The sequence below is a fragment of the Semicossyphus pulcher genome, unplaced genomic scaffold (assembly GCF_022749685.1).
Source record: "Semicossyphus pulcher isolate SPU_LCO1_2020_fin unplaced genomic scaffold, fSemPul1.0.p SCAF_12, whole genome shotgun sequence".
Lineage (NCBI taxonomy): Eukaryota > Metazoa > Chordata > Actinopteri > Labriformes > Labridae > Semicossyphus > Semicossyphus pulcher.
This window is the reverse complement of record NW_027211626.1, coordinates 16,764,875-16,897,468: the sequence shown is the minus strand read 5'-3', so window position 1 is coordinate 16,897,468 and position 132,594 is coordinate 16,764,875. Positions and strand designations below refer to the sequence as shown.

The window sequence follows — 132,594 nt, the reverse complement described above, 5'->3', positions numbered from 1 at the left end:
TAGCTGCAGTCTTAGTTTAATAGACAAGAATGCATCATTTGTAATAACATGATTATAGTATATACTCTATACTACTTACTAAAAAGTATCTTAAAGAGTAACTGAAACAGATGAATGTCCTGCATTAAAAGTATGATAATGAACTTATAGCAGTTTGGAAGTATAAAGTAGAATCAAATATAAATAACTTGAAGGGAGGGTATTATGCTAATTTGAAGCTTCATATTTCACTCTGTGATAATTTACTGTTAAAAAACTCTACAGCCCTCATCCAGCCTCTACCTGAAACGACTCAGTCAGCTCTGTCCTTTTAAGAAACCCCGCCCCTACAAGCCTGCTTTCTTCTGATTGGCCAGCTCTCTGAAGTCTGCTGTGATGTCACAAAGTGCAGCGTGTAGAAAAAACTGCCTGAAACCTGGCGTTCACAGCAGCCTGCAGACTGAGCTGAGAAGCCTGGGGATTACTCTAACATACTTTTACCTACAGATTTGAAACTTCACCCATGTTTAGTCTGAACATCCAACATTGTAACGTTATATATATGTCAAAAAAATGTTACTGATAACACCACTGATAACATTAAAACAAAACATAGCTCTCATTACAAAGTCAACAGATCCTCTCTCTTTGCTTTTAGATTCCCAAGGGGAATTCAGCAGAACAACCTTTACATGGAGCATGAAATGCTTGGGGAAAAAAAAAAGCAAACATCTGAAGAAAGGAAAAACCTTTTTTTTCCTAACTACCCTGTGTGGTTTGCCTGACCACGAGCAGAATCTATAACAGCTCATTAAATTCCCAACACAACCTGCGAAGCTTAGTTTGATCACAGTTTTGAAGTTCGGTGTGGGCTGAATCCTTGGAGGTCATACATTTCCAGACATAGCTGTGTGAGCTAATGCCCAAATGCATGCTGGCAAGAACTAAGGATGAGCTGGTTCTATTTTTTTGTGGAAATATTTCAGATGTAGAAGATAACAGAAGGAGGAGATCGATGCTTTGACTTTACTCCGCTGCTTCATTCCCTTTTTGAATGTGGGATCCACAAAAAATCTGCCCTTTGAGGATTGCAATATGAATGCATTTGGATGTCTCTTATTCTTTTTGCAGTAACATCTCAGAACCCTTTTGATTCCTCTCTGCAGGGCATTTTGGAATGTTTCTCTTCGTAAAACCTCTTTAAAAAGAAAAAGAAAAACAGCCACAGCTTTGAAGAATTATCGTTTGGACAGTAGAACCTTCAAACAGTCATCCTCCGTCAGATCTCTCTGTGTGAAACGTCCATGGCGTATGGTCCAATGTACATGTATGGCATGTCCAACCCACTTTTGCTTTATAAACGGTGCATAATCTGGTACAGTATAAGCACAAGTGGGTTGTGTTTAGTCTGTAAATTTTTCATGTGTGCTTTCCTTTCCTTTTTTTTTGCCTTTTGCCTTTTGCCTTCATCTGAGCAAATTTTGAAATTGTATCTATCGTCATCGATCTTTTCTTTGTTTGTTCAGCCATAGTAGATTTCTCACAACACTTTCAGAGACCGGAAAAGCAGCCGCTCAGCTCGGAAAATAATGACAATCACGCTGCTTTGCACTGGCCACTGCTTTGCTTCGCACTGCATGCTGCTTCGCACTGGGCATTGCTTCGCACTGCATGCTGCTTCGCACTGGGCATTGCTTCGCACTGCATGCTGCTTCGCACTGGGCATTGCTTTGCACTGCGTGCTGCTTTGCACTATGCGTTGCTTTGCACTGCAAGCTGCTTTGCACTGCGTGTTGCTTTGCACTGCATTCTGCTTTGCACTGCGCGCTGCTTTGCACTGATTGTAAGAAAGGGCACCTCCCAAGGTTTTGTTTGCAGAAAGAAAATGACTATGTTATGACTGAAACAACAGTTGCCAGAAGTCGGTTTATTTTCCAAAAGCAGAGAAACAACAGGGTCGATAATAAAAACAGGCTGACAGGCCACCAGACGGACACGCCCGCTTACTCAGCAGCCAGCCTGTGAACCGGAGGACAGCTTTTTATGAGGGCGGTGGTTGTTTTTTCTCTTTCAATCCAATGTGAGAAAGACTATGATGAATGTACCTGCTGTCTGAGGAGAGATGAGAGAGAAACAAAGAGAGAAAGCGTTCAGCTACAGAGTTCAGTATTAAAGGATCACAGGTTTGAGAGTGGGTGCAGACAGTGACACATGAGGGTGTACAGGTAGAAAGGATTTCATATCGATTCAACCACGAACACAAACACTAAAATGGACACTAAGATTACCAATGTTTCACCGAAGACCTTGTTATGTTTCTGGTAATTTCATATTTGATAATTGTGACCTCATGTCGGCTTTAAAAGTCACAGCACAACAACCAACCAGAATTTTTATCAAATAAAAAGCTTTTTGACAAATTTCAGGCTGGACTTTTATCTCTTCATTGCACTGAAGCCAGCCTGTCTGTGGTGACAAATGATCCTTTGGTTATTGATGACTCAGACCTCTCTTCTGCCCTCCTGCTGCTCCATCAATACTGCAGATCACAGCTTGTTATTACACCCGTCTCCAGAGCCAGTCAAGGTTCATCTTCAGCAAGGTTACACTGACAGGCTACTCTGCAGAAAACCAATTTGTCTGAAACATTTGGGCTCATCCTGACCTGAAAAATGATAAAAATATCTACAGTTTGACACTTAAGGTACATTGTATTCTTTTTAATTACGTTTTTAATGTATCTATAATATTAATGTATTCCTTTAACCTCACCTTTAAAGGTGACATATTTTAGCTAGGCAATCAATTTTCTATTATTCTTAAGTGTGTTTTTGAATCACGTTGGTAAAGTTTGTTCCGTTTTAAAAATTGTATACATATTTTAATTTAATTATTTTTCGGAGCCTCTCCTTCCTCCTGAAACGAACAAGCCGTTGTGCCATTCAAAGGTCAGACCACGACTGGCTGACATCCCCCCCCCACAGGTGCGCCGTTCATCTGTGTCTGGAGAGTCTCATATTAAGTTATAGTAAGTTGCACAGAAGCTGCACTCTGGCTAACTACAGCCAGGGTTGCCAGTTGTCTGTGTGACAAAACCAGCCCAACGGCCAATAAAACCAGCCCAAAAACCAGCCCAATACTAGAACTCAAAACGTACCCCTGTCAAACCATATACACAGCATTGCTATCATTGCCAAATGCATTATAAAATACAGATTAATTAAACTCAGACGGTCATAGAGGTGGGTGAGAGGAGGATGCTATCAAAACTGGCACCCATCATGGACAACTCTTCTCACCCCCTGCGATCTCAGTTGTACAGTACCGACAAAAAGCTTTTGTATAATCTCCAGCCACACGTCCTATCGTGTCTTTGATTCCGTTTTCACTTCACCAGTCCCTTGTGTATTTCTTCCCGTATTTTTCCCACTTACCGGGCGTCATGTTTCTCCCCGGCCGGGGTTGCTAGCTTGAATTGTCCGGCATGTTAAAGGATTCCACTGCAGGTGTCACTGCTAACAATAGCTGGCTAGCTGACTGCACGCAGTGCACCGAACGGATATGGACTGAAGTTCGCTTACTGTGTTGGGCAAAGTAGTGTGTGTGGGTTTGTTATGTGGGCATGCATGTCCCATGTCAAATGTGTGTAGTGCTGAATGATCTGGAGTCTGTTTGGTAGGATTTGGGTATAAATAAACTATTAAATCTAAAATAATACTAAAAATTAAGGATTTCTATTTATAGATAGCCTATAATTCATGCAATTTGCATGCAAAACAGGTCTATCCAACCAGTGGCAAAAATGTCCACCCGCGGCAACACTTAAAAAGTAGCCCAATTCAGCGGGAAAACCGCAGAACTGGCAACCCTGTCTACAGCCGTATGAATCTGGAAAAAAAAACAGTTTTTCTTCTGATTTACGGATCTTACCTTTGCGAAATTTCAACATCACGATGCAGATTTGTAAAAAGTCAAAATGAAGCTTTGTCAGGTCTGTCCTCAGGAGGAGAAGAAAATTACTTTTAAAATGCTCGTTTGTTGAATCGAGGTCGGTTCGATCATGATGCATTCGGGGAAGTCGGGAAATCTAAACACTGAACGGAGTTCTTGACACAGCGCTCAGGGAATTTGTCTCAAGTTGAATTTTTGACCTAGAACAGAAGCTGAACTTGCTGCAGATGTCTGTATATAGAGATTATTAAGAAGCTACATCATCGTCAGATAGCCGCTGATGGGAGCCGGGATGTAATTATGATGGTTTCTCTCCACACGGACTGTTTTGCCTGCGTATGCCGCAGCCTGCTGATACTACTTTGACAACAAACGTAGAAAACGTCCCGTACTAAAATCCCATCACACTCCTGCAGATTCTACATTTTTATGTGGAATCTGTAAATAAAGATTAGGCTCTTACAAACCCATATCTGACCTCGCCTTCTTCACTGTCAGAGTCAGAGTCCTGGTCGGAACTACTGTAATCCTTGGTTCTGTTAAAACTGGCCCCCGTTGGACCTGGTCCAGTTTTTATCTCTAGGTGAAGCTTCGGAGCACCATTATCAGAAAAACAAATATCACAAATACACTGGAGGGTGGCTATAAAACTACTGGACCAATAATCAAGCCTTTACTCTGTGATTTTGTCTTGACCTAGTGTGTCCGTCTTGTTATATCATGACATAGACAAGCACACAAGCAATGGATGTGTCCTGGCAGCCTTACACAGAGACACAGCATGCATTTGTTGTTTTGAAGCTGCCAGCTGAGATGGATTTCACCCAGAGAGAACAATATAAACACAAACAAACAAAGCAAATACATAATTGATGCTACATTTCTTGTGTGTTTGGTGGGTTTTTTATGTTCATTGTGTGTTCTGCATGTTTGTGAACAGGTGGGCCACATGTGGATAGTTGCTGTTAAGATAATTATAATGGGTCTCATGATGTGATTTAAGCAGGGACTCTACCCACACCCATGCAATAAATATTACAAATACTAATCAAAGTCTGCATGGTGTCTTCTCAGTGAAAAATCATTAAGTGAGTGCATCTGTTTAGAACTGAATGGAAGCGTGCCTGTGAATGATGTTGGTTTCTATTGACTTCCACTTTGTTTAACTTTTTAAGGCAAGTTTAAATACATTTCTTACTGTTTTCAGACCTTAAATATGTTGTCCATGTACAGTTGCCTCATAGCAAGAAGTTTCCTTCGGCTTCCTCCCACAGTCTAAAGACATGCACGTTAGGTTAATTAGTGACTCTTAATTGCCTGTAGGTGCGAGTGGTATCCGTGTCGGTCCTGTGATTGACTGGTAGCTGCCTCTTGGCCAATGTGAGCTGGAATCAACTCCAGACCTCATCAACCCTCAAAGGACAAGCGGTATTGTAGCGTAAATAAGTACTTATTGCGATTAATATTTCATAATTTGCACTCGTTAAAGTGGTTATCTCAGAGATCTCAGTTTTGTTCTCTTTGGCGGCACCTATCGTGAAAAATGGTAATTGCGGCAGCACACTTCCCAGATATCCAGACAGTGTTGCATGTGTGACGTCCACAGTTGGCTCTGGTTGTAACTCTGATTTTCCTCGCTGACGGTCGCTTTCCGTTTCAGACTGTTTGCCTTCATCTGAGCGTCATATTTGTTTCTTTTTCTTTGGATTTTCACTTATTTTTGAAGTTGTATCTGTAGTCATCCATCTTTTCTTTGTTTGTTCAGCCATAGTAGATTACTGTTTACTCGCAACGCTTGCAGAGACAGGAAACTGAAAATCTTTGACATTACTTTAAGAAAGAGGCACCACCTCCGAATAATGAAGTGTTTTTATTTGTAGCAAAATGATTACAAATGAATGAATACATAAGGCAGCAAATAATCACTTAAACAGATAATATCAAATTAATGAAAGAAAAATGGCAATCATGTTTGGTTATAGTGAGGAAGAATACGAGTTTCGTTTATAAGAGGCTAACAAAGAGATTCTTAATTTCCTTAATTGCTTGTGGTACATCTGTTTTAATTGCAATGTTTTTCGCGCACTAACTCGCATATTTCTTCATCACTATAAACAATGATAAACATAAACAATTACATTGTTTAACAAACAATTATATGGCAGACCTAAATTAATAAAACATCCTAAAAGTTACGTAACGTTCTGAACAGATTATCTCTTCAGAGGTTAATTTTTAATCATTTTCATTTTCAACATTACTTACTGAAATAAATTAGATATAAATATAATAGATATAAAAAAGGGGGGTAGCTGGTGTCTGGACCTAGTCCATTAGTGTGTGTGTGTGTGTGAGTGACACACAGGGAGAGGGTGCTGCTGCTGCTGAACCAGGTTAGCGTCTGTTCATACATCCTGCTGTTAATTGTCTTATCGGCGATCTTTCTCTCAGGTGCTGTTGAACCACAGACCTTGGCTGGACAGTGTTATTATGTCACATTTAATGCTGACGTGTATCCTTGTTTGTGAGAGGAGCATTTTAAGAGGTTCACTTTAGACCCCCGCGGGTCTGACCTTTACTCATGCATATTCAGCATTAGCTCTCAGGCATTTCCTGCTCTTGTCTGTTGTCCTCGCCACAGTATAGATCATGGATGGATGGGAGATGCCAATGTGAAAAAAATGCAGGGAAATTCCAAATAAATAATATAATATATTACTAACTAATGCAGCTTGTAGGTTATTATGCAGAGGTCACTGTTGGGATTTCTCAGTAGAACCATAGAAGCAAGTGGCCACCATGTTCCAGATGAAACTGTTGAAAGAATCAAATTCCTCTTTTACAAGATCTTTCACTTCTTCCTGCTGCAGTTCCTCCAGCTCATTATGATTCATATCCCGGCTCGACGCATCAGTCTTCATCTCCTCGATGGCACGGAAGACGCTCGCTCTGGCGGTGTCGGAGCTCTCGTCGTAGTCCATCAGTTGGAAGGACTTTGAGCGCTCATCAAATCTCTTGAACACAGCGTGGACCACGGCGGTGGCTGCTGTGGTGCAGACCTCGAGGTAGAGGTCTTTCGGGAAAGAACCGAACGCAGCCAGGGAAGGAGCTGCTGACTTAGCAAGCAGTTTGCCAATCGCAGCGCTTGCAGCTTCGGTCTTGTTTCCCTTCACTGGTTCTTCCAGGTGGAACTTCAGAGCAGTTTCCACCACCTCTGGTACCAGGTGATCAGCTGTTTGCTTGAGCTCCAACCACTCCGCTGGTTGTGCGTCTCCTGCAGACAGAGGACAGCTAGATGTCTCAATGTCACAAAAATCTTTCAGCAGTCTCCTGAACAGGGTGGTGAGGAGTTTCTCTACGTCTTCACATGCTCCAGGTCGGATAAATGGGATGAACAGTTGAAGGCCTTCCTGTGTGACCTTCAGGGACAAAGAGAGGAGAAGAAGTGAGTTACTGTATATAACATATAAATACACTGTCCTTTACTCTGTACTTTAGTCCTTACCTTCCTGCCGAGCAGCTGTGACAGGCGCTTGTCTTCATCCAGTTCCTCCTTGAGCTCTTGCTCCATGTGACTGAGACAGGAGCGTCTCGCTGTGGTCCAGGCCTGTGCACATTACTTTTTAGTTGGTCTCAGTGGGAAGGCATGGATGATTATATTTTGGATTTTACATACAGCAAAATATTTCCATAGAGGGCTTTATAATTTCTCTAAAAACGCTGGGTTAAGGGGCGCTGGTTTAGCTCAGTTGGTAGAGCAGGCGCCCCATGTATAGGCTACAGTCCTCGACGCACTGATCGCAAGCTCGACTCCCGGTCTGCTGATCATTTGGTGCATGTCGTCGCCGACTCTTTACTCCCTACATTTCCTGTCTCTCTTCAGCTGTCCTATAAATAAAGGCAAAAAGCCCCCTAAAAAAAACCATTGGGTTAAAATGGACAAAAATGGTCATCTGGCAATGACACAAGACCAGATCGATTGAGCCGGTACCGACAAGGTGTTTGACCCAGTGTCCATGTTATGCTGGTTGTACCCAGAATCCATTGGCAGAAGGCAACCAAACAGAGGAGCTAGTTATGTAAAAAAAAAAAAACACCCCCTTGCTACTGGGTCAAGTTAACCCAGTTATGTATTGTGAACAGTCTGATGAACTTGTTGTGCGTACCAGTTCAGCCATGAGGAGCTCTCTCGCCGCGGTCATCTCGATCAATTCGCCAAACCTTTCAAAATAAAATAAAGAGCCATCTGTTGCAACATGTGTAGAACACTTAGGTGTACTGTGTCAGTTCTCATTCAGTGTTGCAGTCCGATCAGGCAGCAGTTGAACTCACTCCTCCGTGAAGCTTCTTTTTGCCAACAGCCAGGCCTTCAGGTCTCTGAGGGTCAAAGAAGCAGGGACCTCCTCCTGCTGCTTCATGAGCAGAAACTGTCTCATGATCTTTTTCTGCAAAACAGATTCAGTGCACAGTTTTCAAAACAGCTGAAACGTTATGAGACATCACGCTAAACTGAAATGTTTTATTTATTTGAAAAGAGTGCCTGTACGGTGACTGACCTCGGTGCAGTAGCGTTGTCCCTCTTTCTCTGAGAAGGAGGTCGGTCTCATTTGTTTGAGGAGGAGAGAAATGACTGAGTCCATTTTCATCAGATGCTCAACCTTTGAAAGAGAGAGAAGCACACATGCAGTTAGACTTTCTATCAAGATGAGTGAGTAAACATTACATGGGATGGCCTTTTCTGTTTTTATCTAATAAACCAAGAGAAGCGTTCAAAGAGCAAAAAAAAACTCTCAAAGACGTAACTCGTAATGTGTCCGTAAAGGGTTTGGACAGCTGAGTACTCAGATACCAAATGACTGGGCTCCAATTTTTAAAGTGTACAGATTCAAGAACTACAAGACATCACCATAAAGTTCTTCAACTAAATCTATTGCATTATTGTCCAAAATTCAATTAACGTGATTTAATTATTAGACTAAATAAAATAAATGTACAATTGTTATTATAAGTAGTAGTATTTTAGTCATGTATTTATGTATTTTTAATGCACAAATGCAAAATGCTTTTGATATTATCCATATAAACGTGTATGAAACATTAAAGGCACTCACAGTTGCAAACATTAAAAAAATGTAAGATGGTAGCATGAAAGCTCCAGCAAAACCATTTAGCATGTGTTTGTAGTTTAAAGGCAGCGTGCACATCGTTCCCTGTTAGTACAGAATAGTAAAGTACTTTTATGTCTTGTCCATTAACATGTTGTTCTTCATAACTAATATACCATGAAAGTAATGCATTTATTTTTTGATTGAAATATGGAACTGGGACACAACTGAAGAAACTAACCCATAAAAACAACCATTTAGCACCAAAAATAGCCAATAATAAATCATTAGAGCCTATCAGTATGTTAAGTAAAGCATCAGTAGTGTATTAGTGAAGTGTAGCGCATCAATACAGGTGTATAAAAGTAACCCCTGTTCATGTTCTCCTCTGTACAACACAGACAGGTTGTGAAGTGTGGATGTTCTGGGTTAAACAGCTCTGCACGTGTCGAGCGCTCTCCGGCTCGGTACTACTCTCCTTTCCTGTCATTAGAGCAGATTGGGTCTTTGCTGACCTTTTACTGTAATTATGTTCTGTCAGTGCTGCTCTCTCATTCATATTTGGCTTTACAGAAAGAACTGACTGACAGCTGAACTCTGAAAGTCTGCACTGATGATTAAAACAGCAAGAGCAAAGATGGATGGAACCCACCCGCCTAACAACCCACCCACCTGGCTACACACACACCTACGTACCTACCATCTACCTATTTACCTACCCACCCACCTACTTACCTACCTACATGCACACCCACATACCTATCCACCCACCTACCTACTTACCTACACACACACACACCTACCTACCACCTACCTATTTACCTACCTACCTACACACACACACACACACACCTACCTAGCCACCAACCTATTTGCTTACCTGCCTACCTACCAACTTACCTACCTGCACACCCACCTACCTATTTACCTACCAGTGTACACACCCACCTTACTAATCACCCACCTACCTACCTACCTACCTATCCACCTACCTACCTACCTATTATGGTTTTCACATTGTCATTATAGTCCAGTTTTCCAGGTCAGTGGAAACCTCCAGCTGAGCCCCGACCTATTTTACTCAGAATGAGTCACCACTACAAAGAGGCTTTTGGAAAGGTGAGCTGTGATGTCGCTGTGTGATCTATGAGGAGTTCAGGGTTTGGCGAGGTAGAGGAGAAGCTGAGGAGAGCAGTAGCAGGGCAAGACACCGAGTTTTAGAGGAAAATCTCCTCTGTCCGATATATTACTTTGCTTTTTTCCCCCAGTGGTTACTGAAAGATTTTTAAATTAAAGTTATTAGGGAACGGGAAAGATTATATTTGGGAATGGGAAACTTAGAAAGATACCAAATATGACTTACTAGTCAAGTTCAGGGTTTTTGTGATATTTCATACTTCTGTATCTTGACAGTGCTGATTGCTTTTAAACAGGCAACTTGACAAGAGTGCATTCTCCACGGCTTGATCCTGAGATCTTTTACAGTTTCAACTCAACTCAAGTCCCTGGACTTTATTAAGACCCTAGTCCCAACATTGCAAAGACACTCTAAAAATCCCACCAAAAGCATAGCTCAACTAAGTGAGAGCCCTGCTGGTGGAAACTTGTAACATTATTTACTTTCTAATTAGTCTCAATTGAGACTCAAATTATTTTAACTTTTCATGCAAATCTTAAAAAAATCAATAATGTTAAATTTCTTACAATTGTTTCATCTGACCAGATTACTTTAGAATAAACTTCAACTACAGAATGATTATCTATGAAACACCAATCCATGCTGTAAATTCTATATTTGTGAGTCTTTCCGAAGTCCCCCTCACAGGTATTAACTCTCAAACCATATTTTGTTTTCAGTTGGCATTTACTGCCAAACTGATGACATTCAATAGACTGTTCAGTGTGAAAGGGGAGATCTCTATTAAGATAAGCCTGAGTGACTGCAGGCTGTAAGAGCTGAACAGCCTCTCTCTTTCAGCTGAATGAAGCCCCTGAGAGGCCGTTGTGCTTCACAGAGCAATATTCTGAGTTTAGACTCTTTTGTCCTATTTGTGGACTCGATTAGAACAAAAGGCATTACAACAAAAAATTTTGCTTTAAATATTTCGATTGTTATCACTGGAGAAGGTTTGCTGTGCATGCATCCCTCTCCTCAGCGCTGCATCACTTTACTTTCAGGCAGATCAGAAGTTTGGAATCTCACTACACAGAGAGGATAATGAGGCTGTCAATGTATAATACAGACTTTTTATTAAGATTTTCCAACAATACATTGTGCTCATATATTAGCAAACACATGTAATATCAGCAGTAAAAAGGCTATTTGGTATGAAAAGCTGCCCAAAAATCTGTTTTCTAAATGAAGTGTACAATTGGTGTCCCTCAAGGTTCTGTTATAGGCCCCCTTTTATTTAGTCTATACATTACTGATCTTCCACAACAGTGTCAAGGGATAGATCTGCAAATGTATGCCAATGACACTGTTATACACACATGTAAATACAGCTGAGCTAGCAGCTGAAAGTTATCTACTGCTTTGAAATGTATTAGTGGCTTGATCGATCATGTCTGAGCCTAAACATCGGCCAAACACAAGGCATGTTCCTGTCCAAAACTAACAAACAGCCTCCTATTGCAGACATTCTCATTAAAGACGTCAAATTCAATTCAATTTGGCAAATTTAAGACAAATAAGAAACTGTTTTTCTCTGTCAGCTTGTCCTGCCAGACAAAATTAAGAGGTGCAGTCCCATCTGAAGTTTTAACATCAAACTGAAAAGTGTTAAAATCTACTCACCTCTGTAACCACAACAACTCATCTTATATCCCTGCTTTTAACTTTGTGTGTGTGCGTTTGTAATGTACTGCTCTGTGTCACTCTGCATTATGTGTTTTGTGTTGTGGGCTTGTTAAGGGTGCTATTTTTTTTTAACTATGTGATGTTCAAATTATCACCTACCAAGGGAGTGCAGTGGAAAGTATTTTTATGCTAACTCTGGTACAATGTGCCAAAATGGCAACATTATTTATTTGATGTAAAAACATGGGTTGGTTGCATTTGTTGATCATCATAATCTAAACGGTGCTTCGCTGCACTTAATCAATATCATTTTGGCGATAGTTTTCCAAATGTCTGCACTCAATCGCAACACGTACATGGGCACTGTTACACCTGGGGATGCACCAATCAGGATTTTTAGGGCTGATTACCGATTTTTTAATAGTGAGATCTGCCAATCACTGATTAATGATTTTTCAACCTTTCTAAGAATATAAAAATTACAACACCGAGAGAGAAATTAATACATTATGGTCTTAGTGTTTATCAACTATTGCAGTTGATAACTGCACTGTTCAGAACATAAAGTGTGCTGCACATATGTAGACCTACTATGCAAATAAACAAATATGTAGGCTGTCAAATTTGGCTTGAAACCTGTAGGCTCTGTATTCATATTAAAAGTAAATGCGGCTCCCTGTATCAACTGTGTCCACAAGAGACAGCTCTGAAACAATTAGCCTAACAATGTTAAGGATAACTATTGCAAAAAATAGAAATTAATAATATAACCAAAATGCGTAAAAACGTGAGAACCGAGAAGTATTCCGTGTTTATCTAGTTAAAAACAACTAGTTTTAAGAACAAATGAACCCATTCTCTGTAAACAGTTAAACAAAAAGCCATATTCAATCAGGCCTATGTCAAACATGGTAGACCTTCAATGCTAGGTAATAGAATATTGGCTTGAAATTGTAGGCTGAAATGTGGAACAATATCTCTCGCTATCTCAACGAAGCCACCTCGAGATGAATGCAAACAAGGAACTTTAACAGGCTCACGTGTGTATAATGCCTGCAGTGAGTGATCTCATCAAACTACTTCTGTCAATGACAGATTTATTTATAATGATGGAAAATATCATGTCGTCCTTTTGGTTTGATAAATTAGAAAACTGAGTGCAATCTAGTAATTTTAAGTAATTCACACCCCTGTCCCGTTGAGAGTGTAAATATCCACTATTTATTTTTTATAGGGTGTTAAACGGACTGCCGTCTTCGGAGCACGTCTGTGTCTGTGATCACTGTGGGTCACAGAGCAGTGACGCTGCACTACTGAAGCAGGAGAAGCGCATGCTGCGGGATTTCCTTCCTGGTAAAGCAAGCGCTTGCATCCACTGAGTGAATCTTGCTAACTTCTAACTTCTTCCCTGGGATAAATATTGCCCAACATCTAAACTTTGATCGGCATCCGATCGATCGGTGCATCCCTAATTACACCAGCAATTTGAAACTGGAGTGCAGTGCTGATGGAAGCAAATCACGTCCAATGACAGACATCCTCCTGGGTTCTTTCCAAGTTTCCTGAGACAGAAATCACAAATTTGTTCACAATTTTTTATGTATTTCATTTACCTTAAAAAAGTCCAAAATAGAAAGTATGTTCCTTCTGTGTGCTCAGTTTGAGACCAAAGCTTTATACAAACACAACCTGTGAACACTTGTGATTCATATGGGTAACAAAATGACTGATCTGGCCACGTTCATGAGCCCCATTTCAGCCTACCACAAACCTTTGGTCTTCTCATTAAGAGCTGGCAATGAAACAAGTTAAACCAGAGTGTCTATTCATAACAGAGCCAGGGTTTAGTAGTTTAGAAAATTGGAGAGAAAGTTGCCACAGGGTTCAACTTTGTGAACCAGCTCTCTTTTCTGGCATTTCTACCAACACCCATTTCATTCATCTCGGCTAGTATCTGTTACAAATGTATTCAGAGACTTTGAATTCTAACTTGTTTAGTTCTCTATAATAACATAACTCTTTGTGGGAGATGTCACCGTGGATTCTCGAGAAATTAATGGTAATTTTTTTTCTCTTAGTGTGACAGGAAGTCACTGAATATGTCAATATATTTCCTTTAGACCACCTAAAAAGTAGGCTGTTGATGCAGTTGTCACCTTTCTGATACTGTGTGCATCCAGTGAGTAAAGAAATGACAATGTTGGGATTGTCATTTCTGTTTGAGCAAAGCATCCAACGCTCTCTAATAATTCCCTGTGTTGTAGTTTTTTCCCCTTTGTTCTCCTTACCGTATGGTTTCAAAGCATCTCTGTGTTAGCTTACGTTAGCTTTGAGATTCTTGAAATGTTTCAAAGCTTTTGGCTTGTATCTTTGAATCTTCTATCCCCTCCCTGGAGGTAAAGACACTGAAGGCTCGTTTTCAAGATTAAAGGCAAAAGCACCTGGAGGATCAACACAACACTTCCATACTCTCTCGGTACGTCAGCTCTTTTCTTGTTGTTGTTTTTTAAAATTTTGTATACAACAAACTGCAAAAAACCCTATTGTCTTTTTTATCCTTTACATCTTCTGAATGTACTCTCAGCTAAGTTTTCTCTCCACCAACATTCATTAGATTATAGGGTAGTGACCAATGACTGTATATATACTGTAGATGGACAATACATCTCCATCTGCTTTCATTGTACAAAATTGAAGCCTAAATAGTCCCTGTGACGGGCGTTGCCATCTTGCGACAATGACGTCATTTGTAGCCAGCATTGTGTAGTAGAGATCGGCGGGTGGAGCTGCCGTAGTCCTCAGTAGTCTTTACACAAGTCACTTATAAATCATTGTGAATCCTTATGTCGTATTGGACAAACACACACCTCTTTGACTGAAATTGGACTCATGATGAGTTTCAGGTCATGCGATGCTGAGCTCGCAGTTATACAAGCGCTCAAGATTTCTTCGATAAACTCAAGTAACAGAGAATTGTGGACCTGAGGAAGAACACGCCCTCTGAATACCTTTTTATGGGTTTTTTTTTTAATTAAAATATGGTTAAAGTTGAAATACTATGTAGTATCATCTTCTTGGAGTTTAGAGCTAACAGCTGGGGGGCTCAATTGATTCTTAGTGGATGTTTACCAAAGCAAAAATGGTACAGCAAGACCTTTTAGATAAGTAATTTCTTTGGATCATGACAGAAGCAGTGACCCAATTCAGGGGCTGCATCCTTCGAAGGACGTATTTTGAGGTCAATTGCGTCACAACCGCATTTTGAAGGCTGTCCCATTTCTGAGGCCCCTACACATGTGGCTGAAAAATGTGACCTTCTTTTTCTGGGCCACAAGTGATCTATCGGGTGCATCCTTCATGGCCCTACTTATTTGCGCACCAATTCAAACGGGATGACACTCAAGCAGCCGAGGAATGCACACAATACAAGTTTTTGGTTTCAACTCAATCGAATAGCTAGCAAAGCAAATGTTAAAAAAACTTCAGGGGCCTTCAAACTTTAAATTATCTTTAAAGTAATAGGTTAAGTTACGTGATGTTAGTTATGTTAGCTGGTCAGCCAGCTAGCTACCTGTTGCTAGAAAGGGTAAGGGCAGAAACAGCTGGGGAAGCAAAAAGGAAGTACTCTGCAGACCAGACCATCTCATTTAAGTTCGGCCTTAGCAGTCTACGCAGGCTACGAATGACTCATCCTACGTAGACTGTGTTCTTTGAAGGATGCAGCCCCTGATTTGAGACACAGCTTGTATGCTTTCTTGGCTGGGTAGCAACTTGACAATAGCTAGTTTTCTGTTTTTATGTTGTCTTCTGTATGTGCTTCTTTCTAATTCAAATTTATCCTCTACTATGTTTAATTTATTATTATTATTATTTTAGTTTAACTCGTCTTCAGCCCTGCTGCTAGCTTTAAAGAGCTAGCAAAGCAAAGCTTGATCAAAGGGGTTCAGGGTTGATCCTGAATGTTATCAACATGATTATCTATTCATTCCAGAGAAAGCTACACAGTGAGCGCGATGGCAATGTGTTTGCTGTTTCTTTCACTTTTTCAGTTCCCTTGTCTCTAAGTCAAAAATAGTATTGCCTTTTTTAAGGAACCGTGGCAATGCTAACATCCAGGTTGGGCTAGCAAAAGTAGCATACATATTAATATGACTAGTGATGGCTTTTAAAGGAAACGTTTGACTTTACATGGGGCCTTGATAGTCAGATAAGAAGATTGACACCCCAATACCATATCTGCCAGTTAAAACAAAAGCTACATTCAGGAGATGGTTAGCTTGTCTTGCCTAGAAAAGGAGGGTAAACTAGCGTGGCCCTGTCTCAATTTAACACGTCCACCTACCAGCACATACAACTCACAAACTAACTTAGCATATCATGTTTATTTATACTGTATAAAAACTGACATTTATCAGTGTTGCCATTTATTTTTTACTTTTTATGGATAGCCTGTGTCCAGCCTTTATGCTAAGTTAAGACAACAAACTTCTGGCATTAGCCTCTTATTTACTATGCAGACATCCTCATCATGAAGGCGAGTAGGAATATTTCTACTACTCCTTCAAGTACATATTCTATGTTCACATGTTCATTTACATTTTTCATCATTCTCACAATATATATCATATTTTACCACCTTTACCTGTTCTGTTCCTTGAGGTCGAGTGACATATGTTAGGCTACAAATGACTACTTGTCTATTAGGATGAGAAAGTCGTCCAGACCATCTTGCAGGACCAGGTGAAAATTAGATGTCCCAGCCATTAAAGGTGATGAGGTGATTCTGAACATTTCAGGGGCTCATATGAATTCTCTGTGCACCCAGAGCAAAGGTGCCGATTTTCTGTGACATTTTGGCTTGATATGTGACGGGGGAATGGCATGTTCCTCAGTTAATGAGATTTATCCACAAAGGCCAATCTGCTGATTGAATGGCATTTCTGCCCGTTTTAGATTGATCACTTAGTGGCCAGAACAGCAGACTTTCCCCACAGCTAAAAAAGAGGACAAGGCTCCAACCTGACACCATTAAAATCATTACCGCAAGCCTTAAGGAAAGATGGTTATTCATGTCATAGTTACAGTTAAGAGCTGGTTCCTCTGGGTGCTGCAAACGAGAGCTGACAACATGACTAGACTTTAAAAGTGGAACAGGAACATCTGATTACCCAGAGAGAGCAGACAATCGACACAAACAGATTAAAGTGAGATATAGACTAATTACAGGAGAGATCAAACAGGAGCGTCTTAAGAGAAACAAAACTCCCCCAACATGTGTGTTTTAATTTTGTAGTTAACTTGAAGAAACAAAGAGGATACTTGGCAGAAAACTTTTATTTTAAAGCATTTTAGTGATGAGGGGATGATTGACTCTCAGGTCAATTGGTATCAGGTATAAAACCTGGCTGCATTTGGTTGAAGGGTGAATGTTTTTAAGACATCATCAGTTACATAGATCCACAGTGTAAAATTAATTAATTCAATATTTAGCACACCCTTTCTTTTTCTTTGGTTTGGTTTTCTTTCTTTGGTTACCCACAGAAAAACAAGAAAAGCATAACAGAAATTAGTACTCCCGAAGAGGGATTCAAGCTGCATAGCTATCATATAGTACTATCTATAAGAAGCCCCTCTAACATTAGCTGTAATAGATTAAAATAGTGAGGTCTGCAAACACCATCTATAAGTAGGCAGAGACGCACAAAAGTATGACTGACACAATATATAACACGTCAGAGTAGTAGGATAGTATGACTTAAGTTCTGATCGAGTTTTGTTATAGGCAGGAGGTATTTCATCGGGAAAGGTCTGATGTCAAAGTCCTCATCTAAGCCCTTAGGGTTTAAGGTGCCCAGTGTATGAATACAGAACAGTTCTCGTTTTAATTGCATGGATTTTTTGTCACCCCCTCTGCATAACTGTTTGATAGTCTCTATCCCAATGTATCTGAGCGTCGTGATATTATGTTTAGATAGAGAGAAATGTACCGTGACAGGGCTGGATGTGACATTGTTCCTGATAATACTTTGATGTTCAGCAATACGAGTCTTTAGAGGTCTAGTAGTCTTACCAACATAAGCCAATCCACATGGGCATTTAAGTATATATAGGACATTGGTAGTGGTACATGAAATGACACCTTTAATGATATATTTTTTTCCAGTATGTGGATGATTAAATGAGTTTGTCTTGTGTGTAAAGTGGCATTGCTGACAGTGGCCACAGGGGTAGTTACCAGAGGGAACCGAGCTCAGAAAATGTGTTGGTGATGGAGGTGGAAGATCTGCTTTTAAACTGCAGTGTACCAAGGACAGGCTGAACAACACGTTTTCAGATTGGCAGGTTTGTGATGTCACAAACCTAAGGAGCCAATCCTGTTAATGGACGGGGTGACGCTATGCTCATCATTATGTGCAGTAGGTGACTTGTAGGGAGATGAGGGGGGATGCCATCCCCCTTGTTAGCAAAATTACCAAAAAGCATCCCCTTTGTTAACCTGCCATCCGGGGCTATCCCCGCCGAGATCACTAGTGGGTGGGCTGCGTACCCGGACGGTGTCTTATCTTGGAACAATAACAGATAAATTATTAAGAGTTATTAAATATTGACTGAGCATTTCAATTTTAACTGGCGCAACATTTCTAGCCTTTACGGTACTGGCCTAGGAAACTCACAGGCCAATGCATGCGTTGCAAATCATTCTCACGTGATGCTACTCAGCCAATCAAATCTGCAGCATTTCGATGAGCGTTACCCGGTTGCTACTCGAATCTACACTCTACCAATTTCACTTGGCATGCTCTAAAATTCATTATTATTATTTAAGGGGTGAAAAAAATCATGTTTATTAATACTAATGTACAAATTTTTACTTAGTTTTTTGACTTTACCTAACTTTTGACCGGCTATGTTAGCCTAGAATGTTTTTACTTTGTTTTTTGAGCAATGTTCATTGTGTGTCCTGCAACTTAAAATGCCCTGTTTATAGTGTGAGAAACAGAATAAACCCTTCCTGGACAAACTCAGTCCACACTGCATAACCTTTAAAGGTGTATTTACTCATTACTTTAATACACAGTTAAAAAGACAATTGTAGTAACGTGAGAAGGAAGATAACTGGATAAAATGAAATAGTGGAATTAGAAATGTCACAATTATGGTTACGGCGGCCAGCGACAATGTCCTTTGGGAGGTGTACAATGTACGTGTGGGGGCAGGGGGGTTCTGCTACTGGACCATCCCCCTTGTTAAAAATCAACAAACTTCAGTGATCCGTGAGCAGGCTGTAACTATCATCGGAATTTTTGCAAACTCTCTACTGACTACTAATGTTAACGTTACTACTACTAATTACTACATATCAAGTTAGCTAAGTTTCAACAAGTTGCCACCAAACGATGGCAGAGACGCGTTTTGTTTTCGGCTGTAATTTTACGAAAGAAGAAACGTAGGACATAATGGGCGGGGACTATGCAGATTGGGGAATTTTTAATGAGGGAGAAGGAGGAGACGCTTGGGTGGATTTTTACAAGGTAATTAAATGTATTTTGGCATATCTGACACAAAGCACAGTCTTCAAACATGCCTGGAGCTGGTCTTTAAAACTCTTACGCTCTACGTACGCCTCTAAGTTCAGAAACGGGCTGGAGACGCAAAAAAGAAATGCTAAATACAAGTGTTATGACTCGATCTCAGTAATGTATGATTTGAAGCTTACGTGGCTAAAGAAGGTGTTTCTCATGTCATGGCGGCTTCTCCAAACCAGGGCCGTGCTGACTGTCATCTACTGTACATCGAGACTGATGTCACCTGTCACAATGACGCTGAATGCTAAAAATGCTTAACTTCCTACCTTTGTGTCAAAACATATTTTTACCTGTAATGAGGCATGGTGAAAGATACGTTTTGTAGTTGTATTGTTAGAAGGGTGTGCATAACCCACTGCGCCTTTATATCACAGAGCGAATGAGAGAATGTAAACACAATTACAGTGTGTGTGTGTGTGTTACCCCCTGATGACAGACAATAATCCTTTCACTATATCCAACAGGCTTGAGGGTTCACTGAGCTCCACCAAGGACAAATGCTAATCAGATATTAGAGCAGATTAGCATTAAAGCATCATGAATCTGTTTTATACTTTACAGAAAATGTAACTGCTGGCTGTATATTCAGAATCCCTGAGCCCAAAACGTCAACAAGAAAAGGCTGTAATGAGTTTTACAGTCTAGTGTGTTTTAGTTTCAGTATTTCTTGTGGGTGCAAAGATGAAAGAGAGAGTCAAAATGTTAATTTAGAATAAGTTTAGGCAGCCCGTTTTCATTCCCAGGGCTTTTTACAAGCCACTCATCATCTCGTACAGACACAAGGTACCCACTATGTCTTTATTACTTACTCCCATGTGAATCTATAATCATATAGGACCTTTAGAGCAAGCTCTCCAGCATGTAAGAAGTGATATGACATAATATAAAGAGTGGAAAAGTTGACATAAAGATCAGGTCGGTGTTGATTAATGGATAAAACACATTCACCCATTGGCAGGTGTCTCGCCAGGGCCCCATGAATAAATATCACATTGAGCCCCACCACTTCACTAATGCAAACCACACCAACCCTTAAAATATAACAGTGTGTAGACAGATGCAACATTCTGCACACAGTGGAACTATTTGATGCATGACTGATAAGAAATGTACTGAAAGCCTTCTTTCAGTGGTAAAATATCTTATTACAAAATGCTCTTAACAGTATAACTTACAACAAATATAACTTAAAAATACATTAACCCTTAGAGACCCTACCATTAATTGTTACATTAAGCACCTTCGTGACCAAAAATGGAAACACTGCAGAAACTTCAATATGAATATTATACATGAATACTTTTCCCCTCTTTGATTGAGTTCATTTTTTACCCAACATCAATCCTGATCATAAATACCAAATATTACTTACTTTCTTTAACCCTTTAAATGCCAGTTTGATCACATAAAACTACTGTTGTTTTTTTAAATGAAAAAACACAAAATTTGAATTGTTTTCCATACATTGAGTGCTTGAGATTTCTTTGATAGGGGTTATCACAGCCTTGAATATGTACATGATGAGCAACAACTTTTTTTTTTTTTTTTTACACTGTGAGATTAAAAAAAACCTCACTCGGCACCTTCGTGACCAAAAATTGACACTGTGCAGAAACTTCCATAAAAATATTATACATTAATATTTTTTTCCCTCTTTGATTGAGTTCATTTTTTTTAACCAACATCAGTCCTGATCATAAATACCAAATATTTATTTATTTTTGGAAATTTAACCCTTTAAATTTTTACATAAAATTGATTACGTAAAACTACTGGGTTTTTTTATGAATTACCCTCAAATTCTTCATCTTCTTAATCCCCATTTACCTTACTTTTTCCTTACCTTACAAATAAAGCAAAAATGAAAAAGAACATTATTTATTTCACAAAACTTTGAAATAAATAATTTTCACAACAGAACTTAGAAAGAACAAAAACAGAGAGAGAGAGAGGGGTCCTGTGTGTGGTAAGTAGTGGCAGTGTGCAAATGTGCTTCCCACATCTGCAGCAGGTGTTAAAAATCCTTCTTTTTTTTCTCGCTCCCATCCCTCCTGGTTGACTGCATCACCAGATCTCTTGTGTCTTCCAGTGAGTAAAACTGTAACTCCCTAAAAACATGGTATTTCACCCAGGGACGGTGCCTTACGTCCTGCGTCACATGGAGTATTGTGTGTCTGATGCGTGTTCTCATCAGCTTGCTTTCATCTCATCTCATCAGTTGTCAGATAAGCTAGCAAAACCGTAACCTACAGATTTGTTTATTATCCTAATTTTTGCTTTAACTCTAAGATTAAACGTACAGGAGAGCTCATGCCTGATTGTAACTTCAAACAAAGAGGATATATTTTCATTTTTTTGTGATCATTGATTTACAAAGATACACTTTGATTCTCCAGTAGCTCATTGTACTGCTGGCACGGCTACTACCGTGACGAGATTTCCCTGCAGATTTTCAAATGACTTCTGCCTGACTGTTGACAAATTCTCAAATTGACCATCTAGATGCCCAGCCCAATTGAGCTTACAAGGCAGTTAGCTTTCAGTTAGATTAGGCAGTTAGATTCACTTTCAATTTGTTATGTGGTTGTAGCAATTAACCCGTGTTATCAATAGACTCGGGTAACTTCATTCTTTATAGCCCCATCGGGCAAACATTACGAAGTGCTCCGCACGTGAGGCTTGCTAACAGTTAGTGCTGAGATGGCCAACGGTCACGGAGCTCGCCGACGCGTGCACTTTTACATCCTGCAAAGCGACACCCATCCGGGTGAAATACCGTGTTTTTAGGGAGTCCCAAGTACAACTTCTTCATCTTTCCAGGTATAAAGTGAGTAGCCAGCCAAGCTGCATATAATTATAGATGTTGCTGCTGCAGCAACTGTGTAAACTAAGTAATGGTTCTAAAAACAAATCCAGAGTTTGTTCTGTTTTCCCCTGCAGGTGCATCTTTGACCCCCCCATGTTATCACTTGAATAAGTTCATCTTTGCATGTGTGTGGACCTCTGTGTAAGTGTGTGTGGGGTACATAAGGAGACAAAGACAGAGAAACTTTTATCTCAAAGTCAAACTCGTGTTTTATCTCTGTACATTGTACATTGAGTTTGAATGCCTGTGCGTGCATGCGTATGCATCTTATGTATTTAGAATGCATGTGCATGCACGTGCATGTGAGTGGATGGATGAGGGATGAGTGATGGGAGATGCGTTTGTGAGAGACAGAGAGGGAGGAATTGTAACTACTGCACAATCTAATTTCTTTCTCTGTAAACTGTTTAGGCAGCCAGTTTTCATTCTCAGGGCTTTTTACAAGCCACTCATCATCTCGTACAGACACAAGGTACCATTTACTATCTTTATTACTTACTCCCATGTGAATGTATAATCATATAGGACCTTTAGAGCAAGCTCTCCAGCATGTAAGAAGTGATGTGACATAATATAAAGAGTGGACCTAAGTTGATATAAAGATCAGGTCGGTGTGGATAAATGGATAAAACACATTCACCCATTAGCAGGTGTGTCGCCAGGGACTTTGGGCCCCATGCACGTGCATGTGAGTGGATGGATGAGGGATGAGTGATGGGTGCTGCGTTTGTGAGAGACAGAGAGGGAGGAATTGTAACTACTGCACAATCTAATTTCTTTCTCTGTAAACTGTCATAGATGGAGAGATGTGAGCACCATACCATCAGAGGAACGTGTGCGACACGTAAGCGCCACTGCAGCATCTATTTTGCAATCTACACCGGCTGCGACTACAGCAAAGATGAGTCTCAAAGTTAGCCAATGGTAGTTGAGGTTTCTGGCCATAAATAGGGGTGGCAGTGATGCCAAAAAAGTGTGCAGTCTGCCGGAAACAGTAGAAGAAGACAACTTTGCAACCGACTTGTAGACTTATTTTTTAATTGTCTATAAATTCTGTATTTATGTAGGATGTAGAATTAAAATGAGAATCATTGAGGTTCTTGAATGAATCTTTCCTCCTCATCTAGCCTATCAATAACTTCAATAAGAAAGCGGAATCGAAGTTGACCAAAATGAAGAGATCACATGGTTTAACATGGATTCCTTGGTTGTTGGCATGTATTTTCATGGCAGTCAATGGCTTTCTACGCATCACCGACACGCAGCAGCGGGGAAAAATAGACTTGACTCGTAAAACAAACGGGAGGCAGAAAATTACTCGCGTATTACGCCCGCCTCCTGCGACACATACGCGGCTGGTGGAGAATGCAGCACTTAGTAACACTGAAGAGGTTCTTTTCCAGAAAATACAAAAATGTCAAAAATACACTTGTTGCCTGTGTAGATTCCCTGTCAGCGTCCACAGGCTGCTTGGTCTCAATGACACCAGAGTTTACGTGGTCTCATACCGTCATTCTGCTCGCTCCATTATCAGTCTCTCTCTCTCTCTCTATCTGTAGTTAGGCTAAAAGAATGATCTGTTTTGCCCCACACATCGCAGAAGTTCGCTAACCAGATGTTTAAAGTTATTTTTTCTGGTTTATTTTTTCTCACACTGCGCCTCTCTTGAAGTCCTCTGGCGCCCCCTAGGCGTTCTTTTTATAGTTGTGACCATGTCACCAGAACATAGTGCTGACAGTGAGCAACATTATAACCCTCCCCTATAAAAAAGGTCACGTTTCTGAGCGCACCTGAATGCAGCATGACTCAGTGCAATCACCCGAAACACGGCAGGGAGGGAGACCTGCCAGGAATTGTTTACTTATCTCTGTAGTCATACAGAGTTGTATCATAAAGAACGGTAACCAGAGCCATAAGACCCGGCTCCCTTCAAAGAGGCGGAGCCTAATTCCCAACACTAGTGGAACAGCATAATGCCTCCTCTTTAAAGTCCTGTGTTTAATGTGCCACATGATTCTCTCCATGTGGACTCTCATAGGAAGAGGGTTGGTGGTTGGAATGAGGAAAGCTTGCTTTGGTGAAGCAATATTAAAAACCATATACAATGTTTAATAATTCTCCACAGTAGTTGCCCCTTTTCTATGAAGGTGGAAACTGTAGTTCTGAAAGAAGACAAAGCTGAAAATGGCAGCTAAACACAATGCATCAAAATACATTTCTTAAAGGAGATGTGACAAAAAAATTACATTTAAAGTATATTGAGATGAATTCATTTATAGTGTTTTGATTCCCAAGAAACTGGTTCTTTATTGGATAAAACCTGTGAAATGCACAATTTATGAGACTGAAAAATTACCAATAATGTACACATCTGCCATCACTGTGTGTGTGTGTGTGTGTGTGTGTGCGTGTGTGTGGGTGTGAGAGAGAGAGCGGTTGAGGACATGTTGAGGCTTAACGCCCTCACAGACGCTTGTTCCCACGTCAGCACTACATTTCTGCTTCCTTTTGGAGTTCCCCTCCTTGAGTCATCACTTTGGACAGGAAGGAGCAGACTGATTCTCCCATAATGTAGTGTAGTGTAGTGTGGTATGTCACTCGGAAGACACAATTTTTAACAGATAGGAACAGTGTCTTCAATCAGTAACAGCAACCAAATAACTTTCAGATGTGTGGGAACATTAAATACAATAATAAAACACAATTATTTTAGTAAGTGAAATCCGCTCCAAGCTAAGTGAGGTAAAATATGAAGAACATTCCTCAAAGTGACAGATGTACTATACAAGGCACTGAAAGGGTTACACCATGATTCAGATGTGAGGTAAAGGTGAAGGCGGTTTACTTGTTTATCTTCGTCTCTTTGCTTTCTTCAAATGCTGTTCCAGAAACTCGGAGATACTGAAAAAAATACACAAGAAAAAGGAGGTAAAAAAAAAAAGAGAGAGCACAGAGATTTAAATACTTTCTTGACGGAACAGATGGCAGCACTACAGGTGGCCAAAAACGGCAATAAATCTGTCAAAATACAAAATAAAACATCAAAATATGCATCAATATGTATTCATAACGATCAAATATGTAGTTTTAACTTACATACTAAGCTTCTCTGAGGCTCAATACACGCGGATGCAATGGATTGAATGAAGAAGTGCTGGCACGTTGTTCTGTGTGATTCTCGAAGCAGACTGGTTCATCTGAACTTTGACACAACTATATGATCACATTATTTTTTTATGGCAGTTGGTATCTATAGTTGTTGCATTACTGCCTATTACTTGTTGTAACAGTTTTACAGTGAAAAATAATGACATCATCCACCCAAAGGATTTCCCATTGGATAACCAGACACAGTTATAGTTTGTGCTAGTCCTTCCCTCAGTGTTGTATCAAGTTCTTCTGTATCAAGTTATGTCATCCTCTTCCTTTTGTCAGGATCCAGCATCATTTTCTTTCTGACTTTCTTACTGATTTATGACATAAATGAATGCCAAAAAAACGTTTTGGTTTTTTTTGTCCCTGCAGATACTCCGATCTTTCGACAAGTGTCGAGGAGTCTTTCCCCGCTCCTCGACACTTGTCATCAGTTCCCTCCATTCTTCCAGCAGCTCCAGCTTCCACAGTCCTCTCTCAGCTCTGATCTTATTCACTTTCTTTTTATTCACATATAATCTCTTGCATGAGTGGGCTGACTGAATTCCTCTCACATCAACGAGCTTAAAAATGTTCATTCTTCATATAATGTTTTTAAGTTCTTTCTGATATGATGCCTTTAAAGTATTTTGGGGGCATCTTTAACAAATGAAAGTACTGTAGAGGTACAAAAATGGGGTAGAGCCAGATGGTATCGACCAGGATGCCTTCAGATGTCACGTTTGAATGACAATGATGAAAACTCATTTGGATGGGTTTTAAACAGAAACTGAACAGCTTCCACTCAGACAGTTTGGGTTTAGTGCAGCGGACAGAGGTGCTTCATGCCTTTGTGAATTAAGCCGCTCAGAATAAAGAATTCATAATTACTTCTAAGGGCCCTGTGAGAGGTTTTCAATGACCCGAAGCACAAAAGCCTTTTAAAGAGTAACTGTTCCGGCTGAGGGCGAGATGATTAGATAAAACCTGGCACTACTGCGAAATACAGGGAGCAATAATGTGAGGCCTGTTCAGACTATAATTGGGGTAATTAATGGCAGCTAATGAAGCCACAGTGGCACTTAAATGCTCAATAATACACACTGTGTTTTAAAGGTTCAGCAAACAGGAACTTGTGGAGCTCAAAGTGAGTAACGGCAAGGTCCCCCATTAAACTTTAGCACCAAAGACACTGCTTCTTTCTTGAAGAGAAACACAACACAGTTTTTATTAAGGTCTCAGTGAAGCCTCTGAAATTCAGGCGGATATGAATTATTTGAAGGTTATGTTGCTCCAGTGTGAAGTTGGTTAAACTGATTGCAAGAGGCCAGAGAGTAATATTAGGTACGTTTGGATTTTTCATAATTAATGACTCCACTTCTTGAGCCATTTGTAGTTAAAATATTCAAGCATGAAAAGAAACCAAAGCATTTCAAACACGCAAACCAACATTTCATTTGTTTGTAGATTGACAAATGTCTCATTTATGTAGGAATTACTTCAACAAAATGTAAAATAAAAAACCTACAACCTTACTTTTTTTGGATATTCTACCATCAGCTGGTTCTTTAATTACACCTAGATCCCACAGGATCTGTGTAAGGCGTGTTCCGTCTGCGCCGCGGGTCTGGTCCGTCAGACGGCGTGAGCCCTTGCCCACAGGAAGATCACGCGAGAATTGCAGAATCCCGCGATAACATCAATGTTAAACAAACAACAGTTTAGTTTGCACCTCTGAGGTTGATTATCTGCTCATTTAGAGATCATTCCATGATTTTTGTGCTTCTACCATGGCTGAGTACACTACTTAATTAAAAGTGTTCTTTTTTCAAAATTTCAGTGTGTTGATGTTGTGAAAACGGAAAAAAACTGGAGTCTGTACCGGTCTGTACATGTTTTTTTTTTTTTAAATGACCGGATGCTGTATGCTATTTTCATATGTGACTTCCTGTTTGGAACGATCTGCTCTGTTCAGCTTGACGCGTACTTGAAGCGGCCTCCGTCAAAAATAGACCCGGCGCGTATCTTTAGCGGAGCAGAGTGGAGAGACGCTTCTGGGCAGCAGAAGCATTGACTTGAATGCGATCAACTCCGAAAGGTCGCGGCGCACACGGAACGCGCCGGAGATGGATCCTGTGGAATTTGAGGGTTAGGGGTACAAAACAGCATTTTTCTACAAAAACCCTCAAAACTTAACGCTTAACTTAGCGGCAACCTCCGGTGTTGAAAAATGAAGCTAATGCGTGCAAAGTGCAAAAAACTGCAGTTCCTCGAGTGGCCGCTTGAGGCTGGCTCCAGAAAACAAGAAATAACATTACAGCAGATGGGAAAATGCCAATTTTTACAGCAAAAAAACCAACGTTTTTTGAATAGCTAATTTTACTGTTAAAGTTAACTGTACTGGGGTGAATATTTTTATAACACACTCGTTTTAATTATATCAAGCCTTAAATCATAGGAGCCGGGTCACATGAGTGACAGGTGGATCCTGCTGGCTGTCTGAAAGACGTCAACGCAGACACACAGTCACTGAACTTAGCTTTGCGTATTTGTGTTGTTGGATCCTTTTAGGGATTTTTCCAAAATTTGAACAAATAATGTGTCTTGCTGTGTAATTTATGGAACTATCTGGCCGTGCAAGAAGTCTGTGCTGGAGCTTTTCAATGATAAACAACTGCACTCAGTCCTCAGTGAAGAAGAATCTCCTGTGTGGGAAACACAAAGTTAAACTGCTCATTCACAAGCTAATGGATTAGCCACAGACACAGACTGTTTAGCTTTGATAACTTGGCGTTTTCCCGTCCCCTCGCTCCTCTCCAGCTCCACCCTCTCATCCAAATATGGTCACTTGGCTCCAGAAAACCAACATGGCGGCGACCGTATCCCAAACTCGAGGCTTCATTTACGCAGATCGAAAAACCAATCATTTATAGTCTCAAGGTATATCAGTATATCAATATGAGACGCACTCTTTCTTTAATGTATTTACAGCTTATGTGCTTAAATAGCACCTTCACACAAACCTTTATTTCCAGAGACTAGCTGACAGCAGAGGCAGCCAGAATCTGCTCCTGCAGGCAGAGTGACGTCATGTATTTCTCTCAGCATCCAGGTCAACTTTTCCTTTGTGGCCTTATTCACATGTATTCAAAAGTGCAGTAAATAACGAGAAAATTTGGCAGGAATCAAGTCGTGTTTCACCCCTGTCATGACCTTATAGTGTTCTTGTCAAAACATCATCCTAATGAGGTAGGACTGGATAATTATTTTGCATATAAGCATCCTAATTACCTCCTGAGCTTCAGAGATGGAGACCCTCCTGTGGAAGGTGTCTGAGCAGAGATGATGAGGACCTCGGCCTGTGTTAAAAAAGATAAAAGAGTCAAGCATAATTTTTTAAATAGAGACTAAATGTGACATTTTAAGCACCGATATACAAAATCATTATTAAATTAGTTTTAAGACATTGGGGCAGGTACTCTAAACAAATGAAATAATTGTTTAATATTAGTGGTGATAACTTTATTGATATAACTGCATTCATACTTGATTCCATCCAGTTAACCAACACTCCATCAGTCATTGGCTCAACAATATAATCCCCTTAAGCCTGAAGTCGACACAAATGTTGGCTTTTCTGATTTCATTTGCATGATGAGATTTCTGCAACCAAATCAAAAGAAACAAATCTGTGAGTGCTTTATTTCTAACAACAAAGAGACAGCCAAAGGACGAGCGCTCCTCCCAAACAGATGGCTGCTCCTCACACACTGCCAGCCAGAAAGGCAGAAGCAGACGAGGGCAGAGTGGAGAGAGATCCAGGCAACCAGGCGGACTAGGTGGGGTTAGGATGCTGATGGTTTTATGCACTTTCTGTGTGTGTGGAAGCCTATATGTGTCCGTACTGTCTGAAATGTCAACTGGCTCACAGCCACAGCTGAAAACATGCGACAGCGAACCCTTCAGTGTGCGTTTATAATTTGACAACCTATGAAATATTGAATAAAATGAGGAAACCAAGCCAGCACTGAAAAGAGGGGCTCTTTGTGGGCAGTCCAGTTTCTCCAAGGATGAAAGGTGCAAATTTACATGACAAAAATTCAAGAATTTTAATAACTTATTATCCTGACCTGGAGAACTTTCATCTGGTTATTTCCTCTCTTGCGCTGAGCAGCACACCTGGCTGCATACATAGGCATACTGCTTCCTCCAGCAGTGTTTGTTGTGAACACTTTAGCTAGGTATTTTCATGCTTGTATGTTTGAGCATGCCAAGGCCCACAGCTCAGATACACACCGAGACAAACACTGCACCTAGACGAGCCTCCCTCGGAGCAATGTGTCTCCCACTGAGCCAGCAAGGAAGAAAACCGTGCGCCCTGAAGTCGACCACGCCAAACCAAGGCTCCAAACACGCCAGACAAAGGGCTACGAAACGCCAAGCTGCAGCCACCACGGGAAGAAGATGGAAGCGGAGGCAGATGTATGACCACACACCTGTAGGTGTGCACAGTGCTGCCCGGTATTCATGGTGCTGGAAGCCAGGCACAGTGCCAACAGGCAGGGAAGGAGATGACCTACGGCTACATAAAGTACAGATCAAAGTTAAGCAGTTATGTGTTCGGGACATTGCCATCTAATGAGTCTGATTATCAACTTTTAACTATGTACGCAAAAAGCACAACCCCTGCAGTCTCCTTCCATCAGACACTGTTATCTCCTCCAGCATTGAAAGCCACACATTCTTCCTTTTCAGCACTCCCCACCAGCACACTGATAAGATCTGATACAACAGATTCAGCCTCACAGTCGGTAATCGTTGGTGTGTGTGTGTGACTGCGAAGTGCTGTTTATTCATCTAAGTTGATTCACTGATCGCATCACTGACAATCTGTTTACACTGTCCTGACACAAGTGGAGCCACTGCTGAGTTTTAATGAGACAACGTAACACAGTTTCCTCCCGATAGAAAGTGTCTGCAAAGCTCTTAGCACTGCTGCATTTTTAAGCCTCCTTCTGCTTGATTTCTGTGAGCGTGTGTTTGTGTGACAAACCGAGGGAGCGTGAGGTACACTGCGTAAAACATTGACACAGATGGAAATCAGAGAAAGCAGTACAGAGGACGGAGAGGAAATAAACAACAAGACAGAGCATATGGAGAAGCAGGTGGAAAGAAGTCCTGCATCGCTCTGCTTCCACTCCTCAGACATATTCCATGCCTGCGTCGTCTTAACACCTCAGCAGTTATCAAATCGTTAATTAACCTGCATCAGATCTCCAGGGTTTAGTGAGGAGGAGAGGCAGCAGACATCAAAGTCAAGCAGCCAGCTGCTCCTAACAGGATCAACCAGAATAAGGAAAATAGCAATGCAGATACTGATACTCATAACAATGCTGCTGCTAGAATACAGTTACAAACTTTAGTGCTTGTTTTTTGAAAAGCCTGAATAATCAAGGAGAGCTGGCAGTATGATCATTGGTCAGGTATCGTGGTATCGGAACAGGAAGAAATACCAGGCATGTACACACGAGTAGGTATCTTCGTAGCCTGCGTCCATCGTAGCCTGAGTAAACCGCTAAGGCCGAACTGAAATGAGATCTGGTCTACAGAGGACTTCCTGCTTTCGTCACCAGCTGTACCCGCCCTTAGCCTTGCCTCCTGTCGCCTAGCAACAGGTAGCTAGCTGGCTACCTAGCTTACATAACTTACTTTTTGATTGAGTTGAGTTCCTCTGCCACACTGGCGCAATGAATCTCGGGACACGTTTTGCCACAAAGGATCCATCGGGCGCATCCTTCGGGACAAGGTGGACGCATTTGTCGGCTGCATCTGAAGGCGCCTTCGAAACGGGACAGCCTTCGATGCGCCGTGCTGTGACGCAATCGGCCATGAAATATTTTGAAGGATGCAGCCTCTAAATTGCGACACAGCTACAGAGGAATAAATGAGGAGCATGGAGGAAGACTTCCATTTTGAACTCTCTCTAAAGACTTATAACAACAATCTATTTTAGCCCTCTAGCTCTACTCCTTTACAGTAACTTTGCATGAGTCACAGTTAAAAAAAACTGGTTTACTCTGTCTGAAACAAACCGTTTTATCCTCTTTCCATTCCTGAAAGGAAACTGTGAAGTAACACCTACTAAGTTACAGAATTCCTCGTACTTGATAGGAAATGACAACTTCCTCAAACCTTAGATCTAAAGGATGATGAAATCCTGGCAACATACACTAGAAAGATTCAGTTATTTATTTAGCAGCAAGGTCTCAAAGTCTTAAAGATACCTACACTCAGCTGGAGGCCTGCAGAAGACAGAAGGTGCAACATGGAGGTTTTTTAAGCAGAGAAACCTGATCCTGATATTTTGGGAAGCACACAAGCATGCACACTGCTGTAGTGTCTTTGAGCCACAGACCGAATCTCTTGCAGCTCCGGTGGCGCTGCTCCGCTGTCGACCATGACCTAAGAAAGCCCAGCACGAGGACAAGTGTAGAGAGAAATTCTCCCTCATGATTAAAGCCACTTTATGCAACACTTTCCCTTGAACCACAGAATACATGAATCCACTTATACTTGACCTCGGCGGCTCACAGCCCTCCTGTCAATCTTCTTGATGAGCTGTCTGCCTTGAAACAGCATCAGGCCTGAAGCTGAAGTGACATGCCTCTGGAAGAGCATCAAAGGAGCTGAAGACTGCGAGCAGCAAACACTAACTTTTAATAGAGGAGATATGAAGTTTGACATAACTAACATTATGCCCAGGGTCGTTGTTTAGCAGTTTGGATTATTACCTTGGTCCCCCAACTCTTATTTTCTTTTTAGGGTCATTTATTAAATGCTTTGTTTTAATTTTAACAGGGAATTCACCTGCGTAACTTTAAATAGCTGCAGGGCGATATTCAGGGCGACATTACGTGTCAGTAGTAGCACAGGAAGCCCATATTCATTCCAGACTGTCTTGCAGACTTGTGTTTGCAGGAGAGATGAGTGCGCAAGGTAACACTAATCTTGTGAAGCCACGTTTTCATGTTTATAAGGTTACGTATGTCAAAAAATATGGAAGCTAGCTAGCCTAATCTTGGCTAGAGCATGCCAGCTACATTTAGCAGTACTGAACCAGTGATATATCTTGGTGCTGGTGCCGTCATTTGAAGGCACAGTCTGTGCAGTAGAGACACCCCTTCGGTCAGCCAAAACACACATTTAACTCACCAACAATACAGCAAAGATCTCTCATGTCTCCTCAGTGAACAGTAGAGCAGCTTCTTGGCTCGGTCTGACGCAGATATTTACGGATATGATGAGTTTAATAACTGTAGTTATTGTTTAAGTTACGTTTCTTCTCGCCGTTCCTCCTCTACTCTGCTAATCGGGAACCGATCGGCTGCAGGAGCTGTCAATCATCCCTATGGCATCAAGTAACTAACAGTAAATAAACTTGTCAGAAAAATGAACACTTGGACGTAAATCAGCATGATAAGAACTAACTATAATGACAGAAACCATGTTTGAGAAAAATGTATTTGGCGTGTATTTTGATTTTATAGTTTGACTCATGTCCCATCTGTTAACATGGAGGAGGCGGGCTTTATGACCTATACTGCAGCCAGTCAGCAGGGGGCGCTCCACATGTTTTGGCTTCATTTTTAGGGAGCTGTCATGTCGTCCATCTTTTTATACAGTCTATGTACTGAACTGACCATTATATAGTTCCCATGTGAGATTTTTATGAGATGTGTAATAACATCAATGCAGTTGGTATCAGCAGTATTTTGTTGAGAGTATGCTACACATTTCACATATCGTGTATTCGAGTCATTTCGTTTTGTGACTGTATACTTGGAGCAGGAATGGAGCCCAGTCATAAAACAGTCAGTACAGGAAGCTGATATTTAATCAAGACAGCCTTCTGTTAAGTTTTGCAGCTGCAGTGGCTGTAAATAAATGTGTTATATGGAACCACAATGTCACCGTTCAGTGTTTGAACACATCATTTGTACCGACACACAAATAAGTAGAGGCCGTGCCATTAACTAACCGGCCAAATGATGTTTTATCTTAATGTGTAACTGTTTGGCTCTGCTGCAGCTGGTTCATGATGACAGCAGGATGGAGAAAACATGTGCAGATTCAGAGCAACGAGTCAGGTAAAGTTTTCACACCGTTCAGTTTGAGTGAGTAGTTTTGATTCAGAGCAGTCTTATCATAGTTGGCCTTTGCTGGCCATATTTCATGGTACCAATCTGTTAACTTCCATTTCATCGTCCACTAATGGAGCAGTGCAGCGGCTGCTCCGACTGCTGATTGGTTTGAGGTGTGTGTTTCTGTGTAAGTGTGTGAGGAGCTGAGGGCAGGTGAACTTCACAATCACAGATTCCTTTGAACAAAAACAAAAGAAGCTAACTCACTCTTCCACTGACGGCTTGACAAACCCTCTGATTTTTGTTTATAAAAGGTAATCAAAGCTGGTGGATCGGCTTTGATTGTGGAGCGTCGCCAAAATGACAGAGTCTCTGTTTTCACAGTCATAACCAGAATACCAAATGGCAGCTGGACAGCTGCACTCTGAGCAAAAAGGCTTTTAAAACGTTTAGAGGGGATTTTTTACTCTGATCTCAAACCGGGAGTAATCTCAGAAACCTTCTTCAGATGCTGCTTCACACTGTGACTGTGATGGTATGATCAAAGATTGAGTTGTACAGTTTTGTTCTGTTCGTTATATTACTGCTAATAACTTTCAAAACCAACCTGCACTTGAAGCGTGCTTATCATGTAGGTATCGAGCTCAGTAAATGATTCTACTTTATATTTTTGGACCAAGAACTCTTATCACATTTGCCGGCTGTCAGTCAGATGGACGGACATTAAAACATTTCTTCTTGAGTACTGTCTGACTGTTTCTAGTCACCATCACTTTTTAAATCCTAGAAGTTTTTCACAATATATTTTTAACAGAATTAAAGATTTTAATGATTGGACGTTTGAATCTTAAGTTTTTTGGCAGCTCCTTTTACACAGTCTGTTATTGTTATTCCATCCCACCGCAGATATGAACATGGGACAAGTAGTGTTGTTGTGCTTTTAAGCTGGCAGCTGTAAAAGTGACAGAGCAAATTGATGTCTGTATGAATGAGGGAGCACGCAGCCCTGGTGTAAGGTCATTTTATGTCTGCGAACCACCAGCACTTAGCAGCCAACGTGAAGAAGAGGGTGTTAGCAGCTTACCGAAAATGTATGCAAACTGGGGAGACAAAAAGGTTGTGGCGCTGCTAACCCTCCATGAAGACAACAAAATCATCAGCCATAAAACAGGGTCTGTCTTTATTGTTTAGAGAGCAATGTCACAGCTCAATGCATATTGTAGGACCAGGTTTTATTGCCCTGAAATACAGGCTAAGAGTGCCCAAACAAAAGGCTGGTAGCCAAACTAGCTAGCTGACTTCAGACCCGATGTCACACCAACTCTCTTTCCCTCCCTCTCTGAGCCTGACAGATCCAGCTTCACTAGGGCAACATCTTCCCCCGATACCCTCCCCATGGGTCTCTCCCATGTTAGTCCTGCAGGGTCGTTACAATATGTTGTATGTTACAATAGACGCCGACACTACTGGTGTTACTCATTACAGTGATAATGCCTCTTTTGCTTCCAGGACATAAGCACATTATCTAAAATCACACACAAGGCTGTTGTTGTGATGGAAGGCCTTCTTTAAGGTGTTATAAAAAGATCTGTGAAACAAGCCGAGCTTTAATCTTGGTGGCAGCTTGTAGCAGCGGCGGCACTTTGCACGGAGTCAGGTGATTAAATGGTTTCAAAAGGCCTTAAAATATTAAGCAGGTGTCAAGTTTGTGTAAAATAAATGTTATACTGAACCAAAATGACTGCCTTGCAAATGATTCCCAACCTTTCATGCTCAGCTTTAGAGAAGGTGTAGTTGAATTGATAGCAGGTGTACATCATTTGTACTCCTGGGGCTCAGACATCAAAATGCCAGTTTGGTCCCTTAAAGACGCTTTTTAATTTTTAGTGTGTCAGACCTTTCAAAATGAAGGACGACAGGAGGGGGGGGAATCATTTTAAAAACTCGGAGCAGATCCGAGCCTCCCTTTTCCATTTCCCTTATCAGTGCTTGCAAGCGACAAACTGCAATGCAACAATTGACGACTTTACAAAGGGACAGGAAAACATTAGACAGGCTGCTCGCTGCACGGCCTGGACTGAATGCAGACGTTTCGTCTACACAGATTTTCTCAACATTTCTTTAATTTTCATTTAATGGACATGAAAGGACCCAATTTCAGCTGTTTGTTGATAATGTGATACTTTAATGTCGACACGGTTTGTAGCCAATTTCCAGCTGTTTGTGTTTGTCTCTCAAATGCATATTGGTTTTTCCCGGAGCCATTGTAAGAGGGAATCAAGTTGTACTGCGTGAAACTGATTGAAAGACATGACTACACACACATAAATATACATCATAAGCAAGATCCTGACACCAAAACCAATTAGCAAAACAATCCAACCGTTTAAACTCTTCAACAAAACTTGTGTGTAACTGTGTGCCTGTCTCTATTCAGCCAAATTAAAGTTTATCCTCTGTCTTCTTTCGTGCAGACCTCTGTGCCCCCGCAGACAAAAAGGAAAAGTTAAGTTATCTGATTTATCCTCCTCTTCCTCCAAACAGACACAGAGAGTCGGAGATAGACCCGGGCGGCTGAAATTAATTTCAGCACAGATGATAAATTGCCCGCACACCACGACCTTCAGTGCAACAGTGAGCAAAAACATAACAGAGAGACAAAAAGAAGCACAACACGACACAGTGATGTCTAATGATGGTGTGGAGGTAGCAGGAGGTTTGAAAGTTGCAAATCTCTTCTGCAGGCAGAAATAAAGTTTCACTGATTAAGTTTGTCAGTGTTTGGAGGTCCGCTTAGGACTGGAAAAAGGAGCAAAAACACATGTGTGAAATTTTAGAACATATTAACCTGTTGCTACAGGACGCTAACTTGTAGTCCGGAAAAATCCTGATATTTGCTGGTAAGCTAATTTCAGTTTGTCTGATTTATCCCAACACTTTCAAAAACTCTTCTCCTCCAACTGGCGTGTATTTTCACAGTCCTCCTCATTAAACTAAAAAATATGTTGAGGAACAGAATACATTTCTGATCCGAGACCACTTTGGACAACACTCAGATCTGAACTTTCAATGGTTACGGTTTGTTAACATTATGCATGATAACATATTGGCCTTTTATTTGCAAGTGCTCTGGAAAAGAGAGCAGTCAGAGGCTACATAGTAATTTACACCTAAACTTTATAAAAAGCACCGATAAAAGACCTGCTAACATCTGAGCTACTATGATCGCTAGTAATTTTGCTCCAGCCCGGTACCATCACTTATAAACTCACTTAACCTCCAAAACCTGGTTGTACAAAGTTTGTTTTTCAAGGACGTACAGATATATAGCAGTCTGAACGTTTTAATTATAAATACCTTCACCAGAACATGGCATAACATCTGTAGAAGTTATCTCGCTAGCTTGCTAACAGCTAGATCACCTTGTATACCTTCACTGTTTTCCACGAAAGCCCCCCCAGGGAGAAGAGATACACTCACAACTCTGTTATTGATTACTTGATTCTGAAAAGATGCCTCAGTGAGAAAAAAAAAAAAAAGAAGTTACTGTGAAGACATTCACAGGTTCCGCTAGTGTTTACTAGGTTGTGATATAGCGACTGAAGGAGTGTTTGGACCCGGGATATGGATTCTCAGGTTACGTCAAGCGGATGAGTGACGTCCTTGGAGAATGTGTTGATTCTGCAGGTGTTGAGAGTTGATTGTGGTTAAATATTTTTAACAACAGGAGTTTAGAGCAGACCTTTTATGTGGCATTCATTTAGCATTGCATTTAAAGATGTAGAACAAATAGGTGCAGCTAACGTGGGAACGCTAACTGCTAACTATGATAGGGAAAGCCAAGCATTTAGTCACTCAGCGTTGAGTGACCATTTGAAATGAATAATTTTCAGATGGCAGGACAATAAACAGTTGAAGGGAGTTAAGCCCAGAAATCAATGCTATGGCTGTGATAAAATATAGAGGAACAAACACACTGTGTTCGGGTGTGTACGTCTGGAAAGTGTAGGAGCACAAGACAGTGGTCTAGAGAGAGATGTTCAGAAAGAAGGAGATAGATGGAGGGAAAAGAGGAATCATGAAGACAAATATTCATCAGACTGACTTCCTATCTGGTTTGTGTTTTGTATCTGTAATGTACCACCTCCTCAGCTCCTCTCTTCCCCCCTCCTCTCTACAGCGCTTTCTATAGCAGTGAACTTGACATCACGGTTTTACACGAGCAATACCCCATTAACCCTTTGAACCCGAAGCCGCTGATGCACAAAGAGCTCCATTACCGTCCTGTGCAGTCGTTACGCTCTCCATTAATTCATCACCTCCACACTCTTCTGGTTTACCACAATAAACTGCCGTTTCACACAGCTCAGTGATTAAACTTCAGTAAGGGAGATGGATCTCAGTGCAAAGGACATATTCAGAAACGCACCTCAAGAGGCTGTGCAGCTGTCAGAGGATCAAAACGCTGAATTAACCGCTGAGGGGTGGAGGTTTGTTGACTGAGAGGAAGCAATTTGTGGTGTTTAATATGGTTTCTCGCTTCATTTAAAAGCACAGCTGAGTAGCAATTTGATATTCTTACATTGAAATTCACATTTTGTATGGGTATGTAATTAGAAAGAATGAAAAATTAAAGGCCTCTGTTCTTCTTTCAGGGGTTTGATACAGCAGATAAAGATACCAAGCTTCTTTGGAGAGCTGTTTCCTGTTGGAGCCACTAGTCCTCCGTACATTGCAATTCCGCCACAGCACCATAACGAAGCTGTGGTGTAAAGCCGCCCCATGTGTGTTTTTACATGGCATTGCAACATTGCGGATAAAAAACGAACGCAAGGTGTAAAGAAACATTGCGTGCCTCACACACACACACACACACACACACACACACACACACACGGCGCTGTTCCACCTGCTGGCTCCACCGTTTACACTGACAGCGTGGACCCATTGCACGCGACCTTCGATGCCGGCTCAGAGGCGGAACAACTTCGCCCCACCTTTCCGCCTCGGAAGGAGCTACTGTAAGTGTTCATTACTATTTTTCTGCGATTTTCTGCCTATTTGTCTGCTGTCTGCTCTCTCTTACTACTCATTTGGTCAATCAAATTGTGCATTTACAAAATTTTAACAAGAATTTTGACTTTTACATTTATTGATTGAACAGCTGAAGCGAGACAGAAAACATGGTAAAGAGAGAGAGTGTAGGCAACACGCACGAAATGGCCCAGGGTCAGAGTCGAGCCCAGGGCCCATGCGCCAGATGCGGCCTCTGTATACACCCCACACTAAGGTGGCCCGATGGGGGTAACAATCATCCACAATCTGACCAATAATTAAGAACATGAAAGTCCTTTAAACACTCATATACATGGGACACATGGGAAAATTAACAAAGCACAACAACGCAAAATAACAACAGAGGGACAAAACCAGTGAGCACATACAGCTGTGACAGCGTGGGGTGCGTGCTCTGAGCTGATCAACTGAGCTAGAAATAGAAGTTAGAAATATTGGACCAGTTATTTTCTTTTATTTGATTCCACACTTGCCTGGTCTTAGGGTTACAAATGTATGCTACAAATGTATTCACACTTAACTGAAAATTATAGTAACAAAACAGAAAACCCTGCTGTTTCCTCTCTGTCAATCCAGGAGATAACAGCTTTCTCAGATGAATTCTGTCAGGCTCTTGTCGGCAGTAGATTGGCTGAGAGTAAACAGGTGTTGACAGTGACAGACAAGAAGGACATGGAGGAAACAACCAAGAAACAGAGACACAGAGAGAGACGACTTGATTGAAGCACACAGGGAGGTAATTGTAAGATGGTGAGTGGGTTGGAGAGCAGAGGTTATCTCTGTCTAGGTTATAAATTGGCCTGTTCCTGATCGCAACGTCCTGAGTCGGGCGGCAGAGACACATGCGGCATGGAGAAATCTGCAGGGCGACTGCAGAGAGATCTTTACTGCCTTCATAAATTCAGTGCAGCACTCACAGAGAAATGAAATAACAGCCTGAGATATTTATAGATCTGCTGCATCAGACAATGAGAAAGGAAGGAAAAGAAATCTGTGGGGTCAGATTCATTGAATGATTACACACAGAACGAACCCACTGCAGAGGTCAGAGGTCACGGCTGTGACTGATTCACCAACTAAATGTAATGCTGTTAACAGAGATACGGGTCAGAAAGAGTGAGATCAATCTGTAAACCAATCTCACTGAGCAGCGTGCTTGTGGAAAATGATCACTGCTGTTTCACATGTTACCAAGAGTGACAATGACCATAGGCAACGAGAAGAGGTGTGCGGTTGTACAATTGTCACACATTGTTCCTGATGGCCAGTGAGACTCTTACTTAACCACACCTGTGGAAGACATGGCACAAGGATGCACTATGGGAAGAAGGCAGGCCGGCAGAGGCAGTGTGATGTTTGGGCAATGTTCTGCTGGGAAACCTTGGGTCTTGCCATTCATGTGGATGTTACTTTGACTCGTACCAACTACCTAAACACCAAGTACACCCCTTCATGGAAACGACTTTTCCTAATGGCAGTGGCCTCTTTCAGCAGGATAATGCGCCCTGCCACACTGCAGAAATGGTTTGAGGAACATGACGAGTTCAAGGTGTTGGCTCGGCCTCCAAATTCCCCAGATCTCAGTCCAACTGAGCATCTGTGGGATGTGCTGGACAAGCAAGTCCGATCCATGAAGGCTCCACCTCGCAACTTACAGGACTTACAGCATCTGCTGCTCATGTCTTGGTGCCAGATACCTTAGCACACCTTCAGAGGCCTAGTCCATGCTTCGACAGGTAAAAGCTGTTTTTGAGGGCAAAAAGGGGAGCTACACAATATTAGACAGGTGGTCATAATGTTATGGCTGATGGGTGTAGACTTCAGTCTTAAGTCCTCTTCTTGCTAATCTTTCACCGCTATCCTTAGTCCCCAAGTCAGATACAGCGTCTTTATCAGTTTGATTGCTCCGCACAGGAGGCTCAACTTCCATTTACGTTTTTGTTAACCATTTGCTTTCTAGCTACCCATCCATCGATTATCTATACCGCTTATCCTGTTTAGGGTTGCAGGGGGCTGGAGCATGTTCCAGCTGTCATTGGGCGAGAGGCGGGGTACACCCAGGACAGGTCGCCTGTCAATCACAGGGCTGAAACATAAACATCACTTGCATTTGTATTAAACTAATAAAAGGCCTTGATGCATCATAATGTTTTACAGCCTATACTTATGAAATTATAATAATCTAATGTGTAATCCTTTCAGTGCACCAGTTATAGCTGGTACATCAGCTGACATGACTGCTGCAGAGGGAGCATCATTACAGACTGAGGGGAGTCTACTCCCTCCTTTGACGACGTGACTGAAGTACCACAGCCATCCATTGATTTTCACTCTGCCACCTCCCAATATCCAGTTGCAGCAAAACTGACTGTTTAGTAACTTCAATACTTTGTACTAGTTAATTGTTTCTCAACTTTTTAAATGATTATCAATGATTGCTGGAGTGTGTGCTGTGTAAACAACTCCATGTTTTTCTGACAGCAGTTTCACCCTCTGACCCCCCTCCTGTTGTCTAAGTGAAACAAGTGGCCCAAAGCAGTGTTTTCTTCCAGCTGAGCAGCTTCTGTCAGTCACTGCCGACAGGTCAGCCATGCTCCCCAATCATTTAGGCGTCCTGGCGCGCAAACCTGCACTTAATATCACGCTTCACAACCCCGTCAATACCCCTGCAGCACAGCGAAAAATGCCCAGCTCAGCCTAAATGCTCCCAGAACACCAAAGGACACATTCATCCACCCTGCTGTTCACCCAGGTCAAAGCCACCGAGAAGAAATCAGCTGTCGTGTGTCCGGAGGGAAACGTACGAGCAGTCAGTCAGTCAGACGGCCTGTTAGCTAGTCATGCAGGCAGTTAGTCAGAGAGCCAGAGCCTGAAGAGTCAAGCCAGAGTTTATGCCATGAGCTGGCTCTGCGTATATTTTATCCAACTAAAAGTCATGTTAAATGAAAACTGCATTATGATTGGCCCCTGCATAAACCAAAAGAAAAACAAAGATAATGCAAACAAAGATTAAATGTAAAAACAAGTTTTGTTGTGTGTTACCCAAAATCAAAGAGCACCTTTTTTGTTTTGTATCGTTTTTGTGTGAAAATGTTATACCTCCAGAAACCATTTTAACAGTCAATAACAGAAGACAGTATGATAAAAACATTTTTTTTAAAGTCTTCAAAACAAAATGAAACTGGAAAAAATTCCAGCCCACTTACACATCAGGCTAATATGCACTTAATTTAAAGAGGGGGTATGATGTGGTTTCACATTTTAAGACATAGATAATGTTACAATGTTGGATGTCCAGACTAAACGTGGGTGAAGTTTCAGATCTGTAGGTAAAAGTATGTTGCAGTAATCCCCAGGCTTCTCAGCTCAGTCTGCAGTCTGCTGTGAATGCCAGGTTTCAAACTGTTTTTTCTACACGCTGCACTTTGTGACATCACAGCAGACTTCAGAGAGCTGGCCAATCAGAAGAAAGCAGGTTTGTAGGGGCGGGGTTTCTTAAAAGGACAGAGCTGACTGAGTCGTTTCACGCCGAGGTTGTGCACAGAGCACCAGTGTGAGAAAAATGTTTTTTTAACTGTAAATTATGCTAAGCTACTCCACAGGTATCACAGAGTGAAATATGCTTGAAATTAGCATAATACCCCCTTGAAATATTCTGAAGAGAATGCCACTTTGCAATACCAGATGTGACAAAAGTAACACAAATGTAGGCTTGTGTTATAGTACAACTATAACTTTAAAAAAAAAAAAATTTAATTTATACAATACTTCTATAAATGAATGTTACCAAGTGCTCTACAGGAGCGCACAAAGTCTATAAACTAAGCAGACAATAAAAGACAGTGCCAGCAGACACTGAAATAAAGCAACAAAAGGATGAAAAATCATGTCAAGAATAGATGAAAACGTAACATCCATGAAACATAATTTTCAGAAAGCTTTACAAAAGTTACAAAAAAGTGTTTAATGAGATTTTAAAGAAGTCAAAATGTTGCTTTCGAGCCAAATGGATGGTTACAACATTTGGAAACTTTAATTACTAAAGTTGTTTAAATCACGATACTGCCTTCGTTTTGTTACCGATCTGCTGAGAAGTGCAGGAAGACGTGGACAAGCTCACCGCTGCTTCACACACACCTGCTTCACCTCAGGGAGATTCCTGCTCGAGCCGCACACAAAAACCACAGAGACCGACACAAAGCTCCGGTTTATGTTAGAAGAATGACTGAAATCCGCCATGTAAATAGCAACACGCCCACCTGCAGGCGCACGAGAATGTTAAAGGGAATGAGAGCCGACACTCTGATTGGTTTGATTCATGTTATGCCAAAAACACGCCTATGAATAATCCAGGGACTTAAGCCAACCTCTTTGCGCCCTGCACCTCAGTTTGCGCCCAGATTGTGCGCCGTCTAACTAGCAAAAGTGCATCAGACACGCCCTGAATCACTTAGCGCCATGTGCTTTAGACTGTGCGCCTTCTGCCGTCTAAATACGGCCCATGTAGTGAATAAATCGTTGATTTTTTCATAGCAGGACCATTTAATGCTTACCAGCCAAAGAGATACAGAGATAAAAGCTTCCCCACAGGCGGCAGCTGAAAGCAACCTGAATGCAATACGGCCACGTCTCTGGGGAACTGTGTCTATTGTGTTTTGATTAACTTTGCCCAACCCTCAATACTGCTGCTGTCTGTTCTGGTAACCTAAAACTCCTATTGGCTTTATCTCTTCCCTCCACTTTTAAGGCAGGTTGTGTTGACACGTCAACTCATAATCATACACAATTGATGATTCTTAGTAACAGTGTGCAGAGTCTCCAGGCATTGCTTTTCCACAGGCTGATCACTCCCTTCCATTGATGTTTCTTAACATTATTCATGAGGAGTTTCCAAGGTAGCGGTTTGGAGGTCAGCTGCAGCACAGAAAACAAACATATCTCCTGGTCAATAATAGAAAACAAACTGGAGTCAATAATGGAAAGGAAGCTATGTGTGATGGGCAGCAGCAGACAGAGCTGAACATAGACCTGAAGATGTAATGTTAGGGAGCTCCGTTTGTCATATTGTTTCAAAGAGGGTTGTGCAACTTATAAAATAATAAAAAAAACTGTTGTGCTTCCGGATAAGTTTTACAGGTAGCGCAATAAACAAAGCAGCCAGTGCTGTGCAGAGACGGCTCGTAAATAAGTCAGTCTGCATGTTGCAGGAAGATCTTTCATTCACATTCAAGACCATTTACAACCGTAGCAAAAGAGAAAGAAAAGGAAATCTTGACTCAAATTTAAGTATGTATTTTTGTTTAACAGCACTTTAAATGGCCTGCTAGCTTAGCAGTAATATTTTTTTAGCACTATAAATGTCCCTTTAAAAGTTTTAACTACTATAAGGAGTTTTAAAGTTGTTATTTAACACCGATGACTCTGTGTGACCTTACGTTTTGTAAGATTTCATACAAACCAGGGCCGTCCATAAGGGGGGGAAAGGTGTAAAGCCTTCTGAGGCCCAGCCGCAAAGGGAGCCAGTGGAGGCCGATATAATAACCCTGTTTATTCTTACTATAAGCAAGAATAAAAAAATTTAAATGTAAACCTAAATACTCACCCTTACTCATTATAACAAAAAACAGTCAGACGGCCTGTTAGCTAGTATTTAAGTAAAATGTAGCCGTTTGAGAAAGTTACCCTTTTTAAAAAAAAAAAATTTTTTTTAGGGGGCGGGGGATGATGCTAATTTAAAGCTTCATATTTCACTCTGTGATACCTGTAGAGTAGCTTAGCATAATTTAAAAAACTCAGATTTTTTTACATTTCATACAGCCTACAGCCTCTGCCTGAAAACGACTCTGTCCCTTTAAGAAATGTCGCCCCTACAAGCCCACTTTCTTCTGATTGGCCAGCTCTCTGAAGCCTGCTGATGCTGCACTTTGTGATGTCACAGTGTACAAAAAACTGTCACCGTTCATAGCTGCCTGCAGATTACTCCAACAAAATTTTCCCCTACAGATTTGAAACTTCACCCACGTTCAGTACGGACTTCCAACATTGTAGCATTACATATGTATTAAAATGTGAAACAGCATAATACCCCCTCTTGAACACAGCGTCACCGTAGACGGGCCACGTATGGCTTTAACTGCTAGGGTTGCTATATTTAACCTTGATATAACAGGACCAACACATAGATCTGGATACCAAAAAGGAAGAAGAAGAATAAGGGGGAGCTAGCCAAGGCTTTTGACCCAAACAATAATGTAGTAATTAGAATAAAAACTTTTTTTCATTTAACACCAACACTGGAATTTGAACTTAAGGCTTCTTCTATGGATAATGATGATGAGGTACCTGTTACTTTCTCCTGACAATTTTAGCTCACGCTTTCCTTCTGTCTCTCTTTATGCTCTGTAGAAGAGTGGGATAAAAACTAATGAAGCCACCGACATCTTACCTAAAGAGGAGCGAGAGACGTATGGAGTCTGGTTTGTGGGGCTGATGATCAACTTACAGCCATCAGTAGAATCACCTTACTCACAATAAAACAGATTAAAGAGGTGTTTCAGCCCCAAAAATCTTGTACATTTACAGAGGATAGAGAGACCTTCTTTCATCAAACTTTAAACATCCCTGCTCACCTCTTAAACTCACAGACTCTTTTCTGTTTTGGCCCACCAGCTCACTGGCCAAAGCCAAAATCTGTGCACAGCCTGTAGCAGGTGTTGTGAATATAAAGTAGAGTGGGAGTGCATCAGTCATTGGCCGGGCTCATTTGGTATGCAAAATAAAAATGAGTTAAAACAGGGCCTGGCAGGAGGCTGTGGAGGGGCTCAAATACAGCTGCAAAGCAAAGTGACGAAGCAAAACAAGCAATTTACCCCCCAAACACGACGTCAACTTGATCCAAGTCAGTTCAACACTGTAATTCAGTTCAAAACAAGTGCCATAAAACAAAAGCAAGGTCTTTATTTACAATAAAAGTGACATTATTTGTGACAACATAAAATTAAAGATAAAAAGTTACAAGAAGGCCTTTCGATTAAAATACGTCTTCAAAAGTGAATAAAAGACGATACTGATGTACCAAGAGTGACTTCCTGAGGCAGGTCGTTCCACAGAGGAGGAGCCCGAAGTGATAATCTTGAAGATTTTCATTTAAATAAATGTCTGTTAAGTCACTATCTATCAACACAATGGTGATTGAGCCTATGGCCCACTGATGAAAGCCCTTGCATTTGCAATATTATGGACTGAGTGTTGGTGGTGATTTTTACAGAAGAAATCACAAGCGTCGCCCAGTTAGTGACGCGTTTTCCATCACCAAGCAGTGGTTGGTCTGCCAGAGAGGGTAGGCGGAGCAAATGCAATAAACACACTTGTGTGTAAAGCGGCTACTGTCTCTGCACGTGTTGCGAGTAAACAGTAATCTACTATGGCTAAACCAACAAAGAAAAGATCGATGACTACAGATACAACTTCAAAAATAAGTGAAAATCCAAAGAAAAAGAAACAAATTCAACGCTCAGATGAAGGCAAACAGTCTAAAAAGGAAAGCGACCGTCAGCGATGACAATCAACAGTTACGACTGGAGACAACCGTGGACGTCACACATGCGACACTGTTTGGATATCTGGAAAGTGTGCCCCCGCAATTACAGTTCATCGCCATAGGTGCCACCAAAGAGATGGAAACTGAGATCTTTGAGATTAGCACTTTAAGAGTGAGATGGGAACGGTCAGGAGTTTCCTGCCTGAGGATCTCAGGCTGCATACTGGTTGAGCCGACATACAATGATACATAATGTAAGGAAGAAAAATGACACGAGGGAGGAATTCTCTTTGGAGAGAAAAATCATTCTTTGCAGTAAGCTACCCAGGATGTCAGATTAGGAGGAAAAAATATCGCAGGTTGAAAATTTTTTGTAAGGATTATAGGGAATTAAAGGGGGTGGTGGGAGCTGGTTTGCTTGTCCGTCACTTGATCTGCATAAGATTATCAGACATAATGCCATCAATGCTAATTTTTAAACCATACCACAGAGTGTCATGAGTTTCTAGTTTAGTTCCGGTTTTCTTGTATTTTGGTGTTCAGTTATTATTTCTTGTTTAACCATGTCACTTTGTCTCCCTGTCATGAGTTTTCATTGTTCAATTTTGTATTTAATATATTGTGTTCTTGTCTTGATTTAGTCTTGTTCAGTTATGTAATTTATTTGTGTTTTATTGTCTAGAGATTTTCTGCATGAGTTCTACTATCACAGTCCTGAGTTTGGTTTTTAGTGTTTCCTGTTTAATTTTGTAGTTCTTGCCCTATGTATGTTTTGTCTTGTTTTACTTCCTGCCTTTGTGTGTTTTCCCGCCTGTTGGATTATGTGCCCTGCCCTTATTGTTTTCACCTGCTCCCTTGATTGTCTCACCTGTGTCTGATTAGCCTCACCTCCTAAGTTTATTTAGTCTTTGTGCTCCCTTGTCTCGTTGCCTGTTCATTGCGATCCATCGTACGTGAGTCTATGTCATCCATCGTGCGTTAGTCTTTGTCCATGACCTTACTCTGGATTGTCTTCGTGCCGTGATTTCCTCGTGTCTCTTGGATTACCTGTTCCTGGTTTTGTTTGAGTTTATTGCTGTGCCTTTTGATTTTCCTTTTTGTCTTTTGTTGGAGTTAGATTTTGTTTGATTTTTGCCTTTTATTTAATTAAAACCATTATCGAAGTCTGGGTCCGCACCTTTTTGTTCAACTGAAACCGTGACACAGAGCCATGCTAGAAGCTCTGCATGCAGTCTCAACTCAGCAACAGACAGACAATGCTGCCGATACATCACAACGTATGGGGCATAAACATGCTATATAATGGCCTTTGGTGCAGGTAGACTCTCTGAAGTTCTCTGTGTAAGTTTCTCCGTACAAAGTTACAGCAGTAACAGGTCTTCAATGTCCATGTTCCCAAGCCGCCGACACAGAAAGAGTGTGCATCGCATGCTTTGTGTTATCTTTATAGTTGTCTGTTGTCTTTCTTGGTGTGGTAGGTCCTTTATTTTTAGAGAAATATAAAGGTGCTTTTCGACATCAGGAATTCTCCCCAGGAACTAGGAACCTATTGAAGACCTCTGTGCGTTTCGATAGCAGGAACCTGGGTCTAAATTTAGTACCGGGGTAATTGATTGACCCCCTGAAAAGCCCCTGTTCAGGGGGTAGTACTATCCAAAGCTCCAGGAACTTTCAGGGCGAGGCCTGCAGTGCTGACCGTTTCTGATTGATCGAGTACTCGCAGCATTTTATTTCACCCATCATTTTAAAAGACTGCAACTGCAACCTCACTGTTATCATCTTTCCAGTGTTGATTCAATGAATTCATTTGCACAGCACAAGTTAAAACGCCTCCATGCTAACAGGCTAACTGTAGTGTTATGATACCACCCGTTTTATGGTGTCATTGTTGTGTGGCCTTCATCTTCTTCTTACCGCCACCTACCTGACTGGCAGTGTAGTGCTGTTGTATTGCTTCTCCATACGTCATTGGCCTGATTTGCATGATCTTCCCGGGACGTTAGGCCACTATAGAAACACAGATAACAATGGCCCACAGGAACCATTTCGTTTCTTGAAGAGAAGTTCCTTCAACTAAAAGTTCCTGGTTCTTTTGGTCTTAGTCATGATCTAAAACAAAAACCTCTACAGTCCACTGGATGTTCTCAGTTTCACGTCATTATTTAGACAAAGTATTATTTGAGTACACAGAAACATTTGCAAATGCTGAGTAAATGTTGTCAATGCAAATATTCACTGTGGCTTTGATATTAATCTACAGTAGCAATGACATCACATCCAAATGTTTACAGGAAATCCAGAGATGAAAGACATGATCATCACACTGTATAACTTTGTCCCCTCTTCTCTGCTTTGTCTCCACCTTGCAGACACAAAACACACTTTGTTCCTCCTCATCATACTGGATCTCTTTTCGTCTGTATCTCTGTCTGCCTCATTCGCATGCTGCTCAACTCTCCTGAAAAGCCTCCCCGACATCCCTGCGTGGCTGTATAGTAAGTCATCACGTCAGATAAAACAAGCACCACCGTGGGACCCGGGAATAGTAATACTAACTGTGATAACACTGATAAAGAGTGCAGCACATAATCTCCTCCTCCACTCAGCAGAACTGACACATTTACACGGCATTGTGCGTGAAAACCCAATTTAGGCAGAGAAATTACATCTCGCACCTTCCTATTGTTGGCTGAAAAGAACATCTGTCCTTTCAACAGGAGACATGCATCAATCCTTTTTTCTTTGTGTTTGATCTCAAAGAAAAACTATTTGTACGTTTCTTTGTCCAGACATAAAGACGGACGTTCTTCTTTCAGTCTCACGCTGATTTCTCTCTTTTTAATGTCGATTATAATTAGTTTTAAGGCTTTTAGTTTAAATATAAAATGTCCTGCCATATTTCTAATTTCATGGACTTAGAACATTAACTATTTGTTTCTGTTTATATATGATTTTGGGGCTTCTCTTTCACTTTCACACCCTGATCACGGCTGTAAGTAAAGACGTGTCTGGGTCAGAAATGGAACATTAAAGGCGTTTTTATTCTTCTTAGGACTCAAAGTGCTTCCAGTTACTCTTTCTTGCTTGCCAATAAAACCAAGAGAATTTTGAACTGTAATTCAACATCCAGCTTTCTCTATTAAGAATGCTGAATCACAACCGCTCAGAGATTTGCCTCAAAAGTTGAAGTCGAAGCTTCCTGTTGATGAGATGTGGATCATACTGGACTCTAAACCTGTGCAAGTGACACGAAAAGCCTAATTCTCGAAGCACACGCAGAGGGATGAATGCTTCCCAAAGAGCGCTGCAGAACAAACAGCATCTCTGTGCACCGCTGCCGTTTGCGTGTATTAAATGAGTCATTATGTAGTCATTCGGTGCAAATTTGCCCCCTTTCTATGCAAATGAGCCTTGTGGCAAACAGCACCTAATTCACAAACGCCAGCGCTAACAGCACCACGCAGAGTCAAAATATCACCGTCTGCAGCGAGCTGGTGGTAACTGCGGCGCACCTATTATAAGGGCTGTCATGCTCTGAGTGTCCAGTGATCATGACAGCATTCCACCTTTTGTGTGATCAAACATCTGTTGATAATATATTATTTTAATTAGGAGATCAATCAGTCCGGGGCTGTGCGAGGCTCAACCCCGGCACATGGGCATGTGTGGAGGACGGTCTGGAGCCGTTACGCGTGACGGGGATTATGATGGACGAGCTGCTATAATGCGTGTTACAGAGAGTGAAACTAGTAAACACCTGCCGATTCTTTACAATTAACCGTTAAAGAGCTGTCCCTTCCTCTCCCTGCTCATCATTGATCTGTGCATGGAGTTGAGATCCGTTAGTGTGCACTCAATTAATGCCTGAGAGCGCAGCGGAGAGTGGAGGTGCAGACAGCTCCTCTCCACAATCAGACACACAACAAGAGCAAACTGCACGGATCTGCAAACTGTATGGGCATATTTGTGCTTGAATATTGTCAGTGCATTTTGCTTTGTGAATAGTTCCTTGAGACAAATAGAGGGTGCAAATGATGCGCAATTTATGGTGCTATCAGCGGCCGCAGTCCATTCTTTGTGAATTCCCCCCAAATGTTATCCGAGGTCAACAGATGCTCAAATTAAACTACACGATTCTGTATTTGTCAAAGCCCACATCAACAGGTTTTCAAACGGTGAAGGAAACACATCATGTGTGGGTTAAAATAATGACTCCATGTTGACCTTTTCATTCACATGAAAATTGAACCCCGGTCTCCGGGACCATAGTCCTGCATTATTTGATTTGATTGCTATACCAGTTATGGCACCTGACTTCCCACTGTCAGGAGCTAATGATACTGTGAGTGGCTCACAATGACAGTGTATCAATTTCAAAGGTATAATTATAACTCAGAGAGAGAACAGCCTGAAAATAGTTCCTCCTTTGCTCCTGTCATTATCACTATGGCTTCTTGAGGCTTCTTTCATTCTTGTCTTTTCAGGGAATTGGCTGAAATGTTGACTTTCAGACCTCTTAGAGGTGTTGGCTGTAATGCGCCTGCAACCACACCTGACAGTGGTGTCCCAGGGTACATCTCTGCATCACAGCAGCGAGGTAAGAAATTGAACCAAACTGGATTTATATTTATAAGGAGATGAAAAGGAAGAAACAGGAGCAACCTCACTCGATTTCTTTCCCGGTAACAGCTCATAAAACAACTATTACATGTTGAATATTCATATTTCCTGAATCCTCTCTGAGTGAGACACTTTAAATTGATTTGCAGTAACTCACTGTGCTGGGGATTCTTTCTGTGACCACTGGACCTGAACTGCTGCATTACATGATGACAAACAGACTGCGAGCGGCAGCCCGGAGCCTAATGAGACCTGAGATGGCTCTTTCGCAAACATTGCTGGAGCATAATAGTGCAGCCTGCAGTGGGTTTCCTGCTGAAGGATTTGGCAGAACACATGGTCTCAAGTCCTTTTAATGACTAAATTACCTCTCACCGGAGCTGTGACAAAATCTGAAAGCTCTCTCTCTCTCTCTCTCTCTCTCCCCTCGTCTTTTCCTTCCCCTCACTCTGCAGAGTGCAGGCAAACAGAAAGTAGCCCACTGCCTCTGCTGTCATCCCCGTGGAGCCAGGCGGATGTTAGAGAGCGCTGCGGACGCACGAGTGCAATATTCATCAGGGAGAGTGTGAGCGCGCGGAGGAGGAGGAGAAAGTGGAGTAAAAGAGGAGAGGAGAGGCAGACCGTCTCCCTCCTTCACCCGGCTGCTTTTCTGCAGGGTCATCCACTTCATCATGGATCTCTGGAGTAAAAAAGTCCAGGGGATTATTACACAGGTCGCCCTGATACTTTTCAGCTCGTACGGGGACACAAGAGGAGGTGAGTGTGTGCAAATTTGTTTTGGGTGGCAGGAGATGGAGGCATGTGGATCAGCTGAGTGCTCATCAGTGGAGGTGTCACTGAGATCTTACAGGTTTTTTCTCTCTCTCTCTGTTAAAACTTTTTACATGTGCATGTTGGGAATTAAAGACTGCATTTCAAGGAACACTTTCCTCTCACTAAGGAATTTAAAAACAAGCCTCATTTGTTTCCATGGAGCTGCAAAGGCTGCAGAAGTCTGTCGTTGCACTCTGAAGTTTGACTACATGAATGAGACTACATGTTTTCTGTGCTGTTTGTCTGTCTGTCAGCTGGAGTGTGGAAAAAACGACATGCTTGATCCTTGTGAAACTTGGTTGACTCGCATAAAGAGGGGTGTCTAAATAGCAAAGTGAACGGTGTGGTGCATCTTTAAATGCAAAATAAGATCCAACTTGATAATCCCAGTAGAAGCAAATGCAGCAGGTGGATGTATACAGTAGATCACTTGCAGATTTGCACGTCAGAAAACTGGACTTTTTGGTCTTGGTGGAGGTTTGCACTCTCACATTGCCCGTCTGGTTCTTTGTTTATTCCTTCTGCTGGTGCTGATGTTAGTCAGCTAGATGTAGATGTAGATTGAATCTGTTTCACCTTGAACTGTTGCAGTGTATATTTTACATTTTAATAGCCTTTTTTTCTTCTTATTAAATTTCTTTTCTCTAATTGTATTATTTTCTTACATGCTTAAGGGAGATGTGTGATTTTATATGTCTTGTAAGCTACTGGATGCCTACATTTCCCTCAGGATCTATCTATCTTAATACTTAATTTAAACAGCCTCATTTATTATCAGTTAATTATATTAGTTGATGCACTGTGTTGGTGGCAATGTCAACAGAGGGATGATGTTATGTTGGAGCTGTATATGTGCGCCAAACATTAACGTATCCTGTTCAGGGTCGCGGGGGGCTGGAGCCTATCTCAGCTTTCATCAGGCGAGAGGGCAGTGATCGTGAGTCACTCTGACAAATGTAGAGACAGACAACCTTTCACACTCACACCCATACGAGCAATTTTAGAGTCACCAAGTGCCGCATGCACGGAGGGGAACATGCAAACTTCACACAGAAAGGCCGACTACGTCTGAACCGGGATTCAAACCAAGAACCTTCTAGCTGTGAGGCGACAGCGCTAACCACTGCACCACCGTGCGCGCAGCCCTAAACTAGACTAATAAAGAAGGATTAGAACAAATTCTAGATAGACCTACTTTAATCTAATCTCTGAGTCAACATGCCCTGGGACAACCCCGTCAGGGTTATAGTCTCCGATGCTGGACAGAGACACGCTGACATTATGGGCTGTAAAAGGGTAAAATAAAGAACATAAATAGATTTCTTTGCCCTGTACAAAATACTTTGGACTCAGCTCAGTGTCTATCAGAAACCCCACGAAAAAGTTGGCATCTCTCTCAAATCAATAAGTCCTGCTGGAGAACCTTTGTCGCCCTCTCTAAGAGCGCAAACATACAGTACATCATCCACTTAATAATCTCAGATGCCCAGAACTCTCTCCACATTTTATTTGACTTTGTGTAAGTGTGTTAGTGCTGAGCCAGAGCCGCAGGCAAGGTCTGACTCCAGCTATTTGTCAGAGTGAACAGAGGCGGTAAAACTGTCGTGAGAGGGCAGATGTTTCAGCCGGTCACAGCCACCCGGCCCCGCAGTGAAACAGCGAGAAGCTTATTTAGGGAAAGCAGTGGGTGGAGTGGCCGAAGGGATCTAAAATCATGATTGAGAGTTTTGCAGAATCGTCCAATATTTATATTCTTGATGGTCAACAGAGTTAACATTATTAGGGCTTTGTAAAGTAATGTAGTGCACAAACCTTTAAGTGGCTCGGAGTCATGATGACTGAGTTAAGGCCATTAGACTTCCTTGTGTTGCAGTAGAGTCACCTAAAAGTTTAGACTTAACAGCCTATGCTCAAGGCAAAAGCTGATACAGAAGAGAAAGTCAGCTATTCTAAGATAGAGTAAAACTCTTAAAGTTTTTGATATTTAGTGTACTTAAAGAGGGGGTATTATGCTGTTTCGCATTTCAAGACATGTATATATAATGTTACAATGTTGGATGTCCAAACTAAACGTGGGTGAAGCTTCAGATCTGCTGGTAAAAGTATGTTGGAGTTATCCCCAGGCTTCTCAGCTCAGTCTGCAGGCTGCTGTGAATGCCAGGTTTCACACAGTTTTTTCTACACACTGCACTTTGTGATATCACAGCAGACTTCAGAGAGCTGGCCAATCAGAAGAAAGTGGGCTTGTAGGGGCGGGGTTTCTTAACGGGACAGAGCTGACCGAGTCGTTTCAGGCAGAGGCTGTATGAGGGCCTGCACAGAGCACCAGTGTGAGAAAAATGTTGAGAGTTTTTTTAACTGTAAATTATGCTAAGCTACTCCACAGGTATCATAGAGTGAAATATGAAGCTTGCAATTAACACAATACCCCCCTTTAAGTATCAAAGGTATTTTTGTGATATTAATTGTAATTAAGCATTAAAGGAAAATTAAATAATGTTAATACAAAATAAAGTGGTCAGAAGTTGGAGAAGCATTATATTGAACTGTAAACCACCTTAAAAAATGGAGTCACTCGAAGAAAAACAACTTAAACTTAAAGACCCCTTCTGGTGAAAGTCAAGTTTTTAACCTTAGTCTTCGTCACCACTGTCATCCTTCAGGGGACAAGCTGGTGCCGACACGTCGCTGTCTCTACATCCATCATGCATCCAGTATCAGCGTTGACTGTTATTCTACTCTCGTAGTCGCTACTCGCTTGCATCTGACGGGCCTGGACTTGACTTCAAAGTTAAACTGTGGGCTTGAAATCCCTTGTTGCACATTTGCACTTGGTTTACCTCGCTTCTTCTTCTTCTTCGAGGTTTTGACGTCAGCTGGCATCCACAATGTTGCATTACTGCCATCCTCAGTTTCAGTTCATTTAAAGGCGTATTTTCAGTAAAAACAAATCCAAAATCGTTAGACCACCGATTTAATTTTCATTTACAAAGATTCTTGGGGAAATATATCGGAGTAAAAGTACGTATTTTATTATATTATAAAAACTCATGTTAAAGACAGATACTCCCAGCAAGTACTTAAGTACTGTGATGAAGTACTATTACTTTGTTACATTACACTACTGATGATAAAAAACATATTTGCATGTAGAAATATAGTTTAAACAGTTAACATGACAAAAAAATCACCCCTGATACAATAGTCATGAACAGAGGATAAGCTGTAAACCTGTAATCACTTCCTCCAGGGCTCATCCATATTATTGTTTTTTTTTAAATGAAGATTGGATGAAAAGAAGTAGAAATAAAAATAAAGAGTTCTGTATGAATAAGTGCTGCGCCTCTGCTGATAACTCTTTCATGAAACAGTAAACCACATTAGAGACCCCTACAACAGATATGAGCTGACATTCAACAGAAACATCTGGAGAGGAGGAAATATATCACAAAGCAAAGTGGTGTACTATTAATAATGCAGGTGTGGGGAAGGCTGGGGATTGGGAGCATTATGACATTTCAAAAGGTGGGGTATTTGTGTTTCAAGCCAGGAATTTCATCACTTGGCAGAGCAGTCGTACGCCTTTCATGCTGAACTTACAGTTAACCTACCTTTTAAAGATGTGGATGTCTCTGCAGGAGACAGTCACAGGGTGTGGACGGGCATGTCTTTAACTTTTCGCTGAAGTTGAGAAGTAGAAACAGTTTGTGTGGTTCCTAGAGATCCAGTGGCAAACTAAATGAGACAATTCAGGAATGAATCCTCTTTATTGAATTATCAGAAACAGTGGAACAGTGCCACTTCTGTTTGAATACATTACAATTGTCACAATTGGAGCCTGTCTGGCTCAGTGGTTAGATCGCATATCCAATGTGCAAGGGCTACGGTCCTCGATGCAGAGGCCCCGGGTTCGGCTCCTGCTCCCGGTCCTTTGGCACGGGTCACCCCTACTCTCTCTTCCTTTCTTTCTCACAATATCCACTGTCCTCTCTCTCTCTCAATATAAAGGCATAAAAGGCAAAAATAATAATAATTTAGAAAAAGTTGTCCTGTATAAACGGCTTGGTTACATCTAAATATCATATGGTTTTATATTGGGTTTATTTCAGTGGAATTGGAGCAAAAAGTTTGGTGAAGTTTGACAACTGGAATTTGTGCCATTGAACAATAGCAAGCTGTGACAGCTCATTACCTGGTTGTAAAAATACACTCATATCTTTGCCTAAACTAGACCAAACTGTGACTGTTTCACAACACTAACCTCGGTTGGAGAGGCTTCGTGGCACAAAGCAGACGCTCAAGGGAGCGTGACAAAGAGCTGGTATTTGACAGCCTGGGATGAGAATGTGTTGTGACAGCGTAGACCTGTAAGGGAACAGAGGATCAGAGTCGAACATCGAGGATGCTACTGTAGCTAAATAGCTGTGTTGTTCCATTCGCTTTGGGTTGTCAGTAAGGCTATTAACTGTTCTGCAAAACAGACACATTTTGTTACTTAGTCAATGATGAGTTTAAATGGTACAAGTACATCTCTAAAATAAACTGTGAACCTTTTATTCCATTAGCTCTCTGAGCTAGCTTGTTAACGAGCTATAGCTAGCTTTTTTAACTAATAAGCACTAGCATGTTTTCGGCTAGCTAGCCTCTGGAAAGGCTCAGGCTCAGGCATGAGTGTTGCTGTGCCTCTTTCAGGTGTAACTGGGGGTTAACAGGAGCAGCTTATAGTACTAATCAATCAAACAGTCTGTACACACCCACACGGCCCTGAGGAGAGGTTTTGGTCAGCCAAAATACTGTTTAAAACTCTGTAGGTGAACTGTGGGTGTATAGGTCCACAAAATTAATGTTTATGTGATTAAAGCATATCAAATTATTCTGACAGAGAGATTTTTTAACACTACCACTGGGGGGCAGCAAAGTTAGTCCTCTTATTTTGTAGTCTTTCAGATAAGCTAACTTCTTTCTCCAACCACATCCTTCCTTATTAACACATGCATGCTGTGTGCACCTGGTCTTCAAAGGTGCACGGTTTTACACGCAAAATTAGCAATAACAACTGTGTGTAAACCTAGTTAGTCATGCTGCGAACACACAACCGCTTATCTTCTCCAATTATCTGCACAATGCTTCCTTGCAGGAACAAGCAGCAAGGACGCGCGCTCCTCACCACTGACATACAGAGCCGAGGAAAAGTTCACTTCCAGTCAGCTGTCAAAGAAAATTCACACATAACTTTAGACACACAAAAGAGACAGACGAGACTTTCCGCTCTCTCTCTCAGTGTGTCTCCAGTGTGGGTGCATAAGTCCTCCATCAGATAGTTATCTCACCTCTCTGCTGATTCGGAGTCAGTGGAGTGTGTGCTCTAATGACAGATAATACCGCAGCTCTCCGAACCTGTGTGTGTGTGTGTGTGTGTGCGCACATGTATCTGTGTGCGTGTTTATGTGTAAGTGTGTATCCTGAGATAAGGAGCGAATAACCACAAGTGAACACGATGTGAGGAGAGCAAGGGAATACTGAGTAGCACCCCGGTAGTGTGTGTGTGTGTGTGTGTGTGTGTGTGTGTATACAAAGTGGCTACAAATAGGGTTGGTGTGTTTGTGTGTGTGCACATGTTGTGTTCAGATAACGAATGACTCACCGCTCACAGTCCCCGGTCTCAGAGGAGAGGTTGTCCAGTTAAGACTAATGTGTCAGTAGGTGCTGCACCCAGAAAGAGGAGGCAGAGGCCGAACACAAAACTCAGTTAATGGAGTCATGATTTCAATTCTTGGTCAAATGATGAACAATATTAACAACACACCAATAATTTAAGCCATTTTGTGTGTAGCACAATGCATTTTTTTGCTTTCACTGATGAATATTGTGCAGAGACAGCTTGTCGTTTTATGTGTCAATATTGTAGAAAAAATGTCAGTTGACTAAGTCCACACTTGTCCTGGAGGGAGTGGGTCAGGCTTGATGTATGGGTCAAACGAACTTTAGCCCTTTTCACATTTAATACATTCTACCACAGCGCCGTAACGAAGCTCCGCCATTATGCCGCCTTTGCTATTTTACATTGGACCAAGCAACGCCGGCTTAAAGCCGCCCTAGTGTGTGTTTTTACCATAGACTGTATAAAAAGATGGACGACATGACGGCTCCCTAAAAGTGAAGACAAAACATTTGGAGCGCCCCCTGCTGACTGGCTGCAGTATAGGTCATAAAGCCCGCCTCCTCCGTGTTAACAGATGGGACATGGGTCAAACTATAAAATCAAAATACACGCCTGATAAATGTTTCTCAAACATGGTTTCTGTCATTATAGTTAGTTCTTATCATGCTGATTTACGTCCAAGTGTTCTTTTTTCTGACAAGTTTAGTTTTAATGCTATTTGATGCTTTAAAAATGATGATTGACAGCTCTGTTGACCAATACAGCTCCTGCAGCCGATCTGTTCCAGATTAGCAGGGCAGAGGAGACGTAACTAAAACAATCACTACAGTCATTGAAGTTTACATATCTGTGAACCTCCACTTCAGACCAACACAAGAAGCTGTTCTGATGTTAAATATGCATGCGTGCCGGATCTTTGCTTTTTGTTGGGTAAGTTAAGTGTGTGTTTTGATTAGCGGAAGTGGTTATTGGTTTCCGGAGTGTTCTGGCGTTGCCGGAGCAAAATGTGCGTGAGGTGTAAACAACCAGCACATGCTTCATATACATACACACACACTCAACGCTGTTCCACCCTGCTGGCTCCGCCATTCACACCAATGGCATCTGCTACTAAAGCACTTATTTTAACACACCAAATGTCCTTAAAGGTTAGTGCTATCTATAAGTTTTCACCTGAGATCATGTCTCCTGCCAGTCTTTGTAGTCATTCCATGAATAGGAAAAAGTATCTCGCTCTTTTTTTACTGGGCAAAGAGCATTTCAAGGCACTAGGCTCGCACTTTATAAAATTTAAACAGCATCATTTCATTGTTGGGTCAGGAGCACCTTGACAGAAACCCCGGGGAGCGCAGAGCTGTTATCAAGGAGTAAGTTAGTAGAGTAGCACGTTAAGCCTCATGAGTGCTTGAGCAAATCTCTGAATCCCCGTCAGCTCCAGCAGCATGTTCCTGCAGCTGTGTGGTCTGTGCCCAGTGTAGGAAGAGACGAATCAATGAATTATAACATCATTACCATAATTTTTTTTATTATTAACTTGAGCGTGCAGTCTTGGAGGAATAGGTTTGGATAAGATTCAGGAGACTTAAGGGGAATATTTGGAGTGGATGACTATTTAAGGATAGTAAAATAGCTTTTAAAGTGCGCCAGTCATCTAAATTATATCTGCACACAGCAGAGCTCCAAACACGAGGGCTTGTTTTACTCTCTGCAGGCAATGATGGGTCAGATGAAAGTTAGGGAAAAGATGCAGGATGTACAGTATTTCTTGACATGCTAGCAGCAGCCTTTTTCTTATACTGCAGACTTATATTAATCATTTTGGGAACAGGCTAAGTATTTTTTCCTATTCTGCCTGTTTCACACAAAATATCAGAATATAATATTTTTCACTGATCTAGATGTCTTGATAGTTATAAATAGATGTGAATATGATTACATAAGTATGATTGTAGTGCATTTCCATTGTGATTCATGAGACACTTGAGTGTGTGACAGCGGAGATGTGAAATGTCTGAGAGAAAGGCTGAGGAGAAACCACCGCTCATATTTCTTCTTTAGTGTCATTTATGAAAATGTGTGTTCACCGAAAGGGAGCCAGGAATGCGATCTGAGTTGAGGCTACATTGTGGCAACAGCGGCTATCGGGGTAAGCGTGTATCTGTCAGTCAGGAATCTAGATTTATTAACCAAGGGACAAGTGGTTAAGTGATAAACCTGAGGTTGGCAGTACATCCATCTGAGTTTTTGACGCATTGATATTTGCTGAAGGCCAGTCCCACAGGAGCACTGACTCCCTCAACACGCACTCATTCATCATGCAGGCCTGTCATCACCTCAGATGACTTGTAGTTGGTCCAAAAAGAGAACTGGCTGAAGTGAATATAGAGTAAAGAAGAATAACAGCACTTCAGGATTGATAGGTCATGACAAATTTGAGAGAGGCATGAGAATCTCTACAGGAAGGAAAAAAGGACATGATGATGATGGTGATGGTGATGACAATGATGGTGATGGTGATGATGATGATGATGATGGTGATGATGATGATGATGATGTGATGATGGTGATGATGTGATGATGGTGATGGTGATGGTGATGATGATGATGGTGACTGTGTTGACAATGACAATGATGGTGATGATGATAGTGATGATAGTGATGATGATGATTGTGATGGTAATGATGATGTTGATGGTGATGGTGATGGTGATGATGATGACAATGAAAATGACGGTGATGATGATGATGGTGTTGACAATGACAATGATGGTGATGATGATAGTGATGATGTGATGATGGTGATGATGGTGATGATAGTGATGATGGTGATGATAGTGATGATGATAGTGATGATGATGGTGATGATGGTGATGATGGTGATGATAGTGATGATGATAGTGATGATGGTGATGATAGTGATGATGATAGTGATGATGATGGTGATGATGGTGATGATAGTGATCATGATAGTGATGATGGTGATGATAGTGATGATGTGGTTATGATGATGATAGTGATCATGATAGTGATGATGTGATGATGGTGATGATAGTGATGATGTGGTGATGATGATGATAGTGATCATGATAGTGATGATGTGATGATGGTGATGAAAGTGATGATGTGGTGATGATGATGATAGTGATGAACACTATCATCATCATGATACTGATGATGATAGTGATAATGTGATGATGATGATGATAGTGATGATGATGATGATGGTGATGAAAGTGATGATGTGGTGATGATGATGATAGTGATGAACACTATCATCATCATGATACTGATGATGATAGTGATAATGTGATGATGATGATGATAGTGATGATGATGATGATACTGATGATGATAGTGATGATGGTGATGATGGTGATGATAGTGATGATGTGATGATGTGATGATGTGGTGGTGATGATGATGATAGTGATCATGATAGTGATGATGTGGTGATGATGATGATAGTGATGATGATGATAGTGATGATGTGATGATGGTGTTGATGGTGATGATGATGATGATACTGATGATGATAGTGATGATGTGATGATGATGATGATAGTGATGATGATGATACTGATGATGATAGTGATGATGTGATGATGGTGTTGATGGTGATGATGATGATGATACTGATGATGATAGTGATGATGTGATGATGATAGTGATGATGATGATACTGATGATGATAGGGATGATGTGATGATGGTGTTGATGGTGATGATGATGATGATGATGATGATACTGATGATGATAGTGATGATGTGATGATGATGATGATAGCGATGATGATGATGATACTGATGATGATAGTGATAATGTGATGATGATGATGATAGTGATGATGATGATGATACTGATGATGATAGTGATGATGTGATGATGATGATGATAGTGATGATGATAGTGATAATGTGATGATGATGATGATACTGATGATGATAGTGATGATGTGATGATGATGATGATAGTGATGATGATGATGATACTGATGATGATAGTGATGATGTGATGATGGTGATGATAGTGATGATGTGATGATGTGATGATGATGATGGTCATGATGTGATGATGATGATGATAGTGATGATGTGATGATGGTGATGATGGTGATGATGATGTGATGATGATGTTATGATGATGATGATAGTGATGATGTGATGATGATGATGGTCATGATGTGATGATGATGATGATAGTGATGATGTGATGATGGTGATGATGGTGATGATGATGTGATGATGATGTTATGATGATGATGATAGTGATGATGTGATGATGGTGATGATGGTGATGATGATGTGATAATGATGTGATGATGATGATGATAGTGATGATGTGATGATAGTGATGATGATAGTGATGATGATGTGATGATGATGTGATGATGATGATGATAGTGATGATGTGATGATGGTAATGACAATGACGATGGTGATGATGGTGACAGTGATGAAGATGAAGATAATGATAGTGATGATAGTGATGATGATGATGATAGTGATGATGTGATGATGATGATGATAGTGATGTTGTGATGACAGTGATGATGATGATGATCGTGATGATGGTGATGAGGATGATGATGATGACGACAGTGATGATGGTGATTAAATGACAATGATGTTGATGTGATGATGATGATGATAGTGAAAGTGATGGTGATGATGCTGACAATGACAATGACGACGATGGTGATGACGGTGATGATGTTGAAGATGATGGTGACTATGGTGATGAAGATGATGATAGTGATGATAGTGATGATGATGATGATGTGATTATGATGATGATAGTGCTGATGTGATGATGTAGATGATGATAGTGATGATAGTGATGATGGTGATAATGGTGATGATGTGATTATGATGATGATAGTGATGATGTGATGATGGTGATGATGATAGTGATGATAGTGATGATGGTGATGATGGTGATGAGGATTACAAAAGTGGACACTTTTGGACACTGTAACAAAAAGTCTACAGACTGGAGCTGTTTGTTTTTACTTTATACTGTAAATCATCATCGGTTCCTTCTTACACACAGGTGGCCTTAAAGAAAACGTAAATCAGATGCAGTGTCTGGGTAAATGCATGTGAAGAAGATATTGGTTTTAAAGATTGTAGATGACATTGAACTGAAGAGGACAAAGCTGAATCAAAGCCAGAACTTGAAGATGCACTGGAGATTAGGTATATCATGGTAATCTAATGAGTCAGTTCATGAGATGGAAGAGATTTGAGTTTGTCCAGTTTTTGCTACATTAATCAAGACTCATATCATCTCAATTGTATACCGAAGGTCTATCGCATGAAAGAGGAAACAACAGAGGATTGTTTATAATGATAAGAAGTCACAGAAACAGTGAAGAGGAACTATAGTAACATCTTCTGTGTTGTGTGACTAAATGAAACCTAATTTAGTTTAAGTTAAAATCTTTTGGAAATGCTTAAAGGATTTTTTAACTATTGTAATACTTCCCCAAATGTAACTGTACTTTTCAGGAAAAGTTTGGCCCAATTGTCCATGTAGCTGTCTATTTGCTCCACAGAGCGAAATGTTGTTAAATATAAGATAAGATATACATATTATAGCCAGGATCTTGCGTAATAGCTTATACAGTAATTAGGATATTATTGGACTCTGGATGTAAACTAGAGGCAGCAGGGTGAAGTTGAGGAGTCTGCCCTTCAAACAGAAAGTGTGTGTTCAGTCCCCCGTGTCAGCAGGCCTCTTTTGAAATCTGCTTGTGTGTGACACTGAACGCTTGCCAACTCCAGAAGTGCTGATCAGTAGCCTAGTCTGCACACTAATCTGCCTGTGTGAATTACTGCCTCAGGAATCAATAGAGAAGGAGATGTTGATTATCAGTGCAGGACTTTTCAACAGGTGATTATGTCATACCAGTGTTGGCGGTGAAACGAGGCAGGCACGTGTCACTGACCTGCACCACACACACACACCCACACACCGTCTGTCTTTGATGTTTATGTATAATTCAGGCAACTGCAGTGCCGGTGAAGGCTAAGTGGGTGCGCATGGTGTGCATTGTTCAAAGCCTGGACGCTACACAGACCAGCTGGCCTCAACAGCATGGACAAAGAGGTGCAGTCCTCACTGTTCTGTTGTTATCACCTGGATATTGTGTAGATTTATCTGTCTAAAGGATTGTGCCTGTTCGACTCCCTGCTACTTGACTAAACTTGTGCAGTGCTCGTTCAGGCTTCGCTTTGCTTGGGTACCAATCAGAACAGGCTGATTTTTGGCCTCAAAAGTGCTGCTTGCTGCATTCTTTAGAGAACATTACTTGCAGCTTTCTCGAGAACCAGTGGTCCGATCGACTTCACACTCGACAGAGCGCTTTCTTGGGTCTTCAGCAATGCACCTGCCAACCTTGAAGTATACATACAAGTCATACATACAGACAAATACTCATTGGTAGAGCCACTACTCCTTTGCAATGAAAGGAGCCAGTTGAGGTGGTTCAGACATCTGATTAGGATGCCCCCCCAGTTGCCTCCTTGTGGAGGGTTTCCGGGCACGTCCAACTGGGAGGAGACCTCACGTGGACCCAGAGCCAGCTGGAGGGATTATATATCCCACCTGGCCTGGGAACGCTTCGGGATCCTCCTGGAATCCCCCAGGAGGCGCTGCCACTGCGACCTGATCCCTGGATAAACGGAAGAAAATTGATGAATGGATGGATGTGAAATTGATATAGACTCAAATAGGCAGTGCTGATATTGGCAGATAAATATAAAATATATGAAATTAGGTTTGGTTTAGTGGTTTATGATTATGAAAGGATGTTTTTTAACACAGTCATCAAAAATAAGCTCTTCCACGAGTGAAGTAATGATTGGAAAAGCCTTGCCCTGCTGTTCAGCAAGGGCCCAATATTATATTTTTACCTGCCAGATCAGCAACTCTCTCTTCCCATCCAGGTTTTCTAACCCATCCAACACTGCAGCTGTCAGGCTTTCAGTTTTCTACCCGTCTTGTTGGGATGAAAGTTAATGACTCATGTGGTTATCAAAACAGTAAAAACAACCTATGAAGTGTTTGTGATGAGGCAGCAATAATCTAAAGTAAATGATTGGAAGCTTTCTGTCGATGCACAAAGATCAGGTTTTACTGCTGCTCAAAAGAGCAGAACTGAAGTTGTAATGAAGAGCACACTCTTGACATGCTCCCAAACTTAGTGACTCTATTGTAAGGTGGTTGAGGAGAAATCCCTTATTAAATGTGCCCCCTGCAGTGCCACTTACTGTAAGTTGTTCAATGCCCTTGTCTCAAATACACTGGTGAGCATGCATCAGTGAACACAAAAGCAGCACCAACAGGAAAAAGGCCTCCCTTTGCTGTCGTTTACGACGTCCTGCATGAAGCACAGACACTGTTGCAGCCTTAAAATTCTCCACCACACAGCGGGTCAGGCCCTCCCACCAGGAGAGCGGACTACAAACAGATCCTGCTCCAAGCTGAAGCCCAGAGGCTCTTAAGTCTGTGATCGGGAGCTGGTGTGTTTCTTTTAATCTTCCTGACTGGTTTCTCTGTGTGGTCGCTGTGTGTTTGGAAGCATGATGATTAGGATAATCTCTTAATTCTCTGCTTCTGATTTTGGAGATGTTCACCTGTGTTTGACTTTATTTTTCACATTTTGCAAGCAAGAAGCATCCAAAGATTTTACTTAAATTAGGTTGTTCCAATAAGAAAATAAACAATATAATGCAATTTAATACAATGCCACTGCAATAAATACTGGTATTGTGTCAGTAGAGTAAACAACTACCACGACTACTGTCATTAAAAACAACTATATAATGCAGTTTATACGACAGTTAGTTACGACCAAGTAACCTGATTGGATAATAGGCATCCCATGAGTAGTGACATAGAGAACAACATCACTGGGGCTTTTCACACTGTGTATGACTCCGCCTCAGCCAGGTGTTCTCAATACTGTTAATTAACATTACAGCAGGCCGTGGCTGTGTTCGAAAAGGCATACTATATACTGCATACTGCGTACAGCGGTAGTATGTAGTACAGAGCCGCTCAAATGTATTTTGCAGTATGCAACGCCAGGCTGCTTCTTTAGCTATAGCACCCCCTTCAACTGGCGTTGTGACGTTTCAGCACTTTGCATTGTGGGAAACAGTAGGCGAGGTAGACTGGTCTGATGCATACTGGAGATTTTTTCAGAATCAGTACGACATCCAGGTACTTTTGGCACACACATTTTGCTTTTGTTTGCATACGACATACTACATTTTGGCCAAATCAGTACGTACTGCTAGTATAGTATGGCATTTCGAACACAGCCCGTGTATGTCCACATGCATCATGCTGGTACCTCTGAATCACACAGCAGACTCTTATTTCACTGGTTGCATTTTAATTTAGACGTACAGATAAATGTACATGATAAAAACAGCTGATCTGTGGTAACCTGCAGACACAGAGTGCAGGAGAATGTTTGGGTTGCCTGGCAACAAAGGTTCACTTTCAGTTAAGTTGTGGAGCTAGTTGAGTTGATGGAGCAAAAAAGTAATCTGTTGTTGATTTTTACTTTTAACTACTTTTAACTACTATTTGTCGCTTGTATAACTGTTGTATAACAGCAATATCATACTCGAGGTTGTGAGGTTGTACTGATTACCTGCGGCCTCATGCCTACAACCGATGTGTGACTCATGTGATATTGCTTAATCAAGACAATATTCAGCATAAAAAGTGAGAAATACAGCTTAAAAATCAGCTTGTGCAGACAGCACATTCAACACAAGCATATTAAGATATTTCTGACTGGATAAGCTTTCAAATGCTAGGGTCACAGTTTTAAATAAAGCTAAATATATATCCATGAACAGTTTGTGAGCACAGTATTTTCTACACAAACAGTAAATTGACCTCCTGACTGACATTTTCTGACTGGATAAGTTTGAGAGCTGGAGTCTCAACAAATAGCCGCGTGCCCGGTGTGTTTATGACTGGCAGATGAAGGGCTGGAAACATTGTTTTTTTTAGCATCCACTGCTGAGGATGCTCTGCTCAGCTGCTGTTTGACAGACAGCCTCCTTCCTTCAGGCAGAAAGGCATGCTGGGAGGAAGGCAGACAGGTCAGAGCAGAAAACACAGAGCATAAAGTGCAACGGCTCCACATATCACACCGAGGCAAATAAGTGCCTCATGATTGTCAGTCAACTGATTTCTCAGGCAAAGAAGCGCAGAAAACTTTTCTCTCTTTTCAGTATTTTCGACGTATATCGACTCTAAATTAAGTAATTAGCTCTCGCAATTTAATCTGAGCACGTCTCAGCTGCGCTAACCTTCTATATGAAAAACGTAAAGCAATAAAATGTAAGTGATTATCAAATATCACGGCACAAGATGTACAGACGTACGTATTCTCCTGGGATTACAAATAGTCTGGAGGAGTGGGAGGAAACATTCACTGCTTAATTACATCAGGTATTGTTTTTCCAGCCATGGCTTCCTACGCAGCTTTCACGATCTTAATTAAACAGCCCTCTATTATTACTATTAGTTATTTCTACAATAGATGACGACTGCAAATTCTCCAATTTTCTCTGAGCGACGGAGGAGGGCTTTGCTCAGAGCGCTTTCAGGCACTCTGAGTGAATAAAAATTACATATAAGAACCAAAAATGTGAAATGTAATGTACATGTACATTGCATGCACTATTCATGCTGCGCTCCCGCTCTCTTGACTGTGTTTAAACTTTAATGACTGCAGGGAAAGGGCATGTGCTTCCTTTAATATATACTTTAGCACAGATTTAGAGCAAATACACAGATCAAACTGGAAGGAAGAGCATTCTTCCCGTTCAGACTGTTGTCTGTGCAGGTTTGCAAAAAGATTAGTAGCGTTATGGTTCATGTTTGACGGCACAAGCAGGCCTTACTGTTATGTTAGTGCTCAGAGATGCATGGCTTTATGGTAACATCAATGTAAGAGATGCCAGCCCTGAACTATGAGTGTTCACGACCCCTTAAAGAGCTCTGAACCTGTTAATCTCCTAATCGCTGTTGTTAGGCAGATGCTCATCAGCTTGATTTAACAATGAATGTTGCATATACGGTGCCATCTCGGGGACAGTGTAACAAATACTGTGGAAATAGAGAATTGTGGATGAGAGTATGCACGAGAGGACACTGTTGAAGCTCGCTGGGTTGGATAAATAGTGATTATACACATATTAGGGGTGCCAGCCAACACTTCCTATACCAACACAAACAGACACGAGCAGCTTGCGTTCAATGTTGTAAATGGATTAGGTTAAAAAACTACTTTATGAAGGTCAGGAAAAAAAGATTGTGATTTGGGATTAAATAAGAATTTTATGTTAGAAAAATTATAAACGTAAGTGACATTACATATGTAAAATATTTAATCCCGATTCATCGCATGGTTGTCCAGAGTTAACTTGCGATTAATCGCAAATTAATCCCACATTTTTTACCTGTTGTAAATGTACCTTAAAGAGATATTTTTCATACTTTTAATACTCATCAATTGTGAGTGCTTTAATGGCTAGTCAAAATAAATAGTGGCGATAAAGGGAATGTGCGTTAACGTGTTACTATAGCCCTAATATGTAACATTGCATTGAACTGACGTAATGCAAAAGAAGTCAATACTGACTGTAGGCTTCAAACAGGAGAGGATCTCCAGGCTCTGGGGCAACAGTCTTGCATTTGTTGGATCTGTCCATCACCCGCGTCCATCCCTCCAAATGGATCTTCTCGTCAACTGAGAGCCACCTTTTTCTCTGGTTAATCGTACTACTAATATTCAATATGACTTGGTTTTATGTTTGTTTACGTTAGCTAGGCAGAGCTGACAGATGTATATCAAAAGTGGCATGTGGTAAAAAAGTGTGTCTCATTCATCACGTTAAAAGTAATCAGCCATAACACTATGACCTTCCTAATATTGTGTAGGTCCCCCTTTTGTATCTAAAACAGCCCTGACAGCATGGACTCCATTAGACCTCTGAAGGTGTGCTGTGGTATCTGGCACCAAGACGTTAGCGGCAGATCCTTTAAGTCCTGTAAGTTGCAAGGTGGGGCCTCCATGGATCGGACTTGTTTGTCCAGCACATCCCACAGATGCTCGATTGGATTGAGATCTGAGGAATCTGGAGGCCAAGTCAACACCTTGAACTCGTTGTCTTGTTCCTCAGATCATTCCTAAACCATGTTTGCAGTGTGGCATGGTGCATTATCCTGCTGAAAGAGGCCACTGCCATGAGGGAATACTGTTTCCATGAAGGGGTGTTCTTGGTCTGCGACAATGTTTAGGTAGGTGGTACATGTCAAAGTAACATGCACATGAATGGCAGGACCCAAAGTTTCCCAGCAGAACATTGTCCAAAGCATCACACTGCCTCCGTCGGCTTGGTCATAATGCTATATATTATCTGGATTCTCTTCACTATATTCAGGGTCAGTGTTTGTTTCAGCAATTGGGGCTTCAGCTCGTGCTCAACATTTATTTCCACTTCCTGCTGATGTGTCTGGAGATTATGTGCCCCAGTGCTTTCAGTCAGCGACCCAAACTCTCGAGGAGAAAATTAGATTTATGTTTTTGTAAATCCTCCACACTTTCTATCTCTTGCAGAAATAACAATCTCTTCTGTGTGTGCCAGCCAATGGGCCCGAAGCAGGTCAAATGATTTCTGGGTCAGAATATAATTTATGGTTGGTGCAGTGATAAAGATCTCTCTCTATGCTCTATGGAAATTAATGTTTTCTGCTCCTATACTTCTTTCAGACACTGTTGTGAATATAACCATTTCCATGCACATAAAATGACTGTTTTCATATGAGAGGCACAGTCCAAATGACATTACTTTACTACTACACTGATTTCCAATGCATGGAAATTGTTTCTGTTCCTGCCGTTTATATGAACTGAAACTCAATCAGACTAAACTGGCTGCTATATTTCCCCTGCTTTCTGTAATAACTTAACTGTGTGTGGGTGAGACACTTGTAGCGTAGCTGGAAATTTAAGTTCAACTGTAACAGCTCTCTGGCCGGTTTGGTTGTGTCTTGTATAGCCTTCCTTTGCATATCCATGTAAATGGTTAGTTAGGCTGAGGGGGCACCGGGGCCAAGTACTCAGCACACAACCACTCACTTACACCTTTGACTTTGATGATATCTAATCTCTTATTGCAATTGCATGTTTTTTGGATTTTTTTCTCTCTCTCTATTTTGGCCCTTTAAGGAGGTCATGACAAAGGAAATTTGCTCTTTTGGGACCATGTTTCCCGGTTATATAAGCAGGGAAAAGGAAAACCAACAGGACTAATGCTACAGACGGAGAGCTGTTGGCACAGTTTAATGATTGCTTTGCAGAAAGGCGATGAAAAAAGCCTTAGGGCGTGGTGAGACGGTCAAAGGGTCAAAATGCCATCCAACCAGTAAATCCAAAACAAGCGAGTTCCATGAACACAAAGGAAATATCCCAAAATGCTTGTCTTAAACTCAAGGAACAGGCTTTACGCTCTTTATGAAAGATTTACAAAAGAAGTGACAAAGACCTCCCACCAGGGAGGGGAAGCTAACGAGGCACAGGTGAAACTAATCAAGGTGTGGCAAGATGGCGGGCAATCACACAGGCAGGAAACACACAAGAGCAGGAAGTGAAGATGGTGAAATAAAATAAGAGTCAAGCATAACTATCAAATAGGAACAACCATAAATGTTGAAAGGTTGATAAAGATGCATCACAAAGCACCTCGGCTCATGAGAAAAACATCTCAGCAGTACCTGAGAACAGCAGTTGTCAGAGGCACAGAGGCTATTGATTGATCAATCTCAATCTGGCACACGCACAGAATCCAAAGTTTAATATGTGCTTTCACTCGCTTTCATTTTCTGTCGACGGCGAGGGAAAACCTTTCAAGAATCAACATTTTATAATCTAATATTCTCTTTAGTATTCAGAGTTCCCCCGCACAGCTGCCAACACTTCTCATTTGTATTAGGAGCGGAGGTGCACAGACGTAGACTTAGAGCTTTCAGATTTGCATGTTTGAGTTTCATGCCGTTTATATGCTTAAACAGACAGCACATGACCAAAACTATCTGGCTAATGGCTTATCTTACATTTTGCATGTGAGTGTTTTAAGCTTTACGGCAATGTTTATACCTTTTACTATTTCAGTAGTCATTAGTTAGGGCTGTCCATGTGGTTTAAACTTTCAAATGTCTGCAACTATTTCATAGTTTAAGAGAAAATATTGCAGAATAAATTACATGTTTTTTATCCTGTATACATTGCTTCTCTGTCAGGTTTTTTATCGACTTAATAAACAATAATTTAACCATAGACTGTATACAGGAAGTGGACGCAGTCACTGTTATGTAATCCATTTGGTTTGTGAAATATTGGTTGTGATTTTGGTCGTTGCAAATGTATTTTATTGCAGACAAATTATATTCAGATTTCATTAGATTGTGGAAAAATAGGAGGTGGAGTGAGTAGCTTTCTAACTCGGTATGGTAAATGGACTGCAAGTATATGGCGCTTTTGTGTTAGTGAAATTATGGCTCTTTGAAGGGAGCTGGATCTTATGGCTCCGTTTCCAAGAGACGTTCAAAAGAACGCCGCATCGTTCTCTTGTTTAAGGGGGCGGAGGTGAGAGAGTGGTCAGACTCGCGAACGTGCCTGCACTATGTTCTCCCGTGTCAACACGGATATTTAAAATTCTTCGCTGTTAAAATTTTAATGGAAAGAGCAGAATAATGTAGGAACAATCAATCAATGTCATTGATTTGCCAATAATTCATGATACAACAGAGATGTCCACAAAAAAACAACAAACTTGGCGGAGGGTTATAATGTTGCTCACGGACAGCACTATATTATGTTGACATGATTCTGCTGCACGTGACCGAGTACAGCGGAGTTGCAGTTGAAAAAAGATGCCCGGGGAAATACAACATCAAAAGGAGTGGATCTAGAGCGGGCTGCGAAATTTGGGCACAACTGTAAAAAGAATGGCTCTCACCTAAGACTCGGTTCCCGCTGTTTGCACCAAAGAGCCGTTCAAAATAATCCTTGCTCACGAACATCACAACACGGATTCATACATTGATGGCAGAGGCTGCCACGTAAAGTGCCCAACTGTCAATCAGTTATCACATTCACACACCGATGGCTATGCCCCCGGGAGCAATTTGCGATTAAGTGTCTTCCCCAAGGACACTTCGACTGATGCTGGAGCTGGGGATCGTACCACCAACCTTCCAATTGAAAGACAACCGACTCTACCACTGAGCCACAGCTGCCTCAATAAGCTTACAGTGGCGCTAACTTGTTACCAAGGTGCATATGTAGGTCATGAAAAGTGCGACATAAATTGGGATGCTAATAAAAAAAAGATTTACACAAAACATACTTACCGAAAAAATGCAGCGACTCTTAAAGGAGCAAATCTCCCAAGGTGTTCTCTGTAATCGATAGAAGCAATAATATTTGAAATTGACGCCATAGCTGTGGAGAAAGTTGTACAAGCAGCTCGTGGTTTCGCTCGTTCTACATTCCTACAACACCCAGTATGCATTGCTCCCCTCCCTCTTAAAGGAACTGCCCAGCGAGAGAAAATCTTCAGGTCTGCAGTCTACATTTCAAACGTGACGATTTTGAACGAGACATGACACCGTAATGGCATTAGCTCCTGCATAATAGCATGATAGCAGAACTGAGGTTGAAAATCGGTGAACTGGCCCTGTTTCCCTCTGACTGTGGCTGTGTCTAACCAAATAGATATAATGCCTAACTGAACCAATGATGAAGCATTCGGCCTACTATAATCTACGGCCTTTACAAGTGAGCAGACTGAGAGTGCAAGAAAGGACCATCGCTGTAACTTGTTACCTGCAATTGTGCCTTGTTAAATCTTCTGTTTCTTCTGTTCTGTGATTCACAGAGGTGTGTCACAGTCCGCTGGTATCCAATCTACTGCCATCATCCTTTAGAAGCTCCTCACAGTTGTCTGGCATCCACGGGCCGGGCTTCGCTAAGCTGAACCGGAGAGAAGGTGAGTAACAGTAACTACTGAAAGCCATTGTTGAGACTACTATCTGTGTCTGGCTGAATTGGGCTAATAAACATGTGTGATGGACACATACAACACATACTCCTAACAGTATCTCCTGTGCACAAGGAGGGGACAGGAAGTAGCGAAGGAAGAAGGAAGGAACGTAAACTCCAAGATTTAGCGTAGCTAGCAGGTAAACAACAGGAGTTCAAAAATAGTTAAATCTAGAGTCCTGTACCTTTACATTAAAAATGTCCGTTAATTGAAGGTAATGCCAAAGGAGCTCTGAGAATGCTGAATAAGATGATTACCACCAGGGAAACCTATGAAACGTTCAAGAAAGGTTTTTTAAGCTCCAGATGAAAAAGACAAAGTTAGCATTCATAGAAAGTACCACAAAGTACCACAGTCAAAGAAGAAGCGATTCACAGTGTGGACAAACACAGATAACCACTGGAGTCTTGTTAAATCGCGTTGAAAGGTCAAGGAAAGGAGACATTATAAGCACACCACAAGTTTTTTTGCAGTAACTCTCATTGCTAGAAGGGGGACACAAAAGTTTGTAAGTACACAGCTTCTTATTAAACGCTTTACTGCCACTTCTTTGTGCACTAACTGATGCAGCGCAGCATCTCCTCTGCTGGTTTTATATTTTCGTTATGTGATGAAAAAACAAACACATAATATTTCCTTAAAAAAGAAGTCTGTCAATTTGGATGGACTTTGGTTTTGCGCGTCAAGGTTCAATCAGGTTGAACTGCAGCCCACACACTCACATTGGCGCTGCACAGTTACTCAAATATTAATGTTTGATTGACGGGGATATTTCCATTTAAAATGCGTGCTCCGTCGCAGAAAACTCTGCTGCATACCAAATCAAGCGCCTCCTAAACTAAGTCTGAGAGACCTGTGTTTTGGTTCATCGAGTGTCTATGTTAACTGGCGACTTTCAGCCGAATGCGTCTGTGGTTGTCGTAGTTACAGCAGCTGTTGAAAATGAGAAGAGAATAAGTAAGTGTAAGTAAGTGTCCTCGTGAATGCCTCTTTTTTTTCATCACTTCTTCAAAATATACTTATCTGTTACGTTAAGTGCTGTTTGTCCAAACGTGTCATGTAGGCTATTAAAGACCCCCTCTAGTAAAAATCAAGTGTTTAATCTTGTAAACATCTCCATGTGGTGTTCTTCATGTGCAAGACATATCAGGGACAACATGAGCACTCATCTCCATGGCTGGGCCTGTATGCTTTAAACTGCAGTGTACCAAGGACAGGCTGAACAACACGTTTTCAGATTGGCAGGTTTGAGACGTCACAAACCTAAGGAGCCAATCCCGTTAATGGACAGGGTGACGCTATGCATATCATTATGTGCTACCTATTGCAACCACTGTGGCGATGCACGAGCCAGCTGTAACTGTCATCGTAATTTTTGCAAACTCACTACTGACTACTAACGTTAACATTACTACTACTAATTACAACATTTCAAGCTAGCTAAGTTTCAACAAGTTTGTTTTCAGCTGTAATTTTACGAAAGGAAAACGTAGTACATAGTGGGCGGGGTCTGTTGCAGATTGGGAATTGTTTATGAGGGGCAAGTAGGAGATGCCTTGGGAGAATTTTTACAAGGTAATTAAAGGTATTATGGAGAAAAAACATATCAGACACAATTTATTATTTTAAGCAGAGCTTTTTGTGTCTTACAACATGACTGGAGCTGGTCTCTGAGCCTCAGTCATGGTTTGAACGCTGCTTGTTGTTACTTTAAAACAAGAAGCGAGTAAGTCACTCGTTAAAGTGAAACACCAGTCCCCAGTAAGGCTCCTCATTGTCTGTTTGGAAGAATTTGGGGTTTAGGGCAAGTGATGTAAAGCAAGAAAAAATAATATGCAAAGAGTGTATACAACTAACTTGTTCAACCAGCTGAAAAAACACAACAAAGTGCAGTGTGATGAGTGTATGAAGCCAAGAAGAATAATGTCGCTACTCCCCGTCCTTGTCCAGCATCAAGTCACACATCCATAACAGCGACGCTGTACAACAAGACCCCCCTTTCAATCCAACTCCTAAAGACACGCTGTAATTACCCACGATGCACCAATGCGAAGCTGCACCAAGGTAACCTTCAGGTAAAGAACCTACTTCGAAGTTTTAGTTTGATGCAAAATTTGAACATGAGCCAGAATGCAGCACACAATGGAAGTGAAAGAGTTCCTCTGCTTATTTAAATGTAAAGTACATTAAAAAATGTTGAATAAATAATTGTGATTAATAATCGTGATCTCAAAATTGATCAAAATAATTGTGATTACTATTTTGGCCATCATTGTGCAGCCCTAACTCACAGTCTTCTGATATAACACCGGATTCTGTAACCTCTGTGCTGCTCTGCCTTCTCAGCACGACACAGAAACAAAATGACTCAAACTTTGCAGGTGTCCAGTACAAACATCAGCGTGATGCCCATGTGGTTCATCGTCTGCTAAATATGCAGGCAGTAACCCAAAGTTAATGAGCGTTGTACTTGTGTGTGTGTGTGTTTGCTGTGGAGTCTTTTTACCGCCTCAGAAAGATTCGGACATTGATTTTTACTGAGCTTTTCCAGCCTCACTTTCCCGCAGAGTTTTAGCTAGTTGTGCAGATAAAATAGGCCGTTAAAGGAAGCTCCCCTCGGTTTCTGTTGTGATGTGTTGCAGCAGCACTGCTCACCTCAAGATTCACTTCCCTGCAGACACGCCGCACACAACATCAAAGACGCCACTCAGCTGGATTCACACAAACTGACAGACACCTCAGGGTGAAAGATGGGCAAACAGACTGACAGACCGATGAAGACAAAGAGTACGGTGGTTATTACCTCCTTTGTGCTCTGTTTTTCTGACACTGACACAGCCGCTTGAAGGAAAACACGCCGCTGATTTCGGCACGATTTGGCAGGAAGAGTTGGCAAGTTTACATCGGTACAAGAGAGGGAAATCAAACAGAAGAGCTGTGATGTGTTTTTCTTTGACACAACAGAGGATCTGACTGATTTTCACCACCTGGAAGACTGCAGGAAGCGCAGCCTGCAGGATGCCGTTTCCTTCAGTGCGTTTGAAGTCAAAAGCTGTGTGCAAACACACCCGCTGTGTTCCTTCATTCAACCTGCTCTGTGTGTTTACGGATCTTATTTTGATCTGCATTAAGGAGGATAGGAGCTTATAAGGGATGATCAGACACTTCTGAATGGCAGAACATAAGTTATTTATCCGCCTAGGAGTAAAAGAGAGAGGCACAGAGATGAGGAAGTAATGAAACATGACAGAAAGCGGATGGCAGAGCAGCTGATACGCACTTCTTTTTGTACATTTAGTTTGCACCCAAACCAAGGAAAATAAAGATGCTAATAAATGGAGCAGCATAATTTGTATGCAAACAGTGCTATAGCTGTTATATGTGCATATATGCATAAATAGATAACCTATAAAGCCAGTGAAGTGCTTTGATTGTTCAAAATCTTCCAATGTCTTTTGGTTCATGTTGTTGCGGGTTTGACTCGTTAGCTTCAGTAATTCCTTTTCATTTTTACTCTTACTAACAATAACAGGTTACAATGGCTCATTAATTCTCACCTCAAGATTTGAATAAAATTAGAGTTTAGAAGTCAATTACATCAATCAACAAATCATATTTACTTTTAAAAGCGACAACACATGCCGGTACGCACAAGGGATCCTTAATATAACAAAAGGCATCAGTGTAATAAATAAAAACTGCTTTACTTCCACTTTCCCAGCTGTTCTCTGAAGGAATCGCTGAATAAATGACAAACCCCTGCACATGTTTGTCTCCTGCAGCTGCTGCTTACACTCCTCATCCTCTAAAGTCATCCTCAGAGGAGCCGTCTCAATCTGAGTTAATTTACCAGCAAAATGAGCAGAGACTCTCGAAAGCAACACGGCTCTGCTTAAGAGAAACACTGAGCTATTTCTTCTTCCACCAAAGACACTGCAGCAGTATTTTTGCATTAACCTATGACAGAGCATTATTACTGTAATAATGCTAATTCAACTCATTTATTCTAAGCGAATAATTCATTTCTTAACAGGTCTTCAGCCACATTCTTTTTTTAATCGTTGATTGAATTAGTTATTTAAAGCTCCATTATAAAATATGATGCATGTTTTCAACAATAAAGCACCTTTAGCATGGACTCGAACTAAAGGAGGATCAGGATTATATTTACAGGATTTGCCCCTCCTGACAGCTGGGGCAGGAATCTGGTTTGTACCCTTGGTCGGCTCCAACGTTCGGCCCAGATTATCTGGAAATATGAGGATTTTACAGATCCAATCTTAGACCCCCTGAACGTCTCGCACTCTCCTTCAGGCTGTCATGATAGGATCCGATATGTTTCATAGTCATGATTTAGAATCTGGATGAATATGTCAGTGCTTTGGGAGTGGGGATACAACAGCCAATAAGAAAGAGAAGTATCGCTAATCATTCCAGCCCCTGCTGCTAACGTTAGCTAGAATGCTACTACTGAGAGAAAACACACAGAGACGATCCCACCAAGAGTTTTTGCAGAAGTATAAACAACTTAGTTGCCTGCGACTTCCCAGAAATGTTCTCATCTAAATTTGTGTGGCCTGTTGCTTTTATTTTTTCTCAAATACAAGCCAAACTTACAGCAGGCTGTGGTCAGTCTCCGCTTTGTTTACATCCGCTTCACCGCGAGACCGTGCGAGATCAAAGAGATCACGTGAGAATGTACGTTGCTCCCTCTAGCAATAATCTTGCCTAGCCATTATCTTCATATCCTGTTGTGTTTGCATGTCTGAGATTATACTGAAGAATTTCTCCATTAATGTGTAGTGCATCTGATTTTTATATTGGTTAGGATTTTTAACCTCCTGAAGTCTGAGTCCGGTCTTGGTGGGCTACTTTTACAGATTGACTCAAGTGAATTATTTAGGCGTAAATTAAAGCTCTCATGTGCATGATTCCTTGGTCTCTCCGTGCCACGAAAGGCCTTTTTAAAGAGATCCCTTCATCTTACTGTAAATAAGACTCAACACCGCTAGCATGTCATCATAGCGTTACAGTGAGTTTCTTTCTCACTGTCGCCAATCCTCCATGAATAAATGCAGTTTGTACTGTGATACAGCCGGGCTCAGTCCATCTGTCTCTCTTCCTACCTGTGTGTCAGAGTAACAATGCATTATTGATGGCAGACAGGACTCTTTATTACTTATCTGTTGCTTGCAGTGAAGCTGTCAGCTTGACCACCTCTGCGTTGCGGTACGGCTTAGTTCTGCCTCTCCAGCAGCAACTGATTTCCAAGACATCTCAACTCCAAGCTCTCAACTACAATCTGTTTAAAATTTGCAGAGGGCATTTCATCATGTGTCAATCTGGGCAGGCTGGTACAGGAGTACAGCCCTGATATTGGGTTCAAAACACGAAGCTCTAACAATTCTGTAGTAAGAAATTTAAAAAACAAAACTACAATATCTGACTTGGGGAATTTGAAAAGCTATGAAAAATGGGGGTCTGATTCCTTTTATTTGCTTCTTGGAGGAATGTTTCAAACGTCATCCTCCCAAGAGAAGATTTAAAGCTTTAATTTTTCCCATAAGGCTCTTACACGGCCTCGACTTTTGCTCAACTGGCAGAGAGCCCAGATTCAAAAGTTCTCTCTAACAGGACTTTGTTTACAACATCAGTAACTGTCAAATATCTCTGGCTGCAACGACAAAAGAAATTGTGGAGACAAAAGGATGACACTGATACGGTCTGGGGTTGTCACTATTAATTAGAGATATGTCTTCAAAGTCACCCACAGGAAAGCTGTCATCTTTTTCAAATATAGAGAAAAGTTTTAATTTAAAAACGCATCTAGCTCCTATAATATCATCGTGATTTATGGCCTGTTCTGCCTTATTAACACTTGAGAAGAACCATTATAATACAGATTCATTTCATTTCTAGTAAGTGAGGACATTGAATCCCGTCTTTACGTCCTCACAAGACTGCCCCTACTTTTATACTTTGTCCACTTTGAAACCCATGAAAGCAGGAGCATGACGGTGGTCCAGATGTTAAAGATTCAATCTCTAGGATTTCAGTTTCATTCTCTTTGGCGCCTCTAATGGCGATAAATGGTAAATGCGGAAGCACACTTCCCAGTTTAACCAGACGTCCAGGGTTGGCTCCCTTTGTAACGGTTGTAACTCTTGATTTTCTGGTCGACGGTCGCTTTCGTTTGTAGACTGTTTGCCTTCATCTGAGTGTCGAAATTGTTTCTTTTGTTTTGGATTTTCACTTATTTTTGAAGATGTATCTGTAGTCATCGATCTTTTCTTTGTTTGTTCAGCCATAGTAGATTACTGTTTACTTGCAACACTTGCAGAGACCGGAAAAGCATCCACTTAGCTCCGCCTACCTCTCTGGCAGACCAACCACTAACTGGGTAACTAACTAACTCAATCACCATTGTGTTGCCTCATTCGGCAGTAGATAGTGACTTAACAGACCTTTCTTTACAAGAAAATCTTAGAAATTATACATTTAAGCACCCAGGATGAGATGGTTTGCTGCATAATTGAGCTGCAAGAGGCTTATTATCTTGTAATTACCACAGGAGCAAAGGAGCACATTGTGATATGTTATAGTATAAAAACGTTATAGTATAAAAATGAGAAAACTAGATTTTATAGATGGATAAAACTCAAAACTTTTGGGGCATTGGTTTAGCTCAGTTGGTAGAGTGCATGCCATGCACAGAGGCTAAGCCTTCGCCCCGCAGCCCTGTGCTCATCTCCGGCCCTTGGCCCTTTGGTGTGTGTCAATGCCACTCTCTATTCCCACATCTGTCTTTCTTCAGCTGTTCTATCAAATAAGACAAATGCAAAAAAATTAAATAAAAGTTTTCATGTCCCGTGTAACGTATGTAGCTAACTTACTTTTTTTAACCCAAATCATAATCTTTTTCCAAATCTAACCATGTTTTGGTTAAGTACGGAATAATGTGTAGTGAGCTATTTAATTACAAAATCAATTATTTCACACAATATACTGATTTTTAAATTATTTTATTAATTTTGATTGATTTAAAAATGATTCTTTTTCCGTTTTCATGTTTACATTTAGAGCTGCGTCATAGAAACAGTTAACTCTAGCCTTCTTAAAATGAGCTAATCTAGCCATTATGACTCACATTAAAATGAGCTAAGCTAGCCATTATGACTCACATTAAAATGAGCTAAGCTAGCCATTATGACTCACATTAAATGGAAACATTTCCAATGAGGGTGAAGTAAGACAAGTTGAACGGGTCTGCAGGGATCAGCTCAGCACCTGATTGAGGTTTACTGTCTTGTCACTGTCAGAGTCTGTTGACCTTTTCTTTTCCATTCACGTCTTTAAACACCGCCGTATCTAACCCAGTGTTCTGTTTACTTCATGTGCCGTCTTCAGTTCTGTAGATCTCTTTGTTGTAACCTCCAGTTTTTGCATCATTTAACCTTTATTGCTTTATCTCAGCTGTTTTGTTGCTTCTCTTTTTTTTGACGTCAAATGTACCAGGCTTCTTTCGACAGATTGATATGAGTACAGTTAGTCCTCGGATTGTGTGATAAGAGCTGCATCCCTAGCAACAGTCTACTATTGAGAAATAACAGACCTCGGAATGCCGTAATTAACCAATCAGAATCAAGTATTTAACTCAGCCCTGTATTAATCAACATTAACCACCTGTTCTACATCTTTTTTCTGGTACGCTTGGTACTGGTGCTCTCATCCTATAGGCCCTTCTGGAGAAAGGTCCTTTTTTTGTTTTTGGGAGTCATTGAGCTATTCTGATGTTTATGTAGGAGTATGTGTTGGATATCAAAAGATGCTTCAGGGATAAGGCAAAGGCTAATGATTTGCAAACCAATGGTCAATGTGAAACAATGCATAATAGATTCGGATTGTTGAGGAGGTGGTCGAAGGTACCTTACGTTTTGTTGTGAACAAACAAAACATGATTGTCTTTCACGTTTAACTTATTTCTTTCATATAAAATATTTGCATTTTTAACTTGTGTTGAATTTGAAAAATCTTGCATTTTTCATATCCATGTTTCATGCTACACATGTTCTCCTTAAATGCCAAGAGGGACACTTGGCTAAGTTTTCTGGCATCACCAAATTTATATCAGTAGAGGGTTGAAGTGAGGGACAGCCAAGAGTAGAAGAAGCCTATTTAAAGGATTAATGAAGAGAACCAAAATGCTGACCAGGGAAAGGGGTCAGGGTTTAGAGGCTAGAGACTGCATTTAGTGAAAAAAGAATCCAAATGCATGTGATAGCAAAATCAGCTCATGTGCAATGGCTTTCTGTCAGCAAATGTCCCTTTGGTCTAACTCAGCATTCACACACCTTCTGGTATTTTAATTATTTAATGTATCTTCATATAGTGCGCTGCCCTGTTACTCAGATTATCTGAAGGTCTGCCATGAACGGCCCACTTTAATATTGTATAAGGCTTGCAGTGTTGACCATAAATGGCTCAGCTGCAGCTTGTTTTATGCACAGAACAGTCCTAAAGCTACAGATTCAACTCTTTTCACTCTTTTAAATGAAACCAAAGAGTATGTTGATAAAACGTTTGCACTCAGGGCTTTTAATCCATGGAAAAGTCTCTTAATGTTTCTTAATGCGCTCATTTTTAAAGCACAGAGTTTTATTTGGAAAATTTTACAATCAGCACTTCATTCCTTGGATGATACAAAGGTGTTTCTCTCTCCACTCTCTCCAGGAGCGGGAGGATGGTCTCCTCTGAGTTCAGACAGATATCAGTGGTTGGAGGTCGACCTCGGTGCACGAACACAAATCACTGCGGTTGCCACGCAGGGTCGCTATGGCAGCTCTGATTGGCTGACGGCTTACCTGCTGATGTTCAGCGACACAGGACACAACTGGAAACAGTATCGGCAGGAGGACAGTATAGGGGTGAGTGCATTCTAATAATACTAAACAAACAACTGTATTGATAATGTGTGTTACCGATATAGTATATGCCTCCAGAGTATAGTCTGATGATGATATGGGGACAGCGGAGAATATGGCGTGTCCAGTTTAGACAGCGGTCAGTGATAAACCCAAGACTTCTTTTTTTTTGCGCTGCATTGTTTACTGTCCAGTTAGCAACCACGTGTTTAGATAAAAAACAAAGCGAACCCCCCACCCACAGATATGTCAGCATAATAAACGGCGTCATTTATTGGTTCAGTAAATCCCCCGGAGGAGCGCCCGTTCATCTGTGTCTGGTGAGTCTCAGTTTCACTGTAAATAGAAAGTTGCACAGAGGCTTCACTCTGGCTAACTACTGCAGCGTGAACCCGAAAAAGATTTAGTTGTAGGACAATTAACTTACCTTTGCAGAAATAACATCATCATGATGCAGATTTGTAAAAAGTAAAATGCAAGCTTTGTCAGGTCTGTCCTCAAGAGGAGAAGAAAAATACTTCAAAATGCTTGTTTGTTGAACGGAGGTCAGATCGATAATTTCTGGTGCATTCGAGGAAGGCGGGAAATCTGAACGCTGAACGGCTTTTGTGACACAGGGTCAAGGGAATTTGTTTCAAGTTAAATTTTAGATCTAGAGCAGATTGTTTGCTGAACTTGCTGCAGATGTCTGTTTATAGAGATTAATAAGAAGCTAAATTGTTGTCAGATGACCGCTGATGGGAGCCGGGATGTCGTTACGGCGCGTTACATTCTGCCTGCTTTTCGACACGGACTGTTTTTCCTGCATACGACGCAGCCTGCCGATATGTGATTGGTCAATACTACTCATACTACAAGCCTACTACAAATGGAAACCAGAACATTTCCCGTACTAAAATCCACAACCCTGCCTTTTGTTTACAAGCCTATGGTAAAAAGAGAGACCATATTAGGAGGAGATGGCGGATACGCATCACTACACCTCTTCCACGATTGAGAGGCCTCCGTATAGCGACTTTTCAATCCCAGGTAGCCACGCCTGAAAGCATATCCTGCTTTGTCGTCCATCCTACTAAAAATGGGAGCATTATTTACAAAATGTACACCTCGATTTATTGAAGAAAATAGAAACTAATGATAAAGTCAAATGTTTACTAAGATGAGAAGTAGGGTCATTGTCTCATAGACTTGTATACAACCTTTTTGCAACCAGTTGCGTCGCCCCCTGTTGGCCATTGAAAGAAGGCAGGTTAAAGGAGCTTCCACTTTGTTTTCAGTTTTGTAGGCTATGTCCCCTTCTGCTACATCGCCTATAGTCCCAAGTAGGTCGACTTTCAAAGTCCATAATCGCAGAAATTTACACGACAACACACCGACCAAAAGGAAGAACCATTAGACGCATTAGACAGGACTGTAAGCGGTATTTTAAGAGTCTGCTGTTCTATAGCATTGTAGCAATCATTCTTCTTTCCCCCTTTTATTAAATGTAAGTTTCATTTATGAGATTTACTAAATCCAATGAAGTTTGAAAGGATGTTGGGCACAGCAGTGCACTACAGCTGCACAATTCATTTGAAAATCCGATTTAATGTAGCTCTTCAGACAAGCTCCTTTCAGCTGTTCAGAGAGCCCGGCCAGAAGTCCAAGCTGTATCTCAAGGAAATCCATCCAATTTATCAAATCCAAAGGAATTAGCATCTCATTTACTCATGCAAACTTTATTTTTCTTTAACTTGCTCCCTCACCACATTTACATGGTAGGCAGAGGCAGTCATTACCTTGAGCTTCTTTTACAGACAGAAGACTCTCCCCACCACAGTGATGCTGCGACAAACAGCTTCAGTTTAAAGCTGATGAGAGCTAAGACTCTCACAGCGAGGGTAAAACTAATGTCAGGCTGGGACTCCTTCACAGAGAGGGAACAGAAAAAGGGCTTCTCCCGGCTTAAAAGCTTGTTGATTTCACACTCAGCATAAATCAGGATAAATCCGCAGCGTGTCTCAAAAGTCCTTTCCAAGCTCCACATATTAGTCAGCCTGGTTTATTAAGGCTTTCGGGGAACAGAGTCGACTCCTGAGCCGCTTCATCAGTCACCAATCCTCCAGGACCTCGCTTTCTTTTGAGCTTAGAGGCCAGAGTTTGTGAGGCTGAGTAATGCTCTCCTCTTCTTTAATTTCCCCTTCTCCTCTCATCTTCCCTTTTACTTCCACTGCAAAGGAGTAAAAGAGCAGGTGGTGTTGGGAATAAACTCGTTTTTTAAGTGTTAATGGGGGTAAAGGGAGTGTAAGTATATCATTGATTTCCCCACAGGAGAGATAAAGATGCAGATTCTGTTCATGAGCGTCATTTTAATGCAAATGTGGTCTTTATGCCACAAGTGAGAAAAGCTGCAAACTGGTAGGGACTGAACCCTTTAAGTGATGGTGTGGAGCTTTAGGTATTGGATGTGGGATACATTTACCTTTATAGATTAATTAACAACTCTTACTGATTTAAATTGTTTTAAATTTCCTATTTTTTATTTTAGAAATGTGCCCTAAAAAACAAATTTCTCAGCCTGAATGAAAGCAGACCACAACATTTGTGTTACAACCTTTGTTATGTAGTCCATGCTGCGGGTTAGCTGTTTTAGGTCATGCTTGGAGGCTAGTAATCAGCTATCAGACTTTCCACCAAACCTGCATCCTCTGTTTTACTCTCCTTCTGTCCGCCTGTATCAACTGGAGGATGTCTGACTACTGCCTCGGTTATACTTCAAAAAGGCAATCCCTAAACTAACTGAAGTGTTGTTACATAATAATAATGGGTCATAAGGGTCAGATGTTTTGACCCTTATTCAGAAGTTCTCTTATCTCTCCGACCTCCATAGTGAGGTCAAAGTTCAGGATTAGCAACAGATCGGTAGCAGGAGATCACTCACTTAGCCATCCTGCCCCCTTAAATTCCTAAAAGTATAAAAAAATCTGCAGTTTAATTATAGATTTAGTTAGTTTATATAATGTGCATGGACATTGAAAAGAAAAAAGTGATCGGATCTGTTACACCAAAAAAAAAATTTGAAATGACGTGAGGACAATAGAGATAAAAATCAAGACAAACGTAAGAGGTAGTGGTTATAAAGAAGGAAGAGACAAGATATGGACCAAATTAAACAAAATGTTATTCACTTGAAAACAGGGTATATAGACTTAAGCCGGAGATAAACTTCTAAACTACACGTTTGCGTGCACATGATTGCTGCCCCTCGTTTACTGCATCTGTTTGGAGCATCGACTGTGCACGTTCTCAAACAGTTGCAGTATGCACATGAACGGTAGGGGCAGTGTAGCGGCAGAGGGGATGTGACAGGGTCAACAATGGCAGATAGTTTTGAAGATGAGCTGATAGATCAAGTCTGCAATTATTCACATCTGTACGATGTGTGGGGCTGCACAGTGGTGCAGTGGTTAGCGCTGTTTTCTCACAGCTAGAAGGTCTCCGGTTTAAACCCTGGTTTGGGCAAGGTGGGCCTTTCTGTGCGGAGTTTGCATGTTCTCCTCGTGCATGCGTGGGTCCGAAGACATGCTTGAATGGTTAATTGGTGACTCTAATTTGCCCATAGGTGTGGGTGTGAGTGCGAAAGGTTGTCTGTCTCTGTGTCTCCCGCACATACAGTAGTTTCATACAGCCTAAGCTCTCTGGTGTGGCCTCTAGAGGTATCCTCCAGTAACACACGTATTGCATAGCTAAGTATGTGAACGCGAACGCAAGGTGAAAAAGCAAGTATATCTTCGGCCTTAAAGCACAGTAAAAGTCTGTGGTGTACACGGGATTAAGATCATGTCCCACTGGAAGCTTCAAGGCAAAAATATCCATTAAGATTGTGATATCGACACAGAGGTTAATACATGTTATTTTCCATGGACCGTGTGTTTAGCAAAGCGTGTAAAACATATAAAACTACATCTAGTGCTTCGCAAACCAAATTTTCTACCCGAATGAGGAACCACTCAACAGCAACGTGGCTCTATCTCCACAATATTCCCTCCATTAGGTGTAAAATCAAATGTATGACTTCTCACAGGAGCCTCTGGGATCTCACTTCAGCCATAACAACAACATGAAAGCACACGTTCACTTATTCAGCTGTAGACCTGAGAAAAGGTCCAGAGGGAGATTTAACACAGTCTTCTTTGTGGTGCGTCACAAGACAAAGACACACAGATGCATGGGTAGAAAGAAGGGAAACAGATAACACGCTGATGGTGATGTGGTTTTTTTCAGGCATTTCCAGGCAACAGTAATGCAGACAGTGTGGTTCAACACAAGCTGCAGCACCGGGTGATCTCTCGTTACGTCCGCCTCATCCCCTTGGACTGGAATCCCAACGGTCGGATCGGACTCAGACTGGAGACATACGGATGTCCTTACAGTCAGTTTGTCCTCTTTCTAATCCAACACTTACAGGCATGAGCTGATGACATGACGGTAGAGTGGATACAAAATGCAAGTTCTTGTTTTACATATAGTTTAGACTCCAGCAGCATTATTTAATTAGTCAAGCACCAGTAACCACGCTGTGGCATTTTTATAACCCTGAATGTGTGACTGAATGTGTCTTCTCTCATCCATCTGTATCATTCTGCATTTTTAATCAGCTGCCACGGCTGACACAAAGGAGCAGAGGGCGACACGCAGCATGCTGCTGGATTAGCCGATGCCTTCCTTTTCAAAACCAGAATGTTTTCATTCAAAAAATGTATTTCCATCAGCTTTTTGACAGTTGAAGGGATAATCTCAAAGATTTTCATGTAAATAAATGTCTGTTAAGTCACTAGCTGTCACTGAATGATGTTGATTGAGCCTTTGGCCCACTGGTGAAAGCCTTTGCATTTGTATGTAGTATGATTACGGACTGGGTGTCTGTGGTGACTTAAGTGGAAAAAACACACAAGTGGCGCCCAGTTAGTGACGCGTTTTTCATCAACCAGCAGTGGTTGGTCTGCCAGAGAGGGTAGGCGGAGCCAAGCGGCTGCACTTCCGGTCTCTGTTGCGAGGAAACAGTAATCTACTATGGCTGAACAAACAAAGAAAAGATGGATGACTACAGATACAACTTCAAAAATAAGTGAAAATCCAAAGAAAAAGAAACAAATTGGACGCTCAGATGAAGGCAAACAGTCTAAAAAGGAAAGCGACCGTCAGCGAGGAAAATCAAGAGTTACAACCGGAGCCAACCGTGGACGTCACACAGGAGACACTGTTTGGATATCTAGGAAGTGTCCTCCCGCAATTACCCTCTATCGCCATGGGTGTCACCAAAGAGAATGAAACTGAGATCTTCGAGATTACCACTTTAAGGGCTCAGAAATACAGCAACTCCCATCTCAGCGAAACGTAAAAACATGCAACATTTCATGGCTTGTTTTTCCAAACCAGCATGTGGCCAAATGTGCATACAAAGATAAATGGAAATACATCTTTTATGCACACAACACTAATATGAGATGAGGAGCAGATTGGGAGTAGACAACAGATCAGGGTTTGCTTTGCAGCCATGACAAACATAAGGAGTTCACATGGCACCTGCTGGACAGGTGAGGAATGAGCAGAAGCAGCAGAAACAGCATGAGAGGAGGAGGCCAGAGGCCAGAGGGGAGGAAGAGCATCCTAAACAGCTGCGGCCATGGCAGCAAAGGAATGTCAATGTTTTCCTATATCTCCTGTTAGGTAGAGAAAGTGTGATGTCACATCAGGAGGAATAATTTTTAAGAAGTTAAACCAGTTGTCACGTGTGTGTTTGTCTGTTGGTCCAGTTTGATTAAATGGTGGCCTGCAGCTTTAGGTAATTGGATCGAGTTAGTCTCTAATGAAGCTGGCAACACGTACTTGTTTCATAGTGAGGAAGAGAAAAAAAACTTTTACTGGATGTTATAATTTGACATTTATACTGTTTCAAGCATCAGCCAGTTTCCCTTTGGTGCTGCTCTATCAAAAAATTAACACATTTCCCATGGTTCCTATGATCTGCTGGTAGACGTGATATTTGAATAAATGTGTTATGTTAATAATGATGTGTCGTTTAAACTGTACATCCTGAGTAAAAAGTGTTCTTTTATTGTTTTTCAGACTCTGACGTGGTGAGCTTCGACGGCCGCAGCAGCCTCCTCTTCAGGTTGAGTCCCCGGCCGAGGCAGATGACGAGGGAGAGCATCTCGCTGACATTTAAAACCCTGAGGAACTCTGGGATACTGCTTCACGCAGAGGGACAGAGCGAGCACGGCCTCACCCTGGAGTTAGAGAAAGGAAAGCTCCTCCTGCTCCTCAGAAAAGGTACAACTGTGAAATCCTCGTGCACACAGCGTCCTCACTGCTCAAAGTCATACTGATGCTGCACTGATTTATAAAGCAGTTACATGAGACCAATTTGATTTGAACTCTGGTTAGTCTGTGTTTGTGTGCTGAGCAATTTCAGAATGTGCTGAGGCTGCGGACACTTGTTAAAGTTTAACTTTAAGTTAAAGGTTTAAATTTTGCCTTGATTCTCATCAGAGTTTGCTGCTCTGACCGTCACACTGCATTATGAGAGCTTTGTCTCCCCCTGTGTGCCCCGAGCAGCCTTCAGGAGCACTTAACAGACGACACTTAGTTCCACTCTGTTTGCCGGCAGCCTTGCAAAGTCTTTGAATAAATACACTGGTTATTAAAATGTATGTGTTCTCTTAAAAGGCCGACGATTTCCCTGCTGCCATGCATTCATCAAAATGTTGGTTTACAGTTCTGCAGCTCACTGGCTCATGATTAAACCCATACTGCTGGATAGGGGGCAACGGATTAGTAGACTAAAGGCTCAGATCATATCCGATTTTTGAGTCCCATAGCTGTTTATTGTTGCTGCGCTCTCAGTTGAATATCAACTTTGTCAACAACAATGGCGGAGGAGAAGCTAATGCTTTCCTTTTTGTCTTGAGCTGCTGCAACCACCAGGACACGATTTCTTTCCATTGTTTTTATGTTTTATTTATGGAAATTTAAATCAAAGCAAATATTAAGCATACAGAGCAATTAAAAACAGACTTAAAGGTCACTACCAAGGGAAGCATAAGTGCCGCCAGACAACTTTCGTAACCTAGCAACAGTATGGTAAAAGCGATCTGAAATTGAGGTTGTGGGCGCTACCCGTGCAAAAAACGCTGTTAGTGGACACAGGCCCTTATTCTGCATCTTAATTTAATAATGTTTCTAAATGCATCTTAATGTAAAAAATCCGACTGCATCCGATAAAAGCTGCATCTTTTCTATACCTGTGTCTGTGTGACCCACCTGAGTGACAAACCCAAAACACAAATCATTGTGTGGGCTACAGTTTTACAAGTGTTACATCACAGTATGACAAAGTTTTTGGCTACACTGAACGAGTGTACTGAGCGTTCACCGGGTGTGTACTTTTTCTAACTTGCGACACCTGAACTACATTTGCTGTTTAAGTCACAGGCAAAACAACAAATGCTGAGCTTCTGTTTTGGGATTATGTCTTCAGTTTCTGGACCCAGAAGGGCTACGAATCTAAATCTGTGTAACATGGGTACTGATGAGTTAATATCTACACATTGCAGCAGGCTACATCAGCAAGTTAGTTACGTTAAGCTTCCGTAATCACAATTTTCTAGTTATGTTTAGCATCGTGGTGAAGCTAATTTAAAGGAGCAATTCGACCCTGGAAAAAGCTGGTGTTCTCTATAATCGATAGAAGCAATAATATTTGAAATTGGCGCCATAGCTGTGGAGAAAGTTGTACAAACAGCTCGTGGTTTCGCCCATTCTACATTCCTACAACACCCAGCGTGCATTGCGCCCCTCCCTCTGAAAGGAACAGCCCAGCGAGAGACGCTGGAGTGACTTCCAGTCAAAGACATTGATCACTGCAGGCAATGGCTCAGAGCGGTACAGAATCCTAAAATACGATGAGAATACACCGGTGGATCGTCAAAAAAATCTTCAGGTCTGCAGTCTACATTTCAAACCTGACGATTTTGAACGAGACATGACATCAGAGGCGGACGTCCTTGATTGAGGAAGTGTAGTTTAGCAAGCTCACTGGCCTCCACCAGATGACGTTCTTTAAATTGTCTGGTGGAGGTTTTCCAGGGCCTGTTAGAGAAGCAGATAGCGTCCTCCAAAGGCACAGCCTCTCCTTGAAAGTTCTCCCCTCCAAACTTCTTATTTGGTTCTGACATAGCATCTCTTAGGTGTCATTCACGTCTGCATAGACGTTCAATGTCAGTAAAATTGTATTTTACATCAGGGTATTGAACTTTGCAACACTCCGCAGATAACATGCATGCCGAACAGTGGGAAGTGATTTGTACCACTTACTGATCAACTATGATCCATTGCACAAGAAGTGGAAGCTGTTGAATTTACTTTAGCACTGGTCTGTCTCATTTCTTTTGGTTTTAACTCGCCAAACAAAATTGAGAATCTTGCACGTTATGAAACCACTGAGACCATTTTTAGCATTCACATATACTCTATTAAATGCAACCTGTGAAAAATATCTGTATCATTCCTGTCATGTCGTTGTTGGCCCTGCCTACAGTAGATAAAATGAAAGCAGATGCTGGGTCGATGACTCACTCTGGATACAGTCTGTCAGTTCAGTAGTCTCTGTGTGTCATGTTCAATACCGCAGTACTGGCTTTCCCAGTGGTTCTCCTACATCCATGCTGATTTATAGGATGGTGTCTCTGTTGGGTTCAGTCTCACAGGGGTGTAAATAAACAGATTAGCTTTCATCCACGAAGCAACACGCTCTTGTCAGAGAGAGCTAGCTGTGCTTTATTTTACGGCCCACAGCCGACATGTTCCAGCAACACACGGGCCATGTCGGACTTACAATGACAGGCTGATTAGCTGCATAGCCCGTGTGGATCGCTCGTGTCTGAATCAAGGGTTTTGAAATTGCTTTTTCAAACAGAAGTTATTGCTCTGGATGTGTTTAAAGATGGTTGAGCTTGGTTGTTGCAGACGTTTAAAATTGCTGATTGTGTTGACATCATCAGGATTAAAGGGGAAAAAGGAAACTATAGAAGCAATTACTGTATCTGTCTGTTTCTGGCAGCCTTTTGGCAGTTCTTTGACAATTTGACATCTTACTCAGAGAAACTTTATTCATATTATTTTATGCGTCTTGAAAAAGTAACACAGCAGTGAAATATCAATGCAGTAATAATTAAAAGTCTCTTTCAGAAATGCTTCTCCAGGAGTCCTTGTTATGAGCAGGTCAAGAGGCTGCACACTGTGCTAGTGATGGCTGATTTTAATATATCGTCTCGATCATTAAACTGAACAGAATAAAATGAAAGTTCTGATACAATTACAGCGGCTGTCATCTGGTAGAACCTGTCAATGTCTTCCAACGAAATTAGATTTAGAGTTGTAGCGAGAAGCCGTAATTCAGAAGCAGACAGCAGATGATTAAGTCGTATTGCCTTGGGGAGCTGTCTGGAATGATGTAACACAAAAAAAAACTACACTGTAAAAAGTAAAAAAAGGGGATTTGAAGAACTTTTAACAGCTTATCAAATCATAAAAACAGGAAATCTTCAGACAGTGTTCTTTTAGAAATCCCTTACTACATGGCTGTGTAAAATACTTGATTCTGATTGGTTGATTACAGCATTCTGAGGTCTGCTATTTCTAGATAACAGACCGTTGCTATGAATAATAGACTGTTGCTAGGGATGCAGCTCTAATCACGGAATCCAGAGGACTAACTGTAATCATATCAATCCGCTGAAAGAAGGCCGGTACATTTGACGTTGGTTTGTTTACAGAGGGAAAAAAGAAGAGACAAAACAGAGGAGGAAAAAGCAATAAAGGTTAAAAGACGCAACAACTGGAGGCTATAACAGAGAGATCTACAAAACTGAAGACGGCACATGAAGTAAACATTAAACAGAACACAGTCAGGATACAGCAGTGTTTAAAGGCGGTGAATGGAAAAGAAAATGACAACAGACTCTGACAGTGATAAGACAGAAAACCTCAATCAGGTGCTGCTCTGGCTCTTGCAGTCCGGTTCACCTTGTCTTACTTCACCATCAGTGGAAATGTTTCCATTTAATGTGCGTAATAACGGCTATCTTTGCTAATTTTAATGTGAGTAAAAACAGCTCGCTCGTAATTCATTGTATTATGTTTGACTAGAGACCATATGAATTGAATGTTGGAACTAGGTCCATCCAACAGTGTCAAGAGGAATTTCTTGGAGAGAGGTTTGCGATAAAAGGAAATATCTGTGTTAAAGCGATGACTAATATACACTCAACTTTATCTCACTGTTTTCCCTATAGCCTGTCTGCAATTTCATAATATTAACCAAATACTCGGTTATGTTAAAGGGGGGTATTATGCTAGGCCGTGCAGGCCCTCATACAGCCTCTGCCTGAAACCTCTCAGTCAGCTCTGTCCCTTTAAGAAGCCCCGCCCCTACAAGCCAACTTCCTTCTGATTGGCCAGCTCTTCGAAGCCTGCTGAACCTGGCGTTCACAGCAGCCTGCAGACTGAGCTGAGAAGCCTGGGGATTACTCCAACATACTTTTACCTACAGATTTGAAACTTTTAGCACGGACATCCAACATTGTAAAATAATATATATGTATTAAAATGTGAAACAGCATAATACCCCCTCTTTATAAGGTATATCAAAAATTTAGATAAGTTTAAAAAAGATCAGGATTTGGGTTACAATATTGACTCAACATTAAAATCTGATTTTACAAGCGACATGGACGGTGGACTCCTTGGTAAAATTCTTGTGTTTGACCCATTGGCCTTCCTATCCTATCACAGCACAGTGTGGCAGGACTACAGGCAGGATTATTGCACTGTCTACATAATTCTGCTGATGATTAAGTACACTCTGCTCTGTCTCTGTCTGTCTCCTTCCCTATTTCTAATCTCCCTGCTTGGCCAAGTATGTGCCTGTCAGATCAATGATGATTGATGACTGAACACATTCGACTCTGTCTTGGCCTCTGTCTGTGTTCTTTCATCTTTCTCCTTAGTTTCTTTTCCCACGAAGACACTGTCTCCTTTCAAACAATATCTAATTCATATTTAATGACCGTGTGCATTACGCTCCATCTTCACCTATGACTCTCAGCAGAAACTCTGCCAACACTGTAGGGAGTGCAGACAACCAGCACCATTTCCTTTGTCATTTATTTATGCCTTCGTACCTTTTCCTCTTCTCCCTTTAGTGTTAATTTGGTGCTACCCTCTATCTTTCCTGATTGTTGTTTGTGAGGATTAAACTGGGATATTGTGCATACACTTTGTTCCCACACAGCCAGGAAGACAAAGGTGAAGAGGCTGCATTTCCAACTATGCTGTTGAAAATGCAAAGGATTCAGCATAAAATTATTTCCCTGAATTAAACATTAGAAAAGGGCCATTTTCTATTTGTTCTCCTATGTCGACCATCCTCTCTCTCTTCCTCCTGTGCTCCAGGCAGGAGTTCTTCTCCCGACAGCCAGCATCTCGTGTCTCTGGGCAGCCTGTTAGACGACCAACACTGGCACCACGTCGCAGTGGAACATCACAACACTCACCTCAACCTCACTGTGGACAAAAGCACTCTGTGGGTGCAAATCCCAGCAAGATTCACCCACTGGGAACATGACCAGGTGTGTTTTTTTTTTGCTAGAAAACACCCACCTGCTTGAATGTTATTTTTCATATTCATTCATGGCTTGTATGTATGCTCTGGTCTGTTTTCCTGTACAGATGAGTGTGGGAGCGGAGCAGGGCCTCGGCTCTCGGAGGTCAGTCGGGTCACACAGAAACTTTCACGGCTGTTTGGAAAACCTTGTTTACAACGGCGTGAATCTGATAGACCTCGCCAAACAGACGGACCAGCGGGTTAGTGTGAAGGTAAGCTGACTCACAGTGTGCATATTAAAAGCTTGTTTGTGTCACATGTACACTCTAGACATTTGAGGGTGTTGAAGTAAAGTAACATTTTGATTCAATGAGGTTTGACTCCAGCTGTATGACTCCATTAGCAACAGCATATGCCTGCTCAAAGTACACACAGGGAATTCACTGTGGATGAATTGCACCCGCTATCTGCTCCGTCTCAAGGTCCGATTCACAAAGCAAATGCACTGATCATATTCAAGTGCAAATACGCTCATAATGTTGTGCAGATCCGTGCAGTTTGCTCTTGTTTTGTGTCTGAATGTGGAGACAAGCTGTCTGCACCTTCACTCTCTGCTGTGCTCTCATGCATTAATTGAGCGCACACTGACAGACACACTGACAGAACTTTATGCACAGATCGATGATGAGCGGGGAGAGGAGGTGGCAGCTCTTTTAACAGTTTATTGTAAAGCCCAGACTCGACAGGTGTTTACTAATTTCACTGTCATGATAGCAGCTCATAATGTAATTTGTATGTCAGCATGTACAGTATGTGTGTGTGCTTGTTGATTGTGTGCGACTGAATCCCTCCAACGCTCTCCTCTTTAGTCTGCATTACTGTATAACTATTTAACTCCCCCAGAAGGAGCTTTTAGCTTTGATCAAGTGTCTGTGAGTTGCATACTCCTCTGGAAATAGAAACCCAGCAGAGACGCACGCTCAGCTGTAACGTATCTCTGTTTGCGCCCGGGTAGAGGACACGCTGCAATTACCACTTCTTAAAACTGCATGCAGAAATGTTTATCTCAGTTTATTTCTTGCTTTTTCCTCATAAATTTTACTGCCCATCTGTCCCATAGCCCATACTCATTATTCTTTAACCTTAAAAAGCTTCTTGGTGACATCGGGGCCTTAGATTTGGTCTGCTGCTGCTTATCCTAAGCCCAGCTATTGTCATTATGGTAATACAGTCTTGCTGATGAGAACCTGTTTCATCGTGTATTCCCTCTCTGCTGGAATAATTCCTCTCTCCGTATATTTCCTCCCTCTCCTCCTCTCCTCTATCTCAGGGTAATGTGACCTTTTCCTGCACTGAACCCGTTTCTGTTGCCATGACGTTCACCAGCCCCAAGAGCTTCCTGTGTTTGCCAGGGGTGGCTGAACCATCATCAACGGGCGTGACGGTGGGGCTACAGTTTAGGACGTGGAATAAGGAGGCGCTGCTGCTGACCTTTGATCTCCCTAAACAAGCGGGTTCAATCTGGCTGTACCTGGGCAAAGGCAGACTACATTTACAGATCCACAAGGCCGGCAGGGCGCCGCTGGAGCTCGATGTAGGTCAGTCTGTGTCCAGATAACATTCACAGCACAGGTGCAACGGAGCGGGAAGTGACTTGAATGTATATTTGTGTGTTGCTTGATGTGTTTTGTGTGTGCTCAGGTTCAGCTCTGAGTGACGGTCAGTGGCACTCTGTGGAGCTGATCTCCAGACGAGGACATCTGATGATCGCTGTGGACGACGATGAAGGAGCCGCTGCTCACGCTAGTCCCTCTTTTCTTATTACCGCAGGAAGTCAACTTTTCTTTGGCGGTAAGAGCGAGAAACAAAAGAAGCTTTATTCTGACGTCACGGTTTCATGTGTGTTGTCTTACTGTCTGACTGATGATATTTGTGCTGTGCAGGTTGTCCTGCTGACGAGAGCAGACAGGAGTGTAAGAACCCCTTTAAGGCTTTCCAGGGCTGCATGCGTCTGCTGACTGTGGACAACAAACCTGTGGATCTGATCATGGTGCAGCAGAGGCTGATGGGAAACTACAGTCACCTGCAGATCGACATGTGTGGCATCATCGACAGGTCAGACCTTAAACGTTTGATAAATTTATCCAGGCACTGTTATGGAAGGTATTGTCAGAAAAGAGGAAACAATATTGTTAAAATGTTCTTCAGTCTTCCTTTTTCTAACTTATTAATCTTCCACTGAAAGCTCTGTGGCTGATTTCCCGTGAAAAAGGGGAAACATATGGATTATTAGACAGCAGAGGATCGGATGTGGAGGGATTTATGGCTGCAGAGTTCCAGTCGAGACGTTTCCCAAAGTGTTTCTGCGCTAAGTAAACAATGCAGCTATTGTTTCATCTATCTTGATCAGCCTTATATGCGGTGCAGCTTCCACTATTTCTGCTCTCTTTGTGTCTTCAAAATGTGATTTATTTGCGAGAAGCAGTGGTACAATATTGTATTGATTATTACAGAGAGGATACACTTTAACGGACACACATACAGATTTAAAGTTGGTAGACTCTGTGCCTCAGTGTGTGCAGTTTGGAATTAAGTTTTCTTATTTGCCTGATGTGATTTCTGCTTTTGCTGATTTAATTGTCGCAAAATTAACCACAATTTGAGAGTCACTGACAATCACTTTGCTGGTCCTGCTCCTGGTCTGCCGATCATTTGGTGCGGGTCGTCCCCCGCTCTCTGTTCCCCACGTTTCCTGTCTCTCTTCAGCTGAACCAGCTGTCCTATCTCAGTGATCATTATGTTGAAAAGACGTTTAAAACTGGTTCAAAAGTGAAAGTTTTTTCACTGACTATTTGAAGACGTTTATGTTTAGACCAATTTTCAAGTCACATGTTAACATCACACAGCCCATAAAGCCCTGTATTTTTGTATGAAAAATAAAATGTGTTACGTCTTTGTGTAGACGGGATTTAACCCACCACTGCAAAATTATTTCAGATAAATGCCGCTACAATCATCACTTTCATCACCCTTTCATTGCTAAAATGATCAAATTAACAAAATGATGAAACAAAAATGTGTGTCTGACACGTTGATGTCGTAACCGCATTTTAGCTGGTTGAAAAATGGTTAGGTCTAAGAAGTTCAGACCTGATTTCATCCTGATTTCAACCAAATTTCAGCACTGAAAATCCTGTTAGGTGCTCACTTAGATAAATAGATGAAGGCAATAAGCCAAAAAAAACGGACAGACGGAAACACGACCTGGTTTTTAATTTATTATTATGTTGTCCACCTGAGATCGATCAATAAATAAGTGGACGAACTGCTTTCTCCCGTAGCCCACCTGTCACGAGCAGGGTCAACACACGCGCTCTGCAGGGAAACACGGTCTCTGGTGTGTCCCTACTGTGAAATCATTGATTGAGCCGCAGCCTTTTAAAACAAACCTAGATCTGTCCTGCTGTTTTATAGCTCGTAAAAGGTGCAGATGTCATGGTAACGATCGATCGTTTTCAGACACTAAATATATACAATGGCAATCATTCACGGTTTTATGTGATCCCTAGGGACATCCAAATGACATATTAAAAGTTTACCATTATATACGTAGTGGATCGAGGTCAATTCAAGAGTCGAAATTTCGGGGCCTTCATGTCACAGCATCAAACAAAGAAGTGAGTATCTCAGCTTCTGGACATGCTATTTTCATATAATGTATTTCTATACATTGGTTTTCTAGGGTGTTCTTTCACATTCAACCATGAGATATAAACTGTTCTGAAGGTATATGTGCCCTTTGGCAGCAACTCAATGCATTTAAGCATGTAGACATGGTCAAGACAATCTGCTGAAGTTCAAACCGAGCATCAGAGAGGGAAGGTGGGTGATTTAAGTGACTTTGAACGTGGCATGGTTGTTGGTGCCAGGCGGGCTGGTCTGAGTATTTCAGGTATGCAGAAGAGCATCTCAACATGCCGAACCTTGAAGCAGATGGGCTACAGCAGCAGAAGACCACTGTGCCACTCCTGTCAGCTAAAAGCAGGAAACTGAGGCTTCAATTCACACGGGCTCACCAAAATTGGACAATAGAAGATTGAAAAACTGTTGCCTGGTCTGATGAGTCTTGATATCTGCTGCGATATTTGGATGGCAGGGTCAGAATTTGGCGTAAACAACATGAAAGCATGGATCCATCCTACCTTGTATCAAGGGCTCAGGCTGCTGGCGGTGGTGTAATGGTGTGGGGGATATTTTCTTGGCACACTTTGGGCCCCTTAGTACCAAGTGAGCATCATTTAAACGCCACAGCCTGCTTGAGTATGTTGCAGACCATGTCCATCCCTTTATGACCACAGTGTACCCATCTTCTGATGGCCACTTTGAGCAGGATAACGCACCATGTCACAAAGCTCAAATCATCTCAAACTGGTTTCTTGAACATGACAGTGAGTTCACTGTACTCAAATGGCCTCCACAGTCCTCAGACCTCAATCTAACAGAGCACCTCTGGGATGCGGTGGAACAGCAGATTCGCATCATGGATGTGCAGCCGACAAATCTGCAGCAACTGCGTGATGCTATCATGCCAATATGGACCAACATCTCTGAGGAATGTTTCCAGCACCTTGTTGAATCTACTCCACGGAGAATGAAGGCAGTTCTGAAGGCAAAAGGGGGTCCAACTCGGTACTAGCAAGGTGTACCTAATAAAGTAGCTGATTGAAAATTTAAATGAGACCAAGCTTGAGACATGCCTTGACCGTTGGCCTACATGTAATCTTCATTCCACGTCCTCATCCAAATGTTGTGCCAAATATTTGCGCACACACCTCTGCACTCCAAACAGGCTAGGGAGCAATCAAGACCTTGCCGACGGCGCACAATCTCCAAGGAGGACTGAGGAGCAGGGTCCTGGTCGGTATGAATTGGGATAAGGCATGGATCCTCCAGCCTCATTCCTCCAGTGGTAGCGGGTTTCCCATCCTTTCCGGGACCTGATGGTACTTTCTGAAGCTGTGAAATATGGTAGATGAAGTTGTTGTTGGCAAGGTGCGAGGGCAGATAGCCGTTTTACTGTCGCCTTAGCATAGAAACATTTCTGGCTGAGGTCATTTAGAGAATCTGTTTCTCCGCCTCTGTAGATGAGTATCATTGCCCTTTCCCCTGCAGCAGAAATTTCATCCTTGGTAGCAGATTGTTTTTGAAACATGCTGGATGATGATATGATAATGATAAGAGTAAAGATGATAAAATAATGTATTTGATGGACAATTACATTTTAGTACACAAGGGACTAAATCTCTGTTGATCCAACTCAGTTATTGCATGCTGAAAAATCCATCCGCACCATTGGACAGGATCAATATTGTAGACATTTCCGTATCATGAAATACTGGAGAAGCTTCTCAAAATGTCACCACCGTGTCAGCTTAATGTTGTGTCGTGTGTGAGCAATAACACAGTGCCCTCAGAACACGACATCGGACCTTTTTCCAAATCATTACAGCCGACTGTTATCTGACATCCACATTATCCTCTGAGCAGCTTTTGTTTCAATAAAATGTCAACTTGAAAAATTGATTTGCACTTCTCCAGCCTCTAACCTCCAACCTGCAGTGTGCTCTCCTGAAATACGCCTGAAGACTGGTTACATGCTCACTACAAGACAGAGTTTGCGATGAATATATTTAAAAGCACAAAGAAATGGAGTAATCACCTGCCTGTTCCCAACTACCATTGGATAAATGGGAAGTAATGGGTACGAAAAAGCAAACTGCTGAGTAAGACTTCTTCTAACAGGGAATTTCCCACTAAATTGTTAAAACTGCATGCTGCTCTCCCTCTCTCTCTTTCTCTTTCAGTTTCACTGCAGGCACAATTGTCTGACCTCGATTCCCCTTCCAAATATGTTTACCCAGTTGCAGCTGAGCTCCATTATCCCAACCGTCATCCCCTTTGTTGCTCCCTGCCTCTCTCCTCTTCCCTCGATCCGTCTCTCAGCCTTAATTCCCTCTCTTGGATTTCTTACTTCAGTATCGCCATCATTTTACCAAAACCCCTTTTTATCTTTCCCTTCTCCTCTCTTTCCTTGACGTCCCAGACGCTGAGAAGGAAAAAGGCGAAGTCAATAGCAGCAGAGTTTATTTAAACGTGCTATGCTGTGCCTTTTTTTGGGTGCCACAGTCCATAAGAAAAGCCATATGGAGTTGGAGGACAAAATAATAACAGCACCAGTATTAACTAAACAAAGGAATCATTGCAGTTTCCACAAACATGCTTAAAAGACATTCGTCTGACAGTGTAAGGAGAGAGTGTAAAAGTGTAAACAGAGCAGTGAAAGATGCTTCAGATGACAGGAACATTTCAGAGTGCCTTTGCCTCAGCACTTATTGATGTAGGGTGTTTCTAAGCACGCACGCTTCCAAAAACATGCAGTCACACATGTTCACTCTGGTGGAAAGTAACGCGTTTAAATGCACCACGACTGCTGCTGTGGACGGAAGAAGGAAAGAGCTTTTACTCTGTCAGCCTTTATTTTCCAATCAATCCTAATGTGATGCAGTGAAAAAATTTTTTAAACAGTAAAAGTAGCAATGCCACACTAAGTCATTTTACAATGTTAGTTCAGTAAAAGTAAAAAAGTATAAGCATCCATTTAAGAATCAAAATAAGTACTTAGTAGCCATTTTAAAATTACATATAAAATATTTTTTTTGTTCATTAATGTAGACATCACTTTTATGTTGCAGCTAGTAAAGGTTCGGCTGGATTATGGCTGGATAGTTAAATATGAATAGAAATATATATTAGGGCTGTCGATCGATTTAAATGAAGTAACTCATTAATCATACAATTTGCTGTGATTAATCGCGATTAATCAGGTTTTTTTTCTTCTTAAAACTGAAGCTTGTAATAATGGCTATTTAAATGTAAAGTCATGATATTAATGTAAAATCACCACAAAAGAAAAATATTTAAGTTAAAATACTATTGTTTAATAGCATCTTTTAACTTTAAACAGATTCTCTCCTGTGAACCACAGATTTCTACAACGGAGTATTCGGGCCACATTAAAGAAATAAAAAAAAAAAAAAAAGAAAATTACGACTTAATTTTTCTCTAAATCTTTTCTTCACTGTGGCCTTCATACTCCGTCGTAGATTTCCAATCAAACACTCAAAGCCATCAAAATTGACTGTCAAAGGCATACTTTGAAAATAACAAAACACAGGCCTATCAGTGCCAGTTGAATTTCAAAAACATCATTGTCCTTATCGATCTTTAGCCAGGATGGATCGGTGTGGCGGTTGTCACAGCACTGCTGAGGCGAGCAAGCTGCCCGATTGGCCGCTGTCCTCTTCCCGCCCGCCGCCCCGCCCGCCCGACTGCCTGTGCAGTGCTGCTGCGCACGGGACAAGAGGAGAGAGAGCAACTCGGAGCTGTTGGCAGAGGAGCCGTGAACTGCAATTACTCTGAGCAGCATATACATGGGAATTAATTACAATATAACACATTTCACTGGTCTGAAAAAAAGTCACAGAATTATTCGCTTGTCGCTTTTTAGAAAAAAGTTGCCAAACATGCGAGAAAGTCGCTAAACTGTCAACACTCACAGGAATTGCCACAGGAAGTAAACACAACTGCGTTACTTGCTTTTTTCTTTTTTTTTTACGTCTGAAATATTTCAAATTAATCACAAAAATGAACGTGTTAATTTTGACAGCACAAATATAGCTGTATTATAAATGTATGCTTGTCTCCTAGGTGCTCTCCGAGTCACTGTGAACACGGAGGCAGCTGCAGTCAATCATGGAGCACCTTCCACTGTAACTGCTCCAGCACCGGCTACAGCGGAGCCACCTGTCACAGCTGTAAGGGAGCAAACCTCTGTTGTTGTTTAAAGGTCACACACACACACACACACACACACACACACAGTATAGGCTCTGTGTGTACATGTGTGTGTTTGCACTCATGTTCACATGTTTCCTGTAATGAGACAACCTGCTGCTTTCACCTTGAGGTCCCTGCAGACATTGCTGTGGCAGAAGGTCAGACTCAAACCTCTTTCAATCATCGATGTGTGACCGTTAAGAGACTGAGAAGAGGAGTAGAAACCAGGGACAAAGATGAAGAGATATTGAAAGGTTAAAAAATAGTGTCAAATAAGAAAGAATATTACATGGCTCTACTATAAAAGACTCTCATTTCCAAAAAGCAATTTCTATAGAGGGAAGTTTTGTTCGTACTTCGCCTCTTCATCATCTGATTCTTCTGAGCAAAATACAACGTTTTCTTTTTTATAAGTGTACATGGTCTTTGGGGATACACGATGGGTTTTACTTTCAAAAAGCAGTGTTCAAATATAGTGTAACAATTTGTTATTAAGACCAAGTAAAGGCCCCGCTTGTCAATCATCTGCCAGAAGTCAAATGTACAGCCCCAATTTCAGTCAGTACTCTTTTGTGTAACCAAAAAAGATTAGACTTGAATCAGAAAAGGTTCAAGAAAGACAAATAACTCACAGAACAGTCAACAGAGTACCTAAGACATTAATCCAGAGTTTTTCAACTGTCTTTTGACAGTTGTTAGGGTTATTTTAATGCTAGTTAAGAACCTTCACGTGACTTACAAAAGGCATAATGTCCGATAAGATGTCTGTCATCAGGTCTTTAGGGACGTGGAGGCTATAAGCTTGATACGACGCATGCTATGATTGTATGCTTTTTGCAGTCAAACTGTGTTAAACAAGCTGTAACTCTGTTTCTCTGGCTAGCTTGAGGGTTTGACTAATATCTGAAAATGTCATCTCCTTCCCATGTTACAGGTCTTAGCTACGACTACAGAAAGCTAATGCTATGCTAGCTAGATTTAAGTAACTTACATTGCATACAACTAACATACAGTAAATATAATTTGACAGTATGTTGAACAACAAGACTAGCTAACGTAGCTACAGCCAGCAGCATGTTACCCTAGCTCAGCATAAAGACAGGAAACAGGGGGAGCAGCTAGCTGTCCTCTGCCCAGAGCTAATTATATCCATCTACTCGCACCTCGCAGTGACATGTATGTTTGTTTAATCAGAATAAGCACAAAGTACAGAAGTGACACGTAGTCCTTCTGTATGCTTGTCATCAACATAAGGTGTTGCGAATATTTGATTTTCCTACATAGCTAAGCATAAGGGTAAGATTAACATAAATGACTGTGATGTTATGATGATGATGATGTCTCCTTCTCTCCACAGCGATATATGAGCAGTCCTGTGAGGCGTACAAACACAAAGGCAACACGTCGGGCTATTATTACATTGATGTGGACGGCAGCGGACCCATCAGACCGCAGCTGATATACTGCAACATGACAGGTAGCTGGAACACGCATCAAAACACGTCATGCAGGCCCGGTCCTGTCCAGTCTCTCCCTCTCTCTCTTTCATCATGCTTTTATTTCTGTCTTTCTGTCCTGCTCAGTAAAGCATCTTCAAAGTTAATTCCCTACACACACACACACACATATAGAAATGAAGAATAAAAGATGGCTGCTTCTCCTCTCTCTCTCTCTCCATCAGAGGACAAAACATGGATGGTGATCCAGCACAACAACACAGAGCTCACCAGAGTCCGACCAACGCCGGGGAAGAATCAACACTCGGCTCACTTTGAATACTCGTCTGAGGAGGAGCAGCTGGTGGCCATCATTAGCCAATCAGAGCACTGTGAACAGGAACTGACGTACCACTGCAGGAAGTCACGCCTCCTCAACTCACCGGGTAGGCTGTTATTCTGTGAAATCTTTTTGATCGGGAAAGTTAACTTTATCGTGAAAACAAACTGATAAGATTATGGGTAGCTGTAAATGTTGAGTAATTTCAAGCTTCATATTTCACTCACTGTGGAGTAGCTTAGCATAATTCACAGTTCCATTTTTCTCACACTGGTGCTCTGTGCAGGCCCTCATACAGCTTCTGCCTGGAACGACTCAGTCAGCTCTGTGCCTTTAAGAAACCTCGCCCCTACAAGCCCACTTTCTTCTGATTGGCCAGCTCTCCGAAGCCTGCTGAGGCTGCACTTTGTGACATCACAAAGTGCAGCGTGTAGAAAAAGCTGCCTGAAATCTGGCGTTCACAGCAGCCTGCAGACTGAGCTGAGACTCCAACATACTTTTACCTACAGATTTGAAACTTTTATTCTGGACGTCCGACATTGTAACATTATACATATGTCTTAAAATGTGAAACAGCATAATACCCCCTCTTTAAAGTCGTTGAAAATCTCCAATGTAAGCCAATACTGTGTCATGACGTGACAAAAAATGAGCGACTTTGTCTGTTGCAGACGGCCTTCCTCTCAGCTGGTGGGTGGGAGGTCCAGGTGTAGGGCAGGTGCAGACTCATTGGGGCGGGGCTCCACCAGGCAGCCAGCAGTGTGCCTGTGGCCCGCAGGAGAACTGTGTGGACCCCAAACATCACTGCAACTGTGATGCTGACCGGCCTGAATGGTACAGTACATTTCATTTATCCAATAAGACAACAAGATAAGAAATGTGTTGGTTTTACTTATTTCATATAGAAGATAATAGATCGACTGGTAGGTAGCTAATCTATTCTAATGTTACATTATTGCTGTTGGAAATAATGATGGCTTCCTCTTTAAATTCAGCTTCCTTCTTTTCTTTTTCCCCTCCATCCTGTCCCTTCCAGGGCTAATGACTCCGGCCTGCTGACCCATAAGGAGACCCTCCCTGTCAGATCTCTGGTGCTGGGTGATGTCCAGAGGCCTGGCTCAGAAAGCGCCTACAGGGTGGGGCATCTCCTTTGCCATGGAGACAGTAAGTCCAGTCCAGAGCGCTATATGTCACGTTTGTTAAGTGATGCATGCATGTGTATGTGCATCAGGTATTATACTTCCCAAGTAACAGCAACATCTATACTAAAGAAAGGTGTTGTAAAAGCAATGCTTTTTTATATACTTGCAGAGAATGTCTGGAACGCTGCTTTTTTCGACAAAGAGACGTCATACCTCCACTTTCCCACGTTCCACGGAGAGCTGAGCGCGGACATCTCCTTCCTGTTTAAAACCACTTCCTCCTCAGGTGTCTTCCTGGAAAACTTGGGCATCAAAGACTTCATTCGGATTGAACTCAGCTGTAAGTAAAACCCTTTCACGTTAGAAGTCTAACCCTGACTTTTCTTAGATGTGAGTACAACCTGAGCAGGAAGGATCATCCCGGGAGTTTAAGTTTCATCTGGATGAACTCAGCAGGAGGCAGCCAGGAAATCCAGCTCAGCCTTAACAAAATATATGCTCCCAGCACTCCTTATTTTTTTCCTCCGCAGGGAAACCACTGCAGTAGCACCTTTCCTGATGCAATACATTCCCTTTTGAAGCACCAGCGTTTATAGTTCTCTGTAACACTGTAGTGCATTACTTTTGAAATGTCATTGTGCTATAACACATGTAGCTGTCCTTCATGAAAACAGCTGTTGATAAAGTCTTGTTTATTTACTGAGTTTGCCAAAGAAATCCTCCTCTGTAGCTGGTCTTGACAGAAACAGAGGTACAGGTAACTGTACGGAAGCCCTAAGCGGGCATACATTTTATTTATTCCATTTTCTCATGATAATGAGTAATTTACTTTTTTTTTAAATTCAAGATCTAAACTTATTTATATGTTTTTGATTCACCTGCACCACCGTAACGTCAAACGATCATAACCTCGTATCCTCAGAGTTGCAAAAGCACAAATTAGTGTGGGCAATGGCAGCAAGGCGTATCGTGTGCTGGCATATCACAGTGTTTTTTTTTTTTTTGTAGATCACCAGAAAATGATCCCGTTATCACAAGTAAACCGGCTTTATTATCTTGATATAAATTCCTTGTAATCACAGGAAAACAGAGTAAAGAGAATGTATGGTTGCATGTCCGCTCAGGGCTTCTGTAGCTATGTGATTGATTACTGTATAATGCTTTATAATAATCCACTCAAGAAACCAGCTTCTGCAAGAAGCAGGCTTAAAGGCTGCAGCTACCGGTCAGATTCCCCCCCTTGATTTAATGCTAACTATTGGTATTATATGAAGCTGCATTGTTTGGACTGAGGACAGCCTCTGCAGTGAGACAGTTATTCTGTCCTTAAATCATATTTTTGACTTATTTATTTTAGTTTAGGGTGCTGACTCTTCCAGCAGTACATTAACAGAGCATTTACAGTATGTCAATCCAAGACTGTTGAAATGCATATGTAGCTCAATCCACGTGTCAACTGAATGCAATAAAAGTTCAAAAAATATCAGATAAAATGTTTTCTGAATATTAGACGTAAACCCAACAGCCATTCTAAAGCAAATTTAATGACATAATTGGACATAAGGTTGGAAACATACAGCATATGTAGAATATTGACAACGCGTGGATTGTAAAATGCATTTGATTAAACCATAAATAACTCCCAGGTGGTCATACACGTTTGTATATCATTCTGTGACTAAGTTACCTCCATAGAAAGAGAAGATAGAAATGTTTCATCAAGTATGAAGATGTAAGGTTCCAGCAGAAGAGCATAGACATGCGGTTACTTTAAGTATGTGAACATACTGAGTGAGTAACTTGTTGGTATGACAACTGCAACTTTATTCAACCCCACAGGTTCAGTGTGTTTCAAACAGAAGTGTGTTTTGTTGGTGCAACGTGCCAATAATGACTGACTTTTTTCTTTATTTTTTATGGTTTAGCTTTACAAATATAGTTAAACAAGATCAAACATTAAGGAAACATAGAAACAGCTTCAACAATTGAATTACATCCTCTGAGGCAAGGGACAGGAGCTTGTGCATACTGTGTTTCCCCCTGAGCACACCTTTGAGTGTTTGCACTGGCCAACACCTGCACAACAAACAGGTGTAACAACTGAAGCACAGCCTGCAGGGAGATACAGGAGACAAGATGAATGTGTGTTGAATATCTACAGTAATTCTTCATTTTTCCCCTCCTGCAGCCTCCACTGAGGTGCTCTTCTCCTTTGATGTGGGTAACGGTCCGCTGGAGGTTCGTGTGACGGCTGGTTTCCCCCTGGATGACAACAGGTGGCATCGCATTCGAGCTGAGCGTAACGTTAAAGAGGCGTCGCTACGCCTGGATGAGCTGCCTGCTGCCACGCAGGAGGCTCCTGCTGACGGGCACATCCACCTGCAGCTGAACAGCCAGTTATTTATAGGTGTGTGTGTTCCTTTGACAGGGCTGCAATTTAACGTTGCATTTTGTCCGTACATATGATTACTGTGTTTTCACTTTGCTTCATTTCATCCTTCCAGTACATCGTTGTTGCAGAGAGTGGGCGTTAGTGTCGGTGTTGTTCTCACTGTATTCCTCAGGAACCTGTTGAACTGCTGCAATATTTCTTTCACTTTCACTCACTTCTGTAGCCTTCTGTCGTGTACCTCACATAGAATGACTCACACAGTACATTTTTATTGACCCCAGGGAGGCTGGTGGTTTTACATCTTTGTCCCTTCTGCTCCTGAGGGAAGCAGATAGTGACAGAAACCCTTCAGCAAAACTGCCCGCAAAAGCTCTGCTTGCCATCCTAGTTCATTCTGTACGGGGAACATATTGCAGTGCTGTCTCTGTTTATTGATCCAAGCTGAAATTGATAGATTTAAGCGAGGTCAATCAGCTTATAAAAATCCTTCTTCAGTACCTTTATGTACACTTCATAAGCTCAGAAAAAATCACCCAAACTGAAAAAATGTATCCCCACTTTGAGGCAGAGAAAAGTTGCATTTGTTCTGTAGCGGTCAGTGTCCTTGCAGTAACCTTAGTAAAGTTTTTGAACCCAGTCCACAAGTTAAAAAAGTCATTTTCTGACAGCCCCTTGTGTGGACCTCATCATCTCTGCAGTGGTGGAAAGCTGTTTATCTCAACACAGCAGTCTTTTAATGTTGCAGGGCCTGAACTCTGAGGTCAGTTAGAGGTTGGAAGTCAGAAAACAAAAACTTCTGGAGTTTAAATTCTGTCCTAGAAAGGGGGCGGAAGTTTTCCTGTCACAGTCAGATAGCTGAGCAGGACAAGCAGACTGACAGCTCGCCGACTTTCCAGATATCAACAATCAGCATGCTGCTCGTCTAGCAAATAGACAGCCAGTAAAAAGGTCCACTCGTTGAGTTTTTCACCTGCCAGTTTGCGTTTCACTGTGTTACATCAGCTCATCGTTTCAAACATTCAGTATGAGGCTGGTGACAAATCTTTAACGCTAGAGGTGCAGAGGATATTCGCCTGTTAATGTTAAAATCACTTATGAGTTAGTGTCGCTCCCATCTATTAAATTGTGGGGGAAACATAAAGTAAAGTGCATAAAAAAGGCCTGAAATTGCCAAAGCCGGATTGAGTATTAAATAAGACTATTGGCTCAAGATAGTGGAGCCAGCACAGAGATATAAGAGAGGAGAAATGAAAAGGAGACCAGACAGGATGCATGCTGAGCTGTATCCTTTGTGTTTGTCCTCAGGAGGCACGGCGTCCAGGCAGAAGGGCTTTCGGGGTTGTATTCGCTCTCTGCAGCTGAATGGCGTCACCCTGGACCTGGAGGAGAGAGCAAAGATCACTCCTGGAGTTCAGGCGGGATGTCCAGGTCACTGCAGCAGCTACGGCTCACTCTGCCAGAACCGAGGTCGCTGTGTGGAGAGACCCAACAGCTTTTCCTGCGACTGTGGGCCGTCTGCTTACGCTGGAGCCTTCTGCGACAGAGGTACAAAGGCTTACACTGATCTCACAGCTGCACCGTGTTGCCATGAAGGAGACGCACTACAGAATTATTTGCTAAAATTAGGAAATTACTAATAAATGTAGCAGATGTATTAGATAGAGTTTATCCTTCTCCAAATCTGCACAGTAAACAAAAGTCTGACAAGGAACATTTTCTACAGATGCAAACAACCATGCTACAACCAATCAGAGCTTTGGTATATATGTGATAGTAAGGGTAGGTTGCTAGGCTAAGTAGCTAGTTCCATGCTAGATCCATTGTATAGCTGAATGAACTGCAAATCATTTTAAGATGTAGTATCTTGCATGTTTAAGATCAGTTGCAGATTAAATGCAGGATTGAAACTAAGCTAAGGTGATTTCTCTACAAGCTGAGCTTTTGAGCCGTTTGCTAAAGCTTGCTGACCTTGGACATGGCCACCGGAGTATTTGTTGCAGTGCAGCACATGAGAGATTTGACGTTGGGTAGACGTAAAAAACCTCACGTTGGGTCGACATCAAAACCTGAAGTTGGGTTGATGTCAAAACCTGAAGTTGGGTCGACATCAAAACCTCACGTTGGGTCGACGTCAAAACCTCACGTTGGGTCGACGTCAAAACCTGAAGTTGGGTCGACGTCAAAACCTCACGTTGGGTCGACGTCAAAACCTGAAGTTGGGTCGACATCAAAACCTGAAGTTGGGTCGACGTCAAAACCTCACGTTGGGTCGATGTCAAAACCTGAAGTTGGGTCGACGTCAAAACCTCACGTTGGGTCGACGTCAAAACCTGATGTGGGGTAGACGTCAAAACCTGACGTTGGGTAGACGTCAAAACCTGATGTGGGGTAGACGTCAAAACCTGACGTTGGGTAGACGTCAAAACCTGACGTGGGGTAGACGTCAAAACCTGATGTGGGGTAGACGTCAAAACCTGACGTTGGGTAGACGTCAAAACCTGATGTGGGGTAGACGTCAAAACCTGACGTTGGGTAGACGTCAAAACCTGATGTGGGGTAGACGTCAAAAACCTGACGTTAGGTCGACATCAAAACCTGACGTTGGGTCGATATTAAATACTTGACGTTAGGTTGACGTCAAAACCTCACGTTGGGTCCCAGCAAGCAATTGTGCGGCTAATACAAGGCTAATGTAAATTCAGTAGACGTCTATTTGAAGACTTTGATTAAACATTTGTGTTTAGACCAGATTTCATCTGATTCATTACACATTCACACACATTTATGGCAATTTTCAAGTCTTATAGCAGCTAAAATGATTATATAAGTGAGCAGTGCATCATTGACTGGGATTCAATCCCACATCATGCACTGAAGCTGATCTCTTATCCCTGTGGGCTATCAATCTCTCATGTCAATCATTTGTCCGTTAGGTATTCAAAGTTTTTTTTCCCGACAATATTTTGGCATATTAAAATAGAAAACTAGAGCTGTGTAAATTTTTTCAGTCACTATTTACAGAATTGTTGCATAAAGTTGTTGGGAAACAAAAAACATCATCGCAGTATCATTGCGTCATAGATATTCATGATTGACTAGCCCAGCTGTGTTGGAGCTCCACAGCTAAATCACAACCCTGGCACACAAATGAGTTATAATTAGCAGCGATACTTTGCATTGTTCTTTTCACCTGTTAGCTGTTTTTTCTGCTGCAGTTTTTTTCCTCAAGCTCACTAATTGGGTGTTATCAGAGCTGCTGAGGCTCTGCACAAACACTGTGTGATTTGTGAGAATATTTGCTCATTCAAATTTAAATGTGGAGGTAGCAAAGGAAAATCAAAAGTGAGTGTGTGCGCAGGATTCATTATTTTGCCTTATTACCAAATAATTGCAAATCAAATATTCATCAGTCATCAGCCAAATACATTTCCGTCACGCATGTGTAAAATAACTGCCCACTAGTTAAACGTTTTGACTTTATCTCCCTCCCTGCAGAGGTTTCGGCAAGCTTCAAGTCGGGAACATCTGTCAGCTACACCTTCAAGGATCCAGCGTTGAACAAGCTGAACAGGAGCAGCGGTGGCACTCTGCCCTCCTCCATCTACTCTGACACGACCCTCAGAGCAGAAAAAATTTCGCTGAGCTTCAGGACAAGCCAGAGTCCCGCTCTTCTCCTCTACGTTGGCTCCTACCACAAAGAGTACCTGGCTGTGCTGCTCAGCAAACATGGTGAGTGCTAAATGTTTAGCTTAGCATCTTCATGATGTGTATCTTATCTGCTGCTGTAAATTAATTTTAATTGAACATCCAACACTTTAAAATCAGGTTTATCCACCAGTCAGCATCCGTACCTTCCTTTTCTTCTCCTCAAGCAAACTTCCTGTCACTCTTCTTCTGCTGCTCTCCTTATTATTCCTCTCATCCGGTTCTCCTCTTCTCTGCTGCCATTCAATCCTGTGTTCAATTAATCAAGTTGTTGTGAGTTCAGCCAGAGGAGTAGCAAGCGGGGCTTTGAATTGGAAAGGACAAAGAAGGCTGATAAACCTATTATAAGCTGGATTCTGCCTAGATTAGCTGTAGATAGAGCCTGAATAGGCTGCTTTAATAACCCAGACAGCTGGAAGCTGATGAGCTAAAGGTCATTAGAGATAGCATGATGATCAGGTCGTCTGCAGGTAGCTGCAATAAAACTAAAGCACCTCCATCAAAACCCTGTGAGCATGTTGACGGGTGTTCTGCTGTGTTGTTCGCAATCAAATGATGACTTGTGTCACTACAAAGTTTTAGATTAAACATTTGCTGTATTTTCTTTTCTAACTTTTTTTTCTCACTGTAAACAAATCCCAGAGAGGACAAAAGGAACAACAAACTGATGTTCTTATCAACGGTATACAGGAAAATCAGTGAGCCATTCAAATCCATATACAACACACAAAGTCTTCTAACGAGTATTTTTCCACCACTGAAAGTAGTCCACAACAAATGCACTGTTTACACAAACAGAAATTACTTTAGTTAAAACTGCAGGGTTCAACCTTTTTTGGAATTCAGTAAGCCTTCTTAGAAAGTTGTTATCCTTCATTAAAGATGACGTCTTCCGTCTTCTGGAACCAATGGGATCAAGGCCACCGAAAAATTAATAAGATGGGATGCTGGTTTAGCTCAGCGGTTAAATCGCCTGTCCCACATACAGAGGCTACAGTCCTCGATGTGGCGTCACCGGGCTCAGCTCCCACCCTCTGCCCTTTGCCACATGTCATCCCCACTCTCTCTTCCTCTGTTTCCAATACTATCCACTGTCCTCCCTCCCTCAGTAAAGGCATACTTTAAGGCCAAAAAAAATCTTATAAAAATAACTTGTAAGTAAGCACTAATAAACTTTGAGATCGGGACTTGTGATGGGATTTGTTTATATTGAAAAATATTGCCACATTGTGCTTGAAGTATCATTCTGGTACATGATGGTGAAAGATAACTTCTCCCTCTTATTCTTATCAGAATCAGAAATACTTTATTAATCCCCAGGGGGAATTCGGGCATTACAGTTTCTCCGACACAGAGAAAGCATAGAGAGAAATATATGGCATGAATAGAAAAATGTCAAAAATGTACATTATTTATCAATAAAATAAGAGATTAAATGCTGAGCTAGAAGGTCAGGGGTTCAAACCCTGGTTTGGGCAAGGTGGGCCTTTCTGTGCGGAGTTTGCATGTTCTCCTTGTGCACGCGTGGGTTCCCTCCGGGGTCTCCGGCTTCCTCCCACAATCCATAGACATGCTTGTAAGGTTAATTGGTGACTGTTTACTGTCTATTGGTGACTGGGTTGTCTGTCCCTATGTGTCAGCCCTGTGATTGACTGGCGACCAGTCCAGGGTGTACCCCGCCCTTTGCCCAATGACAGCTGGGATAGGCTCCAGCCCCCCGCGACCCTGAACAGGATAAGCAGTATAGATAACGGATGGATGGATTAAATGCTGAGAAGTGGATTTATGGTGTTTTAAATAATGGAGTTCAATGCAAAATAAGAGTACGATGCAAAAAGTTATCTACAAATGAACAGTGTATGCAGTATTATGTCAACATATTGCACAGTTGAATTATTGCACAATAATTCTTCTGTTAAGTTACATTATTGTTGTGTTACATTAATGCACCTGTGAGCCTGACAGTTCTTAAATTCTTCTTGTTGGTGCCTTGCAGTGTGTGCAAAGCAATGCATTCACACGTGACATTACATTTAAATACAGAAGAAAGGCAGATTTAACATAGATTTAAGCATTTATTGCACAATGAAATACAGTTCGGCTTGGTGCTGATGGATCCTCTCTTTCGTTGCTCCCTGGGTTCGCCGAGCAGCATGCTACAGCTTTCCAGGGAGCGCAATGCAAAACCCCCCCTGGCTATACAGAGTAAAAGGATTACAATGTTACAATTTCATTTAGCAGATGCTTTTGTCCAAAGCATGTACAGCAGCAGTGGTGTGTGTGCAGCATTGGTGTAGCATGGATGAGCGAGGTGGAAGTTGCGTTTAAAGGGACTGCCTTGTTGTGAGAAGCGTCTGTGATTGGTGTGTTCCTGATTAGGAACAATGATTCAATCAGGCTGACAGATGATTACTGCTGGGGTGTATGACTTCCGTAAAGCTTCATTTCATTGTTTCTTTTTTTCTTTTTTGGCCTTTATTGAGAGAGAGAGGAGAGTGGATAGTGTCGGAAACAGTAGAAGAGAGAGTGGGGATGACACGCGGCAAAGGGCCGAGGGTGGGAGTCGTACCCGGGATATGGAACGCGCGATTTAACCGCTAAGCTGAGCCGGCGCCCCAATAACATTGTTACTTGTATAATAAAGAAGGGTTGTTTTCAGACACGTCCTGTATCAACTTTACCATTTGTGCTTGAACATGTGCACAGCTAGAGCGACTTCTGCTCAGGTACACCATAAACTCAAAGTGGCAGGCAGTAGCAACCAACGACAAAACCCATTCTTCAGTCACCGATACACAAACTCTCCTGTCTTCTGTGTACTAATGGATAATTCTAGAAAGACGCTCATCTCCATTTTTAATTAGAGTACAAGATGATCACTCCTTCAGAGTAAGTGATGCAAATAATTATTCTGTTTAGTCTTGCATCGCTGAGCACATATGATCAAGAGGTCAAGAGGATCCCTTCATGGCGTGAATTTGTAATAAATCTGCATTAATACAGTTCAGTCCACTAATTTTAATTGACAGGTATTAACATTTCTTATGCTGAAAAACTGCCACTATTAACAAGCAGTAAATGCAGGTTTGTAAAATTCGCATTGTATTGGTACTGTGCCAAAATCACATTAACTTTACGTACTCATTATTACTCGTTTATAACTGTGATAATCTGAGTTTTCCAGCTTTAATATATAAGTGGAGCACAGGCTGCACACTACTGTACACTGTGATAACTTAAAAAGCATCGCCCTGAAGTAATTTAACTGTGTTATTATTATGGCGTCTATAACTTTAAAGAAGTAGAAAAATGGTGCGAGGTGAAATGCTTGAGACAAATTGTACAGCGCTTTAGACTTCAGTAGCTTCAGTGGGAAAACAACACCTGAAACTCCGATGTTGTTAGCAGCTGCTGGGAGGTGAAAAGTTCAGCCATCGGCAGCTTTTCACCACCTACGAGCTTCCTGACAGTCTCGGTGCCAGCGGCGTCTCTCAGCTCTGCAGTCACCTCCTGTGACTTGTTAATCGTCGTCACTACAGTGTGACCACACGCACCGCGAGGCTCTCACTTTTCTTTGTCTCCTCGTGTCTAATAAGTTCGGTAAAAAAAAAGCCACCAAGTGCTAAAAGTAATTAGCAGCGCTGACAAATGTGAATAATGCATGAGTTGAGAACTTGAGCAAACTTTGCCCTGCTCTCACTCTCTCACTCTTTCTGCTTCTCCTGTATAAATAGAAACTAGTGGTAATATCACATCCACAGTTTTTATCCAAGATATGCTCGTATACAGTAAAACCTTCATACTAGTTCTTCATTTTCACAGTAAAATAGAAAATATCCTCCTTTTCCTATACTTATCATCCACACAGCCTGTGATTATCATATAAAATAACTACATTATTGGCAAAACTTGGCCCTAATTTTATCAATGTTTAATTATTTTTCAATATATAATTGAGCTGCTGCTGCCTTGGCACATCGAGCTCTCTGGATACATATTAATACTCTCTAAAAATAAGTTTCTGTTAGGTGGACGACAGGTACGAGGACAGTAAATATAAATATATAAAGTATATAAAAAGTACATTTCAGTGGTTCTGTTCTAGTCAAAAGTAATTGGATGGCTTTTAGCACTTTTATGTGACTGGAATGTTTATTTCATGAGTTAAAATCTCACATATTGAAAGTGATATATAAATTAACTAAGTATTCACACAGTATAAATTAAGAATTATATTTTCTTAATAGTTCTAATGTGTCAAAATAGCACTTAACCCAACAACTTGGGGGGGAATTCACTAAAGGATTGCGCAGCTTTTGTGCCCGCTAAACCTGTGCAGATGACATAAAAAGACTCATTCTCCAAGCACACGCAGAGGGTTGACTGCACCCCAAAGTGCACTGCAGAGCAAACACTGTGCTCCACTGCTGTTCACACGTGTTTAAATGAGTCATTATGCAGACATTCAGGGCAAATTTGGCCCCTTTCTACTCAAATGAGCCTTGTGGCAAAAAGCGGCAGCGCTAACAACACCGCGCAGTTAGAGTGAAAATATTACTGTCTCCAAAGAGCTGGTGGTAAATGCGGCGCAGTATCAGTATTATATCTGTAAAAACTTTCTGTTATTGATATATTGTCATTATTATTATAATCAGGAGACCAATCAGGCTGTGCGAGGCTCAACCCCGGCTTTAGGGGCCGTTACGCATGACAGGGATTATTATATCTGGAAGAGCTTCTGTTGCACACTCGTTTAAAAGAATGAAGCTGCGTTACAGACAGTGAAACTAGTAAAACACCTGTCGAATCTGAGCTTTACAATAATCTGTTAAAAGAGCTGCTCCCTCCTCTCCCTGTTCATCATCAATCTGTGCATGGAGTTGAGCTCCGTCCGTGTGGTCTGCTGACAGCTCCTCTCCACAATCAGACACAGAACAAGAGCAAACTGCACGGATCTGCGAAACCTTATGGGCGGGTTAGCGTGAATATCATAAGTGCAATTTGTTTTGAGAATCGAACCTTTAGACGGAGCAGATAGCGGGGGACTGGTGCTATCAGCGGCCGCAGTCCATTCTTAGTGAATTCCCAATTTAATCTTTTATCTATCTGAGAAACAAAGATTTCAAAGTGCACAAGATTTTCAGAAAGATTAAATTGTAAAAGTTTGAATGGTTCACGTGGAAGTTGTGTGTTTGAGTCGAACAGAAATATAACAGTGTGTTGCTTTGCTCATTTGTGTGTGCAGACAAGCTGGAGGTCAGATACAGACTGGACAGCAGCAAAGATGCAGAGGTCCTGAGGAGCAAAGTGAGGAACCTCGCCAACGGACAGCTACATGCTGTTACCATCAGCAGACTGGCAGACGCTGCCTCTGTGCAGGTAACACATATACACACACGCACAAAATACTTTATGAATATTCCTAACAGTCAGTACTTAACCCAGAGTCAACCTGGGATTCTCAGCCTCCTCTCCGTCAGTCACAGTGACCAGCAGTTGCAGCAAGCACCACACCAGAGGGACTTTTCTCATACATTGAGAAAGATGCTGACTGCTAGCTTTGGGTACCAAATCCTTCTGCTTACATCACATACTAACCTTGAGGAGACACAGTCTTTGGTTGCACCTCTATGCTGATGATACCCAGCTGTACCTTCAGTGACTACGATCGCGAGAAAGCTTTACCACTTCAGCATAAGAATATGATGTTCTCCTTCCTGAGAGGACAGTCTCACTGATACTAAATAATAATTATCTTTGCAAATAAGTCAAATTTTCAGGCGTCTAATCAAATCTTTGCTTTGAAGTATTTGCCTGTCATTAATATCAAGGTTTCTTTCAGATTGACCAGAACTCCAAAGAGGATTTCAACCTGTCGTCTGATGTAGAATTCAATGCCATCAGGTCGTTGGTTCTTGGCAGAGTGCAAGGTGAGTAAGAAGGCTACAGACAGCCAGACAAGGCCTTTCAGGCTGCAGACAAACTAATTTCAGAGGCGTTCTGCCTTATCAGACAATGAGGTATGGGAGACTTTCATCATGATGCTTGGATCCACTTTAAGAGCTGTGTCTAAAGGATGTATCAGGTAAAGAATAGAAATATAAATTAATGCCGGGCACTCTCTCCAAATTGAAGAGGTGGAAGGTTAGATGAGAGAGAAGTAACTCTCACTTGATGGATGTTTAAAAGGTCACCTCTCATCACAGGAATGGAAAAGAATACGAGTGTATACCTGAACAAAAATAGACATTTATGACACATTAATTGACTCATGGCTAATAGAGGTCACCATTTTTGTGACTTTACTTTGGAGAGATTGAAAATTTAGATATCAGAAATCATTAGTTTCACATTACAGCTTAAACCTGTTGGCAAAATAAACGAATATAGCGATGCATCTTAATAACAGTTACAGTTATCAAGCTACTAATTCAGTTAATATTTAATGGGTTATTTGAAATGCTGCACCTTAATTGCCCCCTGTGGAAAATCAAAAAGACAAGGTGGTAAAGACAAATGCATGGCACCGACCCTGTCGCGTTCAAAGAATAAGAACAGGCGTCTGAAGCTGTGCTAGCTACTCTCTCCTGTTTAATGCTAACACTAGCATGCTGTTAATGCTAACAGTTGCATGTTAAAAAAAACTTGAAACTGAAAAAACACTGAAAACGCTAACATGCTAATGTTTAGCAGGAAAAATGTTTCTAATGTTAACACTTGTAGTTTAGCGCGTAAGCTAGTTAACATTTACTAATTAGCACTGACAATAAGTGGCAGCTGAGGCGAGTGGAAATGTGCGTAGTTCTTACACAAAAGTTATAAGACAATCTAACTTTGTCCCGATGATGGTGTTTGATGGAAGTCATCTAAATGTTCATAATTCATTGCCTCTGTTCTCTTGAGATGTATATTCCTATCCACATATGTCAACCTCATGCTAGCACAACCTCATGCTAGCTCTAGCACTAAGGAGATTCACAACCTCTGTTGGATTGATCACCCAGGCACCAAAACATTTCATGGCAAAAGCAAAATCAAAGCTCCTACTTAGCAGCTAATACATGTTTTATCCAGCCGTAGAAAATAAAAGTGCTTTTGTTGCAGGTAGAGAAAATTGGAACTATTTGAAAGCCATTGCCTTTTATGTACAGTTTTATGTGGTGTTTATCAGACATCAGTGGTGTATTCAAAATGTGCTAATAATTCACCTGCATGAACTTCTGCAACTTATCTGGACAAGAAGATTTTTTCTGTCTTGTTTGCACCTTTGGGGATGATCCCTTGAGAGGTTATGGGTGCTTTGATAATGCCAGTGAGTCTTTCACCGCATATATATCGCATCTTCTTCGGCCAGTCTGACGCCTTGGGCATCATGTTGGGTATGACAAGTGCGGTGTGCTCTCAGCCTTCTATATGTCTTTTGAGACTGTTTTCGGGGCTGATACTGATGATCTGGGCACTGAATTATCTTAAATCCAACCACATCAGGGTAGTTTTTTTCTGTCTGACATCTGACAAAGAGGCAGCACCACTGTACTTTACTTTCTCATGCCTTTAGAGACAGACTGAGAGGGTTGTTAATATGATGAGAGGCTATGGGACGTCTCTGACACAGGTGTAGCACCGCCGCTGCAAACCCACTAAAAAACATCATTCTTCGCTTTATAGGCATACTTAACTTCAACCATTGATATATTGGTTAGGGTACATATTACATCACCATCTATCTCTCTCTGTCTTTCTCTGCAGACTCTAATGATTTGGACTCGGAGCTGTCCCGTCTTGCCCCTCTGGGTTTCACAGGCTGCCTGTCTGCCGTCCTCTTTAACTCCATCAGTCCTCTGAAGGCTGCTCTGCTCCACCCGGACACCAGCCCTGTCGCCGTCACTGGCCCGCTGGTCCAGTCAATGTGTGGCTCCTCTTCAGCCAATCCCCATGCAGCAGAAACTACGCACCACCTGTCAGGTCAAAGGAACATAATTCACTTATCTTCATCGGCATTGTTAATTAACATCTTGTCCGATTTAACAAACAATTTTTAAAATTCCAATTCCACTTTAACACCAATAAGACGTTCCCTGTCTGGAAAGCTATCCCTTGTAAGAAGGACCGTACTTCTCCACTGCTGACTCTCAATCTCAAACAAACTGTAAGAAGTGAGACCCAAAGACTTCACAATGTTTCTTCAGAAACCTATGGACAGACACTATAGCCCCATACAATTATAGCGCCCACTTTCTCAAGAGGCTCAAATGAGGCGGTAATGTCCATCTTCCTGTGTGGGTGCTGCCTCTCAAACTTTACAATGGGACCTTTGGGATTCCAATAATGTAAGGACACCGTGATAATAGACACGAGCTGAGGCGATTAATTCAGACCAGGGAAAAGTTTCCTTTACCGTATCTGTCCCATGAGGACACTAATACAGAGCATTATATTGAGATGTGTTGTGTATTACCTGCTCTGATGATGGGCCTGTGTATGACTCCTGTTGGCCTCTACCTGTCTCCTCTGGGCATCTCTCTGCAGCACTTTTCCCCGTTTCTATTTTCTTTGTCACAAAGGACCTCCGCTCCTCTCCTCTTTCTTTTATTATCTGTTTATCGTCATTTCTTCTTTTTCTTTCCCATCACCCTTTTCATTCCCCTGTGATCCCTCCTCCGCATGTGTCCTCTCTCTTCCTTCATTTCTGCACTTCTGTCTTTACTCTCTGTTTCTTCTGTCTCTCCGTGCTGCAGGCCAGTCTGGATCAGTGGGAACAGGTCAGCCTTTGGTGAACGCCGTCAGAAGTGACTCAGCTTTGATTGGAGGTAAAGTGACAGCAATGTTCATACACAAGTTTTAATGTCATTTTAAAAAAAATCGTTCCTTTGTTTTACTTTTATTGTCCTGCAGTAGCCTTTTACTGTTGAATTAGCATGCTGTGTAGGAGTTGAAATTTAGACCTTGAGTTGCCATTCAAACGGCGTGACTGTGTCTGAGCACAGAAAGGAAACCACATCCAATTAGAAGGCAAATCACTGTATACTCCAACCAAAACAACTGTACACTTTATTGTTGCTGATGGCTGTGCAGAGACCTCCTAACAGTTGAAACTGCTCAGGGAGCCTGCAGAAAATGAGTTGACTGCGCCTCTAATGAGGGAGAGAAGAGCAATTTAATGTTGTCCCACTGCCTGTTGGGCCACTGACCTGTTGCTTTTAAGTAAGACTTTTATTTCCTTGTGTAATTTTTAATTTCATATTTAGTTCTAATCTTTCCTATCTGAAAACAAGGCATGTAAAGTCAACAAGCATTCAATTATAATCAACCTGCATGCTACTTTAGTTTAGTTTATTCGTTTATTTGACAGGGGCCGTGCACAACACAACTGTTGGGCCAGAGTTAGCTGATTTACATCTGTGGTCCCTGAGCAGGAAGACTTAAAAAACAATTAAAACAATAGAAATTAACAAATTTCACAAACAGTGTACGACATAAAAAACAACATACATCGCAAAGCTACCCTTCCCTCTCTCCATGTTGGAGGACGGTTCCACACCGAGGGTGAAATCAGTGATCACATGACTGGTTTGCCTTAAGCCATGTTTTAAGTTTTGTTTTAAAAGATACGTTATTGGTTTGTAGTTGGTGCAGTCTAAAGGCAGTGTTCTTAAATGTAGCTGAACAGTCCCCTCTTGCTGATGCCCTGGTCTCCCTAGTATTATTCCTGCAGAATGACACACATTGTTTAAGTGGTGGTGCATGATCAGGAACACATGTCTGTAAAACAAAGTAAATTATATTACACTGACATAACCATCTATTTTACAAGCCACATCACCGTTATCACTTTTTTTTCTCTGTCTCTGTACCATAAAACCTTAGTCACACATTTTGGGGTAGCCACAACATATAAATGGTTTTATCTCAATATCAAGTTGGAATCTCAAACAGGTGAAACATCACTTGGCCTTTGACGTCATGGTTACAGAAATAAACACTGGTTAGGGTTTGCAAACGCAGCTTAGTTCATAAGCTTAACATAAAATATTGTGATTTCTGTCGAAATAAGGAAAAGAAAAGGAAGTGAAGTATCTTTATGAAATTACTTCTGACAGTTAACATGGGAAAACAAAAATACTGAACTGAAAGCTTTTATTGTCATTGTATGGCAACACGATTATGCGTGCCACTCCTAGTTGGTGCATAAGGTTTAAAAGACTTGCTGGCATACAGTATTAAAAACATTCACACAGACAAAGCACACTCCATAAAACAAAGCACTCTATAAATAAATTACAAGGTAAAAAGCCAGAGTCAAAGTGCTGTAGTACTAATAACAAAGAAATAGCTGAGGTAGATACAGTGCTGAAGTCATTAAATAAAGCCTGATTAGTGGAAAAAAGGACGTTTCATGCTTTTTATGTCACCTGACTTCCTCCTTTGCTTTGCTCCTGTCGCAGTAACTCCACCTGAATGTTTATATGGGTCCAAATAGCTAATAGATGATTACAGCTCAGCCAGCTGAGGGAGGAGAGGATGTAGAAGAGAGCCTTACTATCTCATATACTTCCATTGTAGAATCGATAACGTCCAGTCAAGTCAAAATAAGAAGTCCAGATGTCAAAAGCGTAAAATGTGTAAGCCTGGAACTGATCTACACACGCTTGATTAAAGGACAACATTTAACAACAAAAAAGTTTGAAAATACATCTGTAGCAAACGATTTGAGTCATGATATTTGTTATACTCTTACTTTCTTCCCTAAGAAAGTCTAAAATGTGTGTAAAGATGGCTCACTTTCTGTTTCTCTGCCTCGCAGGTGTGATCGCCGTGGTGATCTTTGTGACCGTGTCTGCGTCAGCCATAATGGCCCGAGTCCTCTACAGGAGGAAAGGCACGTGTCAGAGCCAGGAGGTCAAAACAGTAAAACCTGAAGACAGCGCGGAGCGGGCGTTCGGCAGGCAGACCAGCTCACAGAACGGTCCGAGCGAGAACCAGAAGGAGTATTTTATTTAGGTGGAGGTATGACCTGCTGCTCACCTGGCAGACGTTACAGCTGAGGAGACAGAGAGAGACAGAGATGCCTTGTCAAGCCTCAGTGCTTTAGCCCACAGACTGAGCCCGAGCAGGGGCTCAACCAGACAGGAGGACACACAGACGGGAACACTCCTGATCTGCCTTCTTTTGTTTCAGCCTCTGTGGTTGTATTTTTGTAAAAACTGTACATAAATGCTCAAAAACAAAAAAGTGTTGAGTTTATAATATGTCAATAGTGAATAATTGTAAATATCAAATGATGTAAATCTGAAAATTAAGTCTTTATATCAACCAGTCGTTCCTCTGTTTTGTTGAACCATGATTCGTGAAGGAAGCATATTTTCATGGAGCTGTTAGAATAAAACGATTTGAATGCATTTTTCAACATAGATTATGGATCTCCGCTGTGTTGAGTGAGCGATTAATTTCCAGTTGTTTCATGGTTTAGTTTCCTTTTTATTTTTGGATCGACTGTGTGGCGTGTGGGAAAGCAGAATGTATCTCATTTTGTCTCTTTGTCTTTTTCACTTTACTCTCTTTTACTACAATTGAGCTTGAAGCAAACGTATATTTATTTCCCTTTGCTCTTTCTCTTCTTTGTGTGAATGTACAGAAATCCTGAATAGTGAAGGTACTGAAACAGTCATATTTATTGCTGACTACAAATGTTAAAACCTTTCTGTTCCCACAAAACAATTTATGTTTGAAACACAAACATAAAAATGAAATTGTGAATAATTAAAATCAACTTTCTGTTTGTTTCTATGTTGGATTTTAAGCAGAGCACTCCCAAAAGGATATTTCCATTTACAATTGGTTTTACAGTTCAAGTACAAGTTCAACTCTCTACACAACACTTTACAGTGAGGAATCACTAAGATTTCAGTTTCCATACTTCGGTGTATAAGACTTTTTTTGTCTAAAAAGTGGGTTGCGTCCTATATACCGGTACGACCAATATACCAGTATAAAATGCAGAGAGGTATGTTATTCTGTTAGGGTATTTAACCCAGACAATGGCGCTGTGATCTAGCTAAAGTTGTCGGTTGTTAAATGGTGACGTCACATCTCCGCATTAAACTGTTTCCGGGTCCAAGCTGCTACAACGTCTCCTATTTACAATATGCCGCAGTGCTGTTTTTTGTTTTCCTCGCTGTTTTAAGCGAGGAAAACTAACTTGATTGTTGCTAACGCTTCGTCACGGATATGCACCGTCATGATCGCCATTGCAGCTGCCACCCTCACATTGATCAATGTAACCGTAGGCTGCCAGCTACTACTAGCTACAGCTCCGGTAGCTAGCAGGATTGCAAACTCGAAATGGTGAAAAGATTGTAGGCTGTACTTTGTGTGTTTTGAATGTGTTTTAAATGAAAATAAATTGAAATAGTGTTGAAATGACTGTACCTTTTTATTAATACATAGCTCTGGGATACCCCCAAAAAACAGACTGCATCTTATACTACGGCGCGATTTATAAAACTGGAACTTCTCTCTAGTCCCAAATACACACGCATAACATGATTAGAAAAAGTATGGCACATCACAAAATTTAGGATATAATATATTAATATTTATCCTTTGTATTAGCAGAAAGGATCCCTACTCAGCCCAGTGATTGACTGGCGATCAGTCCGGGTTGTACCCCGCCTCTTGCCCAATGACAGCTGGGATAGGCTCCAGCTCCCCTGGACCCTGAACAGGATAAGCAGTATAGATAATGGATGGATGAATAACTGGTGCAGAAATACTGAAGGCAGTCTTCTCCCATTCCATCCTGAACCTGGATAATGTCTTGTGTATCTGCAACATGCTGCACCATCAGCTGCTCCGTCTCCTTGTAGATCTGATTGGCTATAGTGAGCCATTCTCAAAATAAGAACTAATAATAAAAACTGATTAAATGTTAATGATTTTAAGTCCTAAATATCAAACAAGGTTAAAACGATCAGGGCAGCATTGATGAATCTGGGAACATAAACTGCATATGTATACCCATGACATTACCAGAGAATCTAGACCATCTGTACCGACCGAGGTCCCAGACCGGATCCCTTCTCTGATTATCAGGAAGAGGGAATGAGGTATAAATTGGCCCAAAACTCCTGTAGTGTGAGCCTGGCTCTACACAGGTGTCCAGTTGGCTCTCTCTTGCAAAATCTAAAGCGTCCCGTGAGCAAGCAGTATTAGGTTTGCCACATAATGTCTATAAAAGTGAGTTTATGGGCCTTTATCACTCGCACTCGATACGGAGTGAACTCCGTTTGACGTCACACTCACAGCTGAACAAAGCACCTTTCATTCAGGTGAAGGGATTAAATACAGAGCCGAGCTTTGAGACGATCTTCCCTCATTCCGGTGGGGACAGGAAATGTGTGTAACCATGGTTTCATGTCACACAGATAATTAAAGATACATAAATACAAGTGTGTCAGAGTCATTAAAATCACTCCACATCATGAGGAAAATAAACTTCATCCTTTATTAGATCCTGAATATAACGTTAACTTGCATCAGTAATTATTTCATATTTATCTTAATCAAAGCAGTTTTTGCTTGTACGGGTAATGACACAGAACTTTAATTTCAGCTCATGACGAACATAACAGAGTTAAACCTTCAGTCAGCATCAGTGCAGACTCGCTGGTGGAGGGTTTATCAACCCACTCCACGCTCAGAGGTCAATGTGGCGGAGCCTCCTCGTTAGCGCGCAAACAGACTGGAAGCGTGTAGGGACTGGTTTGAGAAAGGCCCCAAGTAAGGTTCAAAAACACACCTGCAATACCACCTATCCCCATCGGTGACGCCAAAGAGCAAGAGGGTTTCAAAAAGTGCCCAAAACAGCCACTTGGACAAAACCTGACAGCTTCAAGTTTGAAAATAGGGCATGTTATAAATATCTCACTCCTAATAGCCCGATGTGCTCGGAAAGGAAACATGAGGGCATGCTGGGAAACAGCCTGAGGACAGTGGAGCAGGCGTATACAGTGTGAGCCCTTTAGTGTCACTTTAAATTATTTCAAGTTTGGGCGACAGAGGTTTGGTTTGTCACTTTCACACTATAAAAACTTTATTGTGACAGCGTGTGGGGTCAGTGTGAGTGAATGAGTTGCTGTAATAATTTAAGTTGAACAGATATTTTGGTAATGTAATAATAAAATAAAAGAATCACTTCCCTTTCACATTCTATTAACCTTTTTGTTGTTTTGAATTATTGTACACGATTTAGAAAAGTTAGAAAAGTCTGTGAGTCCATGACCTGCTCAAGCATTATTCAAGTATAGAAACCTGAATGTCTGGATCGATTATTTCTCTGTTGAATGAAGCTGAAACAAATTTAATGACCATACATCTACATCTGAGTTAACCCTTTAAAATGTCTTCCCAATATGAAATTTCCAAAGGATATTAATGTGCATCTTTCTGCAGAGAAGGAACAACTCACCCCACACACACACCTGCTGCTTTGTGAAACACTCAGGTGCCGGAGATGTCAGACTAATTCTCCTCACAAGCTCTGCTCGGCTCTCCCCGTGCTGAAACGACTGCCTGCTGTCCACCCCCTTTATCTGCACACACACACACACACACACAGATAGAGAAAGAGAGAGGACTCTGATGATTCACATGACTGCGCGTCTGTCAGCAGCTATTATTTGCAGAGAGGGATGCATCAGTGCCTCCAATAACACTTCATTAAGGAGAACAACAAGAGGACGTCTTGTTATGACACTTATATTGCCCCTTTCACACATGCACTCCTGTCACATGATATAAACATCATCACCCCGCTCGTGGTGAAAATTCCCGACTATTACCTGCTGCGTTCACACATTTGCTCACCCCGATGTAATGCCGACATTTTATTCGCTGGCTCGCAGGAGAAAGTTTGCATGAAGTTGGAGTAAAACATTCAGCTGCAGTGAAACATACAGCCCATGATGATGGGAAATCTTCAGGAGTGCGGTGCATGTGTGAAAGGGGCTTATGATAGTTTAATTTTATTCTTGAATATGCAAGAATGTGCCAACGTAAGTGAGATTACTAATATTATAGAACAATAGGAGAAGGGCCAAGACACATGCAGGAACAGATTCTTAAAGGGTCAGGGGCCAAAAACTGGCACCACTGTCATGTCCGCCCGCCTCCTGTTTCATGTCTGCTATATCCTGTTTTATTTTGAAATCACTCACCCCTGCCTCTGTTCCAGCTCTGTGTCCTGCCCCTCCCCCGTCGTGTGCTCACCTGCTCCTGATTGTGCTATCCCCAGCTGTGTCTCATCAGCCCCATTACCTCGTGTATTTTACCCTCTGTCTGCCAGTTCGTTTGTTCCTCTTTGACGCGTTCCTGCATTCTGTTTCCTAGCTCTCGTTTTCTGACTACTGGTCTGACCCTGTTTTGCCTTCTGATCTTGCCTGTTTTCTGCCTCATGTTTTCGGATACCTCCGCCTGATCTCACTGCTCATCTGTGTACCGAAACCTGCCTGTCATTAAACCGTTTCTGAATGTGGTTCACCCGTCTGTGTGTTTGCAATTGAGTCTTTCTTCTTGGTCCCCGGTTCATGAGAACCACTTCAACTATTTTAAGGGCTAAAATGAAGTCTTAATATGACTATTATTATTACTAATAATATAAAAATTAATTTTATGTACACCATCTGTATCCCCACAGCTCAATTTGTGTGTGCATTTAATGGTTATTCACACAGGAACTATTTAAGCGTTACAGACCGTAAGACAGAAGTTAAGCCCTTTTGGTAAAGCCTTTGAGACGGTTTAGGCGTGGGCAGCTGCTTGGTTAAACTGGCAAGCAAGTTTGTTGTGATGTGAGTTTCATGAAGCAGAGCTTGCAGTAGCATCAGGAGTGTTTTAGGTTTTGTTTTTTATCAGTGGAGAGAGGTTCACAACGTTTGTGACTGTGTGATGGCAGGTTGAATAAAGCTCGACGAGAGCTCACAGCAGGTCTCATTAAAGTTTATGTTAGTGGTGAGTCTCAGGACAGATTAATTAGGCTATTTATGGATGTGGAGGAAATTTCAACACTGTGTGATACTGTATGTTTAAGGGCATTTTGCCCGAAGGACACAACGGAGCTGGACATGAGCTAGCACTGTGATTTTAGTAATACAAGGGTCTCGTCAGGATGCAAGCATATTCTGGTTAATTGAGCATTTAAAAGTCTAAACTAAATCCTGACCTGACGTTTAAAAGTTTGTGTACGCATGTATTACAAAGTCAAACCCCTACCAAGTGTTACATTCTGCTCAGTCAAAATAGCTGTCAGGTTTTGCTGCTTTAATAAAGTGATTTTAATGTCCGTTCTCCCACAAGCACTATGCAGTCCGGAAAATTAACAGCAGCCTATGATCGGATTAGAGATCCCATGGGACTGAAGCAGCACAAGCACAAACAGCTCTGATTATAAAGGACAGCAGACCTCTGGCTGTGTACAGCACGAGCATCCATCATAATCACGCAGCAGAATGCGTCCAGAATAAGAATTTGTCATTTATTGATGTTAAAAGACTCCCGAGCTGTGCTCTGCCGCCGCTGCTGGCTGTATCATCGGCCACATCCTGCTGTCCCTCGTGTCAGCCGGCTGGTGTTGTTAAAAAGCCTTGCTGACAGCATGTGGACTGCCTCTGTGTGCACACTGACAGCGCAGTCGTTAAGGGTCAGCGGCACACAGGCCACAGGTTGGACCGCTCATGCGAAACTCCCGCCGACTCAAATTTGGCTCATGACAACTTTTTTTCTTTGGCAGCAGATGTCAGATGGGGAAAAATCAGAGGCAGAGCGACTCCCCACATGACACCAGAATCACAGAAACAGGTTCTGCTGTAACAGTGTTAGCTGTCAGAAAACTTTATTTAAAGCAACAGAGCAACACTGTGATAGTTAGACCACAACAGAGAACACAGCACGGCTGTCAACCCTCTCTCCTCCTTTCTCCTCTAACCTCTCATGTCCCCTTTTCTGTTCTGTGGGATAGTTCGGTTTGTTTGAAGTGGGGCTGTGTGAGGTACTTATTAATAGTAAGGTTAGACGTACAGTAGATGACAGTCAGCACGGCCCCTGTTTGGAGAAGCCAGCCGGAGTCGCTGCAGACGGGGTCAGGAGTACCGCGTACTTTAGCCCCTAAAAGAGTCCTACATATAAACAAACATTTCAGGTGTTCGCTGTATTTTAGTTTTTTGTCACCACTTCACATTGACGTCAGACAGCTCTTTCCCTCAGCACTATATCTCACTCTGCACTGCGCCCCTGTATACCTAGGCATGCAGCGCACGGTGTCACAACAGCTGTTTGGGTCAGCGATTTGTAGAAGAGACAACAAATAAAAGAAAATACAACATTATGGAAACGTCATGTATGATGTTTGATATATATTTGGTTGTTTAATTATGTATTTCATTTGTATTTATTCCGTGTTTAGAGTCTTCATTTCCTGTTGTAGTACTGTCACAGTCCTGAGTTTGGTTTTAGTGTTTCCTGTTTTATTTTGAAAGTTCTGGCCCCATGTGTGTCATGTCATGTTTTACTTCCTGCCTTTGTGTGTTTTCCCGCCTTTTTTGATTGCGTGCCCTGCCCTCATTGTTTTCACCTGTGTTGGTTAGTCTCACCTGTCCCTGACTACCCTGTATGTATTTAGTCTCTGTGCTCCTACCCTTCTGTGCTCGTTCGTTGTTTCGTCCTGAAGCTTTGAACCTAGTGTTCCCAGTTTGGATTACCCTTGTGGCTGTATTTTGTTGGACTTTTGTTTCCCTGGATTCAGAACAGTAAGCTTTTGTTTTGTGTTTTTTGTTATTGATAATTTCATTGTGTGCATCTGGGTCCTCTACCTTTTTGTTTAATCTTGAACTGACACAAAATGCCATTCACGGTGGGGACTACAGGATACTGTTTCCCTATGCATGCCGTGAAGTGTTTTATAACGTATGTCAACTGTTCGGGTCAGAAAGTGCAGCGGCTAGCACAAACTGAAATCAAACTTCACTTTTCTGAAGATATCACCGTTGGGCGTGGTCACCTTTTTGATCACACCGAGTGGTTGACGCAGCTCCACGTCTGCACCAATCATTTTTCTTATTCAAAACCAACGCCGAATGATCCAGCTAGACTCTTGCTAAAGATCAACACTGTACCTAACCACCAGGAAAGCTAGTGTCAAACAAATGAATGAAACAACTCATCAAACAACTGCAGAAGTTTCCTCGTTTCTCTGTCGGCCAGACTCCTCTGTGAAAGTAACTCCTGTGTGTTCTTTGGTTCGTAAAAGTTTCCTCTAGTCTCCACTGTAAGGAGTATTTAATATAAACTGATTACAACATCTTTATCTGATACACTGCACAGCACACACTGATCATTAGGTTACTGATTAAATGTATTGATTATGGATTCTCATTTTCTCACTTCCAGAGGCAGTGTGAGAGGAGTAAAGCTTCTTGTAAAGTTCAATTAAAATATAACTGACAAAAAAACTCTTAACAATGTATTTGTTGAAGGATGAATCACTTTTAAAGCTCAGAATGCAAAGATAAGGAATAAGCCATGTTGCATAATGTGCCTGTTTGTCTTTCTGATGAATGATTTACACTGACATTAACATATGTCTCCCTACATTGTTCAACACTTACAGATGCAGATCTAAAATGTCACTCCCGACCTGCCCTGCTGCCCAGCTGACCTCTGCAAGAGGACAATTACGCACCCAGTAAGGAGCAATATAAATTTTTTCAAGTACTGAATTAAAGATGGAGTCGGGTTTAAATAAAGTTTGTCCGGGGAATATGAATAATGCATTTATAAATGGACTTATTTAACGAGTTACAGCTCGATGCAGCCGAGCAACCAAGGAAGTTTGAGCGTTGTAGTTTGATTTTCCCTGCAGGCAGGCGTATTCTGTTTGGACATGTTGGAGTCATCATTACTGTCCCTGCTGGATGCACACTCTGTGTACACAGAGTAGTTTGTATTTCTGTGCACTGCAAGCCACCACAGAGCAATCACATTCAGCCGATCAAACCAAAGAAATCGGATTACAGTTTTTGTTATTTAGATAAACTTGATGCACTTTTATGACCTGCTGTGTTTGTTCAATCATGATGTAATGAAGCTCATAAAAAAATGTTACTTTTAAAGCAACTCTCTAAACCTAGGCTACGAAATATGCACTTAGAGGCATCACAAGTCAAAAGAGGTGGACATGACGCAAGCACACAAACACTGGCTGCACGGAAACACCCAGAGGACCCAGTGTGTTTGTGTGGCCGAAAATTGGGGGAGGAGAGTCGAGAATTGCCAGGCAACGCCACCTGGGGAATTGCACCCCAGGAAATACAATAACCACTCTTACCATAGAAGATCACGCAGATTCGTTGCACAAATATATTTAAAGAGGACGAGAGACGGACTTCCACATACAATAAGATTTATTGATTAAAATAATTGACTAGGTCTAAAAGAACACAAAGATGTCACAAATGTACGGCCTGAGTGTCAAAATAATAAAGCACTGTAAATTGCGGTAAAAGCATAAACAAATGGCAGGAACAGGGCTAAGGCTTAGCTTGGTGGACAGACTAAAGCAAAACAACCAAAAAAACCACTACTAAGCACCACGTGCCACACCAAATTCAGGGAAGTGAGAGGGGAACCACCACCGGGGGGAGTCTGCTGCACACTACACCCGCTCCTGTCCTGGAAAAGAAGAAAACAAAATTATAATACCACGTATGATGGGACACTCAGGCAGATGGATTGTACAGCTAAAACAGGAATCATACTACACCACACACACTCACACCAAACAGACAAAGAAATGAACCTAATAACTAATCTATAAGAAAACAAAGTAACAAGATAATAATGAACAAAAGAAACTTAACACCAAAAACTTAGCTGTGAGCAGGGACCAGGAGTAATATTCCCTTTAAATAAGAAAACAAACCCAACAGCTGAATATTAAACTAAATAAACCACAAAAGAAAATATGTAACCCAAACGAATAAACCCAAATAAGTGAAGAAAGAAAGGAATTAATCAAATCTGTAAGAGTTGTGGTGGGATGGAAAACCCGAAGCTGCGTGGGCACATGGCAGAATTACTGTGTCCTTTAATCGACATGTAGACCACGCAGCAGCAGAAGAAGACAGCGGAGACGAAGCGACCGCACCAGGGCTGGGGGGCCGTGGACATCCGTCCTTCACGATGCCCAGCTGGTAGTCCGCGTCACCGAGCCGTGGCAGCGCAGCGCAGCCCGACACAGAGCGCAGGGGGAAGAGGAGAGACAAACTGTGGCCTCAGCAGCCGAGCGAAGAGAGCTTAACCCCTGGCCCAAAACACCTTCACCGTTTCCTGGTGAGGGCAGAGAGCAGACTCCACACTCCTCAACCTCCTTACAAAGCGGCACCAATCAACACGGCCGACAACGCGTACAAATCCCGCTCGGGGCAAACAACCGGAGCACGCCAGCAAGCCCTCTCCCAGTGAATGCCAGGCAATAGTGTGCGCACCCACGAAAGCGCGACTAATTAACAGGTGGCACCACTGCGCAATCAGGCACAGGTGGTATTGATTGAGCGGAGGTGGAGCAGCACTCAACCTGCCACATTTGCAGTCTTGAACGAGGTACAAGGCCTCGATCAGAGGGCCTTTAGTTTTACAAGGATTTTTTAAGAACATCTTTAGACCTCCTGTTAGTAATCTTGATGGTCTTGTTGGAGATGGTTGCTCATGACTTCTGCTGATGCTGATGAAATAATGGAGTTGATCAGATTGGGCTTGATGGGGAGATGAAAGGGCGCACATATTTAAAAAGAAAGCAGCCATATGCTAACAGCCCAGTCTCATGCATAAAGCATCAAATACCAACATTTTGTCACAAACCTCAGCAAGTCTTACAGAAGCAAGAAGCCTTTAGCTTCTGCATGAGGCACACCTGGCTTTCAAAAAACTGTAATGTAAACCCATCTGTAGCAATAAAGACGCTCAGAGAAACAGCTGTTTATTTATTTAAAGGTTACTTATTTGGAGGCTTTTATGCCTTTTATTTATAGAGAGGACAGTGGATAGTGTTGGAAACGGGGAAAGGGAGATTTTGGGACGGAACGTGGCAAGAGGCTGAGGGTGGGAGTCGAGCCTGGGGCCGTAACGAGGACTGTATGAGGGCCGCTGATTTAGCTAAACGGCTGAGCTAAAACTCACTACCAAAAAGGTAGTACCGTAAAAAGAGACCCTTTTAATTTTTTTTTATTGTTAAGTGGTGACGTTACATCTCCCCACTACTGTTTTCGGGTTTCCGGGTCCAAGCCGCAACGTCTCCTATTTACAACATGCCGCAGTGCTGTTTTCCTCGCTGTGTTAAGCGAGGAAAACTAACTTGATTGTTGCTAACGCTTCGTCACGGACATGCACCGTCATGATCGCCATTGCAGCCATTACTCTCACAACTATCAACGTTACAGCAGGCTGCCAGCTACCGCTAGCTACAGCACCGGTAGCAAGTAGGATTGCAAACTCGACATGGAGAAAACGGATGGTAGGCTGCTATTGGATTGTTTTGAATGTGTTTTAAATGAAAATACATTTAAATAGTGTTGAAATAACTTGTTTATAAGTATTATATATATACTGTATACACGTTTTTATTAATAAATGGCTAGAAAACCTTTTTCCACTTGGGATACCTCCCAAAACAGACTGGGTCTTATGCGAGTTGAATTCCAGTGCGACTTACATTCTGGATTTTATGGTATTTTGTTTTTCTTGTGTATGGCAGCTGTACTAAACCTGACTTAACGGCAGTAACGAAATGCATAAAATGCTCAAGAGACACAACAAGAAACAAGTCAATGTGTAATACTGTAGGAAATTTCTCAAACCAGTTTTATAAAAAGACCCACAGAGCACAGAAAAAAAAGCTCCAAAGGCCTGCTGAAGAAATATTTATACCAAAAGATTATTGGCAAGTCAAGGATTTCTACTGGGAAAACAAGCTCTTCAGTTTCGACTTCCTTTGCTGCATGTTCCTTTCCCTGACTATAGCCGTAACAAGGCCCCGCCATCATGCAGCCTTTGTCATTTTACATTGGACCAAGCCACGCCGGCGTAAAGCCGCCCAGTCTGTGTTTTTACAAAGCATTCTGTCGTTGCGTGCGTGAGGTGTAAACAAACAGTGCGTGCTTCAAATACACACACGGTGCTGTTCCGCCCTGCCGATGCCATTACGCCTCCATTACTACCTCTGATGCCGCCTCAGAGGCGGAACGACTTCGCCCCACCATTCTGCCTCCGTGCGTTTTACACAGAAGACGGAACGTAACAGAGGCGTAATAATCGCGCCTTCCACTAGCAGTGTAAAAGGGGCTTATGTTGCTTAATGAATTTCTCAGCATGCAAATGCAGCACCTCTGCCCCAGCATGATTTACACTTCCCAAAACCACCTTGCATGTTGTTGTACAGTCACACCCTCACCAGGACGTCCTCTCTCCTGTGTTTTACACATCTCATTTGCAGCCAGGTACATTTTCATTATGCACAGATGGGGAGGTTCAGTGTGACAGCTCTGCATGGAAGTCCCTGAGTAGGTATTCGAGCTCAATCACAATCACCACCCACTCGGTGCTTTTCACGCTGCATGTAATACGTTTTGCAGTGTTCAAATCACGCCTTTCTATCCATATTTA

At 41.7% G+C, this 132,594-nt stretch overlaps 1 protein-coding gene across 1 annotated transcript; it reads left to right on the top strand.

Moving 5' to 3' along the window:
* The first annotated feature begins 51,467 nt into the window (after positions 1-51,467).
* On the top strand, positions 51,468-121,319 carry LOC138588194 (contactin-associated protein-like 4). Its single transcript, XM_069658127.1, has 24 exons — positions 51,468-51,552; positions 72,244-72,354; positions 81,139-81,332; positions 85,593-85,740; positions 87,438-87,641; positions 92,823-92,998; positions 93,099-93,245; positions 94,304-94,571; positions 94,675-94,824; positions 94,917-95,088; positions 100,741-100,847; positions 102,227-102,346; positions 102,551-102,751; positions 103,317-103,479; positions 103,682-103,809; positions 103,957-104,127; positions 105,976-106,194; positions 107,485-107,724; positions 109,675-109,908; positions 115,130-115,263; positions 115,727-115,814; positions 117,634-117,849; positions 118,623-118,694; positions 120,689-121,319. The coding sequence occupies exons 1-24, from the start codon at positions 51,468-51,470 to the stop codon at positions 120,883-120,885; spliced, it is 3,945 nt and encodes a 1,314-aa protein (XP_069514228.1). The 3' UTR covers positions 120,886-121,319.
* Positions 121,320-132,594: the final 11,275 nt, after the last annotated feature.

Excerpts from the sequence above, each read along its gene's own strand:
- LOC138588194 (XM_069658127.1), top strand. The coding sequence starts at position 51,468 with ATGGATCTCTGGAGTAAAAAAGTCCAGGGGATTATTACACAGGTCGCC. Across the intron at positions 87,642-92,822 it reads CCTCCTGCTCCTCAGAAAAG|GCAGGAGTTCTTCTCCCGAC; the intron begins GTACAACTGTGA and ends CCTGTGCTCCAG. Across the intron at positions 104,128-105,975 it reads CATTCGGATTGAACTCAGCT|CCTCCACTGAGGTGCTCTTC; the intron begins GTAAGTAAAACC and ends CCCCTCCTGCAG.